This window comes from Dipodomys merriami, unplaced genomic scaffold (assembly GCF_024711535.1).
Source record: "Dipodomys merriami isolate MVZ:Mamm:240054 unplaced genomic scaffold, mDipMer1.0.p SCAF_1, whole genome shotgun sequence".
In the NCBI taxonomy this organism is placed as follows: domain Eukaryota; kingdom Metazoa; phylum Chordata; class Mammalia; order Rodentia; family Heteromyidae; genus Dipodomys; species Dipodomys merriami.
Window position 1 is genome coordinate 56,877,592 of NW_027202270.1, and position 144,179 is coordinate 57,021,770.

Consider the following 144,179-nt stretch of genomic DNA (forward strand, 5'->3'; position numbering starts at 1 on the left):
ATGTCTTACTAAGTCTCCAAAGACTGCAAAAGATTTGCAAAAGACTGCAAATCTTTTACCTAGACACATCACCTTCATCTATGCCTTAAGTCAAAATGATTACTATTACTTATTTTTAGAAGAACAGTTTTGTTATTCTTAAGTAAACACCTACCTCACTTTGGGAGGAATAACTTTCCACAGTCTCTTAAGGAATTCCACACTTTATCCTAGTGTTTTATGCTTTAAAATTTTAAGTTACACTATTTTAAATGAAATCATTCCAAGTGAACATTTCCCTAATATAAAAATTGAAAAAAAAATAGAGGGGAAAATACTAGAAAAAATATTTTACGGAATGCAAGTTACTTGCTCTCCATGAGTGATACTGAAAACAAATCCACACGCTGGAAACTTAAACTGTTTTAAAATGCAGATTTCCCCAAAACCTTTTGTTAAAGTTATATTGCTTTTTATTCTACTTGTAAACTGTAACTGTAAAATTTTTGTGAACCAGTTTCATTTGGCAAGGAGTATCTGCCATGTGTCTAGTCTTCTCAGCATCCTTTGTTTCCATGTTATTTCTTGTTTCCAGTCACTGAAAAAGGTGGGAATTTCAAATGGATTCTCTAGTGAATTAGATAGTCTATGAGTTGGAAATCATTACAGCTGAAAACATCAGTGACAAAGATAAACAGGATTAGAAGCTAATAGTTCAGAGCTAAAGAGTACAGCAAGGGAAATAAAGCAAGAACGTTCCAATGACTTTTGAAAATTGGAAGTTTCTGGCTATGTTTGAAACAGATTTATACAGAAATATGCCCTTTGACTTAATAAACTATATGCTATATTTGTAATTTCTCTTTCTTTGTTTCTCTCTTTCTTTCTTTCTGTCCTTCCTTCCTAAGGTAAACTATTCTTTTTAAGGTAAACTGTTTCTTTTTAAGGTAAGCTTTCACTATTTTAATATCACAGTGATAATTTAATTGAGCTACAGCTTTTTGGTACTTCACATGGCAGTGTTTTAACCCAAGTCTGACCATATGAAAATTTCTTTCCTAACCTTTTCTTGTACAGAAAGTAAGTGATTCAGAATGAGTCTGATGCCACCATGTACCAACGACACTAGGCAAGCAATAACGTCACTTTTCAAGTACAACTTCAAAAAGTCTTTGCTTGCCAAAAATCAATGGTCCAATATGAAAACTTATTAGCTTATTGCTTGCCTAGCTGAATCTGAGACAAATAAGATATTGCTTTTGTTTTAACACTACTTAATATGTGAAACTACTTCTTTGGGCTAGAGGATAAAGGAAATAATAACAAAAATTTAGTTCACTTGAAATACAAGGTTGATTAAACAATAAAATAAAGAAGTATTTTAGTTCTATAATAAGATCTATAAATAGTGCTATATTTTGAAATAATGGTGGTTCTATTATATGTGATAAAGTATTTTCTTCTTGCTTAATTTTTATTATATTGATGTATATATAATAATCTTAATCTTCAACTACAGAATAGATTACTATTAGCTATTTGTACAATGCTATGCAGTAGGTATCTACAATTTATTGCTCTGTATATCTGCAACATTGTGCTACTTGCTAACTTCCTTTTAACCTTCCTCTAGCCATGGCAACAGACTTCGATTCTATGGATTTTATTATTTAAAATGCCTCATGGAAATGGAATTATGTTGTCATTTTCCTTTTCTCACTGGTTTAACATTAGATCTTCAAAGCCCAACATGGTCATTTGAAGGTCGAAGAATTTCCTTTCTTTCAAAGAACAAACAGCATTTTCTTAGATACATATATATATACATATATACATATATATACACACATTTTTTATCCGTTTATCTCTCAGTGTATTTGAGGGTGTTTTATACCTTAAATATTATGAGTAAAACTGCAATAGATATAAGCAGTGCAATTTCCTCAATTCTCTTGGCTAAGAAAACAAATTGAGATTGCTGGATCATCTGGTAGTTCAATTGTTTTTTGAGGAACTTCCCTACAAAGTTTTTCATAGTGTCCGTTTTCCCACGTCCTTGCCAACATTTATTGCCTGCCTTCCTTCTTTCCTTCCTGCCTGCCTGCCTGCCTTCCTTTCTTCCTTCCTTCCTTCCTTCCTTCCTTCCTTCCTTCCTTCCTTCCTTCCTTCCTTCCTTTCTCTTTCTCTTTTTCCTTTTTCTTTCCTCCTCCTCCTCCTCCTCCTCCTCCTCCTCCTCCTCCTCCTCCTCCTCCTCCTCCTCCTCCTCCTCCTCCTCCTCCTCCTCCTCCTCCTCCTCCTCCTCCTCCTCCTCCTCCTCCTCCTCCTCCTCCTCCTCCTCCTCCTCCTCCTCCTCCTCCTTTGTCTTCTTTTTAGTAACTGTCATCCTGACAGGTATGAGGAGATAGTACACAATGCTTCCAGGGATACTATTTTGGTAAGATAATTCTGATGTGCTCAATTCTGTTTGTGATTATAATGAACTTCTTTTTCAATTTTACAATAGCTATATGAGTTTGAGAGTCTCATGTTTTACATATTTAGCTTTTATTGAAACATCAAATGATCTATCTACCTATCATCCTCTCCCAAGGAATGAAATTTGTTCCAATGCATTTAGGTGTACTTTTTGGTACCAGAGAGTTTTGGGACTATTTCTTTACAAAACAGTTTCATGGTTTAAAATAAATTAACACTTTTAATGATAAAGTATTTCCATTTAAAAGCAGTGAACTGCAAGAAGGAAGAGAAGGAGCACTCACCATCAAGCTGGAGAATTCCACAGTTCAGTTATTTAATGCATCCTATATGCTCCTTTTTTCTTTTTTGGTCGTGGGGCTTGAACTCTGGATCTGGTCACTTTCCCTCAGCATTTCAGCTCAAGGCTAGCGCTCTACCACTAGCCACAGCACCACTTCCAGCTTTTTCTGCTTATGTGGTGCTGAGGAATCAAACCTAGGGTTTCATGCATACAAGGCAAGCACTCTACCACTGAGCTACTTTCCCAGCCCTATGCTCCTTTTTGTATACATAGAAACACCAAAACATCTTTCAGGAATTTCCTAGGGCTCAAGTCTTTGTTTCTCAAAGCTTAGTCATTCTCAGGAAAAATAGACAAGACCCATGGAGACTCAGACACGAAAAGAAACTTGGATGACATTTGACAGGGGTGAGAAAGGTGGATCTCTTTGAAGTTTACTGATTTGTAATTTCATTATTAATTTAAATGTGAATAAAAAAGAATAATTTCCTCAACAAAACAATTAGGGTACTAGTTGTATCTACAGAGTCAATTCAAAGAACTGTGTGCTATTGGTTCAGTCTGTATCCCTAGCTACTTGGGAAGCAGAAAATGGGAGAATCATAGTTGAAGGCCAACCTGGTCAAAATAGCTTGCAAGATCCCCTCTCAATCCATGTGTGGGTGCAGTGATATACACCTGTCATCCTAAACTACATGGAAAACTGAGATTGGAAGGACCACAGTTCGAGACCAGTGAAGACAGAGAAGTCTATGAGATTCCCTGCAACTATTTGAAACCTATGATAGGTAGAATGTGGCCCAGTACAACAGGTCAGGAAGTGAAACCTTATCTTAAAAAAAATAGCCATGAGGGCTGGGATGGTGGCTCAGTGGTAGAGTGCTTGCCTTGCATGCATGAGGCCCTGAGTTCGATTCCTCAGCACCACATAAATAGAAAAAGCTGGAAGTATAACTGTGGTTCAAGTGGTAGAGCACTAGGCCTTGAGCTGATGAGCTGAGGGACAGTGCCCAGGCCCCATGACCAACCAACCCCCTCCCCCAAAAAAACAAAAGAAACATGAAAACACAGGGTTGGAGATCTATATGGCTAAGAAATTGAGTACTTGCTTAACAAGTGTAAGGCTCTATGTTCAAAGTTCAAATCCCATTAATGCCCAAATAATTTTTTTCTCAAAGGAGAAAAATACACCTGGAATCCCTTTGAGTTTTAACCTTGAGACTATGTGACATGAATCTCAGTTGGTCATAAAAGCTGCTCTGATCAGAACAACACCTTGCATGGTACAATGATGAAGAATCATCTTCAGGTGATCACATATGATTTTAATGAAGCTGTCCAACACAATTTGGTTGCTCTGCAAGGACTCCAGTCTACATGTAATTTCCTAAAAGTAAATTTACTCTCAGTACTGATGTCAAAAATACAGCTCTATCAATGTCACCTTTATGTCAGCAAACAGATTAAATGCTCCTACTATCCGGCATAATGACATTCTGTGTGGTCTAGATCACATTTGTGATAGTATATTTGGTACAGTTGTAAACCGTAGAAGAATGTGCCTGTCTAAGAGAATAGCTCTTTTTCCTGGTCTTAAACATATTACAGTTGCCAGTGTAAATCACTTGTCAGTCTATGGCAAATGTAACAGTGTTTTAATCTGGGGAAAAAAAAGGGTGGGAAATAAAAAGAAGATAATCTTTTTGGCCATTTTCTTGGCAACATCATACACTGAAGATTGACAGGTCCTTCATTTGAGTGACAGGTGTCCTTTGAAATGCCTGTGAATCAGTATCTCTACAGACTGTTGAAATGCATATTTCCATCCTTATCGTAAAGGAATGGATGGGCAAGATAGGTGCTGTTAACATTGCAAATAGCTCCAGAATTATTCATTGTCAGCTCCAGGCAAAAGAATAGGGGAAAGTTTTATTATTCACCATGCACAATAGCAGGATGCTTAATGATTCTCAGTTACCTTGGCAGAATTGTCTGTCGACTTCAGGCACTAGCAGTAGGTGACACAGGTCTGGCCAAGTGTTAGAGCAAGATCATACATTCTGGTCCCATTTTAATTTCTAATACATTAATCTTTCCCTCCCAGATGCACAATGAATATTCCATAGACTCTTGTTTGTCAGAAGCTGTCTGGCTTTCATCTATTCAGGTGGTTTCATTGACTGTGAAAGCGTGCTTCAAAGGCCTGATCAGTCAATGACAACTGTCTCACAATAGCATTGAGTAATGCTTCCCTTTTTTCTTTTCAGGCATCTGATAGACAACTTTGACACCTGATCTCTGGGGACCTCATGGAGTCACTCAGAGTTCTTAAGAGACTTCCTTTACTTTATCATTCCAAAAAGAATTGTCACAGGTGAATGTATCGCACTTTCTCAGGAGCTGAACCTGACCCTTGAATCCATCTCATTTGCACTGCAGGTTTCACAATGAATTAAAATGGATTAAGTTGGCTTAGTGCTGTTTTACAAGCAAGCGGAAAGCACTGCACCATTCATTTTTAATTTTAATCCTTTGTCTTAGCCTGTTAATTAGTATTGTTTTAAGTTCATTATCCTGGCGTGCACATTGTTACTAGTTGGATGCTAATGCTTGTAAGCAGCGTCCTTACTTTTTCCAGTACTGACCCTTCAGTTGTCAAATTAGTCCATGTCATTGCTGTACAGCTGATTCTGTAACCTACAATGCTCTCTTTAAAATTTTATTCTTCTCTTGTCCCTAATTAATTAAGCAGCAACCTCACTTGAAGCCTCTTACACAGTCTCAAGTTAAGAAACCATCAAAACTGGAAACTAGAAATTGGATATATAATTCTTTAAGTTGGTCTGTCAAAGTTTGATCAGAGAAGTTTTACCGTAAGTTTTGTATACAAACTTTGCAAAATACAACCAGAAAAGTCAATCTGGGCTATATTTCCTATTTTACCACTTTTTTCAAAACGTTTGTCAAGTGTAATTGAAATACTGTAATGCTACCATTGAGAACAAAATGCAAGGAAGAAGAGAACAGCCGAGAAGTAATATGCAAAGACGAACCAGCCTTGGGTTTCAAGAAATTCACTTCTAGTACAGATCAAATAGAATATCAGCCTTGCTTATGGCTCACTGGTGCTTTCCACTTGAGACATGTCTCCAGCTTCAATTTCCTATGTCAATAGAAGAAGCATCTCTACACTGTCCTTATGGAGTGTATCTAGCTCTCTGAACATTTTATGTAAAATGAACTTGCAACCTCACAATTACAGTTTAACTCCAGGAAGGTTCTTTTTACCCTGTCCTTGAAAAGTGTATTTTTCATACATTTTATTTTTCCCAACAGTTTTTTGTTGTTTTATTTCTTTACTGTCATTTTTTTCTCATCTGCTCAGTCTCTAAAGAAGATTTGACGGAATTGACAATCTTTCATTCTTCAAATACTTGCTTACCTTCAGTAGCCAACACATCCTGGTGGACTCAAACATCTCCACTACTTCCTTATCTGTTTGATGGCTTCTCTTTCTCATTTTGTTTGTTTGTTTTTGTTTTTGTTTGGTTTCAGTCCTTGAGTTTGAACGATGGGCCTGGGCACTGCCCCTAAGCTTTTTTGCTCAGGACTGGGTATTTCACCCCTTGAACCACAACTTCATTTCCTCTTCCTCATTTTGTTTCTTATGCTCTTCAGTTTCTGGTCTTTGATCTTTGACCTTCTTCTTTACCGACCTTGACATTTTAAGTGAGTTCATTTGATCCCCTGGTTTTAAATGACACCTATATATCAATGTCTTTCTAAGTTATTCCTCGAATACAGGATTCTCTCAAGAGCTTTCAACACATGTATTCACTGGCCACTCAACATCTCCACTTAATTTTATAGTAGTTATTTAATCTTTGCCATAACGTTTGGGACAATCTTTTCTCATGTCCAAGCCCAGATGGCTAAAAGAAGCAAGCAAGTCATATTTAATGTCATAAGAAAAGCCATAAAGCATTGGTAAGGCAATGACAAGATATCATGTCTAAAGTGGAGATGAAATAGAAACTGAAAAACCAAAATGAGTATGTTAACGATTTCAATCCCAACACTCAGGAGATGGAGGCAGGAGAAATATGAGTTCAATGCTAGTCTGGAGTACATAGTGAAACCTTGTCTCAAAACAAAAAGAAAGAAAAAAAGGAAAGAAAAGAAAGAAAAAAGAAAAACTCATAAAAATCGGGAACTGAGACTAGGTCTACCACTTGGGAAATAGAAATAGAAGGGTTATAGTTTGAGGCCATCCTGGGCAAAAAGTTAGTGAGACTCTATCCTAGCTATGAGAGAGGTAAAATTAGGAGGATCACAATTTGAAGCTAGACTAAGCAGAAGCCTGAAACCCTATTTAAAAAAAAACAAAAAACATTTGAAGCAAAGTGGGCTGAAGATGTGGCTCAAGTGATAGAATGCATATATATGCATATATGTGTATATATACACTCAATGGAATTCTATGCTTCCATCAGATAGAATGACACTGCCCATTTGTAAGGAAATGGAATGACTTGGAAAAAATCATATTAAGTGAAGTAAGCCAGGTCCAAACAAACACTATCCCATTGGTTTTCTTTATTTGCAATAATTAGTTTATGTTTAGAATAATCTTAGCAGATGAGAATAGCTCAATAGCTATGTTCCTATGCCTATATAAGATGACGCTAAGTGAAATGAACCCCAAGATGTGGACACAAGAGGTTTTTGTTGTTATTGTTGTTTTCAATGTACTATGTGACTTTTTGTTTCTTTTGTATGTTCTTCCCCTTATGGTATATTCCCTGTTGTCACTGTATTTGATTTTGGTATCCTAGTATTGTGTATACGTTTATTTGAATTAGGAAAGGGAAGGGAACAACAGAATGATGAGACGAAGAACCAATGCAATAGCCATATACACAAGATCATATGTTGGAAATAATCTGTACAACTCTGGGGAGGAGGGATTGGGGGAAGGGAAAATGGGGGGAAAATGAGGGAAAGGGTAAAAAGTTTGACAAGAAATGTACTTATTACCTTACTTATGTAACTGTAACCCCTCTCTAAAATACCTTGAAAGAAAGTAAAAAGTAATAGTAATAGTAATAGTAAAACAGTAATAGTAATAACAACAATAACAATAACAATAATAGTAATAACACTGAGGAGCCTAATGAGAAATTCTCCCAACAATGACCTGGAATCCTAAACAATTTCCCTCTTTTAGAGAGTAAATTTTGGAATAGATAGGCCCTTGGTGGGCAAACCTTGTCTTTCTAGATGGAATGTCAGTTGATTCTCCATTGCTTTTATCCCCTTAGGCCTTGCTGTATAATAAAATGAAGATTCCCTCTGGAAGTAGTTGCATTTATTCTAAGCTTCAACTTATAACTACATATAAATATAAGTGTGTGTATGCCTCTCTGTGTGTGTACTTTAAAAAAAAAAAAGAACTATGGAGGAAAAACTCTAAAAAACAAAAACAATTACTAGAACCAAGAGAAAACTCACAGAATGAAGTAAATCTTTGCCAACAATTCAATGGATAAAGAATTAATATTCAGAATACAAGAAGAACTAAAATAATTAAACAGCAAAAAAGAAATAACCCCATTATTAAATGGCAAATGAACAGTTTGGAGAGAAGAAATACAAATGAACATTTGGGAGCAAGGTTCCATTTTACCCTAGTCAGAATGATTTTCTTAAAATTTATTTTTATTGAAAAGGTGATGAGTGGGAAGGTTACAGTTACAGAAGTAAGGCAATAAGTACATTTGTTGTTTTTTTCTTCTTTTCTTTTGTTGTAAAGATGCTGTACAGAGGGGTTACAGTTCCATGAGTAAGGCAATGACTACATTACTTGTGGATCATTGTTACCCCTTCCCTTGTTGTTTTCCCACTATCCTTTCCCTCCCCTACCTCCCACATTCCTCCCCAACCCACCTCATCCACCACCACTCCCACAGCCTGGATTTGTAAAGTTCTTTCCCAATATACCGTCCTGTGGGCATCCTTGTTGCAATGGGTTGTCCTGTGTCCTTGTTTCGGTGTTTTGTTATTCCCCTTCCCATCCTCAGATTAGACATATGTTTACACAAGATGCAGGATATCAAAACCAAGTACAGTGACAAAAGGGGATATGCTGTAGGGGAAAGAACATACAAAGGAAACAACAACAACCAAAAATAAATTCACATGGTACATTTAAAACAATAAAAATAAAGACAGAACTCTGGTGTCCATATCTCGAGGTTCATTTCACTTAGCATCATCTTGTATGATCACATGTACATTACTTTTGAGCTTTTCAGCTCATCCACTAAGATTATTCTATAGGTATACTAATTATTGCAAATAAGGGAATGCTTATTATTAAGAAATTAACCAACAAATGCTAGTGAGGATGCAGGGAAAAAGGAAACTGCATAGACTGCTAGTAGGAAGATAGAATAGTTGAACATCTAAAGAAAAAAGTATAGAGACTCCTTAGAAAACTAAAAATAGACCTAACTATATCCCCACAATGCTACTTTGGGGCATATGTTTAAAGGCGTTTAAGTAAATATACTAAAAAGATGTATGCATATCCATGTTTGTTGCAACTCTATTCACATATTGTGGAATCTGCTAAGGAGCCCAAAAACTGATAAATGGGTAAATTATGATCTATATTAACCATCAGATATTAATCAGCCAAAGGAAATATCAAATTATGTCATTTACAAGGAAATGGATAGACTTGAAATTATCATGTTGAATGAGATAAATAGGCAAAACTCAAAGAGAAAAATATCGTGTTTCACTCATTTGCAGAATCTAAACTTAAAATATATAATATATAGAAAGATATACATACTTTCATATATATATATATGAAAGGACATGAGTGTGATTGTGAGACTATTTGGGAGACAATGGGGAAAGTGAGAAGGAAAGAATGATGCAGAACAAATAATTTAAAAAGCATTGTGAGGCTGGGAAGGTTGGCTCAGTGGTAGAGTGCTTGCCTTGCATGCATGAGGCCCTGGGTTCAATTCCTCAGCACCACATAGCAGAAAAAGCCAGAAGTGGCGCTGTGGCTCAAGTGGTAGAGCGCTAGCCTTGAGCTGAAGAGCTGAGGGACAGCGCCCAGGCTCAGAGTTCGGGCCCCACGACCGGGTGGGGGAGGGGGTGAGAGGGGAAAGCACTGTCTCTATATATGAAGACAACATAGGAAAACTCACCAAAAGCTATTGAACAAGAAGAGAGTATGGGGACTAAAAAGAAGAGGGCAATAGATGTGGTTATTCAGATTAAATTACAACGTATGCATGTATAAATTTCCTGGTAAAACCCTTAATACCTTGAATATATCATAAAATAATAAAAAAAAATTTTCAGGAAAGTAAAGCAGGCTGTGGTGAAAGGGTAGATTCAGTGAGAGAAGGGAGGGCCAGCTGGAAGTATGAATGAGAGTGAATATAGTCAAATTACTTCATTTGCATGTGTAAAAACAAAACAATAAAACCTATTGAAAATATGTTGGTTTTTTTTAAGGGACAAAGGATAAAGGATAGAGAAGGAGAGAGAGAGTCTGATTGGGGTACTATAAGGGTATATGTGGAAGAGTCACAATAAAATTTCCCATGTGTAAGTAACATTCGTTTATTACAAGTCTTAAGCCAAAACCAAATAAAACAAATAATAAATACTTTAGGTCTTAGGTTTATAGACAGCAGATTATGAAACAACTTTGCTCACAAAAATAAACCTTCATTTTTCTACAGATAAAATTTTCAACAAAGTATATTTCAAAACAGAAAGACAGCACCACTAGAATTATTTTTAGGAATACAATAAGTTATATTAAAATTACAAAACTAACTGCTGAATATCTTTTTCTATTTATTTGCATTCTCCTCTACACCCAAATCCACCCCATCTTAGTTAATGATGTCAGTATCTGCTAAGTGGTCAAGCTGGCATTTCCCCTTACCCAATCGCCAATGCAGTAACAAGGCCGTAGATTATACCTATATGGTATAATAACCTGAAAACTTGCTCAGTATCATTATTATCTATGACGGCCTGAACCACCAGACTCTGGGACCTGAAATCTCACTGTAACATATTACACTATCTTACTAATATTATCTTTGGACTAATGTTTTTTTTTTCTTGTACAGCACCTAAACAGAGCTTTAAATCATTTAAATGATCCTTTCCCTACAAGTATAAATAAAAAATTTCTTCCTCTTGTTTACGAAGGCCTACTTGACCTGACTTCTGGAATATTTCTTTGCACTGTAATCTCAACTGACTTTATCAAGCATACACTCTTAACCTGGCCTCATAGTTTTTCCACTTAAGATATTTCTGTCATGAATGCATCTTTATTACACAGAGTTTAGCTCAAATGTCATTTCCACATCTAAGACTCCCCTGATTGTGCTCTCTAATTTTCCTGACTCTTCAGTCATCTTACCACTTAAATCACTGAAAGCAATACTATCTAAAAATACCTTGTTCATTCACTTAGTCATATTACCTTACCCATAGGGCTAGTAGTTGTTTCTAGAGCCTAGAACTATGTCTGATAATTAGTCTAGAGAGAAAATATGTTTTCACAATGATGAAATCTACTTATCTTAGACTCTATGACTGAAGAAACTGACAAATTTAGTCTAACCAAATCTGAGTAAAAAGGTTTATTATGAAAGAGTCATTTTGGGCCTGGGATGCAGCTCAGTGGCAAAGTGCTTGTTTAACAAGTGTAACATCCTGGGTTTAATCCCCAGTACCAAAAAAAAGAAAAGACAAAAAAGGAGTCATTTAAAAGTTTTTCCTATTTTCCTATTGTCTAGCTTGCAGAAAATATTTTTTTACATTTTTTAAAATGATCACCATGACCTTTTCTGCTTGTCCTAAACATATACTAATTATTGCAAATAAGGGAAATCATGGGACCTGTGTTTCTTTGGACCTGGCTTACTTCACTTAATGTAATTTTTTCCCCACAAGTTATGTACATATGATCATATAAGATGATGTTAAGCAAAATGAATCCCAAGACAGGGACACAAGTGGTTTTTTTCTTTCTTGCTATTATTTTTAATGTGCTTATAATGTACTATGTGGGTTTTTTCTTTTGTATGTTCTTCCCTCATGATATAACCCCTGTTTTCTCTCTATTTGATTCTAGTGCCCTGCATCTTGTATATACATTTTTCTAATTTGGGGAAAGGAAGGGAAAAAACAAAATGCTGAAATAAGGATACAGGTTGATCCATTATAAAAATGAGATGTACAAGACAGTATGTTGAAAACAAACTTTACAACTTGGAGCAGGGAGGGAGAAGTTGTGGATGTGGGGAGGGAAGGGATGGTAGGAGAAAAACAAAGGAGGAGGTAACAATGCTCCATAGGAAATGTACTCATTACCTTACTCATGTAACTGTAACCTGTCTGTACACTATTTTTACAATAAAAAAAGTATTTAAAAAATTAGCACCATGAGTCATACAAGAGGATTTTATTCTGACGTGCCTATATTTGCATACAATATACCTTGATCACCACACCATCATTCTCCTCTATCCCTTCATTCCTTTCCCAAACCAATTTCATCAGGATTTATTGTTGTATTTTCACGTGTGTACATAAAGTATGGTGACCATAGATTCCCTCATTCCCCTTCTCTGTTCATTCTTCCTGGTCACACTATCACTCATGACATGGACAGGACTTGTTTTCCATTTTTGCCACACATTTCTATGTCTGTGTAAGTTGTTTAAATGGGGTTCATCCTGGTATGTCATACGTGCACATAGAATCGTTTATTCAGATTGACATTTACAACAGATCCAAGTGGACTTGAGTTTGTGTTACAGTTAATCCTCCATTTATAGAAACATCTAAATCAGGAGTCTTCAAAATACTATTTCATGAAGGCATACCTCTTAAAATAAAAATAACTCACTGGCCAATAAGGTATCTTCTGATGTGCTTTTGCCAATATGGTAGGAATTCTAAAAGTACTGAATATGAGCCTAACACATGAGCTGAAGTGCAAGCCATTAGGAGACTGAAATGAAGACGACTCCTGGAAAGAAAGGGAGAGGGTACTGGATAAAGAGCTGAAGAAATGTGGGAGATGAAGGACTTGGAGTTTTCTGACACTGGACTAGAGATGTAAATTTTCTGAATACTTGGGTGTGTGGATGGTGAACCTAGATACACAAGCAAAAGCTACATAGATGTGCTACAAGGTTACTACTCTCTTAGGAAAACATGGGGTAAAGTAGGAACTGGGCAGTAACGAAATGGCCAGCTATGCTGGAGACCCTTCCTGAATGTCTTTATTCAATTGCTGTAACCATCCTGGAAATAAGGACTCTGTATCTCCAGTGGCATACCTGAATCATTAATGACAGAAGCAAGACTTGGCCCTTTATCTTCCTAATTGCAAAATCTACTTTTTAATTCGTTATACCCTGTTGGGCACTTTCCTACCTAATCTAGTATGTGGAAGTACTCAGGAAATCTCATAACCTTTTATAAGAAGCTTTCCATAGGTCCCTTAGTTCTCTTTGTTTTCCTGTATGCTTGTGTGCATTTAGAGGTGTGTGCATATACGTGTGTGCCCCATACTAGTGCTTCTATTTGTAATAACACATTGCATTTACAAGACCTGAGGTTTCCTTGGCAGGCAGCCATCTATTCTCACCTTCCCAAGCTTGTGGCTACAACAGTTGGCATTCCATTTTCCTGCATGCTCTTTTTAGACATTCCTTCCATCTGATTAGTCATTTAAAATCTTCCTGCAGTGTTTGTTGATCTTCACCTGTTTGTTTCTTTTCCTGTGTTTAGAGGTTAAAATGCTATGTTGGTGCAAACTTAATAGAGCCTAACAAAACAGGAATCCACACATACATTTGAACTAAGCAGATGGCAAAATATAGTTTAAGAACAGAATAGCTTACTAGTGTGCTTGCTCTAAAATAAGGAGAAAATTTCACTGAGTCAGCATAAAATGTTAAAGTCCAGCTATAGTGATTGGTTAATACTATTCTTAATAAAAATATTTTGATTTGCCCACTACAAATCCAGTATGTAATGGATATCCTCTAGGTCTCATAATAGATCTGCTTATTACTGGTGGCAATGACATTTTTAAATAATATGTATCAAAGTCTTTGGGAGGGCAACTTACTTGTGGCTTCTGAATGTAGAACAGATAAATCAAGTCACTTGGATCCTCCAAACTGAGAATCAACCATCTGAACCAAGGGATTACATTCTATTCAGTTAAGTAAAAATCATTCAAGAATAAAGCTGGCCTTCTTCATGTAAAAGTAACCAATAATGAGAGGAATTACAACATTGTTAAAAAGTTTAATCATTTGTTGATTTTGATTGTAATTGCTATGCTTGAAGATCATTTCTTTTAATGAGATATCTGCACAGAAATATTTATCTTTTCACCTTGCTTAAATGTTCCTCTGAAATACTCTGGCTCCAATTCTATCCTCACTAGCAAAAGCTAGTGTCTATCCTTGGCCAGGGAAATAAACCCAAAAGGTTTTTAGATTGTTGTTTTTACTATACATTTTGCTTTCTGATGGGATCACTTCTTTTCTTAAATTTTATTGTAAAGGTAATGTACAGAGGGGTTTTAGTTACGTAAGTAAGGAAATGAGAACAATTCGTGTCAAATATTGTTACCCCTCCTTCATTATGTCTTATGAGTGTCATTTATTGACTTCACTGTTGTTTTCCCATAAACTATAACTTTGGTAACAGAATCATCATCATTTTAGGATACCTCAACAGCTTTAGTGATGCTACCACTTTAGATTTATAGTCCTTCACTTTTTTCTTTTGTATTTTTTATTGTAAAAATAGTGTACAGAGGGGTTATAGTTACATGAGTAAGGTAATGAGTACATTTCCTATGGAGCATTGTTACCTCCTCCTTTGTTTTTCCCCTACCATCCCTTCCCTCCCCACATCCACAACTCCTCTCTCCCCACTCCGAGTTATAAAGTTTGTTTTGAAAATAGTGTCTTGTACATCTCATTTTTACAATGGATCAACCTGTATCCTTATTTCAGCATTTTGTAATTTCCCTTCTCCTCCTAAATTAGAAAAAAATGTATATACAAGATGTAGGGTACCAGAATCAAACACAGTGAAAACCGGGGTTATACCATGCGGGAAAAACATACAAGAGAATTACATAGTATATTTTAAATATGATAAAAACAATAACAAGAAAGAAAAAAACACTTGTGTCCCTTTCTTGGGGTTCATTTCACTTAGCATCATCTTATATGGTCAAATGTACATAGCTTTTGACCTTTTCTGCTTGTCCTAGACTTATACTAGTTATTGCAAATAAGGGAAAACGTGGGACCTATGTTTCTTTGGGCCTGGCTTACTTCACTTAACTTAAATATTTTTTCTACTCCACTTTGGCAACTTATATTCTTGACTTCAAATAAAACACATTTACTTCTGAAACCTTAAACCCAGCCATCTTATATCTGTTCCTAACTCCCACTCTATCTCCCTTTCATCTTGTCTTTCTCATTTTCTTTCCAAGTCACCTAAGATTCTGTCATTTTATTAGTGTTAATTAAATTATGCAATCTTAATTTCAGATACATATTTTAGTAAATCAAACAAAAAATATCTCTCGTGGGATATCTTGTCCCTTCTTAATTTTTCCTACTTGGTTTTTTTAGAAACTATAGAAAATTTCTGTGATTAAACTTTATTGTCCAATATTTATCTTTAGTGAACTACATATGGTTTGTAATGGTGCCTCCTATTCTGTTGAAACTTCTTACCTGAAAGCCATCAATGATATAATAAACATGCACCATATAGTGTTAGATCTCTATCTCTGTATTTGATGCAGCGAATGCTTCTTTCTGTCTTGAATCTCGACCTGGTCATTCCTTTCTTGCACCGAGCTACTCTTCCTGTATGCATTTCCTCATTTTTAACTTTTTAATCTCTTCTTTCTTGATTGTCTTGGTTTTCTGGATTTCTTCTTAAACTTTGTTGTTTAAGAAGCATGGCCTTGGCCCTTTTTTCTTCTTGCTCAATGCACTCCTTGTGAGTTCATCTAAAGCTTTTGTTTCTATTATTATTATTATTATATTACATTATATATTATATATGTATTGTATTATATATATGTATTATATATATATACTACATATGTTGGAGACACCAGAAACTCAATGTATAACCACCATGTTCTTTGTCTGCATACTCCTACCTTCTTCCTTTCTACAGTGACAAGCCTTAAAAAGTCCTCACTTCCCGTTAACTTAAGCTACCACCAACCTCCAACTCTTTTCTTATCTGTATTATGTTCTCTCCCTGTTCTGAGATTTCTCCCATCATTCCTCTATTCTATACCAGGAAAGTTCCTACTAATCACTCAGTATTCTAATTTATATTTTTATGGCATAGATTAACTACACAGGAGAGGGGTTATTGTGACATATTCACACATGCATATACTGTACCCTGATCAAACTCATCTCTTTTATCACTTTCCCTTACCTTTCTTTCTGCCTTTTAAAACAATTTCAATAGTTCCATTTTTCTATTTTCATACATACAAATAAACTAATTCAACTATATTTATTGTCATTTACCCTCTTTGTTAACCCTCCCCTCTTCTGTTGGCATCCAACCCCAATAGAGTCTATTTTACTTTTCTGTAACTCATTTTTTAGTGTGTGTTTATTGTGACATGGGCTTTAGCCATATTTCTGACAATTATATATTATATTTTGATCAGAATAAGTCTACTGCTTTTGCTTTAATCATCCCCTAACATCCTATTGATCAACAACCATCATCTTTTCAGTAACTTGTTAGTTGCTTCCATAACTTTGTGTCACTATCTCTAGAACAATTTTTTTTATCAATATAGCTACCTTTTTGTGTATATGTGAAGACTGTTAGTGTCTTGAGAATGTGAATTTCAACCTTTACATTAGTCATAAGAATTTCAAATCATGCATAGAGAATAATACGTGCTCAATTAATATTTATTGCATGTAGAGATGGATAAATTATAAAAGGCAGGTGAATATTGTGCCATTCATACTTCCAAATGTCAGCTCTAGAATTATGTAAATCTTGAAGAAATCTTGTTCCTAATACTGAGGAATCCAATAGTAACTCAATAGTTTTATCTTATATAGCCCATGTCTCCTTTTTAACATTTGTTTTACATTTAGATTTAATACTTTCTTTTTAGTAGTTTTACTGGTTAAAATGTAAGAAAAAAAAAACAAAACTAACTTATGCAAAGGAAAAGAAGTTCCTTTTACAAAGTATCCACAATAAAAATGTGATCATCTCAAGAAAGAGCATGCTATTAATTAGTATAGATTTTCTTCCCATTTTCTAAACACTGTTATAATGATGCCTCTTGGAAATTCGCCTTCCTTTATTATAGTCAACAGAGCCTGCTTGAAAACCATTTTAACAAGTATATTCTAACATGCAAGTCTTCTACAGTATAGCTGTCGTTCCTATTCTCATAGGAGAGCATTTTTGTGATTTATGTGGGGATGATGTGTGCCAAGGCAGGGTATAGACAACTTTCTATCTTACAGAGTGATGTTGACACACAGCTGCTCAGATATGTGAATGTTTCCATCCCCACATACTCAGCTGGCTCACTCTCTCCTCCTTTTGAATATAGAACTAGGATGGGGCACTAAGAAAGAGACGTGCATTTTACAATTTTTCAGGAATGGGAGTCTACCAGTTATTTAAAAATTAAGCACAAGGTTGAACTTGAGCTAATAACCTAATGACTGCTTATTGTTTATGACAGAGCTTCAAAGAAGCCCTAACTAAAGGAGCCAATTATTATATAGCCATGTATTTTTTATTCCTTCCTGTTAAATCATGCATTTGGTATTATATAGAAATTTCATGCTTATTAAAAATATCTGCTATGTATGAGCTTATGAAAGGAAACCTCATTCAGATTTTTAAAAAGCAAATGAAAACCTTCAAATCTAACTTGTGCCATATGGTATACTCAGAAACACTGTGAAAGCTAAACTTTGAATATATTAATGATTTTTCACTGAAAAAAAATGCCTCTTCCATCTTTGCATCTAAAAAGACTTCTGAATTGGGTATTATGGCACACATGTCGGCACAAGATTGTGAATTCAGTAACCTATTTAGTACTGATTTTATTACTATTATGTTTATTAATAGAGCATAGCTTTGCACAAACCAAAAATTTTCATGATTTGCCTTCATACTCATCTAGAGACAAAAAAAAACTTTTATTGATCTTATGTGGTACCAAGGAATTGAACCTAGGGCCTCATGCATGCTACGCAAACACTTAACCACTAAGTGTTTCCCATGTAATTTTCACAAGAAAAAGAAAAAGAAAAAAAAGAAAAAATTACCTATTTTGGACTTTCCACTTGCATTTCTTCAGTATGTCTCACCTGGCCCTGATGGAAAGATAAAAGGATAAAAAACTGTTTTCCACTAATGCCACTCCACAGGAGTGAATCTCCGTTCTCCTGACACTTTTTCCATCCATGATGATGGGAAATGATACTTCTATTTTCCTAGGAAATCTCTGAGTCATAATTAATACTCATTGTTAAGCATTTACTACAGATCTAGGGCTTTTAAAAATCTTCTCTTAAAATAAAAATATGAACCATGTTTTTAAAAAGCAAAGACTTGTTGCACTAATGGAGAGCACCTTCACTTCTGTACTCTCCTCTTCCAAGGGCTGCCAACAGTCCCCATCATTTCATTAAATCAAGCAAGTACTATAATTTCCTATGTATTGAAGAGCAAGCTTCCAGAAGGTCTTAAATATATATCCTCTACCCATTAATTTGCATAGCTTTTTATTTTTAATGTCTGAATAAACATAGCTCATTTATTGAGATGGGATTATATTTTCCTAGTCAAACTAAGAAAAATGTGAAAGACTGGGTTATTTTCTTTGCCCTGCTGTAAACTGGGCATTTGTTCTGCTGTGCTGCAGCCTTTGCAGCAGGACAGAATGAAGCCCTCTAAAAAAAGGATCTCAGAATAAACGGTGGCACATTATTTCATTTCACATTCATTTGTGTCTCCTAAAATGATACTGATATTTTTCCTAAGAAATTTCTTTTTCACTTATGGACCATTACATTGTACATGTAATCCTAGCTTCTCAAGAGGCTGGGAGTGGGTTGCATTTTGAAACAGAAGTCTGTGAAATCCTTTCTCCAAAATGGCCAGCAAAAAGCTGGTCTGGAAGCATGGCTTAAGTAGTAGAGCATGAGTCAAGCAAATGTAAGGCATGAGGTCCCATAATCACATCTTAGTACTGCTCCCCTGCCAAAATAATGTATATTTTCCAAGACCATGTGGATAATTTAGGTAATAATTATTTTCTGAAGGACTAAACAATCACCAAGACATGTAATACACCTCTAAATGTCTCAGTAAGTTTCTACATACATTGAGAGTAAAATATCTCTGTCTTGATATTTCTTTGGTAATATTTAAATTTTAAAGAGTTGCTTTATAGTTTATTGCATTATAAAATATCAAACAAATGGAGTATTCTTTGTGCAACAAACCTAAATGACATTGAAGAATATATCTTACTAATATGTAAGCAATCATTGTTATTTACCAACCACTAAAATTTAAGATGCAAAACATTTAAGTTTTTAAATAACTTGTGTACAATAACTTGTGTACCTCCTAACAAGGAGCTCTGTAGTTTTTAGCATGCACATAGAGTTTAATACACTGAAAAATGGAAAAAATTAACAATTGAGAAAAGTAAAAATGACCCTGAAATTAATACAGTACATTATATAAAGAGGATAGGATTTGTAATAAGTACACTGGTCATTTTAAAGAAATAATCAGTATCAAAATTATATATCTAAAGTCAGAATGCTATTCAAATGGCATACTCTGAAACTTAATCATGTCTATAAAAGTAAGTTATTTTTTCATCTTGTAGTTTACCAAGTTGGCTCTTGAGACCACAAAGATATCTAGAGGTTGAATTTATACTCTTGATAAAATGAAGGTCTAGAGTTTCATGATTTGGAATTATGACCTGAATCTTAGTACTGCAACAAGTCAAAGAAATTCATAGCTATTGGGAAAAATGGCAAAAATGAATATTTACAGCAGAAATAAACAAAGTATAGCTAAAGCCTCTAAACTATGGAGAAAAATGATCGGCAACCAGTTGAGAGTTTTCATCTGGGAAGTGACTTACTGTGAAGTCAAAGAAGACAAAGGTAGTGAAGAGCTCATTACTTACAAAGCATCTTCAGACTAGTGTTTAAATTCATTGCATTACTAATCAAACAGGAAATATCCAACAAGAGTATAGCAGTCTCATGTGGAGTAAGAAGAGGCAAGAACTCCTGGGCAGAGAGATTGAGCCAACCTTGAGTCATCCAACATCTGCGTCCATGGTATTTGTTTCAGTCTCATGGTTCTTTACACCACTTGGTTCTATGAATAGGTAAATAAGGAAAAAAACTGGCATATTTCCATGGCAGAAATAGGGTTTTCAAACCCTTGAAAATAAAAAAGAAAATCTCATTACAATTTATCAGAGAATTACTAATGAGTAAAATATATACCATTCTCAACACTGAAAAAAAAGCAAAAGATGAAGAAAGATGGGAACTTAAATAAGGACTCAGTTAACCAAAAGAATGAGAAAATCAGAATAATAAAGACCAGTAACAAAGCCATATAAGTACAATGTAAGCAATGAGACAGTTTGGTAATAGAGATATTTGTGATTATAGAAAAGGTATAGTTTACTATTTCCTAACGGGTTTCCCAGGGAGATAGACACACACACACACACACACACACACACACACACACACACACACACACAAACACACATAGAAGTACATTATTTATTACTCATAAGCACCTTCTCAGCTGAGAGCTGGTGTGGCATGACTGCTAACCACAGAAGCCCAGGCACACCTCAGCAGGAAGTGAGAACATATTACAACAATGATATGCAAAAACCAGAATTGGAAGTATGACTCAGTGGTGAGAATATCTTCCCCATTAGTGTGAGTTCTTAAATTCTATTTCCAGGACCACAAAAGGAAAAAAAGAAAATAAAGAAAGAAATTGAGAGAATAAATCAGATGAAGATGGTGATTTTTCTGAACAGCTTATTTGGTCGTGAAAGGTAAGAATTTTTCCCTATTAGGAGAAACTGTCCTTGAATGGTTGCTATTAATAAGGTGCATTTATTATGCAGAGAAATAAGCAATATGGCTTTCAGGAAAATGACTTCAAGGGAGCTCACGAGAGGAAGTCTGTGAGTTTATGGAAGGGTTGCGTATTCTGGGACCTTCAGGAGAGATCAGTCCAATGCAAGATAATCCTAGCTCTGCCTTCAATTAAATTTGAGGTCATAAAATAGCTTGTGAGTGGGGTTTTACCAGTGTGAATGCAAAGGACAAAGGGCCAAGGGTAATTAGCTCCTGACCTGAAAAAACTCGTAAGAGAAGGAAATTCTAGTAAAAGAGTTCCATTCTGGCCATTTCAATAGTGTGATAGCTGTGAAGCAGTATGCATTCATCAGTATTAATAGAAGTCTATTTGTATTGCAATACTACATGACAGGTCACAAACTCAAACAGCCACTTGGTGGACAGTGACTCACATGAGTGAAGGGACTGTGAAAGCACGGAGAACATGCAAAGTCACAGTGTGGCTACTCGGATCCTGCCATTTGGAGTTGGGTGGAATGTGGCCAAGGGCTGTTTTATCTCCTGATGCTTTTTGAAAGAGCTACAAAAAGATTGCTTATGGGAAATTTGTTGAGGTACAAATGTTGAAAATTATTTGTTTTAATATATCTAATATTATCTATCTAATATATTCAATGTATATTAATGTATATTTAATATATGGCCAATTAAAAATGTCTATATGATAAACCAAGTCTAAGGATCTCCAGCATGGAATCTCCAAGCAAGATAAGTAAGACATATATATAAGATCTACTTATTTAGTTTGTTTCGTGTGTTTGGTCAGTTGTGGGGCTTGAACTCTGGGCCTGGGCACTGACCCTCAGCTCTTCAGCTCAAGGCAAGCACTCTACCACATGAACCACAGCACCACTTCCAGTTTTCTGGTGGTTTTTTGGAGATAAGAGTCTCATGGACTTTCCTGCCAGGGCTGGCTTTGAACTTTGATCCTCAGATCTCAGCCTCTTGAGCAGTTAGTATTATAGGCATGAGTAACCAGTCCCCAGCGGATCTAGTCTTTTAAAAAACAGTAGAATGAAAGGGGTTAATTTCAATGGCACAGAATCTCATTCATTCATTCCCTCATTCAATGAATATTTATTGAGATATTATTAGCATAACTATATTAGCATATGCACCTCCCATACAAATTGCCCAGTGTCATTGACTTAAATAAGGTATCACTCTGTTTCCTCTAATAGGATGCTAGTTTTATCCTCTTCAGTACAACTTCCATATCATCATCAAAATGGCTGTTATAGCTCCTGCCATCAAGTTCTCTTATCATCTTTGCAGACGGTGGGAAGTTAGGAATAGAAATGTAGAGTATGTGCTGTTATTAGATTTCTTGATTATAGCCATTCTAACTGGGGTGAATCTCAATGTTGTTTTGATTTGTATTTCTTTTATGGCTAGAGAAGTTGAAGATTTCTTCATGTGTCTATTGGCCATTCTTATTTCCTCTTCAGAGAAGTCTCTCTTTAAGTCTTCAACCCACTTATTAATGGGGCAGTTGTTTTTTGAGGATTTGTCTTTGGGGGATTTAATTTTTTGAATTCTAAGTATATTTTAGATATGAGGTTTTTGTCTGTTGTATGGTTAGTGGAGATCATCTCCCAATCCATGGGCTTTCTATTGATCTTGCTTGTTATGTCCTTTGCCATGCAGATATTGGAGGGGATATGGCCAAAAGGAAATGCTACTACATTGTTGGTTGGAGTGTAAACTTGTTCAACCACTCTGGAAACCAGTATGGAGGTTCCTCAAAGGACTACACATAGAACTCCCCTATGACCCAGCAATCCCACTTTTGGGCATTTACCCAAATGACCACAAACAAGGGCACATTAAAACTACCAGCATAACCATGTTCATCACAGCATTATTCACCATAGCTAAGATATGGGACCAACCCAGATCAGATGTCCCTCAGTAGATGAATGGATCAAGAAAATGTGATACACACACACACACACACACACACACACACACACACACACACACACACACACACACACTATGGAATTCTGTGCTTCCATCAGAAAGAATGACATTGCCTTATTTGTAAGGAAATGGAAGAACTTGGAAAAAATCCGATTAAGTGAAGTAAGCCCCACTCAAAGAAACATAGGTTCCATGGTTTCCCTTATCTGTAATACTTAGTATACATCTAGGATAATCTTAGCAGATGAGCAGAATAACTCAATAGCTATGTACATATGACCATATAAGATGATGCTAAGTGAAATGAACTCCAAGACATGGACAGGAAAGGTTTTTCTTTGTTGTTCTCAATGTACTATGTGATTTCTTTTTTCTTTTGTGTTTTTTCCCACCCTATGGTTTATCCCTTGTTGTCACTGTATTTGGTTTTGGTACCCTAGGTATTATATATACATTTATCTGAACTTGGGAAGGGAAGGGGGACAACAAAATAGTGAGACAAAGGACAAAGAAGAAACCTATTCAACAGCAACACTCACGAGACAATAGGTTGGAAACGATCTTTAAACTTGGGGAGGACAGTAGAGAAGAAAAGGGAGAGAAATGAGGGAAGGGGTAACACATTAGACAAGAAATGTAATCACTATATAATTGTATATAACTTATATAACTGTAACCCCTCTGTACATCACCTTGATGATAAAATTTTTTTAAAGAAAAAAAGAAATGTAGAGCATGTGTATTTCCTTTTGGGATATCACCCAGAAACTTTACCTGTTATTTTCATTCAAGATCTCTTTGGCCAATTTTTAGTCAGTCATTCCTGTCAAACAGAGAGCTAAAAATGTATGTATTCTTTATTTGATTGGCCTTATTCTTTATTTAGTGGAGCTGTATCTTTTTTTTAAGAAGTAATATGAAGCATTGTCTACCACAACAACCCTTTACAATTTTAACTAGACAGTGTTATGTGAGGTAAGTTCCAATAAATCTCACTGTAGAGCCAAGTGCCAGTGGCTCAAGCCTGTAATCCGAGCTACTCAGGAGGCTGAGAACTGAGGATCGCAATTCAAAGCCAGCCTGGGCAGGAAAGACCGTGAGACTCCTATCTCCAATAAACCATGAGAAAACCAGAAGTGGACCGTAGCTCAAGTGGTAGAGCGCTCACCTTGAGCTGAAGAGCTGAGGGACAGTGCGCAGGCCCAGAGTTCAAGCCCCATGACTTACAAAAAAAAAAAATCTCACTGTAGGTGTCTGTTTTTCACTCATTGTGATCTAAAAACCTAGTAGGGAATATACCCTGGAGGAAGGACAGTACCTTAGAAAAGGAATAAAATAAAAATTATATAAGAGCTGGAAAATGTAGTGCTTATATGATACTGCAATTTTGGCCCAGAACTTGATCAAGCTTCTCCGCACAGTGAGACTGATTCCTGAGAGAACACTGTCAGAAAGGTGTTGCCACTGAAACTGGTTTGCAATCTTGGAACCTTCCCAATTCCAGGAGTTCTGCCAGGCTGAGAAGTTGGGCCTTTATTCTCTCAGAGCAAGCTCCATCCTAAATAGAGCAAAGGGCTGCCAGCTGACAAAAATGCTGCTTGTTCTCCTGAATCACCCAACTGGATTGCTCTCCACTAGGAAATACAATCTAAGTCATTCTCTTCCATTTTTCTCCAAACTCGTGCCTCTCATAATAGAGGAAGAGTAATTTCACTCAGTAACCACACAAGTATGACAAAGGTACTGGAAGGAGATATCATGGAGAGCTTGAATAGCATGATAATGGTAGAAACTGGTAGGAAAGAAGAGAGGTGAGGGTCATTAATTAGAGGTAGACATCAGTCTTCTGATTATGGAAAATAGGTTGTGCAAGGTTTATAAAATGACCTCTTAAAAGTCATTTTAAATTCCACCCTGGAATTTCCAACATGGTAGCAGAAGAAACAGAAGCTCATTGAAGGAGAATAATTCATGAAGGCAATTGGGAAGGCTGAATTCAGTTTGAAACTGAGGCACTGTTGGTGGTTAAGTGTGTAGTCTTTCTGTTAAAACTGTATTATGTCATTACTGTCACAAAAATTATACACTAAATTTCTTTTAAGAAAACAAATATTATCATGAGATTTTTTTTCTTTTTGAGATTTTTTTCACTATCAGAAAAAAATCTTAATTTTTCCAGGTCTCATTTAATAATTGTAATGTCAAATAACAATTAATGCAGACTTAAATTATGCAAGATTTTATTTAAAATTATTATTGAATAGGTAAAAGGGGTTATTGTGAAATGGAGGATGTAGGAAGATGTAAACTTGTTTTGTGTTCCACTTATGAGGCCAGCAAATAGCTCAAGGATGATGCACAAAAAGTGTCTTTAAAAATTACTTACAGAGTGTGTATGATATAAAATTCATAGGGTAGGAGTTCAACAAAGGGGCAAGGAAATATAAGTACACATTTAATCAGAGAATTTTCTTTTTGATGAGGTCAGTTGATTATGAGGACCATTAAGGACCTTGTTCTAAGTTCACGTAATTAAAGTTGGACCAAAGATTAGGATTCTATGGTAGGAAGAGAAGCCTGCATACTGTTTGATCAATTAGTAGGGTTGGGTTTTGTTGTTTGTTTCTAGATTGGTCAGTAGGAATAAACACTAATTATTGATGAGATATTAGGTAGGAATTCGGAGAGCTTGTGTAATAAGTAAAAAGAGCCTAGTAATTAATAAGCAATAAGTAAAGAGAGCATACTAATAAGTAAATGTCACCCATGGGTTATATGTAAGGAATAGAGGGAAGGTGTTTCTTTGCAGGAAGTCATTTCTTATGATACAAAAGTTTGGAGAGTTTCTTGATCATCTCTCTTCTACAATGGCAGAAAGCTCAGGTAACATTTTTCAGTCACTTTCAACTTGACCATTCTTTGCGAGGAATCAATAAAACGTAAAGCCCTTAAATATATGTCTAAAGAGCTAATAATTAATTCTGAAAAGTGATCAATTCTCTGTTGAGAAACTAGAGAGTTTTAGCTTATTTCATTAAATAAACAGAATCTCACATGCAAATGATTATATAAGGCCATTGTGATAATGAAAGAATTGACCCTAATATGTTTTCTCCATAAAAGTATATAACCTATCAATTTATTAAATCATGCATTTCCTCCTCTCCACCTGCTTCTTTTGCTGAGCTTCTTTGGATAATGTTCTAACTCTTTTCTTCCTGCGTATTTGTAATTGCTATTATGGTCTCAAATAAGCCATTTAATAATGCCAGGAGGACCATTTCCCAAGAAATGCGATCATGATTTACTAGGTTTGCAAACATATTATTTAGATAAGGCAGGAAGTTTCTCTTGTACAAGCAGAAGTTGGCCCATGTACTCAATAAAAGCTCATTATGGAAAGATTATAAATGCATAACAATACATTTTAACTGAGATGCAATGATCCCTAAAATTGGTGTGGCTAATTAGCAGATCAACTCTCTGTGAGAAGTGGATGCCTTTAATATCCTGCAGTAGCTTAATTCTATAGGTATTTTACATCCACAAACGTTTAGTAAAATTAAATAATAGTATAAGTGTTCAGTGGGATTAAGGCAACTGTAAAATGAAACCAAACAAAATGAGTTTATTTTGTTAATAGAATAAAGAGAATCCCAGTGTTAATATAACATTCCACAAAATCTAGAGCAAACATCCTTTGAATCCCAGCTTCATTTCACATGTAATTAACCTTTCTCAATCAAGCTAAGCATTCTTTACACCTCCTTCTCGACTGCTGCTCATCCACATCTCTTTCATGGGACTAAAAGGCAGGCATCAATTTAGCCTAGTAACACTGCCTCACAGGGAGAAGCTGCCAGAGCAATGTCATCCCAAGAGAATTTTGAGTATTAATCATTTCCTCCAGCTTATATGTATATTTTACAAATCTCATTTCTTCTTGACAAAGTGGGAAACATTTAATGTTATTGGAAAACATGTTTTGGTAGTAAAATAATCTCAACTCTTGGTCACAACTGAGGTACACGTTATAAGTTGGTCCTGTTCTGATTGCCACCATCTTTCTGACAAATGCCACCTTTTGGAGTGGTAACTTTCTCCTTTTGGGTTCTCATCCTCTGTCCACAGAGATAGAATATAACACTGAAGTTTCAGCCAATCTGCACCTTCGATTTCTCTGGGTGGGCTCCAGATTCTAACAAGAATGATTTGAGGCCAAATGTGAGAGCTTCTGGAAAGAAAATTTATTTTTCTTAGGATTTGATCTTGAGAGGATCATTCCATTTACAGTTCCTGTTGTAGCTGTGATGACAGGCATGCATGGCCACAGCCAGTTTTATTTGTTGAGATGAGATTACATAAACTTTTTTCCCAACTGGCCTGGAACCATCTCAAGCTGTGTTCCTTCTGATCTCAGCCTTCCAACTCACAAGGATTACAGGTGTGAGCCTAGTTTTTTTATTTAAAAATTTCTCAGTATACCAGTTTTTGTAGTTTCTGTGACTTGAGTAGACCAGGACTACCAAAATATTTACAAGCAAAAATGAAAAAAAGCCACCATACATATCTGTTGAACAGGAATATAGACATCTACTCACATTACTGCAAGAGTTACAGGTAGTTACTGCTGAATGTTTTTGTTTGCTTGTTTTATCTGAAGCAAAGAACATTTATTTCAATGGGAAGCTCACATAAAAAATTGTGACTTTAAGTGAAAATTGTCCAGCAGAAAGGTTGACTCTTTTCATTATCAGTATTTTCCAGCAGAAGACATCTCTTTAGTCAAAATCTTTTGGAGAAAGGTAGAGAATCATTAGTATATTAGTAATGTAGACCAGAAAGCAGGAATTCCAGTCTCCAAGTTCTATTCCTGCACACAACAGTAGAGAATTCTTATTGTCTGGTTTGTCCATGCCAATGTGTCTGTTGCTTCATTATGAAATAATCTAGGTGTCCCTAAATAATTATAACAAATTAAAGTAGAATGAATTATCTCTCACACATTTAAGTAGTATGATACAATGAAAATTCAGAGAAAGTAATCATTTAAAGAACAGGTAAGAAATTGAACCTTTCACATAAGTAATATAGGGAAGGACCTAGAGTGTAGTTATTTAAACAAAAATAGAATCATGAAGCAACCAAATATTCAGGTGGTAATGCCACCGTTTTGCCACAGCTGGAACTTGCAAGAAAAATCAGCTTCATTCCAGCATCAGTGTCTTGTTGCTGAATGTAGATCGACAGATAGTAATTGCATCTTGTTTCCCAGTGTTTGTCTTAGCTTTCCCAAGTCCCACTGATCCATTGATTCTGCCCTAGGGGCTACTGACTTCACTTGCAGTGAAGGACCTGCTGAGATCTGCCTTTGTTTCCTCTACTCTACCAATAGAGTGATGTTGTCCTGGAAAGCCAGATTTCTAGGTACTCCAAGTTCCCTGTGGCAATAGTTAATTATCCAATGGGAACTTTTATATTTCTAGAAGAATTATTCCCAATCTTTGGAGTCCCTGCAATGCTCTTGTGAATAAGACTTAAAAACAAGCTTTGTCACACAGCAGGGCCTGTCTGAATGTAGGTCAAAAATAGAAACCTTTCAAAAGATTAGCAGCAACTGGTGAAAGTCAAGACAGTATTAGAATTATTCGCAGCCCCTTTCCTTCCCTTTAAATTAAGGATACCATTGTTGCACATCTATTGAATTTTAACAGTTTAGTATAGCTTAGAAAAATCACTTTTTCATTTCAATCTTCAAACCTTGAAAAGAAAACTATTAGCTCTAAATTCCCTAACATTTTAGAGACAAGAATAATCTGGAGCACAACACCAAAAAGTTTGTGCATCCCTATGACATAGTAGAAACAATTTGATATGCAAAAACACCTTTTTAAAATACTTTTTAAAAGATTCAGTTTTGGTACAGAGTGAATAAAAATCAGGAAACCACCTTCGCAGAAATTGTGTGCATAATTTAGTAGTAAGTTTGGGCTTGTTAAAATATGTTTTTAGATTTCTTTTTAAATAATCTCTAAGTAGTTGTACAGAGGAATTTTGTAATATGTACTATTCCCCTAATCATATACTCTTTTAGAACACATGATGAAGGCAGTGTAGTTGTAGCTCAGTGGTAGAACTCTAGCTAGGAGAGTGGGAGGCCCTGAGTTCAAACCCCAGAACTATGCCAAAAATTAGAAACAAAAACATTGCATCATTAAAAAATAGATAAGTAAAGGAATTTAACTACAAGAACCCATGTATGTTTTCCCTTCAGAGTACAACTAATGGTAACCTTTCAAAACACCTAAGGGATAGACTTGCTTATTGAAAGTCAAAGGGGATACTGGAGCTCTAAAGCTTTCACCTTTAGTTCTTTTACACAAATTTCATTATAAAGATTGAATTCCGTAGCTAATTAATACTACTTTTCAGATACTCTCTCAATGTTCTCTAATCTGTATAGTAAGCCTGTGAGATGATATAACTAGCCTTGGAATATGGAAGCTCAGCCTCAAGTGAGCTAGTTGTAGGAAGGCCTGAAACTCTTTCCAAGATAGATTTCATGTTCTTTCCACCATGTCAAGACATCTGTGGTGAGCAATGTGTAGAGTTAGGTAGAGATGGTACAGGTTATAGGGGAAAGGAAAGAGGGAGAAAAATGAGGGACAGGGTCATAAGTTAGACAAAAATGTACTCACTACTTGCTTACATAACTGTAACCCCTCTGTGCATAAAATTAAAATAAAGTAAAGACAATAAATTAAAAGTTTTAAAAGATAAGGTAGTTAATGACTTTCAAATACTTGGACTAAAATTGCCATTGGTCTTCTGACTCTGCACATGAACAAATCTTGTATGGATTTAGATGTGCAGTTATGTTTGGAGACTATGATATTTCAGTTATATGAAAACATAGATTTGAAGAGAAAGCAAAAAACTTAACTATAAAAATGGAATGCCTTTTAAATAACAAGGTGTTATATACCAGTCTGCCATTAAAAATTTAAAAACAGAGTTTCCTTGAGAAGCTTTAACTAAGTTTGACTTCTATGCCTCACTCTTAGTAGGATCTAATGACAAAGATTGAAGCATGCAATATTTTTCCATGTATATTTTTTTACTCATTTTTAAGTAGTTGTACAAAAGGGATTCAATTCAGTATGTCAATTTATAAGGACAATCTATCTTGGGTAAATGTCACCCTTTTCATTGTTCTTTCCCATTTCTCCTAAGCCCACCCATCCCTTCAAGTTGCCTGGCTCCATGTTCACATGTGTACATTAAATACTATGACTTTTTGCCCATCCTTCCTCTCTCCATTTGGCTTCTTGCTCCCCTTTGAAGCATACTCTTGATAGAACATGCCCTGTGTCATAATCTAAAACCTTCATTCTAACCTTTCCTTGTTGAACTTCTCATAAGAATGTGTAGCTACAATTACTTTAGGGAAATCTCCTTAAATCGATTTTCTTCATATAATATAAAATCACCTGTGGCAGATGGTTATTAATACCTCCCAGTGAGGTTTTGAAACTTAAAAAAAATACAATTAAAATCGTGCCTAAGGAATAGTTTAGCACACTTCTTTACTGACTACAGAGTTTATTTATCCAGAAACATCACATACTGACTTGACAATTATAGTATGAGGATCTCATTCCTCATCCATGAGGAGTGCCAGCTTTTCCACACTATACTTTCTTGTTGTTATGAGTTTGTTTTTATTAAATTATCTCAAAATAACTTTTCAAAAGTCACTATATCATAATGAGGGAAGGGGTGACACTGTCCAAAAAGAAATTACTCTTTATCTAACTTATGCAATTGTAACCCCCCTGTACATCATTTTTATAATAGCAATAAAATTTAGAAAAAATTTAAAAGTCACTATATCAACAAAAATAACAAGAGTTTATTTCTTGTCATAGAAAATGAAAAAAGTTGAAAAGGCAGAGGTATTGACAGAACATGTAGGCAAGCCAGGAATAAAGTATTTTGTTGTTGTTGTTGTTGATCAGGGGGCTTGAACTCTGGGCCTGGGCGCTGTCCCTGCGCTCTTCAGCTCAAGGCGAGCGCTCTACCGCTTGAGTCACAGCACCACTTCCGGTTTTCTAGTGGTTAATTGGAGATAAGAGTCTCACGAGCTTTTCTGCCCGGGCTGGCTTTGAACCATGATCCTCAGATCTCAGCCTCCTCTGTAGCTAGGATTACAGACGTGAGCCAGCAATGCCTGGCAGGAATCAAGTACTTAATGCCCACAGGTAAGCAGCCTGGAGAAGTGAGGATGATTGGTGTTAGCATTTGATAGACTCTCATTCACACAGCTTGGGATGATACATGATTGGGAAACAGTTATCCATGAGATGATGAGATCTGAAGGCACAGATCAACAGTGCTGCTATTGCCCAAAGAACATTTGTGTGTGTGAGAGGGGAGGGGAGGGGAGGGGGGAGGAGAAAGGGTGTTCTGAGGCTTGAACTCAGGGCTTGGACTCTGTCCCTGAACTTTTTTGTGCTCAAGCCTAGCACTATACCACTTGAGTACCACTTCTTGATTTTTTTGATCATTAGAGATGCAAGTCTCATGAACTTTCCTAGCTAGGCTGGTTTCAAACCACAATCTTCAGATTTCAGCTTCCTGAGTGGCATGAGCCACCAGAGCCTGGCCCAAAGAACATTTAGATTAAAGATGCTAGGCCTTTGCTGGAAATAAAAGTAGAAAATATATCCTAGCACGGCTGGCTCACACTTAACAATCCTAGCCACAAAGCAGGCTGAGATCTGCTTCATCAGTAGCCTACATAGAATAGTGCACAAGATGCTTATCTTCAATTAACCAGCAAAAAGCCAGAAGTGGAGATAAGGCTCAAATAGTAAGAGTGCCAATCTTGAGTAAAACAAGTGCAAAGAATGATATTCAAAACCCAGTTCTAGCACCTGTACACCAAAAAAAGTAGAAGTTTCAGAGACAAACCTACAATCTTTCTTCCATGTGAAAATTGTTATTTTCCATTTACCTCCCTCTCCCACTTTTGAGACATGCTTTTTAAATATTTTTTTTGTAAAGGAAAGCTTACATGTGGAAAACATAAACAATGTTTATAAGAAATAAAAAGTAGTCTTAGAAACTAAAAATTAATTAGATTTTTGTTTGTTTGAACTTATTAACTTTTTCTAATTTTTTCAGACTCTAAAAAACAAGAACACATATCCAATTTTGACTGACTCAAGAAAAAGTAGTTATTTTCTGTCACAGCTTTTACTTCATCGATACAATCATCCTATAATTTTCACTAGTTCATTGTATTAAAATACTATTTAAATTTTAAAAAGTAGTTGAGTAATCTCATAATGTCATATAATCCATATTATGGAGGAAGTATATGTAGGCTGTGTAACCACAAATATATAACAATTTAATTTATTCTACTATCACCTGAGTGTGTTGTGATTTTTATAATGTATCTGGATATGGAACAGTTTGTCCTTATTAGCAATATAAAGCCTAAGGATTTTTTGGGGGGCCTGGCATAAAATCCTAAGTTTCAGCCCAAACATTAGTCACAGGATAATGGAATACACTCATGTTTCAGATATTTAATGAGCCTGGAGGGTTGTTGTATGTACATATTAATTTTTACTACTAATTTATTAATTGCACACTTGCTGAGCTTTACTTTGCTTTGCTTATACTTTGATTTTTTTTAATTCTCTTTAATTACCCATCTTTTTATTTGTTACTCACTTGTTCCAACTTCTATGGTTGATTAAACATAAAGTTGATTAAACATAAGTTGCTTGGGATATTTTCTAGTGGGATATATGAAAAACGCCAAAAAGTACAGACAGACATGGCTGGGGATGTAGGTCTGTGGTAGAGTTCTTGCCTTGTAGGCATAAGGCACTACCATCAATCCCCAGTCTTGGGGGAAAAATTCTGAAATATGCAAAAACTTTACTTGCAACAACTTTCTTTGCGTGTTTCCCTGGAGCTACCGTTCACACAATTAGAAGTACTGATGCTTAGACAAATTTCTATCATCCTGGAATTTGGAGAATAAGAAACTATAGCCTTAGCAAATAAGTGTATCTGGATTTTTTTAAGTACTGTTTTATTATGTACTAATTTGTTGAATAAATGTTCCCATGCTCATTGGCACAGAAAAGGATTAGAGATGAAAAAGTACCTATTTCCCTCCCTCCCTTTGTGTGTGTGTATGTGTGTGTGTGTTAAAAGCTTAGAACCTTGGGAAAATGGAAGAGACTTGAAGAAAAGTAATACAATTAGAAGAATATGATCAGCTGTAAGAAATAGTTCTTGACTCCTTGACCCATGACTAGGAAAGTTGGGGGAAAAAAAAAACAGAACAAAGTTGGAAAGAGTCTAGTAGTTCATAGATGCTATGTGGTCTCTGATAATGGAGCCTCTTCTGTTCTGCTGGGATTGAGGAGAAAATAACAAAAACTCAAACACTGCTTGGGACCTGAAAGCATATAGAAGTACACATTGCTCCTTGGCTAGAATCTAGAACTGTGAAAAGCCCACAGTGTAAAAAGTGTTAAGCTGTGACCTAGATAATTTCACAATTGTCTTACAGGCTAGGGATCCTTAAAGTTGCTCTACGCACCAGAGGGATACCGGTAGTTTGAAGAGCTAAAGGTCTGAGGGTAACAAAATATGAGTAGAAGTGCCTTCAAAAACCATTGAGAGCTAGATGAAACAATAGTCTCCTGGGTAAAAGTTTGCATGTGTGGTGAATACAGTTGCCAGAGCTAACTATTACACAAGGACCCAGGAACTCAAATTTAAGCCAAGGCCAATGGAATGGAAAATAGATAGTAGTTTGTCATGGAAAGTTAGAAATTTCACTTTTTTATACATTATGGTTTATAGATTAAGCATCAGACCAAAAAATCAATGATTATCATTAACTCAGATTTGGCCTTTGATCATTCAGAGTTCATTATTTGGAAAGAGGTGGCTGAGTACTGGGGTTTAAACTTGGGACCCTGAATTTGTTAGACTATGCTCTCCCATTTGGGCCAGGCCTCCTATCTTGTTTTAGCTGGTTATTTTGGAGATGAAGTCTTCTGAAAAATATTCTCTGTAATGTAGCCTCAAACTGAGACCTTCTGGATCTTATCCTCCTGAATAGTTAGCATTACAGGTGTGAACCTTGGGCACCCAGCTAAAAATGTCCATTATTAATGAGTGATGAGTAGAAAAAGAAGCATCTGGGGCTGGGAAGATGGCTCAGTGGTAGAGCACTTGCCTTGCATGCATGAGGCCCTGGGTTTGATTCCTCAGCACCACATAACCAAAAAGAAAAAAGCCAGAAGTGGTGCTGTGGCTGAAGTGGTAGAGCACTAGCCTTGAGCTGAAGAGCTCAGGGACAGTGCCCAGGCCCAGAGTTCAGGCCCCACGACCGGACCAAAAAAAAAAAAAAAAAAGAAAGAAATAAAGAAAAAGAAAAAGGAAAAGAAGCATCCTAGAAAATATGGGGGAAAAGAAACCAGAATTATAGGCATTAGCCACATGAACCAGGTTCATAGTTCATTCCTAACCAGGATGTCTTCTTATTCTTACATCAAACCACTATTGTATGCATACATACATACATACATACATACATGTTTGGCAGGTAGTGTTATCCAGGAAGATACTGGTATATAATGGTTGAGAATGTAGATTCTATTTTGCTAGTAAGAGTCAGCTTGGCAGTTAATCTTCTTTACAAAAGGAATTTAATTGTGTATACGTCACAGTTATTATAACAATGATATTATGTGGTTAAGAGAGTAGTAATTAATGTGAATAAATGCAATCTATCACCATTTGGTATCACAGACATCATTATTCATAGAGAAGACCATATAGTGCATAAATTAAGGCACAATTTATACTCCAGTGTACATCATACTTGCATGAAAACTAGAGTGACTATGTAATTCGTTGTGCAACTCCCACAAGTATTGATAATAAAATGAAAGTTGCTAACAATTGTATCAGGACAATAGCCTTGTAGTATACTTATGGTCTCCAAGTATAATTCAAAACACCAAGGATAGTATTTCTTTTGACCATTTAGCTATGCCTGTCAATCCCGAATGCTTTACTTTATTGTTAACTTTGACTTTCTGTGACAACCTACAGCAATGAATCCTACCCGGCCTGTAAGATAGACTCTCTCACTAATATTTGTACATTGGCCAAGTCACAGAACTTCTTTGAGCCTTGGGTTACATTAACATGATATAAAGAATCTTTTTTGGCAACTTTAATTCACCCCCCTTTTGTTGACCTCATTCTATATCTTTTGGACTGTTTGCTGATAGTGGTTTTTGAAATCTCTGGACACAGTCTACATTTCCTAGTTCACAGATAATTTTACTCATTTAAACTCAACCATCCTTTTGGTCTTGAAGCTTACGTGCTGTGGAATGTCAGCACCGATGCTTATTTATCAGATTATTAGTTTCTTGACATATTATTATGATAGCTTAAAATACGGGCATTTCTATATAAATGGAAATGCCTTAACACTTTATCCTTTCTAATAATCAAGCCCAAGAAACTGCAGCCATCAAACTCTGGTGCAATCTCTTTTATTGAATGTGATAACGTTACTGGGTAGCACTCAGTGTTCTTCTGGGGATTAATGCATGAAAATGCCATTTTGCATAACAATAATGTCAAAAGCATAACTCTGAAAAGGTTCATCTTAGTTATAAAACTCAAGCAGAGGATTGATACATTATCTTTAAAGAATTCCAAAATGCTTTGTGATTTTGCATTGTATAATATCTCTGACAAGATATAAGAAGAAAGTATTCCTTTTAAGTACACAGGTGCGAATCTGATCCCATAGCTCTGTTTCTGAATCTGTGTTTGTTTTTGGTAAAGGTCACCAAGAAATGCTCCTTTTGAAACTTTGGATATTAGAAGAAAATGTGGCAATATTGGGGTGAATGACCTTTGTGCTGATCACTCTGTCAAGAATCCATAAATATGGCACATGAGAAGAGACTTACCTAATATTCACAGATTTCTGGAACAAAATTCAATATTTGGAATTATTGTCAGCTGCATTTTAGTTGAAAAATGCAGGCTCTGTGACATCAATATTTAAAACCCTTGATATCACACTGTTTTGATTAGAATTCTGTGAGGTAAAACACTATTCTCTCTTCCTTCCACTCTCAAGTTGAAGCCTACATTAGCAAATGGGCCCAAATACTTACATGGTTTTATTTAAGTACTTGATCCTCAAGGTTCTTTATTGTATACATTGTTTATCAAGAAACACCATGTGAAAGTTAATAATAACATAATTTAGAGCAATAATTACATTTTTATTCAATAGCTGTAGGAAAACACTGGGTTGAATAATGAGGTAAAAATGAGTGTCTCAGTCTTAACAGGACATTAATCAACATATTAACTGTGTGGGCAAACTGATTTGAGACTGTTATAGCTTAATTTGTCTCAAAATCATTATTTTTAATGTATTGCATATGTACTTTAAAATATGTGTTGCAGTGATTAAAAATGTAAGGAATAGATTTCAACAGAATGGATGTGACTTCTTATTTGATTATGACTTATCTTTATTTTATAGTCCACAATATAAAATCGATATTCTCAAAACCCTGACATTTCACAGCTATGTTCAGGCACAACTGAATTAGTCCTGCAAACTCTCTACGTAAATTCTCTTATGGTAACAGAGTTTGTGCACTTTCATAATTCAGAGTGCCGATATGGATTGATAAATCATTGTTGTTTTAATACACAAGGAGTATTTAAATATCATTGCTGTTCCAATAAAAAATAGTATTTTTCCCAAATCAGAAATATTTGACCAATTTTAAATGACAAGAATTTGAATCTTGGATTCAATCTGTGGGTTGTCATATAAACAGGAGTGGTGCGGGTTTTTGGCGATCTCAACGTCTCCGCAGAGTTCATCTGTCCTCCTCTCCTTTAGGAATTGCTCTTGACCTCACTCCCCAAGGGAAGTACATCTCCACTCTTGCTGCCCAGGCACAGACACACACACATAGCAATCTGTTACACATGTGTGTACATGTGTGTACCTATCTGTCTCCAACTACTTATCCACCAGTTTACCATCTGTCATCGGTCTAGTTTTCCACCAATCCAAATGGAAGTAAAATAGTTGCCTTAAAAGTTGACCACTGCAAGCAGTCTTGATCTAAGAGTAAGGTAGAATTCCACACAGGAACATAATTGCTTCTTTAAAAAGAATCCCTGTTTTCACTGTATTTGATGTCAGTGCCCTGTATCTTGTATACACATTTTTCTAATTTGGGGAGGGGAAGGGAAATAACAAAATGCTGAAATAAGGACACAGGCTGACCCATTGTAACAACGAGATGTATAAGACACTATGTTGAAAACGAACTTTATAAGTTCCAGGTGGGGGGGCGGGGAGGTTGGGGAGGTGGGGAGGGAAGGGATAGTAGGGAAAAACAAAGGAGGAGGTAACAATGCTCAATAGGATATGGACTCATCACCTTACTCATGTAACGGTAACCCCTCTGTACAGCATTTTTACAATAAAAATATTAAAAAAGAATCATGTTTTGCTTATAAATTTGAAGAACTTCATTTTTTTAATAAATAGCCTAGATGAAGTTCTAACTAAAGAGAATTAAATTGTGCCAAACAAGAAAAAAATATGAAGGAGGAGGAGAGAGGGAGAAGAAAGAAGAGAGAAAACAAGAAGAAAGGGGAGAGGGAAACAGGAGACAGAAAAATTCCCATAGATTTTCATTTCTCATTTGTGAGTGGATCATTTTGAAAACTTCAAGATCCAGAGAAACTGTGAGATGGGAGGAGGTTGAAAAGGCAATAAGCAAGCCAGAGCAGGACAAGGCGAGGTGGAACTCTTTTAAGGTAGAAATGGCTATTATTTTCTCTGCTCTTTTCATTTGTCCTTCATCTCATTATCATTATTATTTCTGACTTTCTTATTTCTGTACATTATTTTGTCTGCAAAGGTTTTCTACTTTGTATCTCACACTGTAGTTGTTACAATGTCTTCTACCATCTCTACTTCCTTGTTTTTCTGTCAGAAAATTCACTAAACTATGCCATTGTGCATGCTTCCTTTTATTGCTTTGAACCTGAACACTATTTGTAAAGTCAGTTTGTAGTAGGAAGACCCCTACTCAGGCAGGCAAGCCCACCTAGTCGTCCGGAGTGACAGAGCCCACCACAACAAGGTTGTTAACAAAGAAGCAACTTTATTGAGAAGGTTCCTACACTGATGGGTCAGGGCCGTAGCACAGGCTCAGGAGATGATACTGTGACCCCCCAGCGGTCCCCATTCTTTGGTTTTTAAAGGCAAAAATCCATGAGGTCGAGCCTGGTCACTCGCAGGTGACCAATGGGATCATAACACACCCAAAGAATTGTACAGTCATGCCAGACCACACACTGGTGGTCAATAGGCAGAGTTTACCATAAACTTGTGCAAAAGGCAAGGTTTACTGTAAGCACATGGTGTCCCCAGTTGGAGCCAGATTACAACCCGTTTTATGGGTTAGTCTTTAACTGAACAATCAAGGGTGGGTTAGGTTGTTAAGGGGAGGGAGACCAGATACATTTTTATCATTCTGGGAATTAGGCCCATCAAGTCTAAAATCCCTAAAACAAAGGCAAAGCTCAAAATGGAATCATACCAGCTTGTTCCAGTCTTACTGGAACAATGAAAGCTATTGGAGATGTTTTTGGGTAAAGGGAAAAAAGAGAGGATGACTGGGTGGGGAAGGGATGAGATTCCAATCATGGAATACACTGTAAACATATATGGAGATGTAATAATGAAATTCACCCATGTATTACTATTATAAGTTAAAATAATCAACAATAACAACAACAAAAAACAATCCTACCAGCCAAAACTATCTGGACTTTGTAAGCTGTGAATTGAGGTAGAAATACACCTTTATTTTGTTGATTCATTGAGGTTTGGGATCAGATTTTTCTATATTAGCTACTATTAATTAATTCAATATAACCTGATTGAAATTATGTCTATTTCCTTATTTCAGTTAGACAATGGTATGAAAGAAAAATCTATGCTATTTCAGGATGTGTAGCTCTACAGAGTTTTCCGTTTCTATTTGGATGGGATCTCCCTAATTATACCCTTAAAACTGCAGTTTCAGCCAGGCACCCATGGATCACACCTGTAATCCTACCTACTCAGGAAGCTCAGATCTGAGGATTATGGTTCAAAGCTAGCCCAGGCAAGAATGTCCATGAGACTCTTATCTCCAATAAGCCACCAGAAAACCAGAAGTGGCACTGTGGCTCAAGTGGTAGAGTGCTTGCCTTGAGTTGAAGAGCTGAGGGACAGCACCCAGACCCAGAGTTCAAGCCCCATAACCAACCAAAAAAAAAAAAAAAAAAACCCAAACCCTGCAGTTTCATAGTATCTAAGCCTAAGACCTGGCATTTTTTCCATATATAATTACTGAATACATGAATGGAGAGGAAGAGGTAAGTGTATCAGATTTAGAGCTATACTAATTCTATTGTTATTTAGGTTTCATTTACTTTTCTTTTTTCAGAAGGGAATAACCAATGAAAGGGATGAGAGTTTGTTTTCATAGTGAAATGTATACAGGCAGTGAAAGACTCTGAGGGGCATGTTTCCTACATAATGAAATAAAACAATCCTCAGTCAGAGTTGAATGCTGAGTGTTTTCTTGGCAGTCCACAGTGCCATATTTCTTCAATGGCAGTATCTCAAAGCAGCACACACTTTTGTTGAAGACCTTTGGTTTGACATTTGCCTTTGCCCAAATATGCCGCTGAGAACACAGGGTAATGTTTTCAAAGGAAATCCTATGTTTTCACATCTGCAGAAAACTTACACATGCAATAGGAGGTGCACTGGAAATGAAGATGAGGTGAACAGGGGTACTCACCCACACTAGTGATCCGTGGGAGCAAGGAGCTATTTTACAGAGTAATTAAAACAATATTATATTTCATAGGCACGTTAGGTATATTTTTAAGAAACTGAAGATGAGAAATCAGAGTCTCAAAAGTACATAAATATTGGAATGTCTATACCTACCTTCCACCTGCTGTGAGTTCCTGAGGTAGAATCATGAGCTGTCAAAGGGATAAAGAATCTAATTTATTCATTCACATCTATGCCAGATTAAACATAAACTTCAACTGTCCCTAACGTGCTCCAAGACAATGGAAAATTACACTTGGTAGAACACACATCTTAGTTCTCTCACAAGTCGTAGAGAGGGCCATTTTAATAATGTCTATTTCTGTTATGTTTTATTTTGCTTTTCCCAACCTCTGTTCTTCCAGCCCTCCTTTCCTCCCCTTCTTCATTTTTTCTCTTTTCTTTTTTGTTAAAACCAATACAGTGTCAAAACAGTTTCCCTAATTTTGATGTCCTTCTTTGTCTATGTAATTAAAAAATATATCAAGCATTATGAGCAACTCTAAGACAAATTTGATCCTGTAGTTAATTGTTCAACTCTGCCTTTTAGAAGAACTGAACTGCTTTCTAGTAAGATATATTTATTCTATCAGGGACAATGCAAGTGAGAAACAACTGTTTAATAAAGAAATCCAAGGAAGGGAAGAATACTAAGGAAGGAACTACTCAAACGAGAAATGTAAAATTTATTCCAGACAGTACTTCTAGATTCACATATTTGTTCTAATTCATAAATTGCATCGATTTGACTGTCCTCATGCTCTGTTGGCATCAGCTCATATTGATCTAATCAAGGCTGCTGTCCTGTATAAGGGCCCTCATTTACACTAATTCTATGTTTACCAGTCCCTTCCACTATGTTAGTCATGGTCATCAGTCTTCAGACAATCTTTCCTTAAACTTGACTGCATGCACACTCATCCTTGAACCTTGCAACTTGAGAGTTAAACTGTGTTTACCACTCAATATCCACAGGACCTGTGTATATAGAAGAAATTTAAAAAGTCAATTTCTCTATGTACATTTTTCATTTTAAATTCTCTTCCCTTTTGTATTATTTTTAGATTCCAGTCTTTCTTTTGTGTGTAGTGTTTTCTTTACCACTAAACTACTAAGTACCTGACTCTGAAGATAAATCTAATTCTAACTTTTTCTTCAGGCAAAAGTAAACCAATCTAGGGTAAAAAAAAAAATATAGTTGGAAAATCTAAAAATACACCAATATATTATTTATTAAATTATTTCAAAATTTAACAACTTTTTATAATTTGTTAGTAACAAGTATATATATATGTGTGTGTGTACACATATGTACATAGTTCATTTATCTAATCAAATATATTCTTTATTTTATTTCATATTTTTTATTTCATCATCCATAGATGATGCACAGTATCTGAACTGGTAGTGCTTAGCAATCAGGTACTTAGCAATAATGTCAGATGTTAAAGTAAATGTGAAACAAAGGTTCACTTGATTTCATATCGTATATGCTCAGAAAAGCTGGCTGTGGTTAAACATTTCAGAATACAACAGAAAAGTAATGCTCAGGTGCTGGAAGTATGACTTTAGTTAGCATACAAGGGAAAGAAGAATTCAAATACCTAGCTTTTGAGCCAAAAGTTTGATACAGAAAACATTTTTTAAACAAAGCAGTATTCCTTAAAACAATTATGTTCACTTAAGTCATTTTCTCTTGTGGAAATGTTCAAATGTGTGTATTTAAAGCCCATCAAAGAGCCAGGTATTAGTGGCTCCTGCTTGTAATCCAAGCTACTCAGGAACCTGTGATGTGAGGGTCATGGTATAAAGTTAGTCTGAGCAGAAAAGTTGTTGAGAGTCTTATCTCCAGTTATTACCAAAAAGCTGGAAATGCTGCTGTGGCTCAAAGTAGTATAGTACTAGCCTTGAGCACAATAGCTCAGAGACAGTGCCAAGGCCCGGAATTCAAGCCCCAAGAGCAGAAAAAAAAAAAAAACCCAGCCAATCATTGTATTATGGTCTTTATTATTTTGTTTGTAAATCATATTTTTTTGGTTATTTACTATATACTTTTATTAAGGTATGCAGAATCTTTGATATTCTACTTCTCACGATTTTTCTTCTCTGTAACCACCTTTTAAAAAATCAATAATTTTTATTATTGTCTTTAAGTAGTTGTACAAAGGGGTTGCCATTCAACAAAGCAGTTTATGAATACAATCAATGTCACCCTTTCCAACATTATCATCTATCCCTCCATTCCCACCCTTGCCCTCACTCATCTTAATTTTTTCCAAATTTCTCATCCTTTAATGCTTATGTCCACCTTTTCTTATAGATTATTTAATATGTTAACCTAGCTTGACCATCTCCAGATTTGATTGTATTTTATCTCCTGATATAATATTTTTTCTTTTGATGTATATTAGGTAATTTTAGATTCAATGACAGGTATTACACATAAAAATAGCTTAGACAATGGCACATAACATTTATTCATGAAAATAAGAATGGCTCTTCTACCAGGCCATTAGTATGAAAAGTTAAATCAATCTAGTCTTAAAGTTTTCCAGAAGTGGACAGTTAGGCATCCTTTTGTGTTTGTGCCAAAGAATTACATTTTTTTCATGTTTTTTCCCATCCCCTAACACAGTACATTATTACAGAAAATTCTTTACGATTCATCATGGGAGTAAAAGAAACACTCAGTTCTCTTTTTTTTTTTTTCCGTGTGTGTCTTTAAAGGTCTTTTGTTCAAGACTGGTACTCAATCATTTAAGCCATTTGAGTCACAGCTCAACTGCTGGATTTTTGGTGGTTAATTAGAGTAAGAGACCCATACAAAAACAAAAAAAGGGAGAGAGACCCATACAATCTGTGATCCTCAGATCTTCATCTCAGTATCTTGAGTAAAATCTCAGTTCTCTTGCTGTATTTTTAGGCTGGCTTTATAGACATACCTCAGACAAATGGATGTTGCTTAGTATCTATGTCCTACCTCTATCAGCAAATGACCTATGCTTCTTGAGCCATGCTAGTTCTCTTATTAACTCTACCTTTTATCATTGAGACTTTTAGGAATAAATGAATTTTCTGGCCACATTTTAGTAGATGAATGTTATCCAGTTTTAGTACAAAGTCTAAGTCAAGTTTTCTACCCCCTTTCTCTTGAAGATAAGCATCTTTGCTGATAAAAAGAAAGACTGAGTTGAGGATGAGGGAATATCCTTACTTTCTATGCTGATAAGTACCTTTCCTTTACATTAAAGAGGGTCTAGGATGTAGGTGATATGCATGCCTGTCTCTTCCTGAAACAAACAATGAAGCAAAAACAAATCGCATGGTACTCGTTTAGAAACTAGATACCAGATGAGATTCTTCTACTCTCAAACTCTCCTCAGCAATCACTTCCTTGTGTTCATGTAGAGTAAGAATGTAGAAAAGAGGTACCTAGGATACTTATTATTTGGGGATCTAACCTGGTGGAATTATAAACTTCCCTGTTATTCTTATTTATCTTTAAGAATCTCTTCACCTTTCAGTTATATTTTCCTTATGTGTTTCCGAATGAACTGCTTTTTCCTTTTAACTTTAGGAAACGTGAACTCCTGTTTTGTTTTGTTTTGTTTTGTTTCTTACAGGAGTTTAACGATCACTGGAAGTCAGCTCAACTGAGAAATTTTAATTCCCTGACACATAAAAATGATGCCTTTGTAGAAAAACTGACTCACCTTATTCTTGGTGCATGGGAAATGTTCTCTTGTAATCACATCGCCTTTGGAAGCAAACTCTCTATTGAGAGCTAGATGTAATTCAGTAGTATACTACGTGTCTTTCATATATGAGGCCCTAGGTTCAATACCTAAACCTGGAAAAATAAAAATATTAACGCTTTATTGAACTTAAAAATCTAATATTCATTAATACTATCTAAGATTGCTACAAAGTCTGTGTGGTATATATAGTCAAATATAGCATTTCATCCTATTTTAACTACCAGATCTTAATAAAGGTAAAAAACAAGTGTCATGAAAATTGTGCCTATTATGTTCTTTAGTCTCTCTACAAGAATTTCCAATAAAATATAAGAACTCTTCTTAGAAAAATTAACAGAGCACAAAAAGTATTGAGAGTGATAAAAACCAAGTCAGCAAAACTACCTTCGAAATGTTTTTTATATATTCATTAACTTAGATCTTATATCAAGATGAAAATACTCGATTTTACCTAATTGGAGTCAATCTATCTAAAACCTTGAGCCTGAAAAATAATGACATTTCTTTTCTTCAATATGCATTGTATCAAGAACAAAATGAAAACCAAAAGCCCTTCTACCCTGCACATTACTGAATCTTTTCCAATATTGGCAGTTTCTGATAGAACTACACAAAGAGTACACAGCATCCATGCTGTGTGACACATGCTAAAGTCAAAGCTATAAACACAGAAATGTATAATCACCGTAACACTAACCGAAGCTGTCTACAAGAACCTATCCCCTTACTCCACAACATTAATTCTGGAATATATCTCTAGAAAATTTATTATCTTTGCTTGTTACCAATGCTACAATAGTTTGAGTTTTGTGTTTTAGAATCCCAAGTTCTATGTTATGAAAACAGAAACATCATATGGTTGTACCATTCTCAGTCTCTATTTGGTTTGCATTCTAATTCTAATATGATTAGGAACATTAATGCATCACACATTAGTATGAACAAGTATGAGTAAATATTAGTCATTCAAAATTAATATATTGGAATTTAAGATTGCATCAAACAAGTCCACTAAAAATCAGAATAGGACAGCTGAGGTAGTTGCTTTATTTCTTATTTTAAAATGCATGATAAGTAGCCATAAAGGAGTTTACAAGGTGAAAATTTCACTTCAAATTTCAAGCCTTCTTGAAATTTCATGTCTTCTTCCAAGGGTAAAATGATACATACTCAGAACATTCTGTCACTCACATTCATTCATTTACTTATAAAAAACATCCCTGCAAAATAGAATTCAGCAAACAGTTGTAGATGTTTGCTTTTTGAACATATGAAAGAAATGAAAAGACACAAAATAGCTGGTTGCTGAGAAATATTTTAATCTAGAATTTGTAAGTTCATCCTTGATCTAAAAAATAAATCTTTTTGTGACCCAATCACTGCTATCATTTTCAAATAATCATTAAAATACTATTAATTTTCTTTTCTTGGAATCCATGATGGCCACCCTTGTTTTGATAATTCCTAATGATTCTATAATCTATCAGCCTCAAATCTATAAATGATTTTCGTGGATTATGAGCTCAGTCAGTGAATTAATTAATCAACATGGCTTAAAACAAGATAAGCTGCCCTAAAGCAAGTAAAACTTTTGAACAACTAACAGACAATTTGATAAATGAAGTATCAAGGAGTTGGAATAATATTGAAAGGGCATAGTGAGCAGTGATGGATAAAAAAGAGAATGGTGGGTGAAACCCTCAATGTATGGGATAAAAGAAGTGGAAAATGTGAAATGGGTCTGGGAGAATGAGTCAGATGAGATGAGTAGACTAGGAAAAGTGACTGGTGAGGAAGCACTGGATTCTGGGCATTGGTGGTTCATGTCTACAACCCTAGCTACTCAGTAAGGAGATCTAAGGATCACACTTCAAAGCCAACCTGGGTGGGAACATATTTGAGAGTCTTAACTCCAATTAATCAACTAAAAATCTGAAAGTGGAGCTCCGGCTCTAGTGGTAGAGTGCTAACTTTGAGCCCAGGCCATGAATTTAAGTTCCAGGACTGGCGCGCGCGCGCGCGCGCACACACACACACACACACACACACACACAAAACACTGGAAACATAAATGGACATTTTAAATTGTAATCCCTTGCACAACTATTTGAAGTTAAATAAAAGAAAATAAGATGATAATATAAAATGATCTTTAGTGAACTCCAAGAAATGGAAGCAAGAGGGTCTTTATTATTTTGCAACAAAAGTTGTTGCTGTTCTTTCTTATTTCTGTACCTTTTGTCTTGTATGTATATTTATCTGTTTGGGGAGTGTAAGGAGGAGCACAGAAATAGTAGGACAAAGGGTGAACAAATGCAGCAAATGGTACTCACTAGACACTATGTTTAAAATGAACTGTACAACTTTTGAGTTGAGGGAGGAAAAATGGGGAAAAATCAGGGACGAGGTGACATTGTTCAAAAAGAAGTATACTCATTACCTGACTTATGTAGCTTTAACCTTTCTGTACATCACTTTTACAAAAACAATATAAAAATAAAAAAGAAAGAGGAAAGAAGGAAGGAAGGAAGGAAGGCAGATCCCTGAATGTAAGCCTATAAAATCTATTTCTTGGTTTCAACCGATGTCCCATGTATTAAAAATACATCATATATGGTTTATTTTCTAACAGCTTATTTAGGTTGGAAAAAAGTCATAAGACTTATCAGACCAGTGATGACAAATGGATTACATCAAACTATGTAGCTTCTTCATAACAAAGGAAATAGCCACTTGAATAAAGAGACAGACTATGGGAAGGAGGGAAAATCTTTACCACCTGTTCTTCTGGGGATTAATAACCAGAATATACAGAGAGCTCAAATAACTAAGTTCGCAAAGTAAGTTTCCAAAGAATCAACAGCCAAATTAATAAATAAGTTAATAAACTTAATAGAACATTCTTACAAGAAAAAAATACAAATGGCCAGTAAGTATATGGTGAAATTTTCAGTATCTCTGGCCAGAAAGGAAATGTAAATCAAAACAGCACTGAGATCTCATCTCATTCCAGTCAGGATGGTATCATCAAGAACTATACAACAAATGCTGGTGAGTATGCAGGTGAAAAGAAACCCTCCTACATTGTTGGTTATAATAGAACCCAGTGTAGCAATTATGGAAATCAGCATGGAGGTTCTTCAAGACTCTAAAAACCAGCTCTGAAGAACAGAGCTTCGTGTGTTCCAGTAATCACTCCTGTGTATATAGTTGAAAGAATGAAAATCAGGATACAATAGAGATACTTGAACATCCATGTTTATTGCAGTATTATTTGCAATAGTCAAGCTATGAAAGCAACCTAGCTAGATGCCCTATAACTGAAGAATAACTAAAATGGCATATATAAAATGGGTCACATGCACTGTTAAGCCAAAAAGAAGAATGAAATAATCACATTTTCAGGAAAACATTAAGCAATGTAAGCCAGGGTCAGAAGGACAAAGGCCGTATATTTTCTCTGATATGGAAATCTAGTTCTAAAAGAAAAATAAATGCAAATGTATATACACACATACATGTAAAACATGATGGTAATTGTGAGACCATTTGAGGGGACCCTCAGGAAGAGCTAAGAGTATGGTGGAGAGTGAACAGTAACATACTATATTGTGTCTGTGTATTAAGATGGCATAAGGAAAGTCACCAAAAGTTGTTGAATAACAGAGGGTAAAAGGGACATAGAAAGAGAGCAATAGAGGAGTTTAACCTGCCTCAAGTATAGTGTATGCATATGTGAATACACAGTGAAGCCCCTTTGTGCAACTAAGAAAATGAATAACAAAAATATATAATAAGTAGTTCTGTTAGGGCTCCAGTACCAGGATGTAAGTGTGGTGAATAGGGGGAGAATGAACGAAGATAGTAAAGGAGGGTAAAAAGAAATGCATTCACTATCTGTCTCATGTAATTGTAACTTCTCTGTACAATGTTAATAAAAATTTTAAAATAAATAATAAATAAATACAGTTAAAAAGCATAAAAAATAAAACAAGGAAACCTGCTGAAATGGTTTGAAGAAAGGAGGGACAGAGATGAAGAAGAGTAAGAAGAGGAATTTAATCAGAGAATGCTATCCCATGTATGGATATATCACAATAAGACTTATATATCTTTATAGCTATATAGATATATAAAACCAATATATACTAATAAATAATAAATTTATAAATGAAAAGAGCATAAAATTTATCCTATATAAATTATACCTTTAATTTACAAAAGAACTAAAAGGCAAAGTGAAAGGAAGTCAGTTTCAAAAACATGAAAAGGAAAGAACAGGTAAATACCAAGTAAAGAAACAAAATTAATAATTAATAAACTTCCTGTAAAGAATCAGAGTTCATAAGGTTGAATTCTCAAATATTTAAAGAATAAACAATATCTGTCCTCTTCAATCTCTTTCAAAAATAGTAGGGGCAGTGGGAGCCCTCTCAAACTCATTGTATGAAGCCAGCTGCACTTGATACAAGACATTAGACCTAAAAAACAACAACAAAGACAGCTCAAATTGAGAAAGCTAAAAATCAAGACAGCCTTTGAATGTATTCTCAAATCCACAATAAAATACTAGCACACTGAGTTCAATCAGACACAAAAAGAAACACAAAATGCCAAGTAAGGTGTATAATAAAAGATAGATACAATGTCTGAAAACAAAATAATTTAATTAACAGTATTTATAAAATAAATGGCTAAAAGCCACATGGCCAACTCAATAGGTACAGAGAAAACAGGGAATAAAACTCAACATTTGTAGTAAAAACAAAAACAAGGAAAAAAAAGTTACGCTTTTTACCTAGTGGTAAACAATTATGTATCTACCTACTAAAGAAATCATCAAGATGCATTGTACTCATAAATTGACATGTTGATTGGAAATCCCTTTGTACAAATTTATAAAAGAGATGGAAGTGGGGTAGGGGAGCTGAATAAACAGGAAAGGGGGTGGAGAGAACTCAGTCTTAATACTCAATGAAATCAAGAAAACTGAAGGATTGGGTAAGGACGGATGGGAAAAATGGAAAAAAAGGGGTGGCATTAATCAAGATGCATTATTTTTACAAACTGATTTGTTGAGTAGTAACTCCTTTTTACAACAGCTTCAAGACAAGAAATTCATATTTTTTTAAAAAAAGGGAAAATGTGGTCATTCAAATCTCTACTCCTCAATGACATGGGTAAACCAAATACAGTTTACCAGAAAATAAAATGCTATTCCAAGTTTTAAAAAGAGTGAAATATGATTCCTCAGAAACATAGCAAGTACACATGACACAAAATATCAGGTGTTATTTATGATCTTGTGTGCACAGAATTGTCCAGACAATGAAAATCGCTGGGATAGGAAGTACCTGGGTTGGAAGCAGAACTGAAAATGCTGAAATAAGGATACAGGATGATCCATTGTAACAATGAGAAGTACAAGATGGCTATGTTGAAAATGAACTTTACAACTTTGCAGGGAGGAGGGGAGTGGGTTTGGGGAGGGAGGAGTTGGAGAGGTGGGGAGGAAAGGGTTAGTAGGGGAAATATAAAGGAGGATGTAACAATGCTCAATAGGAAATGTACTCATTACCTTTCTCCTGTAACTGTAATCCTTTTGTACAGTATCTGTACAATAAAAATATATATTAAAAATGAATTCAAGGAATTTTAGGAAGTGAAGTAAAAAATATCCTAAAATTGTATTGTCATCCACAAGCATTTAAAAACCATGGAATTGTGTGTGTCTACTTGGAGAATCATGATGACAAATCTTATCACAATAAAGCTTTAAGATTGATACACATGTCATGATGTAGTTCATAAAACCCTAGAAAAGTATGAAAATACCTTATACTATGTAAAATACTTTAGAAGTCAAATACACACACATACACACACATATAAAATCTTCACAACTTGTCTGTGAGGCAATTATTATTAGTTCTATCTTGTAGGTTAGAGAGGTTAAATAATTTCTCAAGAATCTAATGTCTAGTAGAAGGTCTTCTCATGTAAACAATATAGTAATAAGACCCTAATTTTTTGGGGGGTCCAGTTGTGGGGCCTAAACTCTGGGCCTGGGCACTGTCCCTCAGCTATTAAGCTCAAGGCTAGCGCTCTACCACTTGAGCCACAGCGCCACTTCCGGCTTTTTACTTTTTGCTTATGTGGTGCTGAGGAATCGAACCCAGGGCCTCAGGCATGCAAGGCAAGCGCTCAACCACTGAGCCACCTTCCCAGCAAGACCCTAATTTTAATACCCAACATTTTATATTTATAGACATTTATTTGTTTGTTTATTTTTTGGAGGGGTGTCCAGTCATGGGGCCTGAACTCTGGGCCTGGGCGCTGTCCCTCAGCTCTTCAGCTCAAGGCTAGCGCTCTACCACTTGAGCCACAGCGCCACTTCCGGCTTTTTTCTTTTTTGCTTATGTGGTGCTGAGGAATCGAACCCAGGGCCTCATGTATGCAAGGCAAGCGTTCTACCACTGAGCCACCTTCCCAGCCCTTAGACATTTATTTTATATGAAATCAAGCTCATGTACAGTTTTGGTAGTAGTTTGGATTATTTTTAGAAGTTTCAGATACTAACTTCCCCCTGAATAATTCTATTTTACTTACATCTTTCACTTATTCTCTACAGAACATAGGAAGTTTCCCTAGTTCTTCCTAGGTTATGTATCTTTAGCTGTGAGGAAAGAAAATACATTTGCCCCACTTTTATTCCTACTGTGATCCTACTGTAGTTTTGGATCCACTATTATACAGGCTAAATCAGTCTACATTTTATTTTAGAGCTATCTAATACAAGAACATTTTTCCATATTATGCCATAGTGCTCTTTTACATAAAATTATTTTAATCTGGCACATAGGGAAAATATGACAATTTTATCAAAATTACTCTATTCTTATGTATGTATTACCTGGGAAGCTTGAAATTTACATAACTCCAAAAGTCCATATAATAAACCAAACATTTATGAATAATCATTCACATAATGCCCTATGATCATTTATATTGAATCTGTGGTCAAAAAACACATCAAAAAGCTATGCCTGAGAACATGGTTACCATAGATTTTTACTTAGTTCATAGAATATATTTTCTATCAAAATTGGAATATCAAGTCACAATAAATAGTTCTACACAGCAATTAGGATAAACAGATCTCGGCAACTGATTCTTTAAGTAGTTTGGACAGCATGAGGGGAGGAATTTGTCTTCTGTGATTTTGATGTGTGACAAATCTAGGAATTGACAGAAGCGTGTAAATCATGTGTACTATCATGCCTCATCTGAATGTCTCTACAACATATACGAGTTGAAGGATTAAGTGTGAAAAGAGCTTTTGGAGCTGAGACGGAGCTGGGGGCTGTCGATGTTGATTAAGACACTGACGGAGTGCACAAAAAACCCATTTGTTGGCATGACATATCAGATGGATGGAGAATCTGTCTTTGTCTATTGAGTTCAGCTTTCTTTCAAACTGACTTTACAGATCAGCTGTAGTGTTTCCAGAGGCAAATAGCAGATTGATTTTTAATATAGGCATTATGCAAAGTATGTAGCAATGAAAAGTTGTAAAAGAGGCTTTTCTATAGCATTAGTAAGCACAATGGACAATTGTGCATTGATATGCACAGTGTTCCCTTCCATCTTCTACTTCTAAGAGCCACTTTTTTAAAACAGCGGCTCCCATTAAAAGGCTAATTCTCTTTCCACCCATGACTAAACTGTGTGGTGAGGTTTACTTTTGTTTGGCACTGAAAAATAAATGATGGAAAATTGGAGCTCACAATATGTTCTGATTATTCCTGTGGTATACAATATTCTCTGAATGTGACAAACCATGTTTATCCCACTAGGGAGAGGGAGGGAGGGAGAGAGAGATTCCCTGTGATTTATTGGCATATGTAGCTGTTAAATAGCCATTGTATTATTCTGCCTTGACATTGACATATTGTATTTCACTACTAAGAATTGAGATTTTCATATGCAAAATCTTACCTAAATGTGTATTGACTACAAGAAATAAAAGTTATTTGGGGAAGTGGTTAAGACTACTGGGCCCTTGAAGTATTATATTCCTCTTGTTGCTGTTGTAAATCATGTGGGGTTTTTTTTGTCATATTGTTTCTATCTAATACATTTAAAGTGGTCTATTTCCCACTTTCCACAATTTAAAAAGTGGTAGCAGGGAGAGTAGATCATGATTCTAGGAAACCAATTTCCCTAGTTAACAAAGGATGCAGATTATCTCAACAGGTATCCACTCTCCTGTGCTGGCCCAAGCCTAAGATTCAGGTTAGTAAGAGCAGGTCTATCCAGTAGAACTGGATATCCTTGTGTAGGGAATAAACATCCCAAGGGACCATTAAGATATGCCTTGGGGTTAATTGCTCTGTGAGAAGATACATTTTCTGAAAAGGGCAAAATACTCAACAGAAGAGGACACTGTTTTCCTGATTACTTCAGATTAAAAATGAAAAATTTTAAGATGATTAGACAGTTATGAGTACACTCTGGGATGGGAAGATGGCAAAGATTACCATATGAAACTCAACTCTGTGGTGTAAATTGTGGAAGAAAAACAGGAGAAATCCAATGAATTTCAAAGCTCCTAATGTTTAATTACATATACATACATATATATATATATATACATGTATACATACACACACACACATAGAGAGAGAGAGAGAAAGCAAGAGAGAGTAGAAGGAGGAGGAAATTAAAATTAAAATTGTCTTAAGTGTTGTTTGTTTTGGAATTTGTTTTTTTTTTTTTTTTTCAGAGCTGAGAACCAAACTCAGGGCCATGTATTTGCCTGGTACATGCTCTTCCATTGAGCTAAATCCCCAATTCTACCTTTAATTAGTTGCTATCCTGAGGTATTCTGTCTATATAAATAGAATTCAAAACATAATCAGCATTGTTGTCGTTAAAAATGATAGTGTTTTGGCAAAGAAAAAATAGTATATACCTGTAAGATGGATGAGATTAGGTAAAACCTCTACTTACGAATTTGAAGTACAAAGTGTCCCTGAAGTAGTTCTTAAAGAGAAAAACAAAATACTTCTTAGCTCTATCTAACTAAAACATTTAGAGCAATAATCAAAAATTCTAGGCCCTCAAAGTGCTTCCGCAATATCATTTCTCTCTAAAAATAAATAAGATAATAAATAGGTAATAGATGATTAAATAAAGATAATAGATAAGATAATAAATATAAATATATCTAAAATATTTATATTAATTAAATAATAATATCTAAAGAAACAACTAATCATTACTTCTACAAAATGCTGAGAAACAATTTGTTTTTAAAATTAACAAAATATTTTTTATGCTTTTTACATACAATCTATACCTCAGAATAACTAAAAAGTTGATGAGGGGAAGTTGTCTTTTATTAAAATATACCACTAATAATGTAATAAAGAAAAATAAAATATAAGTTTTCATAATCTGCCCAAACAACTGATATAGGCCAGAGGTCATCAAATTTTCTCTGTAATGTGTGAGCTAGTAACTATCTTAAGCTTTGAAGTCCATATGATTTTCTTATTATTCTACTATGGTAGCATTAAAAAGATCAAACATAACAAATAAATGAATGTGTCTGAATTCTAATAAAACTTGTAAAAATGGGCTACAGGAAAGTTAGACTCATACATCATATATTGTTGACCTATTATGTAGGCTATGATATCTAGAAAGGAATATCAAGACTAATTCTACCTCCAGATAGAAGTTTATAGCAATGCATAAAAGACTTCATGAAATATTCTTGTACAACACAAAATGAACCTAAATCTATTCAGAGATCTAGACCTAATGTAATGGGTCACAAGGATATCAGCCACTTAAAGTAACAAAGACTAGTAACTTTGAAAATCTGATTCAAAAATAGATTATACATATCTGTGTGTATTCCTCTGTATTTGCATTCATCTATTTTTTAAATGTAATTCCTATGTTCATATACATGACACATGTAGGGGAATTGAACACTGGTTACATTATGATAATAGTATATTTTAGTAATTGTTATTGAAGCATGGTATTGTGGTTAGATTTTCAAAAAATAGTCCTGTATACCAATCATTACATATAAAGTATACCGATAGTTACATATAAAATTTCACCTGGATCTGCTTCAAAATAATCTAGACAAGGGAAGAAAAGTATACAGAATATAAAACAAAATTGAACAGCAGTTAATTAACATTAAAGCTGAGTGATATTTGGACTCATGATACTACTTTATTTTTATACATGTGTGAAGTTTTAATAACAAACTTTTAAAAGATAACAAAAAAATATGCTTGTGGATTAAAATGTTCAGTTTCTCATCTGGAAGACTTTTTGGTGATTTGCATATACTCTTTTAGGTGTTCCCTGTTCTTTGGTTTCTTATCATACCATCACTTTTCAAAAATCACATTGTTTTCTTTTTTTTATTGTAAAGATACTATACAGAGGGTTACAGTTACATGAGTGAGGTAATGAGTACACTTCCTCTTGAACATTGTTACCCCCTCCATTGTTTTCCCCCTACCATCCCCTCCCTCCCTACCATCCCCCGAGGTTCTTTTTTTTTTTTTATTGTGATTAAGTGATTACATAATTTCCAGAATTTCACAGTATTGTGGAATAACGATGCTCATTTAAAGTCACAAGTTCATTCTAACTTTCCTGGAGCAAATTGTCTATCACAGTCTGTAACATATAACGGTGTTCACATGTTATACACCATACATGTGATCAGCAGCATGGGGATATTTAGTAGTGGTTCGACCAGATGAGTGGGAGTTCTTTTTTCTTAAATCCTGTTAGTTTTGTCGTATCACCTAACATTTTGGATTTAGCATCCACTTATCAGGGAGACCATGTACCATTTGTCTCTTCGTTCTTGGCTTACCTCGCTCAACATGATTCCTTCTAGGCACATCCATTTCCCTGCAAATGCCATTATTTTGTCATTTCTAATGGCTGCATAATATTCCATTGTGTATAGATACCACAATTTTTGGATCCATTCATCTGTGGTGGGGCATCTGGGTTGTTTCCATATCCTAGCTATTGTGAACAGTGCTGCAATAAACATGGAGGTGCACGTGTCCTTGTATATTGGTTCCTGTTGTTCAGGATAGATGCCTAGAAGTGGTATGACTGGGTCGTAAGGGAGGTCAATCTTTAGCTTTCTAAGGACCCTCCAGACTGCTTTCCAAAGTGGTTGTATAAGTGTACATTCCCACCAGCAGTGTAATAGAGTTCCTCTTTCTCCACATCCCCTCCAGCATTTGTCGTTGGCTGATTTGTAGATGTGGGACATTCTGACTGGGGTAAGGTGGTATCTCAGGGTTGTCTTTATTTGCATTTCCTTCACCACCAGGGATGATGAATATTTCCTTCATGTGTTTCTTTGCCATTTTTATTTCTTCATTTGAGAAGTCCCTCTTTAGTTCCCTTGCCCATTTAGTAATTGGTTTGTTAGGTTTGGGAGGGATTAGTTTCTTGAGTTCCCTGTATATACAGGATGTTAACCCCTTGTCTGATATATTGCTGGTAAATATTTTTTCCCAATTAGTTGATTGTCTTTCTAGCTTGGTTTCGATAGACTTAGCTGTGAAGAAGCTTTTTATTTTAAGTTAGTCCCATTTGTTGAGTCTCTCTCAAACTTGTTGTGACCCTGGGACTCTGTTCAGGAAGTTCCTTCCTGTGCCTATTAGTTCAAGTGTTTCTCCTACTCTGTCCTGCAGTAGTTTCAGAGATTCAGGTTTAATGTTAAGGTCTTTAATCCATTTTGAGTTGATGTTGGTGCATGGTGATAGGCTGGGGTCCACTTTTAGTTTTCTGCATGAAAATCACATTGTTTTCTCATTAGTACCTTGATTTTCCAAAGTTGTATGTAGTTTACTTTAATCAAAGGCAAAAACTGTCCTCGCAGTTTAGGATTATTCCCCATAATTCTTTCCTTTCATGTTTATCAATATTGAAAATATACTTCAACTGATTTCCAGAAGCCAATATCCTTAATCCACTTCTGGATTCATTGTATTTCTAGTTCAGGATATTAAAATCATCGACCCTATTAAGATAAACTGTCAATTTAAACATGTATTTTGCAGTTACTATTTCATTATATGATGTGCTACAACACCATTGAATTTTTTTACACATTTTAACAAGTCAAAAATAGAATATATTTATTTGGTATTGAGCTTGTTGATTTATAAATTCTTTTATACTCTATTACAAATCATAATGGAAATATGGTTAACAGAGATTTTTTTAATTCTTTATATGAAGTTGAATCAAAAATTTCCAGAAACAAAAAGCAATTAAACTATATTTGATGTTATAATGAACATGAAGTCCTTTCAAAGTTCTTTTTATTCTACTATATACTATATATCAACCACTGATGTACAATTAAAAGCAAATGCTTTAATTTATTTATATTTAATATAAAGTCAAACTTAATATATAATATATAATTTTACATAATTATTTTATTCTTAATTTTAGGTTTTTTTGTTTTGTTTTTATTTTGTTTTTTGTTTTTGTCTGTCATGGGCCTGAACTTTGGACCTGGGCACTGTCCCTCAGCTTTTCAGCTCAAGCATAGCGCTCTACTACTTGAGCCACAGTGCCACTTCTGTTTTTTTCTGCTTATGTGGTGCTGAGAAATCAAACCCAGGGCCTCATGCATGCAAGGTTAGCACTCTACCACTGAGCCACCTTCCCAGCCCCCTTAGTTTTAGTCAAAGTATTCATAACAAAGCATTCTGTATCTTTAAAATACAGTATTTTCTCGACTTAAACCTTCTATGTCAAATCTCCGTAAGATAGACAGTACTAGCTTATGTAAATAATCCAGTCATTATTGTAATCTCAGAAACTACTCTTTGTTAAGTCTTAAACATGTAAGTCATATGTTATATGTATTCCCTGTATATTAATGTTCAAAACAACCTTGTACTGGTGAATTCATTCCCCTTGTGGAAGTGAAAACTCAAACTGGAAATAGCAGTTATCATTCTCAAGTTTTTTAGTCATAAATGAGATAATTATTTTTCAAGCTCAGGTGTGAGTCTCTAAAGCCCACTCTCATTGTAAAACAAAATGATGTATAAAATATCTAAAGTTAGAAATGTATGATTGTTATGGTTATCCTTCCAGCCTAACTTCAAGTATTTTTTTCTTTACTTCAGGCAACTATCATTTTTACATACATTGCTGGTGGGCAGGCAGCTGAAGATGAACAAGTAGAAATGACACCAGCTCTCTGGAATGCTCGTTCCACTGAAAATGTTAACATGATATTCTCAGTAGAAAAGGATCAGTTTGAGATGACCTAGCATATGACTTCAAAGGACATGAAGGCTAAATTAATCTGATTCCAGATAATATAAAATATGAGGAAAAAGAAAGTCAAGAATTGTCTATCATCTAAATATTAGGAGGAAAAAAATACAGGTAGATTTTGTTGGGCTGAGGGTAAGAACTCATTTTTTATGATGTGTCATTCAAGATTGTTTCCCTAGAATATCATATCTTTAACATTTTGATATACAGATTCACCCACATAATATGTCTTCAGAAATATATTTTTTAAGGTTAAAGAGATTTGCTATTCTATTTATAGGGACCTTTCTATAAACAATAATATTGTTTATAATGACTCTGTCACTTCAGAAAAACACAATTTTCCAAAGTAACAATTTAGATCAGTTACAACTCTCTAGTGCAAACCTATACATTTAACAGGCATTTGCCATATTATTGTCGTTTTGAGTGCAAAGCTACCTACTGTACTCTCTTCTCGCAGTCCAGGCTGATGAGCTGCTCCATGCCTCCAGCTTGGAGGATCCGCTTAGGTTCTTCCTCCAGGAAGCTTCCACAGATGTCTTTCATTTATCTATTGCCCTCCACCTCAGCAAGTTTTCTTGTCAAAATCACATTTTCATCTTCTTCCAGGATGGCAGGAGTCACATTTACTTGGCGGCATTTGAGTGCTTTTCTGTTCTCTAAGGAGAATGGAGGTTAATGAATTAATGAATCTGTGGAAAGAACACTCCAACTACTTGTGAAGAAACATGAGGAAGAGTTCTTAGTTATTCATGGAAGGAAGTGAGAAATGGTCGTTGAAATAGGAAAACTCTGACTACTCAGACAACTAAAAATAATCAGGAATACTCTTTCCCTCATTACTGTTGGTCCTAGTGAAGAAGGAATGACATCTATTTGTCACTCCTCTGACAATTATGTGACCCCTACATTTGCAGTCCCAATCTTAGGTATTCAATGTGTCTATATCAGGAATTCACTTATACATCTACATGTAATACACTTTCTATACTAACTGCCTATGACCAAGATAGTGATGTCAGATATTCACTTGACTTCATAGAGCTAGAAACCTATATAAACTTAACAGTGACATTCCTATTTAGAGCTCTGCTAGGAAGCCTCAGTTTCTAATAAAGTGAAGGAATAGCTAGATCATGCAAAGGTTGGCAAAAAAAAGTCTATGCAGTATGTGTTAATTTTATATTGTCAAGGAAATCCTCTAATTTTATCTGCAGACCAAAGGATGAGAGTCATCCTTTGGTTTAGGGGAGAAAAAAACAGCCTGCACTGAGCCAGCTGAAAACATCTCACACCTGTAATCTTAATTGCTTGGGAAGCAGAGGAGGATAGTAGTTTCAAGTCAACCTGGGCAGAAAAGTTTGTGAGATGCCATCCTCAATCCAGGTCTGAACACAATGGGGTATACCAGTTATTCCAAACTATTTGGGAGGCTGATCTAAAGATTATTGTTTCGGATCATCCTGGTCAGAAAAAGTTCCTTCTCCACAGTGGTGTACACCTCTAACTACAGGAAGAACAGGAAGCCAAAAAAGTAGACCACAGATCAAGCACACCAGGGACAGAAAAAACAACAACAAAAGCCTTTGTCCTAAAAAGAAACAATGAAAAACAGAGCAGAAGCATGGCTCAGCAGAGTCCTGCCAACCTAGCAAGCACAAGGCCCTGAGGAGTTCACACTTCAGCAACTATCTCACACACACACACACACACACACACACACACACACACACACACACAAAACCAGCCTGGCCTATAGAAAAAAAAAATCTCAGTAGTTGTGTTATGTTTCAGGGTGAAAGTAGCAAATTCAAGCTGTGTTAGTATATGCCTGGGTACTTTTAACATTAGAAACATGCTTTGCATAGTACTGTTTACAGAGCAGGAGGAGCAACAGCCTTACAAACACCTACAACATGTGTGTTCTTACGACAGTGACTACCGTGCTGGGTCAGCTGGCTTATTCAAAATCAATGAAGGCAGACATTGAAAGATTGTATTTTTTGTGTGTTTTGAGTAGCTAAAATAGGCTCATACTCAGAGTAAATAATTCATGAAGGTGGCTATCAGTTATAAAATATATAGCAGATTATAAGTATTGTATCCTTTTTACTAGTCTCAACACATTTTAAGGATTGGTGGCATGGCTCTAGGTGGCAGAGCACCAGCTAATAAGCAAAAATGCCAGATACCAAATTCTCATTCCAGTCTTGGACAACAAAAGATAATTTATAGATCTCTGTATATTTTTGTATTACAATATCATTGTGAAATTTTAAAAAATCACTATTTAAAATTGCTGGGCTCCCGTGCTCATGGTAAAGCCAAAACCCAAACATAGCTCTTCTATTTATCACCCAACAAAATATAATAGAAGGAAGACAGCACTCCAATAAACTTTCTTAGACTACTCAATAACATATTTCTACATGTTCAGATAGTTGCAGAAAGCAACAAATAGATCTTTCCAATTTAATTTGAAGTGAAAGACAACCTGAGAAGAGGATTTCATAGCAGAGATCATGGTCACAATGCTCTGGCATCAAGTGTCTCAAGATTAAATCAAGGGCAAATTAAATATCCTGCTGAGTCACAAATAACTCAGCAACAAACCCATTCCATTACTTTTTTTTTCTCAAAAGTATTCTTGAATAGAATACTTCAAAATAACTTCAGAAGGTTACTGTACAGGGTCCAATTTTAGAAGTAAAAGATTGAAATGTCATTCAGTACTTACTGAAATGACCTCAAAGTTTCTTCTTTACAATGCAGCATATGAAGTTTTCTCCAATTAATTCTTTAGTATTAAGTGTTTTGACCACATTGCTACTGGAATAAATCTTAATGGATTTGGCTCCCAATGTCTAGTATGATGAAAATAAAATAATTTAGTGTTTTGGACTCCATGTGAACTGACTTTCCTCATTCATTGCATCACTAATGTCTCTTACCATTCTATACTTCCATCACTTTTCCAGACTCCTTGTGTTTCCTAGTACAGGGCAGGTATGCTCTAAACTAGGGCCTTTGTCAGAGTGCTTTACCTGGCTTGAAGGGCTCTTCCCTCAAGCATCAAAAGGAATCCTTAATGCTGGGCACTGGTGGCTCACACCTGTAATCCTAGTTACTCAGGAGGCTGAGGTCTGAGCATCGAAGTTCAAAGCCAGCCCTGGCTGGCTTATCTCCTGTTAAACAGAAAACTGAAAGTGGTGATGTGGCTCAAGTGGTAGAGCACTTGCCTTGACTTGAAGTGGTCAGGGACAGTGCCCAGACCCAGAATTCAAGCCCCGAGACAAAAAAAAAAAAAAAAAAAGAAAAAGAAAAGAAAAGAAAAAGGAATCCTTACTCTCTTGCCAACTTCAGATTTTCTCTCAAATATCTTCTTTTCTGTGAGGAAGACTTTCTCTACCTAGTCATAAAATTTGCCTATCAATCCCTTGTCTTTCTTACTCAGATATATACTTTTATAGTTCTTAAGCCTTTCTGATATACTGTATGAATTATTACCTTTAAAGTCGATTTTTCCATATATATATATATATATATTCCATGATGAAAGATATTATCATCCTTATATCTCACTAGCACCTGCACCAGTCAGCACCTGATATACACTTGACATATGTTTTGTTAAGTTTGCAGAAAATACATGCTAAATAAATAAATAAAAATCATATATGTCACAAATAAAGTATGTGCTTCTTAAAAGGACTTAAAGATGTTGAGCAGATTATTGAAATGTTAAAATTTTTGTATATATATTTTTATTGTAAAAATACTGTACAGAGGGGTTACAGTTACATGAGTAAGGTAATGAGCACATTTCCTATTGAGCATCATTACCTCCTCCTTTGTTTTCCGCCTATGAAATGTTAAATTTTAAAAATTAGAATTTTGTATCCAGTATGGTAGCAATTATCTAAAAATAAATTTAGAAAACAACCAAATTCCCATTAATAGGAATTTTTTAAATGAAGAGGAAAGATGGAAGATTAAACATGCAACAATAAATATCACAGAGATTAAAATTATATTGTGGAAATATGAGTGATTTCTTCTTACTTTTAATTGCCTACATATCTAAATTTTAAGGAAATCTTATTTTAGCATTTAAAAATAAATGATGAAACATCAACTACATACATAACATGGCTTTAAACATCTCTTTGAATAAGCCTAGAATTTTCTTTATCAATTAGAAAAGAGAATACAATTCAGGATTTTCTTCTTTCTTTTCTGTTGTTTCCTTCTTCCTTCCTTCCTTCCTGCCTGCCTGCCTTCTTCCCTCCCTTCCTTCTTCCCTACCTGTCTGCCTTTCTTCTTTTACTCTCTCCTTTTCTCTTTCTCTCTCCTTTCTTTCTTTCTTCCTTCCTTCCTTCCTCCCTCCTTCCCTCCCTCTCCTCTCTCCCTCCCTCCCCTCTCTCCCTCCCTCTCTTTCTCCCTCCTTCTTTCCTTCCTTCCTTCCTTCCTTCCTTCCTTCCTTCCTTCCTTCCTTCCTTCCTTCCTTCCTTCCTTTCTTTCTCTCTCCTTTCTCTCTTTCTCCTTCTTTCTTTCTTTCTCTTTCTTTCTTTCTTTCTTTCTTTCTTTCTTTCTTTCTTTCTTTCTTTCTTTCTTTCTTTCTTTCTTTCTTTCTTTCTTTTTCTTTCTTTTTTGTTTTTCTTACAAGTTTCCTTTTCATTTAGGTGGAGTTGACTCTTGAGTTTAGAGAACTTCATCTGAAAGTTTATGTAGGCATCGCCAGGCACTTATGTGAATGTCTTCCTGAATCTGAGTGATGTCTTTCAATTTCTATTTCCTTCTCTTAACTATGATTCTGATTTCTTTTGTTGTGGGACTGGTTATATGATTTAAAAAAATTTAAATTTAAATCAGGGTAAACATATTTAGCTCCTTAAATTTCCTTCCTTCCGTCCTTCCTTCCTTCCTTCCTTCCTTTTCACCTCCATGGTTGGTTTTGGCCAAATTGTTTACTTAATATTCTGTAGTTATTTAACACACATTTAAATGCCCTTACTTGGGGAAGGGAAAGGAGAAGCTCTTGAAAATTTCTGAGGAAATGTCAAAAAGACAATATATGTGTTTCTTTTGGGGTGTTCTTGAGTGGGTAGCATTTTGTTAATATGGGTATCTGATCTCTGGTTTTTCATACAGAAAACATTGAGCATTCAGCTGGAAAACACTTTATAGCGATAACACTCAATATCCTTTCTTCTAGCATTTTGAAATATGTAGTACAGTTAGATGTTTCTTCTAGCCTCTAGATTTTCTAACATTCCTTGGCTTGTGGTATAGTATAGTATTTTTAATTTTTCCCTTTGACTCTGATTTCCTGATTCCCTTATAAAGGAATCCTTCTTATTATATTAAGATCATTTTCTAATCCTGGATAATCGCCCTATATGACTAAAAATTAATTGTATATTTTAAAACCCATTACCTCTAAAAATGATCACATCTGCAAAATCTGCTTTATCATGTATAATAATAATAATATTCATGAATTCTTGGGAATGAGACGGACATCTTTGGGCTTTATTGTGTTTACCACAGTGAGTTTTAGGAGTAAGTATAGCAATGTCATAAATAGATTGCTCTCATTCTCCTGTAGTGATAAGTATTTATTGGTCTTTTCCTGGGTTGGCAATGTAGAATATGATATTCTCTATCGTTGCCAAGCAAAGACAGCAGCAGCAGCTTCTACTCAATTTCATTGATACAAACAGTAAGTCACTGATAAATACTGTATTGCTGTGCTAAGTTCCTTGTTAGAGTAGAATAATTAAGTGTATTTTCATTTTATGATAATTTGAATATAAGGATTATTGAGATGTAGCCCCATTTTTAGTTGAGAAGCATCTATGCCTGTCAACCAGAAATACTTTTACTCAGAAAACCTGATATTTACAATCTTTTAGAAAGTCCATTTAATGACTTACATCTGTCTTCCTAGCTCTTCAGGGGCCTGAAATCTGAGATTCCAGCTTCAAAGCCAACCTGGGCAGACAAATCCCAAAGACTCTTTTCTCCAATTAACCAACAAAAGGCTGGGAGTGGAGATGTGAGTCACATGGTAGAGCACCAGCTTTGAGTGAAAATGTTCTCTAAGCAAGTAGTCCTAAATTTAGAAAAAAATCCATTTTATCTTTGATAAATTATCAAAGATAAAATGGATTTTTTTTCTAAATCAGTGTATGTTTTGAATGCTGTTCCCTCTGTGTTTCTGCTTGTTTGTTTCAGTCTTTCTCTTTCCAATGCTCCTTGCATAATATTCCTAATGATGCTTTGCAAAGAATACAGAAGGAATTGGTAATTAGCCTTATCTGTGTCATAGGGTAATAGGACTGTTTCTCCTCAGTCTCACCTCTGATTAAGATTTCCAAACAACACTACATGGAATGGGGCTGACCATGTTACAACAGGCAAGAGGACCTGACTTAATCAGAGCTCCTTGAATCTAGGAATGAGAAGACCTTTTGGTGCTTGTATTTACCCATAAAGACAGATATTTCAGGGCATTTGTTTGGAAAAAGACCTATTTGTCCTCTTGGAGGTAAACATTGGGTACCCATGGAGTCATGGATATATTTGATCCTTACAAAGGCTTTAAATTTATTCATTAGTCTTTATCCCTCAATGTCAGACAAATAGGGCTAACTCTGAACCCAAGTTTTTATAATAATTCCATTGAGAGAAAATTGGCTTCAAACTTCTCTGTGGCATTCTTATGTATTGTTAGTTTTTCTCATGTCATTCACTTGTGTATGTTCATCTGCTTTCTGTCATTCAGAAATGTTCTGAAATCTCTTTTTTATTTCTGACTCATTCTAAAAAAAAATCTCTTCTTGTCTTTTTGAGTATTTATCTCATTAGTAATAGTTCATTATAGAGTGACAGTTTATTAATAGGACTTAAAGTTAATAGTGAAAGATACCAAAATTAAAGATAATTATTATGACTCATTGATTACGTGTGATTTTCTTTGTCAGTCGTGGGATCTGAACTCTGGGTCTGGGTCCTGCCCCTCAGCTCTTCAGATCAAAGCTAGCACTCTACCGCTTGAGCCACAGTGCCACTTCCAGGTTTTTCTGTTTATGTGGTGCTGCTCTTGCACGCAAGGCAAGCACTCTACCACTGAGCTACCTTCCCAGCCCCACATGTAATTATTTAGTAGATCCACTGATGAACATATCAATTATGCAACAAAAATACTCTTACCTACGGAAAGAAAACTATCCATATATATTGTATATGCATAATTTGAAGAATTTTCAGTACTAGGAATGATTGTATAAAAATCTACCTATTTCCTTTCTTACTTCTCTTCCCTGTGACCAGAGGCACTGACTAGTACTCCAAGTCATCAGAAAAGGAATATCACAACCTCTCAGATCATAATGATAGATATATCTATTTTTGTTGTTGTCACTACTTTATGCTCTAGGCACTAACTAATTATACACAAATAGATTAAGACTGGGGAAATGTACCTTCATTTCTATCCTAACCTCTCTCTGCAATGGAATCTTACGTTCAAGCACATATACCATAGTTGTAAAGAGTAATGGATTTTGAACCCAGCAAAGTTGTTTCCTTCTACTAGGCATATGTGTAATCCTGGACAATTGCACATTTCTGACTCTTAGTTTCCTCATCTGACTTGTGGGATATGCACAGAATTTTGTTCACAAGGTTTTTTACAGGAGCTATTCATAGTACATTGTGAACTTCAAAAAATGTTAGATTTTTTAAAAGAATTTATTTTCCATGCTTTAAATGTAATAAATGAACAAAATGGCATAAAATGGAATTATTTCCCTTGTGGAGAGTCCATCTATGTCTGTGGACTCTGTTCCATACATCTGTCATTCCAAGGATCAGGTTTATTTTAAAATGTGTACATATTCCAAATTTTGCAAAGTAATTTGGCCTTTGGAATTTTATGTTTTTTTTTTAAACTTATGAAAAGTAAATTCTGAAAGAATTTACTAGGTCTCTGTGGAAATCCATGAGTCAATAAAGTATTCTAATTCTTTTTTTTTCCCCAGAATACTGCAACTTATCTCTACATTTTCATACATTTCTACATAATTCACAAGCTTTGATTCATATTTCATACATGTCCATGTGCACATGGATTAAGATATTGATAATACATATGTCTGATCTCACAGATACTTAAATATTTAAGGTTTGACAAAATGATAAACTTAGGGAAATCATCCTATCTATTATACCTTCTCATTTGTCCAATTCAAAAGCATAGACATTTCCAACCTTATAAATACCTCACAAAGATGGAATCTCTTAGTAATTTCAAAGTCATTGTCACCTTCCTCACCCCCTAGCTTTGCCTAGGATAAAAATGTGTCTGAACCACCTCAGGGGACTAGATAGGCTTTGTCCATCTTATTCTCTTAACAACCATTTATAATTCATTGATATCCACCCAGGGAATTTTTATGATAGTTGCGATCCTCAGTATCAATGTTGTTTTCATCCTTTCCTGTTTTGTCTGCCTTGCCCTAGAATCAGCTCTTCCTCCATAATATTTCCTCCCATTTGTGAACACACAGAGAAACAATGACCTCAATTATGTCTCATAAGCATTTATGATATATCTGTAATAAAGTGTGAAGTATAGTCTCAAATTGTGAAGTGAAATTAGACACAGTCACCAGCCAGGACCTCGCACCTGAGAATCCTTGAGTGTGCCCAGGAGTCCCCTTCAAAATTTCTATAACAATCTCCACCTACATCCCTGTCCTCCTCTAATTAAACCTGCTTTTCTCAAGCACCAGCATTTCAAAAATAATCCTTTTCAAGTTCATTGTTTTCCTGTGTTGTTTGACTACCAGTTTAAAAACACCCATAATTTTCATGAGCTTTTTCTGAAAATATAAGACAGGATGATGTGTGGGGGACAGGTTGGCCTGGGGTCCTAGTCACTAGTATAATATTGTTGCCAGAAAAAAATACATTCTGAGTTGTACATAAGCGACCAATGAACTTATACAATGTAACCTTTGCTGAATGAGATGAGTGTCCACCACATACATAGTTTGAAAACTGTTTCAGCTGAATTATAAAGCCTGAAACTCAAAATATTCACCAGCCCAAGCAATTCTACAGCAAGTATCTTCCTTTATTCAGAAATTCCTTTATTTTCCTTTACCTGGTGTAAATGATACTCAGATTGGGCACAAAAGACCAACTTGATGTCAATACTAATAAAAATACTAAAAACTAGCATGGGGAATATTAAAACAGTGAAATATAAAAATAACTAGAATAAAAAACAAACATATACAGGTATATCAAACACTACCACTTCTGAAATGTTTAAAGGTATTTCAAAAATCAGGAAATCAAAACATTTTTAAGAAACTAGAAAGATTTTTTTAAAGAATACTAATAAGACATTGCACAATTCTTAAAAGAAGCCCATGACAGCAGCCATTATTAACATCCTTATCCCTCTTGTTTGGCCTGCCAGAATGCAGATGTACAAAGGAAGAAATAGAAAAGGGAAAAATTTTTTTTAGGTTTTTACCCTTTGTATAAGCATTCTTACTTAACTAGTTGATTAGATATACAGTATCAATACCTATTTATGTCATTTTAAATTCATTTTAATCTCCCCCAAATAAATGCTGGAAACCATTATTATTTATAACTTGAGCATCATGCAGGAAAATGTCACTTGAATCTTGCCTGAATTATATTTTCTGTATGAAAATGAAATGGCTACACAAGTTAACTCTATATCTATATTGGGTGTCTATGTCAGCACTCATAGAGACAAATTTATTTCTTTGTCTTCTCATAGGTAAAAAGCTTCAACCTTACTGTTTTTTGTTGTGGAGGAAATTTTTTTTCTCCCTACCCCCACCGCACAGTTATATTGAGGGCCATAAAGGTCAATGAACACATTCATGCAGAAAGACATCCATGACTACAGGGAACTGGTTCTTTCTTACCATAATAAGGACTTGCATATTTTGGCCAGGAGAAATTTGCACAAGGACATGTTCTTCTACAGGTAATAGTAAGCAAATTCCTTAGGTTCAAAGGGGAATTCAGTGAAAATATGCTCTAACAGAACAATGCTACCTGGCAAGGCTTAGATGGTAGTTCTGTTTGTGTTTCTTGGCAGTCATATACAATTGCTTTTGCCACCTATGTGCCCCTCAAACATGCCACTGGGAGATTAGTTCCTCTGCTTCAGGTATGAGTCCACAGAGGCAGACAGATACAATGTGGAGAGGTGCCATTGGAAGTGGGAGAGATAAATGTCAATTTGATTGTGACAGAACAGGTACATTATTGGAGAGGTTTATCTGTCACTTCCAAACATATTGCTATTGTAGAGTTAAGGAACTAAAAAAAATAATAATAACCTTTAGTTTTTGTCCTTTGTAACAAGATTCCCTCTTTTTTTTTAAAAAAAAAGTGCTTTGTAATAATTTTGCAAATCTGAATAGTCTAAATGGGAATAAACAGAGAAGTCCAGTTCTATTCCATTTACAAGACATTTTCTATACAATTTAGTGTTCCACATGCTAGTTTGGGACTTCTAAGAGCTAGATTCTCTGCTTTTAGGCAGGTGGAGAAACATCTTGCTGCTCTTAGATGAAGGGAAGAAAAGAGCACAGGAAGTGAAACACAACACCGAGTTTGTGCCGGTTCTGGCTATCAATGCGTTGTATACAGTCATATTAACCCTCTGGTCTCCCAATTTCCCCATCTGCCAAAGACATGTAATAGTAGTTCCTCTACTTCACTGCATTTTTGTAAAAGTAACAGTAATAAACTTATCTATCTATATCTATCTATCTATCTATATATATACATATGTATGTATATAAAACTACAGTATTGGCTCATTTATCATTGTCAAAGCTGATTGCAATATAATGTCAAAATACTTTTTTAGAATTCTAATGTAAAGTTACATCCAAGGGCAGTGACTTAAGCTCTTTAATTTTTTTTTTTTTTTTGCAAATGAATCTTATTAAGTGTCACCTAAACAGTACACTCATTCCCTTCCAATGTTATTTTGAAAATAATACTGATGTAAGGATCCAGGTATGCTGTCAGAAGAATAGAAAGGAGATACAAATCAGTTTTCAGATGCAGCTGTGAGCTATTGCCTACTTCAAGAATATTATAATTTATTTTATAACTATATCACTCAGTTGGAAAAATTTGTAACTCTTTCTTGTGTTTTACTTAGTGACAAATTAAAAACAACAACATCAGTGGAATCTAATTATCCTCCTTTCTTGAGGTAAATTTTGTTCCTGACAATGTGGCAAGAAAAAAAGAAACTTGTTTTATCTTTGACCTGAAAAGACCATGGTTATTAAGAGAAAACAAACTTTTTCTTCAGAAACTCGCAAAGCAGCTATATGTGGGAGTTGAAGAAATTAATTTCATAATCAGGAAGAACATAAACACTTTTCTAAACTGGCTCAGGGCACCTGCAATCGTACCAAACATCCCTAGATTCCTGAAAATTCCTTTGAGTATTCCTGGAAAAAGGATCTAGCAAGAGACAGCAAAGAAATTAGAAATACACACGAGGTTGAAATTAGTATTATTACTTAAAGAATGGCACTGGCACCTACAACAAGAATGAAAGTAATTAGGTTAATGTTGTTTCTTATCTTGACAGTTTCTTCCCCTCCCCCCCCCTTTGATGTAATCAGTCCCCTCTAGGCCCTTCAGGGTCCTAAATCATTGTTGGCTTCATTAGAACCACAAAGTACGAACTGCTGGAGATGCCTTTGCTGCTACTGGGAAAAGCTGTTTCATTCACTGACTTAAGCTCCCACTGAGATTCCCCCAGGTATTTAAGCTTTAAGAACTTGAAACAAACCAGTTCCTATTTTATTTGTTCACATTCCGAGTCGGACGTGATTCTGATTTCTTTACTGATGGCTTGATACTCTCAAGGATAAATATAAGGGTTAAAGAAAGTGGTTGTTCTTAGAACTGAATCACAAAAAGAACTGGCTGAGTCTAGGTTCTTTGTGAGTCTCTCCCTCATGCACGCTCCTTTATTCTGTGTGTGAATTCTGCCCATCTTTGGAGGCAAATAAGTGAATGGCCTCCCTGCCTGTGTTTTATTTTGCTTCAGTTTGTTGGTCTTCTTTCTATGGAAAATATGTGTCCTGAAGAAATACTTTCACCTGTGAGCGAGGTAAACACACTGTACCCTGTCTTGCCAAAAGAGGGCAATGTTGCTGTTTCATTTTCCTCCTCGTGCTCTGGGCCCTGAGTCTGGAACAGTAAATAATCGCCTCTGGCTCTTCCCTCTCAAGGCTTACAAGTTTCCACATGTCTGTGCACTCTGTAGTTAATCAGGACTTTGTAACTATCTGTCCTACCTATTAACTGCATCCACTCCCAAATTGTTTAAAGGGTAATATATTTCAGTCCCTGCTGACTGGCACACAGGAGCGAAACGCTGTCTCTGAAATGCTCAGTTCTATTTCACTGGCCAGTGATAGGCAAGAGAGGATGCTACTTGCTTGAGGAAATGGCAGTTTTACTATGCTCACATTCCCCAATATTCAATCTGTATGTTATTTGATTATGGTTTTAATAAATAACTAAGTGAAAAATAAGAGAGAGAAAAGTACTTCTTTTCAGGGAATTTACTTTAACATTACCTATCATCTTAGTAGCTCAAACATGATTCAAAACCAATGCCAGAATATTGATAATCATCTTGAAACTTAGCACCCTGTTTCATTTTTGGAAAGGGAGGGGTTGGATTTTGCACAATATGATTTTTAATGATTTTAACCTATTGTGAATTCAGCCTTTATGAGAGACTTGTTTTCCTTAGAAGACTCTAAACTAGTGATCATCCTTTTTTTCAAAAAGATGTTATATTTTTCCCTGACAGCAGCTAATTATACTTTAGTGGGTAATTTTTTAGTTCTTTCAACAACTGTAATCCAGTTGTTTTCTGGAAGGCACAAATGAGATTCTCAATGGAAAGTTTGAGTAGCAGAATTCCTGGGATTTTTTTTTTCATATGAGAACAAGAAGCTATCTCTCCTTCCACAGAGGGACTTTTGCTGTCTGAAGCAGTTGGCAATGTGATTGGACAAAGGTAGGGCCTCAACAGAGCAACCTACTTTTGCATTTAACAGATCCTTACAAGCATATATGTATGTCTACGAAAGTGTGTGTGTGTGCTCGTATACATACATACCTACAATGTTTGTGAACATATATTGTAGCTATTATTTGTAATTTTTTGTCCAGACTCATTCATATTTAAAGCTCATTAATGAGAAATAATTACAGACATATTCTTTGAACATTAACAATTACTGGTGTCATTCCTTAGGAAGTGCAGCTAATTGTTAGTCAGAAGCAACAATCTGAAAATAAAAATATAACAGACATGAAAAGTTAAAATTCATTAAAAAAAAAAAAAAGAAGACCTCAATGTGGTATGGTAAATTCTTGAATCAAGGAAAGGTTTTCCATGGGCCTCTTGGTTTTGGGTTTTTTGTTTGTTTGTTTTTGTTTTTTTCAATTTTCAAAGTGCCTTGTGTTCCTATCTTTAACTGGTTCGAAAGATTTAAGTAGAATATACTTTCCCAGGGACATCAATATAACCATAGAAAGCACTGCTGGCTATAGATGGTTCCAGGAAATCCTTATTTAACATTGACTTAGTTTACTATGGCTCGGCTTTTTCATTTCTTTTGAGTTAATGCCCACCATCTCATTTCTGTTCTCCTACAACTGTCAGTATATGTACATGAGAAAGTCTATGTTATTAAAAGAATAATAACCATATTTCAGGTACAGAACCCAAGATTGTATTTTCTTTCTCAAATATTCATTAAAAATAAAGATTGTATTTTATTGAAAGTGCTCTTTAATGAATAGCATTCCTGTTTGCGTACATGCAGGAGCTTCCAGTGCCATTCCCTGACAGTAATTGTGGTCGGAATTGAGGACATACAGTAACGGAGTGCAGTTAATGGCCACCCTGTGGATTGAGTGCTCCACTTTTGTCATATCTGTATACTTTTTAATATGCAGAAATTAGGTCAGGAAAGAGTTAATTATGTTCTTGTATCAGGCAACCCTCAAAGAGCAGTCAGAGAGGAATTCTTTGTCTTTAATGCAAAACAGAAATTTCAAAGACCCTGACAGATGATAGTATATAAATAGTAACTGAGCATCTAGTGAGCAAGGAGACAGAGAGAGAGAGGGAGAGGGAGAGAGAGAGAGAGAGAGAGAGAGAGAGAGAGAGAGAGAGAGAGAGAGAGAGAGAGAGAGAGAGAGAGAGAGAGAGAGAGAGAGAGAGAGAGAGAGAGAGAGAGAGAGAGAGAGAGAGAGAGAGAGAGATAACATGAGAGCAAGAAAAAATACATAGGAAGTGAGCCCACACTGATAAGGAACAGTAAAAGAGTCAATGGTACCTTTTAATTTCCATAGAACTAAAACAAATAAATAGAACTGAACATCTTTCCAGCCAAACAATGAATTTTTAGCTTCATTGATTTCTTCTCTCATCTGGCAATTTACTAGCATGTTAAGGAAGCACATTTAACTTAAGTAATAGATTCTTTGTATGAATATGATTTGGTCCAAAAAGTCCAAATGTCCAAAATAGACATGCTCAGAAATGGATAAAGATTAAAAGTTCAGATTTGCCAAAAAAAATAGATACTAGCATTTTGAAAGAATCAGGAAAAATGGAAGTTCTGTAATTAAATCATTTTGACTTCTTAGGACTTGGGAAAACAATAATCATAAAATATCACACACACACACACACGGAGTCACAGACACATACTCATGATACTCTGGATAATATCTTGCCATAGGACTTTTCTGAAAAACCAAAGATTAACACGAATTTAAATTGATATTTCTTAAAGCTATGCAAATTTTTGCAAAAGGAAAGATCATTGGTTTTTCTCAGAAGTTTTCTTTTGAAAGGGTGAAAATTCTTTAAAGAAATTCATAAAATTCCTGAACTAATATACATAATTTGATAGTAAAAGTGAGCAATGCATTAATCACTGATACCGCTTCATTATCACCTCTACCTAATCTGAATAATCACCTGTATATATAGTTCTAGTTTGTGACCATAGTTTCCATCTACTTCAGTGATCTAGGATTTATATCTCTTGCAGATGCTGATGTTTGTAGTAACATAGTATAGTTTGAACAAACAGAAACTGAAATCATATCAAGTGCTCTGCCATTATAACAATGTAAAAAATTTAGTGAAAAAGTAAGGCTTTACCGAATACTTGATGAATTTTTGCTTTCAATTGATTTTACTTTCCTTTCAGAATTGACCTGATCGGTTGGAGAATCAGTGTTAGTTTTCATGCTCAATTCAACATCCAATCTTGGCAATGACATACTTTTCATCTCCGGGCAGGGGATGTAATCCTAAAAGTCATCTTTGACTTGACAAGTTAAAGGAACATGGACAATTTTATAATCATAGAAAGCTTTTTACTTAGTGTTGCAAATATTTTTGAGCATTTACTTCCGATATCACTATATTTGTTTGGAACATATGACTTAATATGTAAAAAAAACCTCATTGTTTTAAAATCACTTAGCACTATAGAGTCAATATAGAACAAATTAGATTATATTCTCATACCTCACATATGCATGCTGTCCAGCAAAAATCTCAGCTTCAAATCCATAGAATGAGAATAAGACATAAAGAATATCATGTTATCATGACTGTGTCAATTGTGCTAAATGTTCAAAAGTTGGACCTTCTGAGTGAATCAAGTATGACTCGCAATTGGTATTAGAAGGAAAAAAATAAGAGAAACCACTAAGTTAACCTTACCAATTTGCCATTTAACGATCAAATTACTGCTTTTGAAAATCAGAGAAACACATAGCACCCAAGTAGATTTCAGTATTACTGACACTTTCTGATAGTGTTGATTATGATTCAGATGTTAAATGAGATTTGAAGTATTTAAAAATGTAATTGTGGTAAGTTTCCACAGCTTTGGTGTTAGAACTGCCAATGTTAGTATTTCCATCATTGATATATGGCATAGCTGTCTGTATATTTGAGAGTTTATTTCAAGCAACAGCATTTTTAGAGTTGAAACATGGGCATTGATGCTCCTTTATATATTAGCTATTGGAGGTAAATGATTATGAAAAAAAGAATATTCTAATTTGTGAACCAATATAACCTATAACTCTTCAGAACCAACTCTTTTGAAGCAATATAACCTATAACTCTCAAAAGAATGGCAAAATATCAGGGAAGAAATATATGTATGTCTGTTTGTAATGACATATACATAAATACAATTTAATTGTATTTCAAGTTTTGATTCATAGTATAATTAGTACTTATTTTTGAAGATATTTTAAAGTTGCTCATATATAGTATATAACATATTATCTATGATAAATAATATATAATATTTAGTATATAGTAAAGAATGTATTAAAACAAATACAATTAATATACTTCAAACTAGAAAAGTTAAAAAATTACTTCAAAACTAAAAAAGACTTTTATGTATTGCACAAAAAAGGAATAATCACACTAGTTCAGAATTCATCCCAATTCATCCCACTGACAGACAATACCTGTCAGTGATATCAGCCCATTTTATGCTGTTTTATTTTATTTTATTGCTGTTATTCTTAAATTCATATGATGTAAAAATGGAAATGACAGTGCTAATTTTTAATTTTATATATAATAAATTAACATTTTAAATTTTGATGAATTTTATATACTTATTTAAGAAAATAGAACAAACATTGACTAGTACCAGACAATATCTATGCAGCATAACAAAATATACTAGCTGTTAAAAAATAAAATCATTTGTACTTGATCAAGTATAAATCAGTATTCCTGCCTTGTGATACTAACCCTGCTGTGAATGGGTCTGGAGTATGCTAGGCAAATGCCTAGAGTATTTGCATCATGAAGAATACATAGTTTAGCTGCCAGAGTTGGTGAGGCCACTTTCTTAACGACATCTTTTTCACACATTATCTCCAAGGGCTACCTTATTTACAAGTTACATTACCTAGAAATTTACTTTTAAACATTCTAAACTCATTCCCCAAGGAAATATTCAAAAATCATTGCTAAATGATTGGATATTAAAACAATTTTCTACAGTCCAGGACACGTTAACATATATGCTCCAGAATATAACTATATAGTATTCCAACGTTGTCTGAGTATATAATTAAAAATACATAAACTTCTAGGGCCCTTTATTGTCAAGCTTATACAAATGAGCACGGCTGCATGGTTGTCATTTCTATCAGTTATTACAATAGTTTTCCACATTCTACTTGGAGTTCAGTTCAGAAGAATTTATAATCTGAAAATGAATAACTTGTTCTTTAATTGCACCATTATTTAAATATGAATATAATGCCTAAAAATTTTAGTAGATGAAAGAATGTTAAAGAAATGCCAGTACATAAACGAGGGCCAAGCCTGCTCTGTCCTGCCCTTTCCCTGCCTTGCTATATGATTTCACATGGGTCTCACATCGCTGTACCTCCTCATCCACAAACAAAACTTTGGTAAGGCTGTGTGTAAAAAAAAAAATGGCAACTTCGTTGGATAAAAAAGGTACCAGCAATTTCCTCCTCAGCTGTGTTCAAATGTGCATTATGAATTATTATAAAAATATAATAAAAACCAAAGGACTGCTCCAGATGGAGCAGAAGTCAACTCCTAAAATGCTGCCTTGGATAATGTTTAACCAGAAATACAAGACTTACATAAAATCATTTAATTCCCTGTCAGCCTGCTAAATAACAGAATGATTATAATCCTGAGTAGGAAAATATGTATATAATGCTTCCTTCTTTCCATAGTCTCTCCATTTATACCATCTCAAGTCTCAGGGAGCTTGGCATCACATGAATGATCTCTGGGACCTCTATTGTCATCTCAGCTTCTGAGATGGATTTCACAAAGTGGAATTTTATAAGTGAAAACTTATCTCATAACTTTAAATTATTTTATATACATTTAGAGTAGGGATTTATAGCTGCAAAAAAAAGTTATTTCTTACCTGTTAGACAGGAAGGAAACCAAGTTAGAGGCCAGCCATACTGGGTGGAACAGGCAGAGATTTTCATGGCAACAAAGAGAGGAAACACTTGGTGAGTTTAGGCATCACTAAGTGTACGATTGTCTATTTGTGATTTGATTTTCTCATAAAGGTATTAGCTCCTGAGGAATGCTCAGATGTCTCAAAAGGAAAGATTTTCCAGGATATAAAAAAATCCCATATTTGGGTTCGCCCTGCAGCATCTCCACCAAAAAAAAAAAAAATCCCCTATTTCCTTTTTTTTCCTCACAGTTTCCTTCTTCTACATCACCTGTGCTGCTTCCTTGTTTTTATGATTTCTGTATTGCTTTATAATAATAGGACTATGTCATAAATTTTCATGAGGATTAAATCAGCTGATTTAAGTCACTTAAAATAATAACTAGTATGTGGTCAATGCTCAAAAGTTTTAAATACTATTATAAATCTGTTTCTATTTCCTAAGGCTGTTATAAAAAAGCATAACAAACTGGATAGCTTGACATAATTTATTTTCTTTAAGTTCTAGACTAGACATCTAAAACAAAGGGTTGGCAGGGCCTCATCCCTTCCCAAGTCTTTTCTAAAATGTTCTCCCTTATCTGTCCCTAACCTTTGGCGACAAGCAGTTCTCAGTAGCATTTCTCAGCCTGTAGATACACTATGCTGGTCCTCTGGTACTTTCTCCTGGTCTTTATCTCTCATGCCTTCTTATAAAGGCAGCAATCATGGCTTGCTCTATTCCACCATGACTTCAGTTTAACTGTGTCTATAATAACTCTCTTTCCAAACCAGTTCACATTCTGAGTTACAGGATAGTTGGAATGTCAACAAATGTTTCATGGAGGACATAACTACCCAAAGTAATATCCCATCTGTCAATTGAAATGACTCCAAACTGAGTATGTCTTCTCTCCCACTTCACAGTGGGATCCTTTTCCAGCTCCTCACATAGAAGGGGTACTGCCCTTCCTGTCATTGCCTCCTTCCTCCATTCCTTCCCCTTTTAGGTTCCCATTGACTTAACAACCATCACATCCTTTGGGAACTTCCTCATTCCTATTCTCAGAAGATCACTTCAGGCTCATGAAGAATTCGTTCCTCCTGAGGTTCTCCCAAACTATGTGATGGCCAACCTGTGCCCATACGGAGCAGTCTCAAGGATTTGCTTCATGGTGGGGCCCTGATTATCATATTTACTAGCTTTTAATTGCTCTCACAATCAACACCAAAATTCACGTCAGTATTTGGAATCCTCTCATTATTCCACCTCTGCCTCTCTATTAAATCTTTCCAGATTCCTAGTCATGCTTCACTATTTGATGTTCTTCTACCATTAGTTACTTTCTCTTTCATGTGGGATTTTTGTTCTTTTATCTTTGGGAACTCCGGAAGCCTTCCAAGATAAACTTACATATGAGATCCTCACCCAACTATTCCTTAACTAACCTCCTTTCATCCCTGCCAAGGCTGAGTTAGATGCCACTTCTATGTGCTCCGTAGTACCCCAGAACTTTTACCTAAAATAATATATTTTACATTCCATCTTTCATTTACTTGTTTGCTTCCCACAAGACTGCAAAAATGTAGATTGGGTGTTCTGTATCACTGTACAAATACTAAGTTCCTCCTCTTTATACTTTGGGACTATAATTACACACACACACACACAACCCAAATTCTTCTTGTCTTTAAAACTTTATTGCAGTCAAAATATTAACTTGGATACACAGTTAAAATGGAGACCAATAAGGGCCTTAATAAGGATGGTTTCTATGGTTTTGGAAAGAGACAAATGCAGGAGAAAAGAAGAATGAACTCAATTGTCAAGGTAAAAGGTATGTAGAGTTCCTTGAAAAGGGAGAACAAGTTTGGTCACCCCCTGAGAAGTACAACAAAGAGAAAGAGGTAGGTTGCAGAGGTGAAATGGCTTTAAAGGCATTCAATTTATGTTAAAAATGTTTTCAATCTTCAGAAAAACTGAGAAAATATCAAAGGGTATTCAATATTAGCATGACTTGTGGATCTATATTTTAGAAATGTCACTGGGGCAATTACATAGAAAACTGATTGAACTGGGCCAAAAGTGGCGCAGAGATGCAAGCTACTGTCCAAAGGAGAAGAAATGGAGTCTTGCTTAGGACAATGGCTAGACAGGGAAGAAGTTAGGCAGCCTCGAGGAATAAGTAGGGCACAAAGATAATTTGTTAACAGTAGAAGGAATGGCTCAAGAAGGACTGAGATATCTGTACTGGCTTATTTTGCTGGCACTCAGAAAAAGAAAGCATTTTCTACCATTTATATTTGGGACACAGGATGTGTTGATGGTGGAAGGAAAGATTCAAGAAAGACTGAGATTTCTGTTTGATTCTGGTGGCACTCAGCAAAATAAAACATTTTTTTTCTACCATTTATATTTGGGACACAAGGAGAGGGGATAGTGCAACTTTAAATGTGAGGTATGTTCTTACATGATATTCAAAACAATGGATGCAGGAGGATATATGGAGAGAGCAGATGGTTTGTGGGCTTATTGCTTGAGGAAATACACCTTGACTGAACAAGCTGACATGTCTTCATATTCATTCAACTGGATAGGTTCTGTGCATGAGCTGCATATTAAAATTACCCAGGGATCATTTAGGAAAAGAAAAAGAAAACTATTCCTCATCCTAGTTCCCAAAGATTCTGACTTAATTGGTTCTAGGCATTAGAAGTTTTAAAAAGAAAATTTCCCCAGGGGGTTCTAATATGGAACTTGCATTTAAAACTACTACTGTCCAGTGATATAAGTAAATATAAATTTCAATATCCTTAGTAGTGGGGAAAATGTTTCTAGACATTTTAATAGACTAGTTCTATGATCAATGAGTTATGTGCTAACTTGACTTAGCTAAAAAATAGCCAGATTGGTGGCCATATATTTTCTCTGAGGACATTTCAGGAAGAGGTGAAAGTTTTCACTGCACCCAGTGAATGTGGCCATCACCCAATCCATTGAGGGCTTTACCCAAGAAGGGTAAATTTGCTGTCTCTGTTTGAACTAGCATTGAACTAATATTTTCCTGCACTAAGACATTGGTGCTCTTGTTCCTCAGGATTTCTGAGTTATATCAGAATTCATCATAAATATGTCTGCCCATCCCTCATCCTCAGATATTTTAACATAGACTGAATTACATCATCAGCATTCCTGGCCCGCCAGCTTGTAGTCACATGATTTCTCAGCCTCCTTAACAATGCGTCATAATAAATATATATAATTTATTACATACATTTATACATTCCCATATTAATGATTTGCATACATATATACATATATTATTATTATTAAATTTATATTTCTAGAGAGCTGTAGCTTCATCTCTTGCACTTAGCATACCCTGTACATCCTATCTTTTAGCAATTCCTGGTCTATTTCTTTCTCAAGAAAGCCAAAGAGTCATTCCTTCCATGCTTTACTGAGCCTTACCAAGACCCTCTTCCTGGTCACTTGCTGAATTTCTGTTCACACTTCAAAGTCCCACTCACATGTCACCTCCTCTCTGAAGTCTTACCCAACCCCCATCTGGATGCAGAATTAATCTCCCATACTTATCACATCATATCATAATTATTTGATTGCATTTTAACAGGATCATTAGAAAGACAGTATTGTGCATTCTTGGAAATGTCAATGAAAAAAGGAAAAATGAAGAGCATAATTACAAGGTTGTTTTCTTCACTCAAAAAAGGCAACTTACATTTGCATAGCATTTTCATAGACATTTTATTTAATCCCATAGCAACCTTATGGATTAAGCAGGAATGTATTATTTTTCCCATCAATGTTGGTAATTTTAAATGTTCCCACCACAAACAAATGATATGTGAGGTAATATGTATATTAATTAGTTTGATTTAGCCATTCAATAATGTATTCGTATTTCAAAATACCATGTTCTACATCCTATATATATGTATGTATATATACACCATTTATTTCGCAATTAAAATAAGTATTAATTTAAATAAATAAGTTAAGAATAATTTCCAGAAAAATTATTCTCAACTTCACTAAAAGTAATTTTTGTCTTATATTTTATATGTTTAAAGGCATATACTAGTTATTTTAAAATCTTCTTGACTGGGCTCACTATACTAATTTTTCAGTTAATAATTTATATATATACATAATTGAAATACTTGCTAGAAACTTCTACTTTGAGTACAGTATACAAAGGAATTTTAAGTTGACAGAAAGATATTTAACCCCTCCTAGAGCTCTTCTACTTAGCCTGTCTACTCTAAACAGACATAGCCTGTTTTGTGCTTTCAATGGAAGCAAGGAATAATGCTAACAATAGCAAGAGATATCATTATCCTTTGCTAGACACTCAGGGATAGAAACTGATAACTGGAGCAATACCAGACAAGTAGTGTAAGATTCCTGAATGTAATATTGACATGCCAAAACTAAACCAAGATAAGTTAAACCAACTTAACAGACCCATATCAAGCATCGACATAGAAATAGCAACAAGAGACCTCACATCTATAAAAAGTCCAGGACCGGGTGGATTTACAGCGGAATTCTACAAGGCCTTCAAAGCACAACTCACACCAATAATCCTTCAACTCTTCAATGAAATTGAAAGAGAAAGGTCACTACTAAACTCTTTCTATGAAGCCATCGTAACCCTCATCAAAGACAGAGAACTATGGACCCATTTCTTTGATGAACATAAATGCAAAACTTCTCAACAAAATTTTGGCCAATTGACTTCAACAACTCGTCTAAAAAATCAAATACCACCATCAAACAGGATTTATTTCAGGGATGCAAAGCTGGTTCAATATACACAAAACAATATAATTCATCACATCAACAATAGCAAGGATAAGAATTACATGATTATCTCAATAGATGTAGAAAAAGCATTTGACAAGATCCAACCTCCCTTTCTAGAAATCCATGGAACATTCCTCAATACAATAAAGGCTGTATATGACAAACCTACAACCAGCATTATACTTAATGGCAAAAAAACTAAAGCCATTTCCTCTAAACTCAGGAATGAGACAAGGATGTCCACTCTCTCCACTTCTCTTCAATTTAGTATTAGAATGCCCAGCAATTACACAAGATGCAAAATAAAGGGGATCCAAATACAGAAAGATGAAGTAAAATTCTCCCTCTTTGTAGATGACATGATCTTCTCTTTAAAGAATCCCTGGACTCCACTCCCAAATTACTTGAGCTGATTTGAAACTTTGGCAAAGTGCAGGGTATAAAATTAACCCTCAAAATTCAATGGCTTTTCTCTATGCCAACAAGGAGAAGAGTGTGGCTGAAATCAGGAAAGCAACTCCTTTTGTAATAGCCCCACAAAAAATAAAATACCTAGGAATTAACTTAAGAAGTGAGGGGCCTCTACGATGAAAACTTTAAAAACCTGAAAAAGAAAACCAAAGTAGAACTTAGGAAGTGGCAAAACCTCCCATGCTCCTGGATCAGAAGGATCAACATCGTGAAAATGCCAAAGGCTATCTACAAATTCAATGCGATACTTATCAATATTCTAACCTCATTCTTCAAGGAAATAGAAGAATTAACCCAAAAATTCATATGGAACAATAAAAGACCATGAATAGCCAAAACAATCCTTAGCAGAAAGAACAGTGCTGGAGGAATATCAATACCAAAATTCAAACTCTATTACAAAGCCATAGTAATCAAAACAGCTTAGGTACTGGCACAAAAACAGACAGGACAACCAATGGAATAGAAGTGAAAACCCAGACATGAACCCACAGACCTATAGCCACCTAATCTTTGATAAGGGAGCTAAAAAATAGAACGGAAGAAAGACACCCTCTTCAGTAAATGGTGCTGGTAAAATTGGTTTAATCACTTGTAGAAAATTAAAGCTATATCTTTATATATCACCTTGCACCAGAATCAACTCCAAATAGATCAAAGTCTGCTTTGAAGTCAAAGCAGACACCCTGAAAACATTACAGGAAGGAATAGGAGAAACCCTAGGTCTCCTTGGCACAGGCCAAATTTTTCTTAATAGAGGCTCAGAAACACAAGAAATCAAAGAAAGGTTGGACAAATGGGATTGCATGAAATTGCAGAGTTCTGCTTGGCAAAGGACAGAGCTAGCAAGATCAATAGAAAGCCCACGGATCGGGAGAAGATCTTCACTAGCCATACAACGGACAAGGGTCTTATAGCTAAAATATGCTTGGAACTCAAAAAATTAAATGTCCCAACAACAAATCCTCAAAGAAACAACTACCCAATAAATAAGTGGTGTAAACATAAAAGAAATTCAGATTAAAACAATATTGAGATTCCAGTTCACCCCAATTAGAATGACTATAATAAACAAATCTAATAATAACAGATGCTGGAGGGGATGTGGCCTGAAGGGAACCCTACTGCATTGTTGGTGGGAGTGTAAACTTGTTCAACCACTTTGGAAACTACTATGGACATTCTTAAAAGCTCCACATAGAGCTCCCCTATTACCCCGCACACCTACTTTGGGGCATTTACCCAAACAGTCACAAACAAGGCCATACAAGAAACATAGGTCCCATGGCTTCCCTTATTTGCAATAACTAGTACATGTGAAGGACAAGTAGAAAAGGTCAAAAGCTATGTACATATGTCCATATAAGGTGATGGTTAGTGAAATGAACCCCAAGATAGGGACTCAAATTTCTTTTTTCTTTCTTGCTATTGTTTCTAAAATATTTATAATGTACCATGTGATTTTTTTTGTTTCTTTGTCCGTTCCTCCCCCACAGCATAACTCCTGTTTTCGTTGTATTTGATGTCAGTGCCTTGTATCTTGTATATACACTTCTCTAATTTGGGGAAAGGAATGGAAAAAACAAAATGCTTAAATAAGGATACAGGTTGACCCACTGTAACAATGAGATGTACAAGACACTGTGTTGAAAACCAACTTTACAATTTTGGGGGGGAGGTGTGGGGAGGTTGGGGGATAGTTGTGGAGGTGGGAGGGAAAGGATGCTAGGGGAAAAACAAAGGAGGAAACAATAATGCTCTATAGGAAATGTACTCATTACCTTGCTCATGTAACTATAACCCCTCTGAAGAGCAGCACTGCTACTTAGAGTGCTGTCCCTGCCCTCAAGGAACTTCCAACATCACAGCAGAAATGCTGTGACCAGATACAAGGAGCCTGGCCTTCTATAGAAGAAAAACTATGGGCAAATCCGGAATACATTTTTGAGTAGGAAAACACATTTATGACGCCAACATTTAATGAAAACCTACCACAATTCAGACACATATGATGCTGCGGATATAGTATTAAGTACAAAAAATTCTTACTTATGGAACCAGATGTAAAATGTACCCTTAGGCCACACTGCCATAAACTCCCTTTCCTTTCCATTTCCATGAGCTTTTCCTAAGAGTTCTCAAGCATTGCTTTTTTAGACATCTGTGGCCATCACTACTAGTCCCAAATACATTATAGATCATGACTTGGTATACTCATATGAAAGTTGTATGAAAAATATTGTACTTAGCCTTTTTAACCCTTGTAACCCTTTTTAACCATTTTTAATGATGGTAATTCCACTTTCTGCTAATAGCTAGCAAAATATATTTTGAAAAACACGCTCCTAGAGTTCTGCTCCTCGTGGGCTCACACTCTGGCTCTTGCTTCATGCTCTCGTACTGCTAGTCTTGCTGTAGATGCCCTTCAGAATATTCCCTCTTTCCTCTCTGTTATATGTCTTAGTGATCATACCCTAATGTTGATAGGATATAGTTTCTCCTTAGCTTATTCTTTTGGAACATGGACGAGTATTTTATATAGCACAATACAAAGAACAGTCTTTCTTTCATAACAATTTTACTGAATTGTTGATGATAAAGAAAGTAAAACTATTAGAAATGACACCTGTAATAGTATTTCTAAGTTTTCTATTTATTTTAAAGCGGGAATATGGCTGGGATAATGATAAAGCAATTTTAGTGATTGAGGTAAAATGCCAACGATGAGTTGCAGATATAATGGGAATTCATTGTACCCTTCTACTTTATTTTATGAATGTTACAGGGTTAAGGGTATGGCTCAGTAGTATAGTGCTTGCCTAGCATGCATAAAGCCTGAGGTTTGATCCCCAGCACCACACAAAAAGAGTGACACTGATTAAGATGTATTATAATGTAAACTGATGTGCTGAATTGAAACCTTTTTGTACAAGGATTTAAAGACAATAAAAAAGAAAACTATGTGTGTCAGAAGTTATTGTTAATATATAATAATTAGACACTTGAATGATCAAAGGCTTGTATGACTGGATTTGCCTTCTGAAACTCCTATACATAGTACAAATCTGGCTCTTACCAAAGTTTGAAGTTAATCTCAGCTTACAGCTACTGAGCAATTCATCCCGAGAACACACACACACACACACACACACACACACACACACACACACACACACACACACACCAGAGATATGGGCTCAAAATAAATTAGCAATAATACAGGTCCTGAAATTAGAAGATATTTATTTCACAGGTTCTAGGAGCTCTAATGGACTAATACAGAAACTAGTACAAGAAATTCCCATTATAAACAGCAAGGCATTGGCATAGGGTATTAGACCCAAAGAAAGCTAAGATATATAGTGAAGAAATACTAAATGTCACACATAAAAAGACAACCAATGTTATGTAATAGCAATTATTTGGTAAAACTGTCACTAGAAGATAAAAATGCGCTAATAAATTTGTCAACTTGTGTGAGAAGATTTTGAGGCAGAATGCTCAAATTGACTACATACAGAATGCTTCAATTGACTACAACTAGTTATATTTTAACAAGGAAGACAGAGTTCTAAAACATTGTCTGGTTTACAAGGAATAATTAAAGATACCATAGAGAACCCAGAAAGTCAAAGCTGGGAAATTAAGTTGTTTTTCTCCATATCAAATATGTCCTTCTTTTGACATAGTAGCAGTAAAAAGTGATATGTTGATATTAAAACATGGATTCACTGTATAGACTAATTCAAGGGCGTGGCTATCAGTGCCCTCTGGAAAGAGCTATGAATTAAACTTTATGTTTTCTAAGTACACTAGCTATTTTTCCAAAAAACATATGGGAAAGTCAAGGGGTCATGAATAGATCATCTAAGGCCCCACACCACCTTTTTCTGTTTTTTGGAGGTGGAGCTTTGCTATGTAGACCAGACTAGCCTTGAACTCATGAGCCTTTCTACGATCCTCATCAGCCTCTCAGGTGTTAAGACTTTTTTTTTAATTGTCAAGGTGATGTACAGAGGGGTTACAGTTATATAATTAAGGTAATAAGTACATTTCCAGTCAAACTTGTTACCCCTTCCTTCATTTTTCTCCTACTTTCCCTCCCCCTAGTCCCCTCAAGTTGTACAACATATTGTCTTGTGTATATCACTGTTGCATTGGTTCCCCTTGTCCTGTGTCTCACCATTCTGTTGGTTCCCTTCCCTTCCTTAATTCAGACAAACATATATACGATACCAGGGTACTAAAATCAAATACAGTGACAACAGGGGATACACCATAGTGGGAAGAACACATAAAAGAAAGAAGAAATTACATAGTACATTAAAAACGATAACAATAAAGAAAAGTGTCTTGTCTCTATGTCTCAGAGTTCATTTTGCTTAGCATCATCTTATATGGCCATATGTATATAGCTATTGAGCTATTCTGTTCATCTACTAAGATTATCCTAGACATATACTAATTATTGCAAATAAGAGAAACCAATGGCACCTATGTTTCTTTGGGTCTGGCTTACCCTACTTAATATGATTTTTCCAAGTCTTTCCATTTCCTTTTGAAAGGAGTGGTGTGTTAGGACATTTTTTTTAATTGTGAAAATATTGTACAGAGGGGTTACAATTACATGGGCAAGATAATGAGTACATTTCTTATCAAGCATTGTAGCCTCCTCCTTTGTTTACCCTTCCCACCCGTCCTCCCTTCCGCCCCCCACCCAAGCCTCCCCCCCCCAAAGTTGTAAAGTTCGTTTTTGACATAACAACTTGTATGTCTCATTGTTGCAATGGGTGCACCTGTATCCCTAGTTAAACGATTTGTTTTTTCCCTTCCCCTCCACAAATTATAACAACATCAAATACAGTGAAAGCAAATTTTTTTAACCCTAGAGAAAGACACATATCTTTAAAGTGACTGTGGGCATACCTTTTTGCAGTAGGTGTTGACTAGAGTCAATATATAGAAATCAGTGATGCCTCCAAAATATCATCTCAATGACATCCGCAACATAAAAGGAAAAACCATCTAGATCTCAAATTTTTTTTTCAGACTTCAAGTTTGATATGTAAATTGTTCAGTGGTCACTAAAGGTATGTCCTTTCAAAGCTTTATTCTGAAATGACCAAGGATGATGTCAGTAAAAGAAAAATGAATTTAAGAGCAGGGCATGCAACCAACTGTGGGAAGGAGATGGCAGTCTCACCAAAATATAGCTTCTGCAGGAGCCAGTGGCTAATGTCTGTAATCCAAGATACTCAGGATACTGAGATCTGAGAGTTGCAGTTCAAAGAAACCCCAGGCAGGAAAGGCCATAAGACTCTGTAAAAAATATTATAAAGGTGATGTACAGAGGTACAGTTACATAAATAAGTAATGAGTACATTTCTTTTTGAATGGTGTTACTCCCTCTCTTTTTCTCCCATCTTCTCCCTCCCCCTAACTTCTCTCCCCCTAGGTTGTAAGGTTCATTTCTGTAAGACTTTCATCTCCAATAATCTATTCAGAAAAAGCCAGAAGTAGTGCTGTGACTCAAGTGGCAAAGCCTTATCTTTAAGCAAAAGAATCTCAGAAACAGTGCCCAGGCCCTGAGTTCAAGTCCCAGGACCAGCACAAAAAATAAAATAAAAATAAGCCAAATTTTTTTAAAAGGCCAACATGATGGTAAAACTGTGAGAGTTACTGACTGTTATATGCTTTTTATGCTTTCCAACTTGCATAATATTTATTACCACCATCTTGTTCATAGTCCATCATGTTTTTGGTTTTCTTCAATTGGACTGGAGATGAGACATGACCAAGTCTTTTCAATGCATAGAGCCACTGTATCAAAATGGCCCAGGCTATATTACAAAGATGACAGTATGATTGAATGGTGTCAACCATCACCTTGCAATGGTAGCCTTGAAATTGAGTTCAGTATACCTCACAAACAGTAGATCACAAATTATTGTTTATTTTCTGTCTACCACCCAATCTCCCTGGGAGAGTATAAGTCTTTATGTCACTCACATATTTATAGTTGGAACTTGGATCCAAGCCATAGAGTTAACCAATTTTGATTGTCTTTAGCAGTGAGTTTTGGTAGGATCTAAAGAGATTTTTCAGAAAGAATATTTCCCCCATCAGGTGACAGCCTGCAGGAGATTAATCTCTAGAAGGCAGCCTTCACCTTGACTCCATTCTTTTAAACCAATAGTGACTTATAAGCATCAAACAGTTCTGTAAGCAACACTCAACGTTTCAACTGAAAATATTAGAGAAGTTGGTTCTTGATATTTCTATAGGAGACACTAGATTTCTAGGTGACCCCGGCCATAGTTCAAATCATGAGAGGAAGATAGGAGAAATACATTTGTGATACTAATTTCAAAAGCACAGAGTATCCAGACTATAAAGATGAACATAGCTGGCAACTAGGCAGAAGGTCTTAATTCTAACCAGAACTTATGATGTTGCTCCCAATTCTACTACAATGATTGAAGAACTCTTGTTCCTCTGATGCAAAAATGAATTATGCCATATGGCTTTCTCAGCCTTAGGTGGTAAAGTTTACTGTTGACAGTCTTATAAGCTATCCTAGAATGTGTAACAACAATTTCTAAAACAGGTCATACAGGATATGAAAAATCTTGATAGTTAGTCAAAATGCTAAACCATTTCCTAAAATTCATGTTAAATTATTAAATAATTTGCTTGGTTATAAATATGAAAGAATTAGACAACTTTGTGTTTTTTCAAAAAGTTTTTTTATTGTGAAAATACTGTACAGAGGGCTTACAGTTACATGAGTAAGGCAATAAGTATATTTCTTATCAACCTCCTCCTTTGTTTTTCCCCTACCATCCCTTCCCTCCCACCTCCACAACAACCCCCCTTCCTCCTCCCCTGCCTGCCTAAATTGTAAAGTTCGTTTTTCATCATAGTGTCTTGTACATCTCATTGTTACAAAGGGTCAACCTATATCTCTATTTAAATATTTTGTTTTTTCCCTTCCCCTCCTCAAATTAGAGAAGTGTACATACAAGATGCAGGGCACTGACATCAAATACAGTAAATACAGGGGTTATACTGTGGGGGAGGAACATACAAAGCAACAAAAAAAATCACATGGTACCTTATAAATATGTTCGAATCAATAGCAAGAAAGAAAAAATCACTTGCGTCTCTATCTTGGGGTTTATTTTGCTTAACTTCATCTTATCTGGTCATATGCGCAAAGCTTTTGACCTTTTTTACTTTTCCCAGACATATATTAGCTATTTCAAATAAGGGAAATGGTAGGACCTATGTTTCTTTGGGCCTGGCTTACTTCACTTAATATAATTTTTCCAAGTCTTTCCATTTCCTAACAAATGAGGTGATGTCATTCTTTCTGATGGAGGCACAGAATTCTATTACACACACACACACACACACACACACACACACACACACACACACACACACACACACACACACACACACACACACACACACACCACATCACATTTTCTTGATCCATTCATCTACTGAGGGGCATCTGGGTAGCTACCAGCATAACTATGTTTATTGCAGCATTATTAACCATAGCTAAGATGTGGAACCAACCCAGATGGAACTTTGTGTTTTTAGACCATAATGCTATAGGAAAATTTACAACATGAGCATTAGATTATTTTTAACTTCCTTTTTGTTTCCCTCTCCCTTGTCCATTTCTACTTTCTTCCACCCTCCCTTCTTTCTTCCTTCAAGCCTCCCTCCCTCTTTTCCTTCATTATTGCAACAATGTACTTAGTTAGCTAGAAGACATTTATCAGGCTCCTTTTTAAGTGCGTTGAACCATTAGTTAAGTTCTAGCCAAAGATATGTTAAGATGAAGCTGTTGGATGGTTATTCTATGGAAGACTCTTTAAAGAGGAAACTAGACTGTGGTATTTGGACTTTTCTTCTGTGTGCCATCTGAATGCAGACACAAATATAGTTTCATGAGTAGAAATTCTTAGCCTCATAAAGAACAATGACTGAGCAGTCACAGTAGAAGGAATTCTTGCCTCTGTTGACTTGGTCGAACTATTCTGTAACTCTTGATTGCCACTACTACTTTCTATACTTTTTAGTCACTAGTATTTCTAGTAATTATAATTGTCAAAAAATGCAACCACTTCCAGTCAACACTTGCCTATATAAAGCTTTATAGACAGGATCCATATGCAATTTCATTCTGATCTCATTACACTAGAGTTCTGACCCTGAACTACAACCCTATGCTTTGCTTGCTCTTGCTAGCATTCTTTACTTTCATATTTGGATTTTTGAATATTTTACTTCCAGGTTTCCTGTTTATATTTGAAACTCAACATTAGAATAACTGTACTATTTTTATTGCCCTACTACCTAGCCTATTACCTCTGGTCTGAATCCCAGCGTTTCTTTTCATAAATATGTTTTTGATTGTAAAAATACTGTTCAGAGAGGTTACAGTTACATGAACAAGGTAATGAGTCCATTTCCTATTGAGCATTGTTACCTTCTTTGTTTTTCCCCTACCATCCCTTCCCTTCCCACCTCCCCAACTCCTCCCTCCGCCACCATGAAGTTGTAAAGTTCATTTGCAACATAGTGCCTTTACATCTCATTGTTACAATGGGTCAACCTGTATCCTTTTATCAGTATTTTGTTATTTTCCTTCCCTTCCCCAAATTATAAAAATGTATATACAAGACATAGGGCACTGGAATCAAATATAGTAAAAACAGGGTTATACCATGGGGGAAGAACATACAAAATAAACCAAAAAAACACATAGTACATTAAAAAAACACAGCAAGTAAGATGAAACCTCTTGTGTCTCTATCTTGGGGTTCATTTCAATTAACATCATCTTATATGGTCATATGTACATAGCTTTTGACCTCTTCTGCTTGTCCTAGACTTATACAAGTTATTGCAAATAAGTGAAATCATGGGACCTATGTTTCTTTGGTCCTGATGGAGGCATAGAATTCCATTGTGTGTGTGTGTGTGTGTGTGTATGTGTCTGTATCTCACATTTTCTTGATCTATTGATCTATTGGGTTGGTTTCATATATTAGCTATGGTAAATAATGCTGTGATAAGCATAGTTGCACTGGTGCCTTAGTATGACCATATTTGTGATCCTTTGGATAAATGCCCAAAAGTGGGATTGCTGGGTCATAGGGGAGCTCTATGTGGAGTCTTTTGAGGAACCTTCATACTGCTTTCCAAAGTGATTGAACAAGTTTACACTCCCACCAACAATCCAGTAGGGTTCCCTTCTGGCCACATCCCCTCCAGCATCTGTTGTTATTAGATTTCTTTATTATAGTCAGTCTAACTGGGGTGAGCTGGAATCTCAATGTTGTCTTGATTTGCATTTCTTTTATGGCTAGAGAAGTTGAGCATTTCCTCATTGGCCATTCTTACTTCCTCTTCAGGGAAGTTTCTCTTTAAGTCTTAGCCCACTTATTTATCAGGCAGTTGTTTCTTTGAGGATTTGTTGTTGGGGGATTTATTTTTTGAGTTCATAGTATATTTTAGATATGAGACCCTTGTCCATTGTATGGCTAGTGAAGATCTTCTCCTAATCTGTGGGCTTTCTATTGATCTTGCTAGCTATGTCCTTTGCCGTGCAGAAGCTCTGCAGCTTCATGCAATCCCATTTGTTCAACCTTTATTTGATTTGTTGTGTTTCTGGGTCTCTATTAAGAAAATTTAAGCCTGTGCCAAGGAGCCCTAGAGTTTCTCCTATACCTTCCTGTAATGTTTTCAGGGTGTCTGCTTTGACTTCAAGGTCTTTGATTCTGGTGCAGGGTGATATATAAGGATCTAGCTTTAGTTTTCTACAGGTGTTTAACCAATTTTGCCAGCACCATTTACTGAAGAGGCTGTCTTAACCCTCAAAAGTCAATGGCATTTCTGTATGCCAACAATGAGTAGAGCGCAACTGAAATCAGGAAAGCAACTCCTTTTGTAATAGCCCCACAAAAAATAAAATACCTAGGAATCAACTTAACTAAAGAAGTGAAGGACCTCTCTGATGAAATCTTTAACAACCTGAAAAAGGAAATTAAAGCAGAACTAAGGAAGTGGAAAAACTTTACATGCTCCTGGATTGGGAGGATTAACATCATGAAAATGGCAATACTGCCAAAGGTTATCTACAAATTCAGTGCGATACCTATAAATATTCTAACTTCATTCTTCAATGAAATAGAAGAATTAACCCAAAAATTCATATGGAACAATAAAAGACCATGAATAGACAAAACAATCCTTAGCAGAAAGAACAGTGCTGGAGGAATATCAACACCAAATTTCAAACTCTACTACAAAGCCATAGTAATCAAAACAGCTTGGTACTTGCACAAGAACAGATCTGAGGGCCAATAGAATAGAACTGAAGACCCATAAAAGAACCCACACACCTATAGCCACCTAATCTTCGATAAGGGAGCTAAAAAAAACAGAACAGAAGAAAGATAGCCTCTTCAGTAAATGGTGTGGCAAAATTGGTTCCACACCTATAGAAAACTAAAGCTAGATCCTTATATGAATCCCAACCTTTTTTGCATCCTGTATCCTACACAATCTTACCCTGAAGGATCCCCCAGCATAAATAGAGAATCTTGACAGAATGTGGCAGTCATTCGGACAGGCACAGATAGTACTAATGGATTTTGAATGTCTACCTGAATCAAAATGTTTGGTTTGATGCTTGACATTTTGCATCAACTGAACCTATTGTTCTAATATTAACTCTCACTAACACTTTGTAATCATCATTTTTATTTACATGTTCATCTTTATGTTGTTTCTTTCTTTCTACTTTATTCTTCTAAGCTTTCAAATGCTGTTGTATTTGCCTTGAAAATCCAACTCTTTACTGTTGTCCTGTAGCATACACTCAAGCTATTTTCATCCTGATTCCCACAATCCATCAGCGAAATGTTACTGCTTCTTTTACTCTGTCTTCATAGTGAAGAAACCAGAATGTTCTTTTAAGAAACCAGAATGTTCTTTTCCAAGTGTAATAATCGTGTCACTCAATGTATTTGCATCACACATAACTACAGTCCGGAGCTGGCACAGCAGATTCAGGTCGTGTGACATTGAGCCCCTACTATCCTCTCTGACCTCCTTCCCTTATAGTCTTCCTTTGTTCATTGCACTCCAGGTAATCATTGTTCTTCTACAACAGCCTGAAAGCTACTGCCTGTGGACTTGGATAATTTCTGATCTTGGAATTCTCTTTTGTCAGATGTTCACATTGATCAGACCTCTGCTTTAATCAGGACTTAACAAATGTCATTGCTTTGAAGAATCTTACATTGACCAATTCAACTAAAATGCTCCTGTCACTACATGTTATCTCAGTCTCCTTTATTTTTCTTAAAGTATTCATCATTATTGAAGGCAGAGAATTGGTCTAATATTTAAGTTCACAATCCCCAGTTTGAATAAAAGTGCCACAATGCCAGATACTTTGGGTTTCATTTTGCTCTTGTTTTGTTGTTGTTGTTTTTGTTGTTGTTGTTTTTTATCATTCTGTTTTGGCACCCAAACAATATCTGGCATATAGGTTGTGCTTATAAAAATTTGCTCTTAAATGAGCATAATTAGCAATTTTTCCGATTCAAGTATCAATAGTCCTTCAGGTTCTTTGTGTGAAGGCTAATCAGCAGCAAATGCTCTTAGGCTATAAGTCTAAAACTATAATTAATGCTTTTATTTGAAAGCTTACCTGAGAACTGATGTTAGTCTATTTTTTTCCTAGTAGCCATGTTGCTAGTAAAAAAATTGTTGTTAATCTATTGCAAATATTCTCTCTATTGAGTGCTTCACTCAATAGAGTTTAGTGTTTCACTTTATTCTTATGTAAAGTATCAGGGCACTTAAGAGCTTATAATTTTAAAATTGATAGCTTAAGGTTTTCATTAAATAATGATAATTTTTACTCATGTCTTTTCTTGTTATTTCTCCACTTTCAAATCATTATGTCTTTTACTATTTTGCTTTTGCAATGTTATTCTTACTTACATTTCTAGTGTTATTTTTTTATTGTTAAGGGGATATACAGAATGGTTACATAAGCCAGGTAATAACTACATTTCTTTGTTCACCCTTTGTGCTCACCCTTACCTTCCCCCCAAGGAAATAAACTTACATGCAAGACAAAAGGTACAGACTTACATACAAAGACAGAAGGTACAGATATGGAAAACAGTGACAAAAGAGAAAAAAGCGCAAAATAACAAAAACCTCTTGTAAGCATACTGTCACCATATTTGTAATGGGGGCTGTCATCTTCTTCCCCTTTATGTTGATTGTCTTTCCTGTTGTTCTCATTTATATTGTGATTTAAGTTACACTTGTGAAGTTTTTCTCCAGGGGCATGGTTATTTTCCTCACTTGGCTCTTCATTACATAGAGTTTTGGAAGGCAGAATCTCCCATTCACACTAAATGTTACGCTGGGTCTTCTTGTAGATTTTATTTCTGGGGAATGTCCTGACTGGAAGAATCAGCCAGAGGCCAACCTAAAGAGTTACTGTCACCTGTCATCCCCTGTCTTACAGGGTAACACAACCAGGAAATTTCAGGAACTAAATTCCCAGATTCTCCTTTCTTATGGGTTTGCATGCTAATTCTGCACTTCGTTTTGACTTCTGCTTGTTTCTTGTTCACAAAGATGCGCCTTTTGTTTTTGTACCTGCTTTTTTTCTTTGTTGAAATAGTTTATACATCATCGTTTGGTGTATTCATTGTTAAGGAGTATGTGGGGGTGTGGGGATGGTGGGTGTGGCTAATGGTTGAGTATATTTTTAATGTATGAATTCATATGCCACCTACATTGGAAATCTCTTTATGATGCATTTTTATATTGAAGCCAAACCACTGACCTCTTTATTTCCAAATCCCTTTAAGTATTCCTATCTTCCTGTCTTATTGACCCTATTCTTTATGTTACCAAATTGTCCATCCTTATTTTATTACTGTATTCAAATCTTACTAATTTTTCATGTTTAGATCTTTCTTTTGGAAAGAATTCTAATGCCGGATTCCTATGGCATCTTGTCACTTTCCTCTGGGCGAAATCTTTCATTATTCTTTTCCACAAAATGTAAGGTCCAATATTATTTCAATATGTATGCTTGACTCTGACACTAACAGAAGCATAACTCTTTCATTCATATCTTATATATTGTATTCATTTACACAGCAATATATATTTTTTCTATTGAAGTGTAAACTCCTTGAAGACAAAGTCTATTTCATATATCCTTTCCCCCCAAATTAATACTGACTATATCAATAAAAACTGAATAAAAAATAAATTTATGAATATACAAGATGACACATTGCCAGCTCAATAGATTGTGCTTCCTTAAGACTACTTAACTATAAACCTTATATTTTTTAGATTCTTAAGGCCCAAAGCAATCTGTTCTATAGCTGTGTTCAACAAGTAACTGTGCAGAATAACAGAGATATTTTGGTTCTTATTTTAGCCAAGTAAGGTGTGTAAAAACTCATTGCAGTATAAAAATATATTTTGAAATCATCCTACATATAAATATTCCACATTCAAAATTATGAATTAAAAAGTATTTTCCATCTGTTCCTCTTGTCACTGAGCTAGAACTATATTTATCCATTTCTTTTTTTGTAATTTTGTTTTGTAGGAAATCTTTCAGGATTTTTAATCAATCCTTCTTTCCCGTTTATGTTAAATTATTTAATTAACCTTTTTTCTTCATATAAAAAACTTCAGCTCATTGGAAGACTTTTATTATTTGCCTTTTCCTAATCATATTCCCCCAATTCTAGTGAAGAAATTGATATCTTCCCTGTAAATATGTTGTTTCTTATTTTAATATTTCCACCCAGCTTTCCTCTCAATACTGTACCCATAGGATTAAACAGAAAGATGAATACTGGTTTTAAATAGTATTTGTTTAAACTCCAGGTAAATAGAAATTTTCAATAAGAACACCAGTACTTCTAAGACATCTAAGCAGGCTTCATTCCTCTTACTAGTAATTTTTTTTAGAAAAATATTTTTTAGTTTTAGTGCTTTAATTTCATCATACTACCTGCAGATCTCAAAAATCACAAAAATAAAGCAACATAAAACATTCCCAGAAGTTTGCAGGCTTAAGGCTACCAGAAAATGTTGATAGGTAACTGAATATAGTTATCTTATTCTTCATAACATGCTGCTTTGGACATCAATGTCTTTTATTCTTGCAGCTTCCCTGACACCAAAGCATTTACCATTTGTTCAGTCAAAATTTAATAAAAGGAGAAAACTGCTATGTTATTTTCCCAAATGTTTACTGTGTGCATTTCTCATTTGCTATGTTTTGATTGGCAGCTTTATATGACCCGGGATTTAAATTTTATATGAAATGTGATGAGAAGGTAATTTTAGAAGTCATAATCAAAAGTGACTTCAGTTCCCACTTAAGTGTTGTTTTTCGAAGGAAGGATTTGTTGCCCCAAATTGTATTGATAGCTCTGAGCTACAATAAAGACATGCATTAGCAGACTATGAACACTTGTGCTATTTGTAGAAATAAAAAATATATATTGTAAATTCCTTAAAACATGATTTAATGGAAATAATTTCTTATGTATTTGTTACATTTTATGTTTCCTCAAATATCTCCTGAAAGAACTCTGTGTTTATTGTTTCTTTCCCCTTTGGCATCTGTCAATTATCTTTTGACTAGGTAAGAGTTTAATCGTGATAGCAATATTTATTTTCATTATTGACATTCGATAATCATCAAGCTTTTTTTGTTCTAGGCTTTGTAGGTCCTCATTACAAAAAAAAGGTGGAGAAATACTTGCCAACTTATTAAAATTCTAAGGTTCTGCCATAGACCTACAGAGGAAGAATAAATACTTTAACAGGAATATCAGGTAATTCCTTTTTTTTGAATTGTTAACAAGTACCACTGTAGAGAATTCTGTTATGGCATTTTAAGATATTTTCTACATTCTTGTATCAACAGCTTTAATTTCTTCTCAGCTTTAATTTCTCCTACTTAGTTTGTTTGCCATGAATCTTATTTGCGATCTTCCAATATCGGTGAGAGGAGTTACCATTAGAATGGTATGGAAGAAAAGAGTGGTATGTTCTGAACATGGTTTATATCTTGCAGGTGTCCATTGTGACCAAAATCTTTGCTATCAATGTGATGCTCTTAGAAGAAAGTAGTACCTTTGGGGAGGTGGAGGAGCCTAGTGAAAGATCTGTAAGAGATCATTATAATCCTTACTAGCACGAAGTTCTAGGGGGTTCTCCTGGGACCTGTTGAGGTTTCGGGAGAGGATTGTTTAAATGGAGCAGGTGTGCAACTCCTATCTCCTGCTTGTTGATGTAGCACTTGCTGACACACTCCTACCACAGCCACTGACATTTACTGTGAGGGTCTCGCAATGTCCGCACCAATGAAGGAGCCTAACTGCTAAAGAAGTCTATTGCCTTTATAGAGTTAGCTTCCCCAAAATGGCCAGTCTGTGTGACACAAAGCTGACTAATATGAAGAGTAGCCTGAAAGCTTAATTAATATAAAAGCAACACTTTCTGCCACACTGCTTCTTTTAGGTATTTAGATTTAAAAAAAAAACAAAAATTTAAAAATGTGTCACAGGAATTAGGCTACCAAGGGAGATGGGTGGGAAGGATGGGATAGGAGGAGAATGATAAAAAAAAAAAAAAAGGGCCATAATACTGATCAAGATGCATTTCACACATAAAAGGACATGTTGAACCAATCGCTGGAGGTTCACAGCTATAATCCAGGAGGCTAAGGTCTGAGGATCCAGTTGAAAATCAGCTTGGAAAAGAAAGTCTGTGAGCTTCTTATCTCCAATTAACCACCAAAAAGCCAAAACGTGGGGCTTTGGCTCAAGTCGTAGAGAGCTAGCCTTGAGCACAAGAGCTCAGCAACAGCACCCAGGCCCTGAGCTCAAGCCACAGAGTAGGCGCACACACAAACACACACACACACACACACACACACACACACACACACACACACACTTCATCTGAGAAAAGTCACACATTTCTTAATCTCAGAATATAGGGTCTACTGAAACCAATTTAACCTTTTATTGGTAAATACATGTCATTAATATGAATTTCAGCAATAGCAGTGCTGCAAATATAAGGTTTAACAGTGAATTTTTATTTCTTTTATTCTTTGTCTATTTTTTTTTTTGGGGGGGGTCCGGTCATGGGGCCTGAACTCTGGGCCTGGGCACTGTCCCTCAGCTCTTCAGCTCAAGGCTAGCGCTCTACCACTTGAGCCACAGCGCCACTTCCTGTTTTTTTTCTTTTTGCTTATGTGGTGCTGAGGAATCGAACCCAGGGCCTCATGCATGCAAGGCAAGCGCTCTACCACTGAGCCACCTTCCCAGCCCATATTCTTTGTCTATTTTATTTTTAGTTGTACCAACTATTTGCCATTTAACAGTTTATGAATGCAGTATATCTTGATCAATATCACTTTTCAAAATCTCACCCATCCTTACCCAACCTCATCTTTCCTTTGCTCAGACTTAATAAATCATATGCATCCTTAAAAAGTACTGTCAGTTTTATTCAAATTTTCCTTTCTAACTTTCTTTTTAAGACCAGTGGGTCTTCTCGTTCCTTTGACTACTTCTGCTACAATGTGATTCTGTCTCTCCCAAATCTCTACTATGAAGATTCCTCCTTATTTCTCTGTAGTTATTGTTTTTTTAATTATTTTTTGATTGTGAAAATACTGTACAGAGGGGTTACAATTACATGGGCAAGATAATGAGTACATTTCTTATCAAGCATTGTTGCCTCCTCCTTTCTTTCCCCTTCGCATCCCATCCTCCTCCTATTCTCCCTCAACCATCCTACCCCCCCACCAAAGTTATAAAGTTCATTTTCGACATAACGACTTGTATGTCTCATTGTTGCAATGGGTCCACCTAAATCCCTATTTAAACGATTTGTTTTTTCCCTTCCCCTCCACAAATTATAACAACATCAAATACAGTGAAAGCAGGGGTTATACCGTGAGGGAGGGACATACAAAGCAACAAAGAAATAATCTTATAAATGTGTTAGAAACAGTCACATGAAAGAAAAAAACATTTGAATACATATCTTAGGTTTCATTTCCCTAACATCAACTTATCTGACCTTTTCTGCTTGACTCAGACATATACTAGTTATTGCAAATAAGGGAAGCCATGGGACCTATGTTTCTTTGGGCCTGGCTTACTTCACTTAATATAATTTTTTCCAAGTCTTTCCATTTTCTAACAAATGGGGCAATGTCATTCTTTCTGATGGAGGTATAGAATTCCATGTGTATATATACCACATTTTCTTGATCCATTCATCTACTGAGGGGCATCTAGGTTGGTTCCATATCTTAGCTATGGTAAATAAGGCTGCAATAAACATAGTCATGCTGATAGCTTTAGTATGGTCTTGTTTTTGAATATTTGGGTAAACGCCCCAAAGTGGGCTTGCTAGGTCATAAGGGAGCTCTATGTGAAGTCTTTTGAGGAACCTCCATACTACTTTCCAAAGTGGTTGAACAAGTTTACACTCCTACCAACAATGCAGTAAGGTTCCCTTCTGTCCACATCCCCTCCAGCATCTGTTGTTATTAGAGTTCTTGATTATTCTGTAGTTATTGTATTGTTTTACTTACTTAATTACTTATGTACTGAGACGAGAGCTTGATATGCTGCTTCGTTTGGTCTGGAACTTTCAATCCTCCTCATTCATCCTCCCGGTGGGCTTGCACTGAGGCACGCCGGTGTGCCCACTACTTTCTGTGTTTATTATTTTCCATTTTTTAGTATTTTCCTTTGATTGTTTCTGTTTCCTCTTTTCCCGCCACATATTATTCTATGTGACAATTTTATTTTTCAAATTAAAACATTTAGTACATTTATATTCAAAGTAAAAGCAGTACATTTGTGTTTATGCTTCCTATCAATCAATTTTCCAGTGAACGGCCTGTGTTATGCTACTTTTGTCTCTCTAGTCTTTTTTTCTTTATTATACTATTTGTTTTCTGTACCATTTGGTTTTTAATAATTTGTTTTAATGTTTACCTTAGCTTATAACACACATTTTATGGTTTTGGAAGAATTAATTGTTTTGCACTTTCCCACTTATGCTAAAACTTCAAGATATATTTCTTTTTTTTCAATTTTGTATTATGGCTATGCATTTCAATTCCACACATATTAAGAATTCTCTGACATTACTTGTATTGTTTTGCATAGTCAATGTCTTTTAAAATTTATCTTTCACTGTTCTCCATTTATTGGCAATTTCTTATTTTTAACGAATATACACTTTAGCTATTTCTGCTGTTATTTCATTGTCTTTTACTTCCATCATCAATAGGATGTCACTTTTTCATTTCACTGCTACTCCACTGAAAGTAACATGGTTTTCCTTTTCTGTCTGTTTTAATATTTTCTTCTTGTGGTTGGTAATCAGCTGTCTTACTATGCATATGTGTGTCTAAGTGAGGTTTTTCTTATACATCATATGTGTGGGTTTGTAAAATTTCTTGTATCTGTGGGTAAATGCATGTAATTTTTTTTTAATTCTTAACATTACTTTTTCAAGTAGTATTTCTGGACCCTTTTTTGTACTACTTATGGTATCAATAACATTCATCTAAAACATTTTCATGTCATCATATATGCAAAGAAGTTGCTCCTAGAAAACCTGGATTATCTATGTAGATCTTTGGTGCCACAAGGAACAATTGAGAAAACATGCTATACTCTGGCGATAATAGAGTTAAGAAAAATTATTAGTATTATTATCATTGTTGTTGTTGTTATTATTAACTGACTACAGAATGAAATATTTTTGTGAACTATACATCAGACAAGGGCCTAATATATATAAAGAGAGCTTAAAAGCACCAACAAACAAATTAATAAATGGACTAATGAGCTCAACGAAAGAGAGTCTGCTTAGAAGAAGTAAAAGTAGTCAATTGACATGTGAAGAAATTCTATGATCCAGCAATTCTACTCCTGGGTATTTACCCAAACCATTACAAACCAGGTTATAGCAAAGTCCACAGGCACAATTATATTCATTGCAGTGCTATTCACTATAGTCAAAGTATGGAATCAGCCCAGATGCCCCTCAATGAACAAGCGGATGAAGAAATTGTGGTATACATACACACAATGTAATTTTACTCATCCATTAGAAAAGAATGACATTGTACCATTTGTAACAGAATGGAAACACTTGAAAAAGATTATATTAAGTAGGTTGGATTAACTCAAGCCAGAATGATAAAGGTTGCATATTTTCCTTCATATATAGAAACCTAGAAGCAAATACATTGGGTGGTATGCAAATGTTTACAAACATATTGACTGAAATATTGTAGAGAACTCAAATAGTGTAATTCCTTAGAAAAGCAAAGTCAAAGCTCAATAAAATAAACACTGGGAAACAGTTATTTGCAAAGGGTGGGGTAAGGCCAAGGGGACAGAGGTAGATGAAAGAAGAGAAACGGTGGCGAATGCATTCAATAAACCACAAAATTAAGAAAAGAAGAGAAGGGGTAGGTTGGAAGAAATGGGTACAAATGTTGAAAGGTGTGACATTGACAGAGATGCACTGTATCCATAAACTGCTTTGATAAATGGAAACTCCTTTGTGCAACTATTTAAAGAAAATAAATGAGACCTATATTTCTTTAGGTCTGGATAATCTTATCAGATGAACAGAAAACCTCAAAAGCTATGTGCATATGACCATATAAGATGATGCTAAATGAAAGGAACCCCAAGATATGTACACAAGAGGTTTTTCTTTGATGTTGTTGTTTTTAATGTACTATGCGATTTTTTTCTTTGTTTCTTTTGTATGTTCTTCCCCCTATGGTATATCCCTATTGTCACTGTATTTGAGTTTGGTACCTTGCATCTTGTATATACATTTACCTAAATTGGGGAGGGAAAGGGGAATAACAAAATGTGGACATAAGGACGCAGGATGACCCATTGCAACAATGATACTCCCAAGACACTATGCTGGAAATGAACCTTACAACTTTGGGGGAGGTAGGGGAGGGAAGGGATAGTGGGAGAAAAACAAAGGAGGGTGTAACAATGCCCAATAAGAAATGTACTCATCACCTTACTGATGTAACTGTAACCTCTCTGTACAGCATCCTTCCAAGAAAATAATTTTTTATTAATCTTTTTATTGTGAAAATACCATACGGAGGGGTTACAATTACATGAGCAAGGTAATGAGTACATTTCTTATCAAGCATTGTTGCCTCCTTCTTTGTTTCCCCTTACCATCCCTGCCCTCCCATCGCAACAATGAGATGTACAAGATGTTATGTCAAAAAACGAACTTTACAACTTTGGTGGGAATAAAATTTTTGTAAAAAGAAAACAACAACAAAAGAATAAAGGAGCTGAGAAGCCATTGGATTCAAAAACTCAAGGTGAGAAAACAGACTCTCAGAGAAACAATATGATATAAATTGCTACTTTAAATTAAATATTTTCAGATTCTTGGTGAAGAGAAGAGACTTGAGAATAACAGCTTTTCCTTTTTCACATATTTTATATATTTATAAATCAAAGAAAATATATCTTTTAAGGCTAGTCAGATTTCAAACTTTGTTTTCTTATGCCCTGTGATACATACCATGGCATAATGACAGTGGTTTTAAACTTAACTAAATTCACATTTGAATCTTGGCTCCATTCGTAACAAATATGTAACAGAGTAAATTAAATGTCTATAACAATATTTATATACTTTGGAAAGGAGAATAATAAGTGTTCTAAACATTTTGGATTGTGGTAATGATTAGTGACACCTGAAGTCAAATGTGTTTGGCACAAAGTATGCATTCAAAATGGCAGCAATTCTTAGAGGAGAATGCCTAAGTTATAACTGTTAACCTTTATATGATTGATGAATTAGTGCTAGGTGCTTTAAAAATAATCCATCTCTGTGCTGAATCATAAACCTCTGACTAAAGTCCTCTAGGAGTGACTCAGGAATGAACTGAAAAAGAGCATGATTTAATTCATTCTCTACGTGAAACACGTTAGCTCTCTAGGCTCTTATTCTTAGATGTGGGCATGGTTCTGTAGGTACAGAAGCTTTCCACATATCATCCTATCAACTCTTCTCACACTGAGGATCCCAGACCAGGATTAGAAGGAGGACTTTAAGAAAACAAAATTCCACAGTCTACTGTATTTTATGCACTGGTTGTAATTCATGATATTTGAGATATATAAGTTGTGCCTTAATATTGACTAATCATTGCCTAAATGGCAAATAGTCAATTATTTCACATGTGTTCCCATCTATAATTCCATATCCATTTCATGAGACAGGCATTTATTGTTCTCATTTTGTAGATGAGAAAGAACTACGATATTATAAATACTTTTTTTCCAATATTTCATAATTGGGAAGTGGCTGAAGCAAATTAACAGCACAGTGGTTTAGTTCTTACTCAGTATAAAAATGACTTATACTTGCCAATTTCCTTTTGAGCATCACTTAAAATTTGGACTTCTGATAGATTAACATCATTACTTATTAAAGACTAGAAAAGCAATGTTTGTTGGGTTTTGTTCCAATAAACCTAAGAAATTTGTTGTCTTATGCATACTGAGTTTTATTAAAATTCTTTGGAAGGAAATCCATTATTCTTTGGAAACTACACTGCAACTAATCTCACTGTCAAATATATAAATCAACTCTAAATATACATAAAAATATCCATTGGAGAATTTTTATCATAAATTAATATTTAAAAATGCTTATGGAATACTAATTTCACACTTAGTTGTCTTCTATTTCAGCTATGAAATGATGGTCAGAATCTCTCCCTTCAGTAACAAATAACATACATGATTATTGTAAGATTTATGTTGCAGCTAGGTGTTAGTGGCTCATATTTAACATTCTTGTTATTCAAGAGGTGAAAATTGTGGTTCCAGGCCAACACAGACAAAACTGTTCATAAGGCCTCACCTCTACCAATAGCTGGATGCAGTCATCCAAGCTATACAAAAGTTTATATATAAGGGTCACAGTTCTAAGTCTGCCCAGGTAAAAATCTCACAAGATCCCATCTCAGCAGAAAAAGCTTAATATGGTGCAGTGTGTCTGTCATTTCAGCTATAAGTAAAAAATTGAGACCTTATTTCAAAAGCAAGCAGAGCCAAAAGAGATAGAGACATGGCTCAAGTGGTAGAATGCCTGCCTAACAAGAACAAAGCCCTGAGTTCAAACCCTAGTACCATCAAAGAAGCAAGATTACTTTTTCTTGAAACTATGTACCTCTGATTTCAGTACCTTACTCACACCAAATCATCATAGTAATAGGGACTCTTTGCCTTGCATTTCTATGTCCATTGTGATTCAACTGGAAAAAAATCTCACAGTCACATTGTAGAGGATTGTCAGAGTTCTTCCTCATTGAAAAATATGGCAAAATCAAGATTATGTGAAATAAGACCCTGGTCATATAAAATATCAAGAATAAAATTGTCAGAATGTTTGGATGTGTGAGTAGTGCATATAGCTTATTTATTCATTATATACTTTCAAATAAACATTTTTTCACCAATAGAAGAATCATCAAAGTTAAGTTGGAAGCAAGACAAGTTCAGAGCTCATAAATGTGCTGAACATGGCCATAACTTTCTGTTGGCCTTTCCAAAACCCTCCCTCGCTGTTAGATGTTTATGTGAACAGATCAGGTCCTTTGAGAAATGCACAAATGGAATCCTTGGGCCATTTCTTTATTTTTCCTTTATTTTTTTTATTTTTTATTGTCAAGATTATGTACAGAGTGGTTACAGTTATGTAAGTAAGGTAATAAGTATATGTCTTGTCAAACTTGTTACTTCTTCCCTCATTTTTCTCCACATCCTTGGACCATTTCTATCTCCACATTATATTTGTAGCATTCTATTTAACTAAACAACTTCCTTTCACAAATTCTCTCTTCTGTCATTTGTGCATTTGGGCATGGTTATTACCATAAGCTGGATTCAAGAAATTCAAGTATGCAAAATATAAAGAATGAAAAATCTGGTCACCTTTTCTGGGCTCAGGTTTTCAGCACATGAACTTAGTCCTGGTGTTCTCTGTGTTCTCCTGCTTCTGCCAGTCACAATTTCTAATTAGCTTTCCCTATGGAGGAAGAAGATGGATTATATTTTAATATCCAGAGACTAAAATTAGTTTATATTTTAGCAAGTTAGCACTTCTTAGCAGTTGATTTACTCTTGAAGCTGCAAAATCTGTAAGCTTGCAATTAATCATATGTTGGTCATTTTCTTTCAAAAATGTTCAGTTTGGTTGTCTGTATCATAATAGGGAAAAACATGTAATTTATGCAGTTTAGAAATTATAGCCTGTGTTTAACTATGTTATAATATATTTTCTCACCCGCTCATTGTTCTTAACACTATAAAAGAATGTCATTTCACTGGGATTTATTTAAACAAAACCTTTAAAGTGAGATTCCAGGCAAAATAGTAACCTCTTGGAGTTGTGCTTTATATTTTTTTAAGTGAGCGATTTTAGGATTTGTTTTGACCACTCATTTTTGTGACAACTTTAAAAAAAATTTTAGAAGAGCAACACATTCTGTGCTTTCTTCTTGCAATGAGTGTTTTATTTTTTATAAAGTTGCCTTTGGTACTCTCATTCACATAACACAAGTAAAAGTGTTCTGTTAATATGCACAGAAGACACAAGGCAAATCCCCAGTGACAATGCAATAATTTAAAGACACTATAAATCCAAAGGAATAGATACCTTTTAATTCATTGCATTAAAAAAATACAGGCAGCTATTTGAAAAATCAAAAACAGTCAATATTTTGAGCAGTTTACCCAACTAACCTCCGCCAAAAAATTAACCCCCAAACTGTTTGACATCCTTGAATTGTATACCCAAGAGCTGCCAGCATACCAATCGCTCACTGTGCTCTAAAACAAATCAATTAGCCTGCCAATTGTGTTCATTAGAATTCATTCATATCTCTATAAAAAGATAATTAAAAGAAGAGTGAGGAGGAAGTCATGTCTAATGTTCTTATTAAATCCAAATCACCAACATAATTTCAAATCTAAATCAACAATCATTGCCAAAGCTCTCCCTCTAAAGGCACAGTATACCTGAGAATGGGATAAAGCTAATTCTCTGATAGGGTGACAGCCTAAGAAAATTATTATTATTATTATTATTATCATCACCATTATTAGCCTAATTCCAACTAGTAAGTTGTCTCTTTTTGGCCAAAGAGCTATTTGCTTATTAGCACAGGTGAGGGGTGAAACAAGCTCCCTTTTCAAAGAACGCAGTTTCACATAGCACCTCGCAATGAATGAGAGCCTAGGGTAACCAGCAGAACATAGCATTCAAAGCCAGGTGGAAGAATCTCCATACTAGGTAGAGAAAAGCTGCCAAAACAGAGACCAGGAGACAGGCATAGCTTCCTGATTCTAACTAGAAACTCTATTCCTAATGTAATATCTAAACACTACCGGCAAAGCTGTTAAAAGCAAGACATTTTTCCAATGTGAAATGTTCTGATTATAAGTTGCTCTCCCAGCCACTCTATTTCTTCCATATTGGATGAGGTATCTGGTCCTTTTGTTTCTAGAATACCAAAATGCAAGACCATGTGAGGGGAGAAGAATCTTCTTGACAAGCCCCGGAAAGCCTTAGACTAATTTCATATTCAGTTCTTGGCACTGAGGTCTGGGTGGAGGTGGGCAGGTCCACCCTGCCTTTCAGTCTCATTAATCATTTGGCTCCCCCTGGCTGCTCACAGCATCTTCTGGAGGAACCCTTCTCTTTATTCATTCAGACAACCCTTTGGATTAAACAGAGCCAGCTAAATGTCAAAGCAAATCTGAGTCTTGATGCAGATAATCATTTCAATAATATTTCTCCATTTGTGCCCAAACACCAGGGGAATAAAGCTTTTCTGCTGTCAGGTACTGTAAGACTGCAGTTGGTGTAAATGCTTGACACTGAGCCAGATGGCTTAGCCGTGCCTCAAACATATGTTCAACAAGCAGGCTTGCACACATTGGAATTTTATTATTTTGAACTGGTGAGGCTTGCATATTTATTTACTTGACCCCCTTTGGTGTCACTTTGGTATTAAAACAATCAGTTATAAAGCTTCTCCAAGCAATAGGGTAGGGCTAGTTTATAAACTACTTGTCAGTTTCATATCACCACCTGCAGTGAAGTATTCCTCCTCTCATGGCCTCTTCTTGATAATTTAAAGAAAAAAAGGTGGCAAGGTGCACGCAGCTGAGGGAAGAAGGAAATGGGAACTGAAGGAGAGAATGCTGGCCTACCCTAACTATAAAGATGAATGTGCCCTTTTCTAACCAACTCTTTACATGACCCGAGGACAAGTAATTTTCTCATGTATTACCATGTATATTTCACTCAGAAAAATCTTGCCGAGGCTTTAAAATACACAGCTGCATGTACCTTTCAAATACCAGAGGTGAAGCTATCTATCTAAATGTATGCATAAATATGTGCATGCATGTACACAGCATATAGCTTGTATGCATATATAATCATATAACCTATATTTTTATGATAACATATGCAATCCACATTTTTACCCACACATAGATTCCCACAGTCATATATGTGTGTATGTAATACATATATATATATGTGTGTGTGTGTGTGTGTGTGTGTGTGTGTGTGTATGAGTGTGCACGTGCTTGTGTGTGTTTATGCTTGCTATAAATGAAAACCCATGCCACTGGTGTTTATCAGGAAAAGTTGTGGTCACTACAAGTATTTATCATGCTATTCATATAGCCTTCAAATTAAAACTTAAGTAGAAAATATACTCCAGAAAGAGTTAATGGCATATTATCTAATAGATTCAAATTCACCCTAAAGAAGAACAGAGAACAGATATCAAAAGTTTGCATTGAACATACAATAGACAAGTTTCTACATGTAGTTTATACCTCACAGAAATGCATTTTCACCTATAACATTATGTCATGGCATAATGTCATCAAATTCAATACTTTTGGGTAATGTAAGCAAAAGTCAGGCCCAGGGAAAATTACTAACTCAAAATTACACAGCAAGTACATAGCAGAACAAAAGCACAAGGCATACTAACTACATTAATCATTGCTCTGTACATTTGCCTTTCAACCAAAGTAAACTTTCACTGTACAGCTGGCTTTATTAGAAGTAACAATTGCTCCGTTAGACACAAATATACCAGAGATAAAATGCTGCTAATATACTGGTTCCTCACACTGTCAGGCACAACATGGTCCATTTCATGATAATATGTTGTATTGCTTCCATTGTTAACCTGAACTAAAACCCACTCATAGTGGAACTTACCTATCCAGAAAATTTTTAAATGTCATCTGAATACTCTATTATATATAAATAATATGTGAAAGGAAAGAAACATATGGAATATGTATATTTGTGTTTATTCCTACATGTTAAAGACAAAAATAAGTATATTGGATAATATAGTGAAGTCACGAGATGTTTGCCTCTGTGAAAAATTATCCTGAACACACAGCTAAAGCACAGAGCATTTCATCAATGACTCAGGTGAGAGGAAGGATATTGCTGATGGATGACTAGATTTTCCAAAAGGGTGATTAAATCTTACAAAATTATATGAGATGGTATTTTTATATTTCCATTGCTTAGATAAATTTTCTCAATTTTAGAAATTTTATGCACACTACTCCAAAATGCTTTGTCTTGAAAATGGAGCAAGATTATAGACTCATATAATTATGAACAAGGTTTCCATCTCCTTGAATGTCTACCTGGAAAGGTATTTAGAAGTCATGCACTATTCAAGAAAGTGGTTCATTTTAGGAACTTTCCTGCACAGACCACGATGTCTCATGTCCTACCTTCTTTGCAATACATTCGATTCACTCAACGCAAAAACTACAGTAAGCAACTAGCTCTTTACATATTTTATCATGCCCTAGAATAGAACTACCATAAAATATTATTACATGTGGGCTTTTTTGAGCTTAGGAATCAAAACAACCATATCACAACAATAAAAACTCATGTATGAAGAACATGTACTTTTAACTGAATTATTAACTCTAAATATTACATATCTTTGAATTTATATCCTTCCCACAACTCCTGAAAAGAATTTAATTTCAAAATGATAAGCTTTAGATTGTGTCTTTGCAAGCAGGTAACAACATAATTTCAAAATCATAACTCCTATACTAACATTAGTCTGAAATACAGTTTAATTTAAAATGTAGTTCATGTCATATTTTAATAATGGTTTAATTATATTTTATAATAACCCAATACTTCAAAACAACATCAAAATTTTTAGCAACAGTATCATGTTCTTTTTATGTAGATATAGGTATTAAGTAAATGCTGTTTACTTATAATATTGAGTTTACATGAGGTTTTTGTGTCATCCTAGGGAAATAGTACAACCACCTTTGGAAATGAAAGATTAAAAAAAAAAAAACCTACACAATTATGTCTTTGTGTCGACCTGAGGTTTACTGCAGTCAGATTCAGTGGGTCTAGACTTTCTGAATTCTTAATCACCAATGTGCTGAGCATCCTCCTTAAATATAACCAGGTTCTATTAGAGAATTTTAACACTATAATTCACCTTAGGTCTGTATTCTGTCTTAAAATTCTTTAGAGGCAATCTGATTATTATATAGTTAGATGAGTCACAAACTACCATACATTTTGTTTGTTCATTTTCTCTTCTGGTTAGCTCAATTTCATTTGGAGTATTTTTCCACAGAACCACATAAAGACCTCATCTGGCTCTTATTCTTGTTGAAGTTTCACATTTACTTCTTGTGAAAAATCTCTACCGTGTCTAAGAGACAAATAGGCACAGTGAAAGAACAATAGTCCATTGGTATGTCATGATGATTCTGTACTGAAACGCACAGAATATCTTTCACTGTGGAAAATCACTTCATGTCACTAAGGCAGTTCGAAGGTTCCAAAACAAAGAAAAACTAAGAAAGACATTAACATTCACATTATAGCCATATGCCAAAGCTTTAGCAAGAAACTTCCAAACCAAATTAGGAACAAAATGCTTGTGATTTAGACAATAAATTAGTACAGAGACCACGTTCTATTCCATATAGAGGTAGTATGAGCTTTTGCTTGAAGATATTTTGCCAGATATATACCCAACTCTTTAAACAGAACTTAACACCAGAATAACTGATTTGTGATGAGAAAGACTTCAATTCAGTCACTTTTGTTGCTGGGGGAACAGTAGTTTAGTAAGAATTGCACAAATAAACATAATGAATTTGTTCTTTGCCTCATAGATGGATAAAAGTGGGTATTTTTTAAAGTAAAAATGGAAAATCAAATATACACATCTATTCTATTGTTTCTAACCCTTATACTCTCTTTCTTACTTACAATCTAGCTGTGAGGATGAAAAACTAGCCCTGAAGTACTAGGTGAAGAGATGAGAAAGATCAGTGGAATCTGAGAATTCATGGAGAGGTGAACAGCTGTTACCAGGTCAAGGCAGTCCTGGGCATGGCATTGAATAATCCATGGGGATAGAATTTTATACAACAGAATGGACAGAGGGAAGGTATAGGGGGCATGGATTAAGGCAGACCCTTTAGAGCAGTGCATCTCATCCAGGGTCCATTCAGAAAATCTGGTTGAAATGCACATTCTAGTTTGGTAAGTCTATGGTGCAGCTGAGAGGTTTTTTGTTTGTTTGTTTTTAATTAGCTCCCAGGTGATACTAGGGCTGCTGACCTCTGGACTGTGCCATACATAGAGATGCTTTAGAGAACCTTAGTAACTACAACCTTCCTTTACAATTGGGTGACTGATGGGATGCTGTGACTTTGTGAAGTCTATGCAAAGAGAAACTCTAGAAGAAAATGCTGGTAACACAAAGAAACAGAGACCGTGTAAGGTTAACACACTTCAAGAAAAAGCTACAAGTAGAAGTCATCATTCTCCTGCCTGGTCAGAAAAATAAAAAGCACCCAGCAGTTTGATGCAGCGCATAAGCATACAAATGCCATAGCACAAAGCAAGATGAAAGTAGAGGCAGAACTGTAGTTAAAGGCAGAGCGCCTTTGTCTCAGACTTCATAAACTTGATCTAAATAGATCTGGAGGAATGGACACAAAGCTGTTAGAAAAGAAAAGATGTTACTTTGGATGGTAAGTGTGGAACCGAGACAAAACAATTTTTAAAACGAGCAGTTTATATTACAGGCCTAAATAGCTCAAAGATTTTAACAGTCATTGCCAGATAAATAAGAAGTATTTCCATAATGCTATATGTATAATAGGTGAGTTTTATAGATGTTGATGATAATGGTTTCATAGTTCTACATTTAACTCAATATTTTGTTTACCCTCAATGGCAGTTTTCAAAGGTCTAAGTTTTAGGGACCCTTCAAATGAATTCTGTGAGAGTAGCTAATTTTAAACATTGCTTTCACCTACTAGATACACTGAGGTTTTTGAAGGGACGCTTTTCAAACCAAGCTCATTCATTATTCAAGACTATAGAATAAGGTGCCCTTTCTGATTAAGATTTTCCTTGTGAAAGGGTATCATATCAAATAATATATTGTGTAGGTAGGATTGGGATCTTAGTCATAATTAGGCACTACAAAACTTTTATCACAGTTTTTCCTCTAAAGGCAATTGATGAACTCTGAATGACTTTGAAATTTGAGTTCATCTCTTACAGAATTGATCTTAAGGGGGAAAAAAAGTGCTTTTCAGAGATTAGTTCTAATCTTGGGTCTGTTATTTTATATGCACTGACTAAAACAGTAACATACACCATGGTACACTGGTATTTCTTTAATAATAAATTAACAAATTTTATATCAATTGCTTCTTTTTGCTTTACTATGAAGGGACATCTCTGTTCTTTCCGTTAATATTTTTAAAGTATTTATCTGTTACCTAAAAAAATCTATAAATGTTTCAGGAGTTTGATTGGATACTAATTTGTGATATATAAATTTACTAAATATTGCCAGGCACCAGTGTCTCACCCTGTAGTCTTAGCTACTCAGGAGGCTGAGAAATGCAATCGCGGTTCAAAGCCAGCCTGAACTGGAAAGTCCATGAGACTCTTATTTCCAATAAACCACCAGAAAACTAGAAGTGGTGCTATAGCTCAAGTGATAGAGTACTTGCCTTGAGCTGAAGAGTCTGAGGGACAGCACCCAGGCCCAGAGTTCAAGCCCCACAAAGGAAAACCCCCCACTAAATATTAATATAAACTCTAATATACAATTTTCTTTATATAACTAAATTTTATTCAACCAATTTTGTACAACTTATACAACTCTAACACATATATATCTTGGTAAAAATTAAAATAAGTGGGAAATGAATTAATTAAAAGCAAAGACCTCTAAAATTGAAATAGGCTATTGTCTCAAAATATGTAATAAGCCATCTTTTCTCATTAACACTCACTGGCTCCAGGCAAAAGTACAAAATTATTACTTCACTATCAGATCTTTCTCAGTTTAGTTTTCTTACTTTTTTATTGATGTTTAGAGGCCTACTGTTAAAATGCCATTTAAAGTATACTCTTCCCATTTGTATCTCTTTCTCCTCCTGTCTTCCTATGTCTCCTCTCTTTTCTCTTATGTTAATATTGCTCTCCCATGCCTTTCCTTAATTTTAACATACTAATGCCCCTACACGCACACACACACACACACACACACACACACACACACACACAAATGCACTTCTATCTATGCTAATAATTCCAAGAATAGCCATATGGAAAGGACAATGAGTCTATTTTTATTAGCAGCCCTCAAGAATTTTGCTCAGTGACAATGGCAACCTAAGAAATTAAACAATAACTCGCTGTGGACTTCCAAGTTGCATTCTTCCTTTCTCCCTCCCTCTATCCTTCCCTCCCTTCCTCCCTTCCTTCCTTCTTTCCTTCCTCCATCCCTATCTCCTCTCTCTCTGTCTCTGTCTCTCTGTCTCTCTGTCTCTCTCTGTCTCTCTGTCTCTGTCTCTGTCTCTCTGTCTCTCTGTCTCTCTGTCTCTGTCTCTCTGTCTCTCTGTCTCTCTGTCTCTCTGTCTCTCTGTCTCTCTGTCTCTCTCTCTCTCTCTCTCTCTCTCTCTCTCTCTCTCTCTCTCTCTCTCTCTCTCTCTCTCTCTCTCTCTCTCTCTCTCTCTCTCTTTTGCTGGCTTTACTTACAATAGTACCATGATATTTTAAAAGTATTCATGGCTTCAGAAAAGTTTTTAAAAAACTTTCAGTGCACAAAAATCTTGTTGCTCTATGTAAAAAAAAAACAAATGGGAAGCATTCAGTTCCACTATTTTAACTCAGGAGGAATCCAAACCTCAGTGCATTCTATGGCCTGTATTTTTAGGCAGAATTGAATACTGTATGTTGAGACTATATTGAAACATCTTGCCCCAAAGTAATATTTAGATGTGCTATAGCAAATAAATATCAGGACATTACACTACAATTTTTTCTATTATTCCATATTTTGTTTAGTTATTAACAAAAGCCTTAGATTCTGAGAGTCCAAGTTGAAATACATATAGTCATTATCAAGAGGATTTCAAGGCATGAAGGATGGAAAATGATGAATGTCATTATTGCATTGAATACTAGCATAGTCTAGGTCTTTCCAATTTACATCGTTATTGCATCTCTTAAATTTAATACAGATATTCATGAATTCATAATTTAACAATTTAGTGTTGTGTGTGTTTAGAGCTCTTTGCCTGACCCTTTGCAGTAATGAAAGCTTAACTTATTTTCTAATTCCTCTTTAAAGTTTTATTCATCTCCCTTATCTACTAAGCTCTTTCAATCTTGTACAGACCCATTAGACTTCCATCTGCACTACTGATAATTTTTAAATGAAATTATTGTTCATTGTCTTAAATTGAAAGCTTTTCTTTATCTAACAAAATTAGAAGCATGATAAACAAAAGTATTGTATGTATATTACTTCTCTGCATAATACCTTATCTTGTGAAACATGCAAGTAACTTCTCAGTAAATGTACATTGACGTGACTAGACTGTAATTGATAAAACAGCATGAATTTCTTAGAACCTAATTTCCATAAGAATTATTATATTGAGAAAATATTTTCACATCAAATATTGATTGAATATTTCAATATTCCAAATATTGAAATATAGATAATGCAGTATTTGTCACTTTTTTTTTTGTCGGTTGTGGGGCTTGAACTTTGGGCTTGGACTCTGTCCCTCAGCTCTTCAGCTCAAGGAGAGCACTCTGCCGCTTGAGCCACAGCACCACTTCTGGTTTTCTAGTGGTTTATTGGAGATAAGAGTCTCATGGACTTTCCTGCCCCTGCTGGCTTTGAACCGTGATCCTCAGATCTCAGTCTCCTGAGTAGCTAGGATTACAGGCGAGCCACCAGCGTCCAGCATGTCAAATTCTATTTTTAATGCCCATCAAATTTCTTTGAACAATCAAAACAAAAAAAATGGTATTGCCTCAGACATACTTAAAAACAAGCTGCATCAAAAAGTGACTTTCAAGATCATCTCTTCTAATGATTTACAAAAGTCTCCTTAGTGATTTCACACCAACATAGGTGGTAGTTTTGTAATATTAACAATTTGTTTTGCAAAACTAAATTCTACATGGTTAAGCTTCAATATCATTTAAACTACTCCAGACAACAACAGAACAAAAAACTTTCAAGGTACAGTTCCATTGGGTCTTCTCCCCCTTATTCCCCCCATTTCCAGTCCTGGGACTTGATCTACCACTTTTTTTTTAAATAAGTTTTTAATTGTGAAAATACTACTTGAGCCACAACTCCATCTATGGCTCTTTGTTGGTTAATTGGGGATAAAGGATTTTCTGCCCTCACTGGCTCTGAAATGCAATCCTTGGATCTCAGCCTCTGAGTAGCAAGGATTACAAGTGTGAGTTACAAGTGCCCAGTGCTTTCTCCCAGTTTTAATGCTTTCCAGAATCTTGTTCCAAGTTATACAGTCCTCTCTAAATATACTAATTTAAATCTTTTTATTTCTATTAACTTGGCATCTGTTCTAAACCACTTGGTTCTAGTTGGTAGCTTCTATTCTACTACAGTTCTCATAGAAAAATATAATCAAATATATAGGCAAAGTAGGTTAATGGGTTTTACAAAGCATACAAGTTAAAAAATCTTTTCTGAGAATGACATTGCCCCATTTGTTAGGAAATGGAAAAACTTGGAAAAAATTATATTAAGTGAAGTAAGCCAGGCCCAAAGAAACATAGGTCCCATGGTTTCCCTTATTTGCAATATCTAGTATATGTATGAGTCAAGCAGAAAAGGTCAGATAATGTGATGTCAGGAAAATGAACCCTTAGATATGTATTTTAATGTTTTTTTCTTTCATGCATGTGTTTCTAACGCATTTATAAGATTATCTCTTTGTTGCTTTGTATGTCCCTCCCCCACAGTATTACCCCTGCTTTCACTATATTTGATGTCAGTATAACTTGTGAAGGAGATGGGGAAAAACCAGTTGTTTAAGGATACAGGTGGACCTGTTGCAACAATGAAAAGTGCAAGTTGTCATGTCCAAAATGAGCTTTACAACATCGGTACGGGGGGGGGGGGGGGGGGGGGAAGGGGGAAGGAGAAGGATTGGGATTGGGGGGAAGGGGGAAGGCTGGGAAGGGATGTGAAGGGTAAACCAAAGGAGGAGGCTGCAATGCTTGGTAAGAAATGTACGCATTATCTTGCCCATGTAATTGTAACCCCTCTGTACAGTATGTTCACAAATAAAATAAAATTAAATTAAAAAAATCATTTCTGTAAATTTTTCTAGATTTATTTTGTTTATTATATTCCTGTGATGATACATAAACAATCACAATTGCAGTCACTGTATCTTTATTTCAGAGCATATTTTTGACAAAATGCCATTGACAACTTTGATCCAATTATTGTTTTTAACTTTAAAAATGTAGATTTGCTGTACTAGTTGTGTTACTGCCATTTCATTCTTTTTACCTAACATATCTTTGTCACCTTATTTTGAGTATATCTTTGTCATTTTGTTTTAGAAAGTTCCATTACACATCAGTCTTATTTCTGGACAGAAAATTCAACCTATTAATTTACAGTGCCATAGCCTAGATTCTTTGCAGAATTCTTCATTACTTTTTTTGCTTTCTTTCCATTAGCAAATGGGTTATGCTATATTTGCCTTTTAAAATACTTAGGACCTATTATGTTATTATTTTGGAAGTTATCCTTACAGATTTAAATGTATTTGTATGTACATAATTGTTAACAATACTAAAATGATAGTTTGTTGATTTATTATTTACAAAATGAAAACAAACACAAATAAATGCATTTATTTTACATGTTTTTTTCAATTGATTTTTTCTCTCTACAGAATTTATAATTCAGAGCTGGCACCAAATTTAAAATACTTTGGGGTTTTAACTTCATATAAGCATAATATTAAGCCGGGTACTGGTGGCTCATGCCACCAGTAATCCTAGCCACTCAGGAGGCTGAGATCTAACGATTGCAGTTCAAAACCAGACAGGGCAGGAAAAGTCCATGAGACTCTTATCTCGAATAAACCACTCAGAAAATGAAGTGGTACTGTGGCTCAAGTGGTAGAGCGCTACCCTTGAGCTGAAGAGCTGAGGGATAGCACCCAGGACCAGAGTTCAAGCCCCATGACTGACCAAAAAAAAAAAAAAGGATAATACTAGGATATAAGACATGGCCTTTGATTACACTGGAAACGTATGCATGTGTATGTTTGAATGTTTGCAATCCCTAGGGTTGAGTCTTGGCCATTATTCATGCTAAGTAAGTGTTATATCACTGACATACACCCTTAGCCCTTGCCATTAAGGAAGCTAAATACATGGCTTCTGCTAGTTTTCAAATCTATCAACATCCAGTTGCATTACAAAGGCAAAGGTCCTCATCCCCAAGCATCATAGTCATATTCTTATAAGGCTCTCTGACAAGGTTGAGTTGAATCAGACTTTCAGAATATGTATCTCTTCATATCAAATGCATTGTTAGATTTTTCAAAATTAGAATTGAAACTTCTGTGTCAGAATTTTTTAAATTTTATTTTATTGTAAAGGTGCTATACAGAGGGATGACATTTACATGAGTAAGGTACATTTCTTGTTGAACACTGTTACCCACTTTATTGTTGTTCTTCCACTATCCCTTCCATCCCCCTACCCTTCCCCCCACCTCACAAAGTTGTAAATTTCATTTCTGACATAGTGTCCTGTAAGTATCATTGTTGCAATGGGTCATCTTTTGTATTTCTTTCATTTTGTTATTTCCCTTCCCTTCCCCAAATCAGATAAATGAATATACAAGATGGGAGTATCAGACTCTAAGACAAGATTGACAGGGATAAACCAATGGAAAAAGAAAAATGAAATAAAATTTTAAAAAAACAAAGGAGGAGGCAACGATGCTGGATAAGAAATGTACTCATTACCTTGCTTATGTCACTGTAACCCTTCTGTACAGTATCTTTACAATAAATATATATATATATATATATAAAGAAGTTATAGAAGATAAATTTAAGCCTTAGAGAAGTGGTCAGTATTTTCACAATAAAAAACTTATTTAAAAAAAAAGAACTAGATACTATACATTGGCAACATCAAGGCTGACAACTAAAAAAATGAAGACCTGTTATTTCCATGTCTTAGAATTCATTTCAATTAGCATCATTTTGTATGTTCATATGTTCATAGTTCTTGAGCTATTATGATTCTCTCAGGACTAACCTATGCTTATACTAATTATTACAAATGAGGGAAAACAGAGCTTATGTTTCTTTGGGTCTGGCTTACTTCACTTCATATGATTTTTTTCCATCTTTCCATTTCCTTATAAAAGGGATGAAGTCATTCTTTCTGATAGAAGCATAAAATTCCACTGTGTGAATATACCACATTTCCTTGATCTATTGAGGTGCATCTGGGTTGGTTCCATATCTTAGCTATGGTAAATAATTCTGCAATGAACATAGTTGTGCTGGTAGCTTTAGTGTGGCCTAGTTTGAGATCATTTGATAAATGCCCAGGACTGGGATTGTTGGTTCATAGGGGAGTTCTATGTTTAGTCTTTTGAGGAACCTCCATACTTCCTTCCAGAGTGGTTGAACCAGCTCACATTCCCACTAACAGTGTAGTAGTATTCCATTTTGGCCACATCCCTGCCAGTATCTGTTATTATTTGTTTTTGTGATAATGGCCACTCTAATTGGGATAAAGTGGAATCTCAATGTGGTTTTTATTGCCATTTCTTTTATGGCCAGTGATGCTGAACATTTCTTCATGTGTCCTATTGGCCATTCTTATTTCCTTTCCAGAGAAGTCTCATTTATTAATGCAATGGTTGTTTCTCTGGGGATTTGTTATTAGGGGATTAATTTTTTGAGCTCTAGTTATATTTTTGATATGAGATTCTTGTCTGCTGTGTAACTAGTGAAGACCTGCTCCCAATATGTGAATTTTTGACAAAGAAATCTGTGGTTTAGACAGATCTATTACCATAACCTCTCATCAAAGTGCATCAAATTCATTTCTCAGTTTCCCTAAAAGTCCCTTCCATTTACCTTTGCTACTGGAATAAAAGTTCTGCTTTGCCAAAGTTAATCTAATCCAACATCAGGAGTTTCCCTTTGAAAAGACCTGTCACTTTGTGTCAATTGTAGGAATTTGTGTCAATTTCTGAAATCCTTTTAGATTTGCTTTGCATTACATCACTGTGCTCATGTCTCAAGTAACTGAAGATGTACCTGAAAATATATCAGATAAGACAGTTTCCTTTCCAGGTGCAGATAAGCCTGAAAGGCAAAGGTGAAAAACAGTCAATGCTTTTAGAGCAACTAAAATATCTAACTAAATTAGCACAACACTAATGTTTATATATAACCTGGCTCATTACTATTGATGCTAAAAATGACAAAGTGAGCTGAAATGAAAATTCTTTCTTTACCTTCATAATCATTTTGTGAATGTTTGTTCTAAATTTTGTGTATCTTTTAAATATCCATCATTAAACTAAGAATTGTAACTTGTGGGTAGGGGTGGGTGGGAGAAATTGAGATTGATAGTAGGAATGTCATTGACCAAGTATCATTGTACTTCGAATCTGACTTAAGGAATTGTAACCCCTTTGTATAGCTGTTTAATAGAAACAACTTATGGTAGTAAAAAATGACAAAACTCACCGGAAAAATTTAAAAGTAACATAAATAACATTAAATTAGTTAACTGTAATATATTACATAAAACATATAGAGTGTTCTGACAATACCGAAGTTTGAAGCATATCATGCTATTTCCTATCTTTTTCTGAACTGTATGTGACTGGGAGGAGGATTTTGTTCATGTGAAGTGTTATCACTATCATCTGAGCAGATGTTTTTCCTGGCATCATAATTTAACTAGCTGAAAGCATGTGCAGATCATTTTCCAAGGTCAGTTCTTTTCTGAAAATAAATGTGCCCTCCAACTTGGAGGGCTCAAAAGCAACTAAGCCTTCAGTCTCTTCTATTCCTAAAATTTCAGATTTTTCTTAGCTTCTACATTTGTTTTTTTGCTCAAAAGCAGAACCATAGAAAATTTAGCATACCATACTGAATTAGGAATATAAGGATTAATACTCAATATATGGAGAATATATGAAGGAATAGGTCTTTTACAACATTTCTTTTTATGAGTGAGAAGGGACCTAATAAATTACTTTATTAAATCTCTTCTCACAAGTGAAGATAAATGTCATCCGGGGCTTAAGGTCTCATGCATTACATATAATGTACAGTTCTGTCTATCTTCTATATTTCTATATTTTGTCAAAATCACCCAATGGGCTTTATTTCATCAGCAAATACTTTTTTTCTTGAAGACAAAAAAGGAAATGTATTGAGAAGAAAATGTCTGATTTCATTTAGATGCGTGTTCAACTTGCATATCTGCTTTTCCATTACTAGGTATGCCATGACACTTACTTTCCTTTCTGCAATCTTTCAACTTCCAGATGTGGATCACTGTAGCACTTATTTTCATCTTCAATAGAAATTAGAGATTTGCATCCTTGACTAAATTCTCTTTGTGTCTTTTTAATGTGCCTTTGTCTAACATGGTATGGTTTGCAGAAACCTGTTTCTCCTCCTTTGTTAGTCAGTTTAAGTAATCTTCATCAAACACTCTGTTAATTATGTTAGACTCAAAAATACCACCCTATTGTTACCTCAAGCCAGATAGTGCCTATAGGCTATTATCATTTTTATTTTTCCATTTGTGAATACCTTAGTGAAATTTCAGGGACAGTTTTATAGTCTGCTAAAGTTGTAGTTATCAAACTTTTCCATGAGGAATTATATTTTATATGATGACCTACTATAGATAACATAATGAAAACCAAAATAATATATATGCATATATATGTTTCATAAACAATTCAAACTCTGATGCACACTGACACTTTGCATTGTAGTACATTATTAAGGGCAAATTGATTTTCAAACCTTTGTGAGGAGTTGCTAGCTACAATTTGAAAAATATTACCTGTTTGTAGTCATGATTTTGATAAAGAATTTCCTTTACTTCCAGCACTTCTGTGTCTTACCTATCAAAATGCATAACAATTCCCCTCAAAGCTTTTCCTTTTAGTACTAGATAATAATTAAACTCATTACTATAGTATGCAGCCAGGTTACTTCTTACTTGTGCTTCTAACCTACATGTCTGCTCTTCAAACACATGCTCAAGCCATCCCACTTTATAGCTCTTCTTCCAGGCAATACTCTTGCTAGGAATAGAAGCTTCAACTCTTGATATAGTCTGTCCTTCAAGACTTCTCTCCAACTTTCTTGTACCTCTTTGTAGAGCTTTCTCTAGACCTTTCCTATCTTCTTTGGTGTCACCAATGTGCTTAACTCCAGTTTAAAAAATCCCTACATGGAGAAATTTACTCTCCAGAAATTCCCTTACCTTGTAGGAGTAGCCATTTATGTATGGATTTATCATAAAAGGATGACTGATGCAATTTTTTTCAAATGTTCTACTTCTTGCTATATTTCTTTTGAATGATTGCACTATTGTTCATTAGATACAGGGCTCTCTAAGGTCTTTCAATACCCAGAGGCAGAAGTTCCACTTCCATCCACATGGTAGTAAATTGATTCAGTTCTTGTATCTCAATACAAACAATTAACTGCTTGGAAAACTAGCCTACATGTACAGAGCAACTGCTTTCAGACAGACAACAGGAAGCATAAGAGCATGGTGCCTGATAAAGAGAAAAGGAGATGAAGCCTACCATCTCTACAGGATAGAACTTGGGATGGAAAAGAAAGAAGGAAAGAAAGAAGGAAGGAAGGAAGGAAGGAAGGAAGGAAGGAAAAAGGGAGGGAAGGAGGGAGGGAAGCAGGGAGGGAGGTTGGAGGGAGAAAGAAAGAAAAAAGGAAGGAAGGAAGGAAGAAGGAAGGAGAGAGAAAGAAAGAATAAAAGGAAGGAAGGAAGGAAGAAAGGAAGGAAGGAAAGAAAGAAAGAACGAATGAGAAAGAAAGAATAAAAAGAGGGAAGGAAGGAAAGAAGGAAGGAAGGAAGGAAGGAAGGAAGGAAGAAAGGAAGGAAGGAAGGAAGAAAGGAAGGAAAGAAGAGAAAATAAACACAATTATTTAATGTACAATCATGAAAACAACCTGTGGGGATTATTTACAAGAAAATATTTTTAAAATGTTAACTGTAGCAAGGATGGATGGGAAAAATAGAGTTCTGTAAGACTCTTTACGACATTATATTCAAATATTCGCATATAAATATTTCCAGCAAGGTTAACCACAAAAGCCACAGGATTTAATAGGCATGTTTTGATTACATCAAGAAGTTCAAGTTTAGATATTCTTGAAAGTGCTAGAATGGTTTAGTAATATTAGACAGGAATAGAGCTAGGACAAGTAACCAAATGGCTTACATAAGAAATTATGTAAGGGATTTCTTTCTCTTACACTTCAGCATTGATCAGCCTCATGGGTCATGTGCCATCTTTCATATCTTTCATATATGCTCTAGTGTCACTGCTTTGAAGAGGCTGGAACCATCTAATGCCTCACAGGAGAATCTAGCCACTCAGGTCAAATCATATTACTTTCTGAAGTTCCTCCAAACAATGTGAAGCATGCCAAAGTCAAGATGTAGGAAAGGTTCCCTATGTCATTAGATATAATTAGAGATACAGAGCTATCCTCATTTGCTTCTTTCTGCTATGGGACATTTAGCTTTCCCAGATAGACTAGATTTCATAGATAGATAGATAGATAGATAGATAGATAGATAGATAGATAGATAGATAGATAGATAGATAGATAGATAATATACATATTTGTATATTTCCTAATTTTAAGCTATATATGATGGAAAAATGTGATCTAGAGAATTAGTCAATCATCTAGCTGGTACTTGGAAAACAAGTAGCTTGAGTAAATATAAGGATTGGAAACATAAATGTTTTGGGACTTCAGGGAGGTATTGAACCTTATAGTACTTGTCAATTTAATATATAAAATGAATAAATTCTACTCTGTAATTATAGCTATGAACAAACAGAAACTGTATATTTGGAAGTAATCTTTGGGCAAACAAATGTGTACAAATTGATCCAACCTTTGAAATCTGCTCATTTATACCTTTAAGACAGAAACAACTATGGAGTTTCAAGTAGTCATAACAAGTATGTCTTCAAGTTAATCTACTTACTATAATATATAATATATTATGGAAGGATTTTCTCATTAGCATGTCATTTTTTTACAAGTGAGAAAAATAAATCATCTTCAATGTTGCTACTTATAAGAAACTCATTTGAGCACCATGATTGTTAATTTAGACTGGTTTGACAGCATGAAAGTCCTCCCTGATCCAGACATGGGGGCAAGATGATGACAAAACCTAGTGAAACCTGGGAAGATCCTTTTCTGAAATTTCTGACACTTGATAGTCCCCTCAGCTACATCCACAATAACAATTCTTCCGCCCACCTGATCACAAATAGCACTCATGAACAAGGTCTTCCCACGCTCATATCTGACAATAAAATGAACAGTCAAGACCAAGTTTACAAGGCCACTCTGCTAAAAGTGATTTAGATCATTTGGCTGCTCCTCTTTATCATATCAACAAGTGGTCAGGGTTATGGATACTTGCTTCAGGCTAGAAAATCAAAGCAAAGACTTACCGGGGCTCTAACTTGGCTGAGGTCTTTAGGAACTGAGGCTGAGCAGAGGTGGCCCTTGACTGTAATAATCTTTATAAAGAGAAATCATAGTGAAGGTCATTTAAGAAGAAAAGGAAAGGATGAAGTTTTCTTGTATCCTCAGTAGAGGATGTAAAACAGTAACTAGGCAAAATAGTAAAAATAATTTTGGAATCTGGAAAATTTTTTACAACACAGAAATAAGAAAGTGAACATCTTTGTGCAATACCTGCAAAAGAACAAATATGGGTTGGTAACTTATTTCTAAAACAACAAAACCACTTACATAATTTAAAATATTACATTCTATTGTATCTGCTTGAAGACCTTATTGATGCTAAATTTGCTTTGAGAATTGCTTCCTGTTCTTTCAAGTTACCTAATGAACCCAACATTAAAGACTAGAAGTCAGTCCTGCCTAAAGAAATGAATATTGCTCTCTCCTTGACTACAATGGTCTCTAATGTTTCCTAAGAGATTTCCTTTAAGTAATGTCTGAGCTCTAGTATGAAGGATCCTTGTAACACTTTAGTTAGGCCTAATATAATATACAAAATTATAAATCTAGATAAGACAAGGTAACATCACTTCCCAAGACAGACATATGAATCACTTCTAGAGAGATACCAGGAATATTTTTCTGTAAAATTGCTATTTACACTAAGGTTCTTCTCTGTAGCCCATACAGAAGAAAGCCACATGAGAAAAGTCTACCAGAAAATACCTGCTTGAAATAAGATGTAACCAGGCAAGATTTTTCTCCTATACTTCAAATAAGGAAGCAGAAATGCGTTTTTGTGACTTCTTGTTTTGAATTTGTGTGTGTGTGTGTGTGTGTGTGTGTGTGTGTGTGTGTGTGTGTGTGTGTGTTTATACTTAATTGGAGATAAGTGTTTCAAGGACTTTCCTTCCCAAGGTGGCACCAACTATGAGCCACAGATCTAGCACCTAGCAATTTATGTGACTTTTAAACTCTTTCCTATGGAAAATTCCATGTTAATTCCTAACAAAAGCAGTATTTTATTATTAGCTCTTCAATTTTATAAAACCATTTTTCTATTAATGTTACAAGGAATCTTTAATCCAACTACCATTCTAAATCTCAAGAACATAGACATTTATTTTGTTATTGAGAAAAAGACAAAATATTGAAATCCTTCATTATTCTAAATATCTCATATAAATATAAAATGGGTCCCAAATTATCACCTCGATCTATATAGGAATGACAACTTGCAATAAAGCCAAAAAAATCAAGTGGTAAAGGAATAATAGTTAAGAAACTAGAGTCCATTTGATCATCATATTTACATGTTTAAAAAATCCTCTAAGTCAGGCAGTTTTATGTTTTCTACAGTCTGTTCACTTCTTCCAGTTTGAGCCTCTGTGTTCAGGAAGAACAGCTGGTCTCTGTCTTCCTTACAATAACCATCCATATTCCCAGAATTATATCAGATTTAGATTTCCTCTTCTCTAGACATACAGCCCAACTCCTTTAACTTTTCCTCAGAGGTCCCATTTTTCATCCATTTTATCATTTTGCTGATTGCCTCTGGACTCTCTCCAAGCTTCATACCTTCTTTTAGTTGTGCTTCTCAAAATGAAGCCAGCATTGTTGCTAGAAGACATGGCCACTGCCAAACACATTCTGGATTACTTCCTGTTTATATTAGTAGTGACATAAATACCAAAAGCCAGACCTTGAGCTACATTCACTAGTGTTTTCATTTCATGATTCCTTTGGTTTAAAAAAATTCTTAATATAATATTTTTACTTATTTTTACTCTTAAGAGTTTCTCTTTTTAAATATTTTAAATATTTTATTGTTAAGGTGATATAGAGAAGGGCTACAGTTATGTAAGTTAAGTAATGAATACATTTCTTTTTGAACAATGTCACCTCTTACCTCATTTTCTCCAAGTTTTTCCCCTACTGACCTCCCACTCCCACAAGTTGTATAGTTCATTTTCAACAGTGTTTAGTATCTCTGCTGCATTTATTCACACTATGTCCCACAGTTTCTGTACTCTCTTACCCTCCCCAAGACAGATAAACTTATATACAAGATGAAAGGAACACGAATCAAAAACATTGACAAAGCAGGAAAAAAAACTGAAAAAAAAGCAAAACAGAAAAAAAAACTCTCTTGTTTCCATTTCTTCGAGTCCATTTCGACAAACATCATTTTACATGATCATCTGCACATAGCTATTGAGCCTTTGTGATCCTCTCCTAAGAATATCCTCCTTAGGTATCACTGTGTGAATATTTAGAATGTTTAGAGTCCTGTATAATTTATCTTGTCCTAGTGTACATTTTTAGCTTTTACTATCCAGTACATTGTAAATTTATAGGCACATTCTAATTACTGCAAATGAGAGAAAATATGCAACCTATGTTTTCTTGGGTCTGGCTTTCTTTGCTTAATATAATTTTTTCCAAAAGTTTTTCCATTTCCTTATGAATGATGCAATATCATTCTTTCTGACAGAAGCATAAAATTCCATTTTGTGTATATATACCACATTCTCTTGATCCGTTCATCCACTTAGGGGCATCTGGGTTGATTCTATATCTTGACTACAGTAAGTATTGCTGCAATGAACATGATTGCTGGTAGCATCAGTGTGGCCTAGTTTGTGGTCTATTGGATAAATGCTCAGGAGTGAAATTGCTGGGTCAAGGAAATCTCTATGTTTAAAGAACCTACATACTGCTTTCCAGAGTGGTTGAACAGGTTTGCATTCTCTTCGGCCACATCCCCACCAGCATGTGTTATCAAGAAAACTAACAAGAATTAATTTCTTAATTCAGATTTTTAAAGACATGTATTTTGAAGTGGTATGCTTAAATTTCAAATTCACCTTGCACTGATTGTGTATAATATAAGATAGGATTCCAGTTTGCTTTTATTCCACACAGTAAGCACTTGAACAATGCTCCATAGAAACCAGGTTTTCTTCAATGCCAATCCTGTCAATGCTGTGATTTGAATGTGGCCCTTAAAGATTTGCATTTTGAAAGGTTGGTCTCCAGATTAACAGTATTGAGAGATGATAGAATCTATAAGAGGTGTTACCATAGGCATCATCCTCAGGAGAGATTAGTGTAGTTCTCCTTCGACCCCAGTAAATTCCTAAAGAGTACACTATAAAACTGAGACCAAGTGAAATAATGGACACCTATCCACAGGTGTGCCTCCATGGATTGAAGAGATTTCCCATACTTTGAAGAAAGATTGATACATGGTTCAGAAGTCAGATTGAGTGCTACACACTTATAATCCCAGCACTTCAAAAGGTAGGAGTATTCCAAATTCAGTACCAGCCTAGGCAACATAGCAAGACCCTGACTCAGAAGCCTTATGGGCTTTTGTACCATTCAATCATCCCTTTTCTGGCTCAAGTTTTTGTGGAACTATATCCTGTGATATTTATACACCTGCCTCACTCACTTAGAAGAGACCTTGTAACCTTCAAAGTTCTTCAGTGGTCCTAACTGCATAGGGGTGACTTTCCCTCTTTTATTCAATTCAAGTCAAAGACAAATCTTCAACTCTGTCTGATGTTTTAACAGTTTACTAGTGTTCTTAGAAATGGAGCAGGAAGCCCAGCGCCAGTGGTTCATGCCTGTAATCCTAGCTACTCAGGAGGCTGAGATCTGAGGATTGCAGTTCAAAGCCAGCTCAGGCAGGAAAGTCTGTGAAACTCTTAATCTCCAATAAACCACCAGAAAACCAGAAGTGGCACTGTAGCTCAAGGGGTAGAGCTCTAGCCTTGAGCTGAATTGCTGAGGGACAGTGCTCAGGCCCAGAGTTCAAGCCCCATGAGCAACAACAAAAAAAAAAAAAAAAGAAAAAAAGAAAAAAAGAAAAAAAAAGAAATGGAGCAGGACACTGGCATGCTTCATAAACACTCAAGGTTCAGATGATCTCCTGACCAAGGAGAGGTTTGGGGGACTGTTTCGAGCTTGAAGGATTCCTTTTTCTTGGTTATTCCTGTGTCCCATCTAGGTAAGATACTAGGTGCTTCCTTAATAAAGAAAACATTCTTATGAATAAGATTAATGAAAGTTATATCTGTCTTGGATTGATCTTGTCTCTAGGACAACCACAGTTTTTAGGTCTCATTATCATAAAGACTCAATTAACCCCCAGGCAAGTTTCAAAAATCATGACAGGTAGTATAGGTACCTTGAGAAATTTGAGTGAGTCCAACAGCTATCATTAAGTGTTAACCTCCTTATAGTATAATACATCTTCCAACCACCACCATTAATTATATATACAAAATGATGTTAATATATTATGATTGAAAATAATCCATTTTACATTAAAGCATTGAAAATTTGAGGATATTTGAGGATATTTGGTGCAGCAGCAAGACCTAACCTTTCAAGGCTAGTGCATGCACCTTACTCCTCAATAATTTTGAAAAGTGGAAGTCTAAAGTATGTGTGCATTGTGTGTGCATGTGCATGAACAAGCAATATGTCAGGAACACTATGGCTTCAGTTTTACATCAGTGCAACAAAGTGAATATCATAGTAAGGCAAGTAACACATTTTGGGAGAAGCAGTGCATATCAAAGTTATAGTATACTGTACTTTATTAAGTGTGCAGTAGCATTCTACCTAAAAAAAAATCAAAGTACATACCACTCCCAACACAGGGTTGCCTGTGTTAAGCAAACCATGAATTTTTTTTTAAAAAGACAAGGTTAAATAAAATGAATTGTAATAAATGAGATAAGCTTATATGTTATTGTACTGTATTTGTGAATTATTATGTTATTTTATTTTACACACAACTTGCACTCAACAAATGCCAACAGAAAACACATGAAATCCATATGAAACCTGTATGAATCATTCATTTTGAGAGAGGATGATTAACTACTTAGATGTCCCAGATGACTAGATTTACATTTTAAAGTATAAAGCTTACTATTGGGATGACCCTAGGCATCCCAAAGGTTAATCATGAGAAGGTCATTCGAAGGGCCTGATGGCTGTCATTAGGATAAGATACTGTAGGTCATCTAAGAAAATAAATTAACTTGAAAACTGAGATAATAAAAGCTTGACCCAAATTGGGGGACAAAACTTCATACCCAGAACAAAAGACCCTAGAGAAAAAGCAATTTAGGGATAAGTGCTAATGTCTATTCACGTTAGTGTGACTAGTTCTTTTTTTAAGTACAATATATCAAGTCAGGATGTCATTACTATATTGAAAGAAGTCCTTAAATTCTTGTAATCTAATAGAATGGGATAATAGGAAAAAATCAGTAAGATTTTTTTGACAATTTCAATAAGAAAAAATATTGTATTAGCTAATAACATCAAGATATTTTCACCTATTTCCAAATTCGACACTTCCATTTGAGAGCTTTGAAAATGGGTGAATTAGTTAACTTCTCAGAATCAGTTTCCTCATCTCTAGCATGGGAATATAATCAGTGTTCACTTGATAGCATAATTATATAGATTCAATAAAATAATTCATCTAAAATACTTACACTGATGACTAGTAAATAGTTGCATTGATTTGTTTCAATAAAAATTAGCTATCACTTATTATTACTATTATCTTCTTTGAGATAGAGACTTGTAGTTAGAATCCAACTGGTCCTCAAATTTTACTGCCACCTCTTCTCTGGTGGTTGGGATTATTGGCATGTGCCACCAACTTCGTTGAGTATTATTATCTTGAATTTAGGACTTTCATTACTTCATATGTTTTTTAATTCTTTGAATTGTCAATTGACTCTTTAAGCAATCCATTTTATTATATCTTTATGTCTATCTACCTCTGGTTATAAATCCTGAAGATATTAAATATGGTGTCCATTCTACTTCTTTATATCAAAAGGGAAAGTACAATTTTCATACTAGTAAACTTATACTATGTTTGCTTTTCAAATTATTAATTCATCTTAATATTTCTATTACATATGTAGTTTCCTGGAAAAATATTTTAAGTTAATAATTGGGTGGATCATGTATTTAAGGATCACAACAATTACTTTAATCTAAGACATCTAGGAATCTTCATTTGTGTGATTAAAATAATTAAGTTCAACAAATATGTATAAAACTCTATGTGCCAGGCATTGTACTGGGTGCTGGAGATACAGGATGAATATTACATGGTTTTTGTCCTTGGTGAACCTTTAATACAGAAGTTAAAGCTTCAATTAAAACTATTTTGATGTGCTAATAGAATGAAGACTCTCAAATGTATGTTGACCAAGATAGGGACACAAGACTTTTTGTACTTGTTTCTGTTCTTTTAAATGTACTTATAACGTACTATGTGATTTTTTTGTTGTTTCTTCATATGTTCTTCCCCCATGATACAATTCCTATTGTCACTGTATTTGATTCCAATGTCCTGCATTGGAATATACATTTTCTAAATATACATTTAAAAATATACATTTTTTTTAATTTGGGGAGGGGAAGGGAAACCACAAAATGCTGAAATAAGGATTCAGGATAACCCATTGTAATAATGAGACATACAAGACAGTATGTTGAAAACAAACTTTACAACTTTGCAGGGATGGGGGGACAGTGGAGGGAGGAGTTGGAGAGGTGGGGGAGGGAAGGGATGGTAGGGGAAAAATAAAGGAGGGTGTAACAATGCTTCATAGGAAATGGACTCATTACTTTGCTCATGTAACTGTAACCACTCTGAACAGTATGTTTACAATAAAAAATATATATTAAGAAGAAAAAATCGTCATTAAAAAAATGTGTGTTGAGCGCTCTGGTAGTACCAAGGACTATCTGTGGCTCAGTGGATCAGCGGATCTGTGATGCCATCTAGACAGGATGGGTCCTGCCCTCTGTCCCCAGGATAACTGCCTGTGAGAAAGGAAGAGAAGGACTGAGCATGGCAGGCAAATTCCCATCTGGCTGAGCCAAGTGTATGGGTGAGAAGTTGCACAGTGTAGCAAGATGCAGGTAAATTTGGATTAGAGGTAGTGTTCCATGGATAATGAGAGGTCCTTAGCGTTGTAATCAAGGTGAAAACACAGGAAACATATTGAGAAGGAACGTAAACATGCTTACTTGACCTTAGAGACGTAGATGAAATTGTATGCTCAGGTTTCTGGCACTGGAACTGTACTATAGGATTTGTTCTAGCCGATTGATTGTGGAAAGAGGAGATATATATCACTTCTGAACAAAAACATGGAAGAATCTCTAGTTAACTACTTGCCTTTTTTTTTCTGACCTGCCTTACATATTTGCAACTAGAAGACCCATAAAAACAAGAATGGGTGAAATACTGAATCATCTCAAAGGCAGATAGTGTGGAAGGATTTTGAAGAATGAGAAATAAAATTGTATTTTGGTGCCATTCGTTACCATGGAGTAGTAAGTCATTCTATTCTGACTAGAGATACTACTAGAGATTAATTACTCTCTGTGTCTAAAAGGTAAGAAAGAAGAAGACTAGTTTCTGGATTAATTATTGTTAATATGTTTTAATGAATGAGAAATTTTAGAATAAAAATTAGCAAAAATAGTCTCAAAAGTGATAAAAGTAGACTTTGAAGTCTATGTGTGTTTGTGGTAGATACATTCAGGCATAACATTTTGCTACATGAGCCAAAAGTGGAATGAATTCTCAAAAATTAAAAAAAAATGAGATTTGGGTATTCTTATTGTGAATTTTGGTTAAAATTATATAACAAAGATATCCAAAGAAGTTATGAAGTAATGGCTGAATTTAGTCTCAAGTAAATAATCCAAACTTTAGCCAAACACACTTTTAATAAAATACAATTTAAAACAAACTATCACTGAAAATTTCCATCTTTGTCATTTGTAGTGAATTATTTTCCCTTGAAATGAATGAGTCTGAACTATAATGGATATTTTTGGATTGACACAGTACAAGTATTTTAATTTTCTACTTCTTAAATTTAAAACATTTTATTTGCATATTCAGTAGATATTTCACATTAGTTCATGATTCTTTGATAAAAGAGATAATGGACCTTACCTAAGTTGGTCATTATGTGCCTGCCACATTGTATATATCCAATCAGTATCTTCTGAGGACATTAAATTTGTGTACATTCAAAAATGTTACTCTGTGTCCTCATGAAGAAATGTTCAACATCCCTAGCCATAAAAGAAATGCAAATCAAAACAACATTGAGATATCACCTCACCCCAGTTAGAACGGCAAAAATCAAGAACTCTAACAACAACAGATGCTGGAGGGGATGTGGACAGAAAGGAACCTTACTTCATTGTTGGTGGGAATGTAAACTTGTTCAACCACTTTGGAAAGCAGTATGGAGGTTCCTCAAAAGACTTCACATAGAACTCCCCTATGACCCAGCAATCCCACTTTTGGGCATTTACCCAAATGTTTACAAACAAGACCACACTAAAGCTACCAACACAACAATGTTTATAGCAGCATTATTTACCATAGCTAAGATATGGAACCAACCCAGATGCCCCAACCCAGATGGAATTCTATGCCTCCATCAGAAAGAATGACATTGCCCCATTTGTTAGGAAATGGAAAAACTTGGAAAAAATTATATTAAATGAAGTAAGCCAGGCCCAAAGAAGCATAGGTCCCATGGTTTCCCTTATTTGTAATATCTAGTATATGTATGAGTCAAGCAGAAAAGGTCAGATAATGTGATGTCAGGAAAATGAACCCTTAGATATGTATTTTAATGTTTTTTTCTTTCATGCATGTGTTTCTAACGCATTTATAAGATTATCTCTTTGTTGCTTTGTATGTCCCTCCCCCACAGTATAACCCCTGCTTTCACTATATTTGATGTCAGTATAACTTGTGGAGGAGATGGGGAAAAACCAGTTGTTTAAGGATACAGGCGGACCTGTTGCAACAATGAGAAGTACAAGTTGTCATGTCCAAAACGAGCTTTACAATGTGGGTGCGGGGGGGGGGGGGGGAGGGGGCAAGGAGGGGGAAGGAGAAGGATTGGGATGGGGGGGGAGGGGGGAGGCTGGGAAGGGATGTGAAGGGTAAACCAAAGGAGGAGGCTGCAATGCTTGGTAAGAAATGTATGCATTATCCTGCCCATGTAATTGTAACCCCTCTGTACAGTATGTTCACAAATAAAATAAAATTAAAAAAATGTTACTCTGTGGCCTATGAAACATGAAAATGTTATCAGCATTTTAATAATTATCACATAAAAGTTTAAAAGAATAACCTTCCTTTTCTCAGGCCTGCCTTTCATTCCAATACTCATTGAATCCTTTCACCAAGTCTATCTATCATGCCTTCAAAATTGCTCCCACATCTACCCACTTTACCAACATGTAAAATCCTGGTCTCAGCTCCCATTACCTCTCACCTGGTAACCAGTCCTTCCTGAAAAATCTCTCTTTTATCTGAATTTCGAACTCCTTGCTATGGTATGAATATGGTTTTAGGGTGTTTTCCAAGGGTTCTTATTTTGGGAGACTGGGTCCTTAACGTGGCAATGCTGCGAGATCATATGGACCTTAAGAGAAGGAGCCTAATGGGAAGCCATTAGGTCATTAGAAGAATGAACCGCACTTTGAAAGGGTTAAGGTGTTCTTGTGGGACCTCCATGTTAGCTCTCCCAAGATAACTATTGTGGAGATATCTAATGTGATCTCTATTATCTCTGGTTTTCTGTCTGGCAATGTGATACTTCTTCCTTCACATGAAGGTGAGCATATCTGCCATATAGCTTTCATCTTGCCCAGATGATGCTAATGCCATGTCTTGTAACCTTCAGAATTATGACAGAAATAAAACTTTTTTCATAATGTTATCCCATCTTAGATATTTCATTATGGGAATAAAAACTAGACTGATACAAAAGTAATTAATTCATTGTCTAAGGACATGTTGAACTCTTACAATTTTCCATTTGAAATGATAGCGATTGAAATTTGGTGGTTAAGATAAATTAAATGTATTCAGAGAAGTTTATAGAAGTCCAATTGGCAAGAATAATGATAAAACTAAGATTCAAACTCAGCCCCAGTGGAAGATAAGAATTCAAAGCAGTTTACACATAAATGTAAAAATGAATAGATATACACAGAAAACTGTTACTAAGATAGTATCAGTTTAATCTGAAACCCAGATTTGACAAATCTCTTGTGGCTAGAACTATTCACTAAATATCCACTAGATAGTCAGATAATGCTTGCAGGCAATTAAACTAGTGAGGCTTATATTTCATAAGACAACCCAACCCTAACATTATTTGGATTTTCTTCTTTCATAAAACAAAGACTGAGAAATAAGAAATGCTGGATCATCTTTCCATATAATTTTCCTCACTTTATTCCTTTGAAATTAAATAATAAATTGTATAAGTAATAATATAGATAGGTTCAAATTATTCACCAATATACTCTAACACAATGTGCTTAGGGATGTTATTAACTTTGTTCTCATTCTTTAAATGAAGATTTTGTTTCTCAGAAATGTTGTGACTTGCCATCTCATTCACAGAAGACAAAAACAGAAAGTTTATATGATACTAATAGTCTTGTCTCATGCCCACTCCAGCCAAGCACAAAGTTACACACATGCACTTATACACACACACACACACACACACACACACACACACACACACACACACACAATCCCCATCATATTTTCCCAAGAACTTAGGGCATCCTATGCTATCAAAAGAAATAATGCAATTCACTGCATGGGAAGGTACAGTTTAGGGAAATCTATCCCTTTCTGTTTGGTATATGAAAGACCGTTGGTAAAGTCTGATTTTCAGTGACTTTCAGGGAGCTAGGAATCTTCAAGCCAAAAGGCCCAACCCAGAAGCCCTCTTGCCATGTCCACTCCTTGGCCCTCTCCTTACCCATAACCATCAGTGTTACATACAGCTCACTCTCTTTACTGTCATCCCTAGGTACCACCTGACACTCACATTCTTGAAGCAGAGAGACTGGAGCTAAGCAGACAGGAAATAAGTGTGCAGAGGGATTAAAAAGTACCCTGTTCATGGCTTGAAAGTTTGTAAAGAAAGTACTGAACATAGACTTCCCATAGAATCAAAAGGAAAATTTATGCATCGCCTTTGAGTTCAACTTCTCCATTAAAGCTTTTTCCCTATAATCTAGGGAGTTCTTATCTTGGTGACTTATGATGTTATGGAGGGGCTCATGCATGGAAAATGTCAATAGAAATAGTAACTCTGCAAGGGAAGGGCCTCCTAATTAGTCCCCATTTAGATTTTATGATGGCTTTGAGATCTGCTCATCCTGACAGTGCGCACTGTGGTTACATATTGTTCTAGCCTGAGGGAACCATAGGAAAATCCAGATTTATTGTACCTATCATACCAGCATATTTCATTTGCCATTATGAGCAGCCATCTCGCAATGATGCAGGAGTATTTATTACAGATTAAATTGTAGGACCTGGATGGTTTAGTGAGGTTCTTGAGGTATCATTTATGTCATTAACTGGCTCATTATCAGATCTGCAAATCTCTATTCTTTTCTGAGCTTTCTGAACACTGAAGCTTCCAGGCAGCTTCTGGGCTGTATTTTGTGGCAGGTCTGAAGTTTGAACACAGACAAAGCAAATCACTTGCACCACTCCTGTGTTGTTGGTTTACCTGATTTCCTGGAAGGTCGTAGCAAATCCCTCTTTAGTGCTGTTTTCTGGGGGTCAGGGCAGGAAGAGCAGTTCAGTTTTGCCTTGGTGCTAGATGTGTGGAGGAGATGGGGGTGGGGGTGACTTTGGAGCCGCAGGATCCTGGGGATTTATTTTCAGAGGTGGCTAATGCTAATTAGGTTAGGAGTGCCTGGCTGCTTTCTGAAGATGCAGCCTCGAGTTTTTCTTCTCTGATAAATAACCCCACGTTTGAAAAAGCAGGAAGGGAGAGAAGAGTGTGTGAAATTTAATTGTGGTTATTTAAGAAGTTAGCTGCTCTTCTGTGCAGATTATTGGTGACGAGAGGATTCAGTGTTCATGTCTTAGGGGCGCTGGGACAGGGTTTTAATTCTATTTAGGAAGGTATGCAACAAAGATTCACTGATGGCCGATTGTGATATACATATATTTTAAGATAACAGAATATTCGTGCCTAAAGCAGGACGATGAGCATTTTCAGGAAGGAATACTCAGACCACAGTGTTTGCCCTTAGCTGTCTTGCTTTCTATTTGCATTTACTGTTTGATTCCAAGTGGGGGGCTCTTTGTTGTTGGTATTTGCCCTATTTACTCTCCTATATTGCTTTTTCATAAAACCCAGGGAATGGCATTTCAGTTGCTGTGTTCTTTGGTATTAAAATACTCCCATACAGGCACAAAAGTACCTATAGAACTGCTGTGCTCAAATTCAGAGATTATCTGGGAAAGAAATGCCTCGTGATTTAATTGTGGAGCATAATTAATTCAGGGCATAGACAATAGTTGCTGGAAAAGGTGTTTTCCCACAGAGAAAAGTCACAGGTAGAAACTCATAAATTCTTTAACCAAGATTGCATATTAGACAGCTGTATTTGGATTGGCTGACCGTTACTATTTGCCCAGATTAATTTTATGAAGTAGTTTCTTTATTTATTTATAAAGCCATATTAAACACTTTCACTATTAACTTCCAGTTCTAAAGAAAATGTACAAATTAATTCACATTTGCAACTGCCCCTCTGCATCTAAATGGAAACGAGTGTGACATGTTCTGATTGAACTAAAATGAACATTTGTGACTGCATGGCAGCCACACACTGAATTTGCCCTGACTTAGTACATGAGCTGTACCCTGTCTCATAAACAGATGCCGAGCCATGTCTTCTAATCAGATATAACAGAGAGGGCTGCAGAAAGCTATTCAGTTTTACTTGTTGCTTGTAAGTTAGAGTTAAGAAAGCATTGAGAACGGCCAAAAATGAATAATTTGTTTTTACTTTTGCCCCTAAATAGGATGATGGAGAAGTTTTAATAGTGCTATGATTGCCTCTTTGCTGTAGCAAGATTAAACTATCCATTGTCACTTCATTGAACAAAATTTGGTAACGAGGACTATATAATTTCTAACTTGCCCTTTGTTATACCCATTGTGTGTATCACATACAGTATTGTTTTCAGACAGAGGGAGATTTCAGGATGTAATTATACATCTTGAAATGTATTTGAGATACAGTGTGTCTTTGCTACCCATCTGCATCATGCAAAGTAAAATTAGTTGGATTCTGGGAGGTTTTGTTTGTTATATCTTAATTTTTCCTCTAAGGTTAAATATTTTTTTAAAAAATTATTCCTACTCTGTTTCTAGCAGAAACTATAAAACTTCTTTTTTAAAAAAAAATACCCTATTCAGATCTCAGTTTCTTATATACTTATTCCTCCCACTTAAATCTTAAAAAAAAATATATCACATGTAACCAGAATTTAAGGAGCATATCGAAAATTTCTGTTACCTATTTCTGTCTATTCTGGGTCCTTCAACAATTCATTTGTTTTTGTCAAGCCTTTAGTAATAGTTGACAACTAGAAATGGAATAAACACTTGGTCAGAGATATTAAAATAATATCAATATTCAGATCCAGAATCTTTCTTTTTTATAAAGAGCTAATTTCAAAGACTACCAATTTTTAACACTAGTGCTATATTTAAAGGAAAAAAATCTGTAAGTAAAACTGCTTGTAATATTGTTTATATAGTCCTTTGATAAGTGTGCTAATCTGAGTATAATTATATGTGTGTGTGTATATGTTCATATATATGTAACACTGTACCTGAATGGTTACCCAATTAAGCAGAACTCAGAATTAAATGAGTCATCTCTCATACTTGCTGTATACTATAGGCACTCTTGAATAAATAAGATCTGTGCTGCTATAAATAGGCCCCTTGAAATAAGAGATTGTTATTTGAAGTTTCTTTGTAATGGTCCTCTCTCCAATCTTAGTGCTGGGTCTTTTGCATTATAGTCTTAATATTGAGCCTGCTCATTAATCTCTGTCCTTTTTTAGGTTAGTCTAGGCTGCTCTTGTAGCTGTAGTACTCACCGGGTTGCCGTAGGAACAAGAGATCCGAGTAAATATGCTTATGGAGAAGAAATGACGACTAATTAAATGTGAATAGCATTTATAAATTGCCTAGTTCTCACAAAATGCAGAACATAGTATGCTTTGATGTACTTCATTAGTAAAAAGGCACCTATATTTTTAAAAAAATATATGCAAGGAGAGAAAACCAAATTTTAATGCAAAAGTGATCTTTATGTGCTTTCGTTTTTCTGCCGACTATAAATCCTCTAATTTAATGCGGATATCCTTTTACTGCATTTACATGGGAGAAGAAGACATTTGGTTGGCCTATGAAAGTGCTGGAAACCTTTACTATTCCTTCACCAAAGTGTAATTCCTTTTTTATTGTTCACAGTATAGAATTTCTATTACATTTTTAGACAAAAAGAAATGGGTTTATAACAGCCATACGGAAAGTAGGTAGGAAATATTTTCACATCACAGAATGGTGTGGTCTTTCCTGCCTGTTTTCCTGCTTGTAAAATCAGGACTTCGGTATGAAACTACAAAGCCAGCTTTCAGTCACCGGGCAGCTTTACTTCTGCTTTGTTTAGAAAAGCTGTAAAGCACCTCCTCACTCTTACCAAAGGCGCTAAGTCCCCAACTTCATTATCATTCTGCATGTCACGGCAGATGACCTCATCAGCTTTCCCCCTCATGATTCTGCAATTGAGGAGGACAATCAACTTCTTCAACATTTTGTCGTTTCATGTGGGGAGCCGGGCATTTGGGATTGACTTATTTCCAAACAATTGATAAAGAACTGGTCCACAGCACTCGGGTATAAAATGATTATTGCAAAGCCTTGTCTACAATTCCCGGACAAGCAAGCCGTTAAGTTCAATGGGCCGTGGTCACAGTTATGTTAACTTCTAGGTTAACTGAGAGAACGATTGCAGTTTGATTGTTGTTTTGTAAAGCTCTCTCTTCTCAGAAAGACTACACAGATCACTAGCTGACAGAATATCAAAGGGAAATGGATTTCAGAGGTTTAATTATTTTAATACCTTGAACTTTCTAATTTGTATGCCTTTTTTGTTTTAATAAGATGTACATGTATATTTAATAGAAAATGCATGGGCTTATGTTACCTATTTCTCAAACTCAGGGCAAATGGTTTACTACTGCGAAGAAAATCGCGGGTGAGAGAGAGACTGCTTAGAAAGCAGTACAGGACTCAAGTCACCTGAGCATGCGCAGTTGGCTCAGGGAAATTGGTAGTTTGGGTGTTGATGTATGTGGATGATTTTTGCTGATTTTCAGTCAAGTATTCATTACCAAGCTATGTGCCAGGTTGAGAAGTAAGGGACAAATTTGATTGTGTTCTTGACTGGTTTCATTTCCCAAAGTAACTAAAATCTAACTTTCCATAGTGTTCTAGAGGAACAAGTGTATAGGCTGATGCATAACATTTAGTAGTAGATAATAGATCTGTATGTGCTATTTCTAATGAATATGATTCTTGTATAATGTTTTGCATGGATTTAATTTAAAACATATTAGCTTTAATCATGTGTGATGGGTAAGATTAAATTATGAGCATTTTGTAGACCTTCAATAAATATATATTGAATTTAATTGAACAATAAACTTCAAATTTATTAATCTTTTAATAAAATTTGAATCTCAATTTACTGAATTACATTTACCCTTATAAGTGCTATAGGAAAAAGCCTCCTAAATTAAGTTATTAGTTCTTTAATTAATTAGGAAGATTATGTGAAAGGAGATTCTGTTCACTCACTCATAGTTGCTTTTGTTTGGGCTTAAAAGAAAAAAAATGCATAACTATATCAATTAGCTTTTTCAATATTAATTTCAGCATGTATATTTAGGTAATGTTCTATTTTGGCTGTAATTGACAAAATTTTGTACCTTCTTTTTGAAATTAATAGAAAATAATACAATAGATCATTTTCTATTGACTAATAATGTGGCAGGGAATTTTTCACTGAGTATCCAGTATGTGCAAAAACTATGCAACTGCTTCAAAATGCATTTTTTAATCTTCAAAAAACCCCTCATGAGATGGTACAATTATTGCTTCACTTTTGAAATTCAGAGAGATTAAACAATTTTCTTAAGACATATGCAGTTGTGTCAGTACTCTGCCTTAAACAAATTCTGGAGCTTCAATTCTTATCCCCACCATTTTTATATGATGTCTCACTGCAATAACTCAGTCTTTGCAATATCACCTGTGCGTTATCCCCATTTTATATGCCTTTGGCTATTGTCTCTATATAGTATGCATAATTTTCTTTTCTTTCAACTGCTGTGACTATAGACCTTGGAGAACTGTGATATCCTTGCAAACCCTAGCACAGGAACTTAGCTTCTGCTTTATAACCAATTCTCCATTTGCATGTCTTGAGAAAACTGGAAGTCTTAAGTTTTTAGTGTCAGTCTGCCATTCTCCTAGAATTCACATTTTCTTTTTAAAGATAATAAAGATATAGTACTTGACAGTACTTCAGGAGATAAAAATATTCACGTAAAGGTTGTGTTTGTCCCAAAAGATTGATTTTTATATTAAAAATAAAATAAAACATTGATTTTTAAACCTATATGAGGATTAAATTATTGATTTGGATTAAGAACAAACATCAACAGTTCCATAATTTTATTGCTTCTGAGGTTCTATTTCTCACTTAGAAAATCAAGTTAATCTCTTAGAAATGCCTTATGCAGGGTCCCTTCGCATTTACAGAAGTCAAAGCTTATGATACTTCGGGAGTTGTAGTGACTCTTATCTCTAAGCACCACAAAGTACCATAAGTAGATTGTGCTGTTGCTCGCCGTCATCGCCTGATTATCCCAGCCTCTCATCAGAAGAATAACATTTCAAGATTGGACTGTAGCCAACACAACTGTGGCCAACTCAAGACACTAAACCAGAGAAGTAATTTTAGAGGACATTTATGTTCTAAAATAGTTTAGAGATTTTTTTTGGCTAAGTTTGATAACTTGCAATTTTCAAATTTCTTATTAAAATAATACATGTCTACATCAGGCAATGAAGAGACATTTATTGAATACTTCGTCTAAGTAAAGATACAAGTAAACAGCTGACCCAATGGGGAACAAGGACAAAGTTATCATCACATCTAGCTTTTCCACAGTCTAGCCCAGCAACATTAGGGAAGTAAATCCCCTTTTCATATTCATTTATTTTTAAAATTCTCAAGGATAGATTTCTTTAAACCTCTTCTAATTAGCATATCATGTCCTTTTGAGGGTCATGTGACAAAGCAGATGTAAAAGTTCTGGGAAAACTATAATTATAATGTGTCTCATAAGCTGAGTTTTTAATCTTTATCCCAGGAGCTAGGCCCTGCTAGTCTTTGTTTTTCTTCTTCTGATTCTCAAAGCATGTCCTTATTAATGAAGGATGAATTTTTATCCAAATGCACCATTCTTATTTTCTAGGGGAATGACCCCCACCACTGAATTTTGGATAGCTTAAATTTAAGGACAAGTTAACAAATTAGTATTTATAATAAGTTATAACAAGTTGGCATTACATTATCTAATTATGTGATGGTTTCAGGTAACACAAAAATTCTATAATCGTTTCTTTTATTTTGCAGATGTCAGGTTGAACTCAGAGCTGATTTCACAGCCTCTGCTTTTAACCATAATTCATATTGTCTCGGTCTCAAGAATATGATCACATTTTTAAAAATAAAAATTGTTTTCTTGCCCATAGCACTAAAAATCTTTGATGACAATATGCTTTACTAGCAAATGCTAAATGTTTCAAATGCTAGATTGCATATGCCTTTTGAAACACCTATTTTCAAAAGACTCACTAATTTACATTCTTACCTTAGTTTTGGGTCTAAACCATAGTAAAACTTGATTCATGAAATTTGAAGGAGTAAATTTTTCACTGTGCCAAATATCAACGATTAAATTGCAAGTATAATTATGTTTTATGTTGTGTTTTCTAAAGAATATTACAAAACATTCTTAAATGTTGAATGTATTGGGCATCATTAAACTATATCTTCAGTCATAAGAAATAACAATATTGGAAAGGAGAAAATCATCCAAATTTTAAGTTTCAAAGATAAATTTGGTTCAAAATACCAAAAGAAAATCTGATGGCTTTTATTTTGTTTATATTTCAAAAACTGGGATAGTGCTGCTGAGAGAGTATAGACTGCTTATCTAGTTATTACTTGAATCTGATTCCTTTGACTATATTATTTATCTTCCTGCTTATAATTTGTATTATTCACCAAGAACAGACAATTGGTGATTAAACACTGAAAGATTAATCGGACTGATATTTTTAAGAGGAGAGATTATACCAAATAGAAAACCATGTGAAGACATACCAAGGTAACCATATGCAAACCAATGTTAGAAACTCAGAATAAACCAATTATTCCAAAAGCTTCAAGTTTTGATCTCTAACCTCCAGAACCAAGAACACAAAATTATCTTCTTGTAAGAATGGTTAATAGATACATGAAGAAATGTTCAACATCTCTGGCCATAAAAGAAATGCAAATCAAAACAGCATTGGGATTCTACCTCATCCCAATTAGAATGACTATTATCAAGAACACTAACAATAATATGTAACTGATAATAGTATGTTGTCAAAAGAATATACTAGTATACTGCTAGTAGGAATGAAACTTATTCAACCACTCTGGAGAGCAGTACGGATCTTCCTCAAAAGACTAAACAGAGCTTCCCTATGACCTAGCAATTCCAGTCCTGGGTTTTATCCAATAGATCACGAACAAGGCTACACTAAAGCTATCAGCCCAACCATGTTCATTGCAGCATTGTTTACCATCATCAAGATATGATATCAACCCAGATGCCCATTATGGACAAATGGATGAAGAAAATGTGGTATATATACAACATGGAATTCTACTCTCCTATCAGAAAGAATGATATTATAGCATTCATAAAGAAATGGAAGACTTAGAAAAATTACATTAAGTGAAGTAAACCAAAGAAGCATAGTTTGTATATTTTCCCTTATTGTGGTAAGTAGAATGTGCCTATAAATCTATAAGTTAACACACTTGATGTTAAAAGTCAAAAGAAAATATACTTGGACATGATAAATTATATAGGTTCCTAAACATTCACACAGTGAGACCAAAAGAGGATATTCTTAGGAGAGGATCACAACAGCTCAATAGCTGTATGTATATGACCATATAAAATATTTATCAAACGAACTCCAAGAAATGGAAACAAAAGGGATTTTTTTCCTTTGTTGCTCTTTTTGTTTTCTGTTTGTAAGTTTATCTGTTTTGAGGAGGATAAGGGGGAGCACAGAAATGGTGGGACAAATGCTGAACAAATGCAGCAGTGATACTCACTAGACACTCTATATATGAACTATATAACTTGTGGGGGAAGAAGGTTGGGAGAAAATGAGGGGAGGTAACACTGTTCAAAAAGAAATGTACTCATTACCTGACTTATGTAACTGTAACCCCTCTCCAAATCACCTTTACAGTAACAATTTAAAGAATTATCTTTAAACTACCTAATATATAAAAGTGTTTTGGAAGCCTTTTAAGGGAGAAAATGTTTTTAGTGTACATTCTGAAATATAAAGACAAGTGAAATCTTTTGTGAAACTTAAAATTCTATGTTATCATCAAACCTAAGATACAATGTTTCTCAAAATATCTGGAAAATTATTACTAAAACTATGGCATACATCATTCATTGTCTTTCAATCTTCTATGTCCACATATTCTACATCCTCCAATTCAACAACTCTCAGATAAGAAATATATCAAAACACTCTGTATTGAACATGTACAATCTTTTTCCTCATTATTATTTTCTAAACAATGCTGTTTATGTAGCATTTACATTGCATCAGATACTATATATAGGATAAGATCTAAATTCTAAAGCTACTTAAGTGAGTTGAGCCTCTGAAGATTGTTTGGGGTTCTGGAAACCAGTCCACTACAGACAGTAATGATTGTATTTCTGTTTTACAGTACAACTCTTTTCCCCTATTAAGAAACTAGATATGCAACAAATTCAATAATGAACTCAGCTTAGAAACAACTCTTATGTTAACAACCACTTCATCAATTATGAGGTGTTTTAATACATACTTAATGTAATAGTAAAACTTGAAAACAACTGTTTCCTTTGAGAAGCAAGTTCTTATCAAATGTATGTGTTGCCATGATATGTTGTGTCAAACAAGTAATTTGAATTTATAATCCTCAATGTTTTAAAAAAAACTTTCTTTAATGCAAAGCTTCTAATTATCTTAGTACCTTGAAATTTAATTCATTATGCATTTACTGAGACTTCTGTGTATTAGTTGCTAACTGCAAAAAGTCCGAATAAAGCATTTTCACATCTTCAATGAGTTCACAGTAAAATAAGATGCAACCAGTAATAACACTGTGAATGTGATAAGTACAATTATAGTGGCACTGAGGCAGAAAGGAGCTGAAAGGAGACTCATGCCTGCCTCATAGTATAAGAAGCATGGGTAAGATATGAGGCTAATAGAGGAGAGGTGTTCCAGTAAAAACACAAATGAGCAGAAGTGAGGACTTACGCAAATGCCTGGTGGGCCTGAGAGGGAGGAAAATTCACAGAGACAAGAACATGGCGAACAGGGGGAGACATGAGGAATTAAAGGAATAGAGGCATAAATTATTAGAAACAGATTTTTCAGAAAGACCATTATAGAAAGATTTCAGAGTTTACCCTATTAGTAATGAGTTATCACAAAATGCTTCTAATCAGAGATAAACTTCAGTGCATCTTTGTTTTAGAGAGATAATAAGCCTGCAGTATGGAAAGCAAATAAAAATGAATGAATTTTAAAAGTAAGGAAAAGTATTTGTATGGTTGAACTGTTTAAAAATTAATTTTGTTCAGATTGATCACAGAGCCATATTTCTAAGTCACAAAAGCTAGCTTATTTTAGGAACTCTTCAACTCACCATTCTCTTAAATATTATCTAGAATGACCTTAGGTATCTCTCCCTCAACTTAATATATGTTTATGTAAATGTGGAAATGCACCCACTAGCAGAAAGTAATTCATTCATTTATTTTCCTTGGGTTGCTATACTGAATGTTTATATGCTGGCTTCCCAGCATGAATTAATTCTTTTTCCATTGTCAAAAACATTGTGTTCATAGGTATTTATGTTCTGTTAGGTAAGTTTACTTCCTCCTCAGATAAAACATGGAGATTTGACCAAACTTAGATAAATCGGTAGATTCCATCATTGGGGGCAAATAACTGATTTTGAAATAATCATGAGGCCTGTCAGTATAAACAAATCAAATTTTGAAATTTTGCTGGAAATTCTTGGAAAAAATGAAGCTTTTTTTTTCCTTGCTGAAGTAAGTAAAAAAAGCACCTAGAGCATAAGAATACTGGTAACCAATGTTACAACCAAGGGTGTTTGCTGAGGATTGAGTCAGAAGAAGAAATGAGATGAAGGAAAGAAATCACATCCTGACCAAATGGCCTGAGTCACTTGGTTCAGTACCATCTAAGCTTGACTCACTTTTAAAATCAATTGATACATAAAATCTCCCTCATTATTAAATTTCACTGATTTTCTGTACTTACAATGAAACATCCTATTACTTATTATTACTTCTTAGATGGTAAACTTATAGGTAAATTATTAAACTTTAGAAGTTTAAAAATTGGAAGTTGTTTTTATCATCACAATAAAATGTTTTGGATTTAAGAACAGCCATATTAAAGTATTTGTCATTTTCATATTTTCCTATAATTGGTAATAGTTTTGAAATTGTGTGAAAATTCACTTACAACTTAAATTTGGTATCAACCTTATTTAATTTCCAAAAAAATGAAATTAACTTACATTTTCTAATGAGAAACATTTTCTAATGAAGCCAATCGACTTCAATAATTCATCAAAAAAATCATACACCATGATCAAACAGCATTCATTTCAGGGATGCAAATCTGGTTCAATATATGCAAATCAATTAATATAATTCATCACATCAACAAGAGCAAGGATAAGAACCACATGGTTATCTCAATAGATGCAGAAAAAGCATTTGGCAAGATCCAACACCCCTTTATGATAAAGGCCCTAGGAAAGCTAGGAATCCAGGGAATGTTCCTCAATACAATAAAGGCTGTATATGACAAACCTACAGTCAGCATTATAGTTAATGTCAAAAAACTAAAGCCATTTCTTCTAAACTCAAGAATGAGACAAGGA